At 30.7% G+C, this 129711-nt stretch overlaps 4 protein-coding genes across 4 annotated transcripts; all 4 read right to left on the reverse strand.

Annotated features, from left to right (window-relative positions):
- Positions 1 to 13664: 13664 nt before the first annotated feature.
- Positions 13665 to 62894, reverse strand: LOC113515341 (A disintegrin and metalloproteinase with thrombospondin motifs 3-like). The gene is made up of 17 exons (XM_052893260.1): positions 61958 to 62894; positions 61771 to 61877; positions 61494 to 61662; positions 59746 to 59911; positions 44122 to 44262; positions 43030 to 43149; positions 38545 to 38677; positions 35221 to 35387; positions 34352 to 34500; positions 32458 to 32576; positions 29325 to 29430; positions 27654 to 27997; positions 25892 to 25992; positions 21967 to 22083; positions 17642 to 17746; positions 15898 to 16030; positions 13665 to 15021 (listed from the first exon to the last, which is right to left on the reverse strand). The coding sequence occupies exons 1-17, from the start codon at positions 62478 to 62480 to the stop codon at positions 14746 to 14748; spliced, it is 2976 nt and encodes a 991-aa protein (XP_052749220.1). The 5' UTR covers positions 62481 to 62894; the 3' UTR covers positions 13665 to 14745.
- A 1880-nt stretch (positions 62895 to 64774) lies between these two features.
- LOC113515344 (uncharacterized) lies at positions 64775 to 66672 on the reverse strand. The gene is made up of 2 exons (XM_026899509.3): positions 66522 to 66672; positions 64775 to 65348 (listed from the first exon to the last, which is right to left on the reverse strand). Exons 1-2 carry the CDS (start codon positions 66561 to 66563, stop codon positions 64926 to 64928), a joined length of 465 nt encoding a protein of 154 aa, XP_026755310.1. The 5' UTR covers positions 66564 to 66672; the 3' UTR covers positions 64775 to 64925.
- A 150-nt stretch (positions 66673 to 66822) lies between these two features.
- LOC113515343 (uncharacterized) lies at positions 66823 to 82133 on the reverse strand. Its single transcript, XM_026899508.3, has 9 exons — positions 82016 to 82133; positions 77598 to 77785; positions 72481 to 72644; positions 71522 to 71772; positions 70490 to 70589; positions 69531 to 69630; positions 68786 to 68893; positions 67067 to 67231; positions 66823 to 66961 (listed from the first exon to the last, which is right to left on the reverse strand). The coding sequence occupies exons 1-9, from the start codon at positions 82131 to 82133 to the stop codon at positions 66905 to 66907; spliced, it is 1251 nt and encodes a 416-aa protein (XP_026755309.2). The 3' UTR covers positions 66823 to 66904.
- A 2575-nt stretch (positions 82134 to 84708) lies between these two features.
- Positions 84709 to 110567, reverse strand: LOC113515342 (proton-associated sugar transporter A). Its single transcript, XM_026899507.3, has 9 exons — positions 110040 to 110567; positions 105626 to 105888; positions 104732 to 104971; positions 100678 to 100779; positions 98846 to 99093; positions 97834 to 98034; positions 92917 to 93047; positions 90843 to 91017; positions 84709 to 87315 (listed from the first exon to the last, which is right to left on the reverse strand). The coding sequence occupies exons 1-9, from the start codon at positions 110243 to 110245 to the stop codon at positions 87100 to 87102; spliced, it is 1782 nt and encodes a 593-aa protein (XP_026755308.1). The 5' UTR covers positions 110246 to 110567; the 3' UTR covers positions 84709 to 87099.
- Between the last annotated feature and the right edge of the window lie 19144 nt (positions 110568 to 129711).

The raw sequence follows: 129711 nt of genomic DNA on the forward strand, positions 1-129711 counted from the left end.
TTTGTTGTTACAAAAAAAAAGAAGATGGACCGGTTGCAATTCGAATTTGCCGTAATAGCATCAAGTGATGGCAAATCTAATGTATTAGCCATAACCTCTATAACTACAGAGGAAGGAAAATGTTATGCATTACCAGAAGAGTTAAAACCGATAAATAACCACAAAGAAATTACAAAAATGAGTAATTATACAAAAATAAAAAATAGCTTAAAAAAAAGATATCAAACTAGGAAAATATGGATAAAATTAAATGAAGAACAAAAAATAACCTATATAGATGAAGAGGGAAACATACAATTTCTAGATCAGTATTTAGAGGAAATAACTATAGAACAACCAGCAGAAAAAGATAATAAGCTACAACAGATCCTGGAAAGATTAGTGGAATCCACAGAAAAAAAAGAAAATCAACTTAATTTAAAAAACATTTCGGAGAAATTTATTATAGAAAAATTCACAAGCAGGAACTCAAATGCGATGCAATGGATAGAAAATTTTGAGAAGGAATGTATACGATTTAATATAACAAAAGATGAAACAAAAATAGAGACATTAAGGTTATTTTTAGAAAAACCTTGTTTGGATTGGTATAGCTCGATGGTCACAAAACTCACGGTAAATTCTGAATGGAAAGAATGGAAAGAAAAATTTTTGGAAACATTTAAAAATAGAGGATGGGATATGGTCACATATGCTCTTGCATTCAGATATAAAGAAGGATTATTAATTGATTATGCGATGAAAAAAGAACGACTTATACTGGACATAAACAAATCGATAGACTCCACAACGTTGATGGATCTTATAGCAACAGGTCTACCCAGATTTATCTTGAATAAAATAAACAGGGACGAACTCAAAGACAGCACTGATCTGTTCAATGAAATTAGAAAATATGAAGATATGATGTACAAGACAACCTCAAAAATAATAAAAAACAGTAAATTAAATTTTAAAATGAAAACTAATGAAAAAAAATCATGCAAAACTTGTGAAAACTTGAATAAAGGAATTAGATATCATCCGGAGGAAGCATGTTGGTTTAAAACAAATAGTAATGAACAAGAGAAAATAAATAAAATTAAAAATGTAAATAATAACTCTATTATAGAAGTTGATTTGAACACAGATAAAAAAAACGAGTAAGTACACCATTAATCAAGATTAAAATGTTATTAGAAGACAGGTTAGAGGTAAGTGGCGTTTATGATTCTGGCTCACAGATCTCTTTAATAAATTCAAGACTAGTCAAAGTAAAAGAAGAAAAAGATAATGTAAATGCAGCATATATGAGAACGGTTAATGGTGTAAAGAAAACAGATGGTTTAATAACTATTAAGATAAGGATTTTTGAAATCGAAGAAGAGATGGATGTATACATAGTGGAAAACAAAGAATTTGATATTTCATAATCGGATTAGATATGATAAAGAAATTTAAATTAATCCAAAATGAAAACTTGAAGATAGAACAAAAGAAAAAAACAGATATAAAGGAACCACAAAATAACGTTGAGAAAAACTCTAGAGATAATAGAAATAAAGATAAAAAGATAGAAACATATTCAATAAATTTCAACGAACACATAAAAGTAGAAGATTTTAGGATTAAAATAGATCACTTAGACGACCAAAAGAAGACTGAAATAGAAAAAATTATAAAGGAATATAGAACTGTTTTTGCAAAAGATAAATATGATATTGGTACGGTTAAAGATTATGAAGCTCACATTGATTTATTGGTAGATAAATATTGTAGTAAAAGGCCATACAGATGTACAATAGAAGACAAAATAGAAATAGAAGAGCAGATATCGAGATTATTAAAGAATAATTTAATAGAAGATTCATATAGTCCTTTTGCAGCTCCGGTGACATTGGCATTTAAAAAAGACGAAAATAAAAGATCAAGATTATGCATAGACTTTAGAGAATTAAACAAAATTATTGTACCACAAGCCCAACCTTTTCCATTAATAGATGATTTGATAATAAAGACAAGAAATTGCAAATACTTTACTACACTAGATATAAACTCAGCTTTTTGGTCAATACCACTACGGGTTGAGGATAGAAATAAAACAGGATTTGTAACACAAGATGGACACTTCCAATGGACCTGTCTACCCTTTGGGTTAAAAACATCACCCGCTATTTTCCAAAGAATTCTAAGTAATATTCTAAGAAAACACAATCTCACAGGTTATGCTGTTAATTATATTGATGATATTTTAATATACTCAACATCTTTTCAAGAACACATAATACACATAAGACATGTGTTAGAGGCAATAATAAAAGAAGGTTTTAGATTAAAATTTAAGAAATGTACATTTGCTTCAGACTCGGTTAAATATCTTGGCCACATAATCCAAAATAATTCAGTAACACCGCTTAAAGACAATATAACTTCAATAAGAAATTTTCCAACTCCAAAAACGCAGAAAAATATTAGACAATTTTTAGGAAAAATAAATTTTTATCATGAATACATACCAAAAAGTGCAATTATTTTAGATCCATTACATAAATTGTTAAGGAAAAATGAGAAGTTTGTATGGACAGAAAAATGTGAAAATTCATTTAAACAAATAAAAGAGTATTTATGCTCTCAACCAATATTAGAAATATTTGACAAAGATTTACCAATAAAAATATATACAGATGCATCTTTAGAAGGTATTGGGGCAATATTAAAACAAACGCAACCAGATGGAAAAGATAAGCCAGTGGCATACTTTTCAAAAAAATTAAACGATGTTCAAAAAAGGAAAAAAGCCGTATATTTAGAGTGTTTAGCGATAAAAGAAGCTGTGAAATATTGGCAACACTGGCTTATAGGGAAACCTTTCATTATATACTCAGATCACAAACCGCTAGAAAATATGAATATAAAAGTTAGAACAGATGAAGAATTAGGAGACTTAACATACTATTTGTCTCAATATGATTTTACAATTAAGTACATACCAGGGAAAGAAAATTTAGAAGCAGACTGTTTAAGCAGAAACCCAGTACTAGAACCAGAAGATAACAAGGAAGAGATTTTAAAAATAGTAAATTTAATACAAATAGAAGAAATAATGACAGACCAAGAGAAAAATGAAGCAATAGGAAAAAATAAAGAGATTTTAATACACAAAAATAAAATTTATTATAAAAAAATAAAAAAGCAAGAGAAAATTATACTCTCGGAAGAATTTAGCAAAAAGCTTATAAAACAAGTTCATGAAGATTTGTGCCATATTGGAATCAGACAATTACAGAAAAAAATAGGCCCAATATATACAGCGAAAGGTTTAACAAGAAATATAATAAACATTTGTAAAAACTGTGAAATCTGCATAAAAAATAAATCAAGAGGCCAAGGAAAATTTGGATTAATGTCACAACTGGGACCAGCAACAAAACCATTTGAAATAATGTCTATAGATACTATCGGTGGTTTTGGAGGATCTAGATCAACAAAAAAGTATTTACATCTGTTGGTAGACCACTTTACAAGATATGGATTTATTTTAACTTCAAAAACACAGAGTGCAACTGACTTTATAAAATTAGTAAAGAATGTGCTAGAAACAGATGAAATTGGAATGATTCTTACAGATCAATATCCAGGAATTAATTCAAGAGAATTTAAAGAGTATCTAGAGGAAAATAATATTAAATTAATTTTCACAGCAGTAAATACACCATTTTCGAATGGATTGAACGAAAGACTAAACCAAACGATAGTAAATAAAATAAGATGTAAAATAAATGAAAAACATAATAAAAAAACATGGACAACGGTAGCAAGAGAATGTATAGATAAATATAATGAGACAGAACATTCAGTTACAGGATTTGCTCCAAAATATTTACTGGATGGCACGAATGTTACTTTGTTACCAAATGAACTGAAAATAATAAAAAAACAAGAAGATAGGTGGATTGAAGATAAAAGACTGGCATTAGAAAACACAAAAAAATCACATGACTACAATAAGAAATTATTCAATAAAAACCGAAAGCTATACGAGTTTAACATAGGAGACAGAGTTTATGTGGAAAACGGAAACAAATTAAATAGAAAGAAATTAGACGAATTAAAGATTGGTCCTTTTAAAATAGTAGAAAAAATATCAAACTCCATTTACAGGATTAACACTGGAAACAAGAAAGCAGAATCAACTTTATTTCATATAACAAAATTACAACCAATTAGAGCAGAAAATGAAACAGATGAGGAAGAAAATTAAGGAAATACGAAATAAACGATCAATTAAGAATTTTCATTCCTAGTGGGGGAGATGTAAAGAAATTATATTTCTTAAGTTTATATTTGGGCGCGCTCCGCGCGATTGTGGGTTGTCTGCCAGACACGTTAGATGGAGCCACAAGGAGTCAAACGGAGAATTGACGTGATCGAAAACAAGGTGTGGATTTTTAGGTTATGTTATAAAAATAAAATTAAAACTGATAAATAAAACATTATTATAATTAAAGAAGTGCTGTAGAATAAACTTTAAATGTCGTTTCTTTGTTTACAGGTGAGATATAACTGTAATTCATTGTTTTAATATGATTAGTGTTGTGTTATAATAATAAATAAAAACTTTCTTTGTTTACAGAGAAACAATTTCTAGTTTATTTTGAAAACCCTTAATTAATCGTTAATAATCTATATATATATATATATATATATATATATATATATATATATATATATATACCTCTTCCTTTTCTTGTGGGTGTCGTAAGACGCGACTAAGAAGACCTCTTAACACCACCAAAGTCAAACTACGGTTGCCAACTCACCAACTCACCTGCCAAACGGGGCAGCTACCGGCAAAACCCCCCTTATGGGGAAGGCCTATGTCCAGTAGTGATCAATTATGGTTGATATATATATATATATATATATATATATATATATATATATATATATATATATATATATATATTTATTATTTTTATTTTACTCCAATCCTATTTAGTTCTGTTTTCTAGTCTCAGTTTAAAACTGCTTTTAAAAATTATCAACTTTTATAATAAAGCTGTTGACGTTTCAACATATCGTCGTTGTGCAGCGAAAATTCATCAACTACAAAAAACAGATTCTGAGAATAATCGCGTTTGAATATTTTTTTACGTAGAAATCGATATAGCTTCTAAATGCTAAATGCTATTAAAAACATTTATAAGAAGAAAACATAGCTTACAGTTTAATAAAACTGCGTGTAATTAATGAAATTCAACAGCTGTTTATTTGTTTGAACTAAAATAAAAAATCAACTTTCGCGGAGAAAAGTTCGGTAGAATTGGTACTTAGGTATTTATTGACATTCTGTAATTTTAAAAATATGAAAAAAAAATGCTTATATTGTTTAAAATAGGGTAGATTATTATATTTCAAATCAAATGGGGCCAAACAAAAAATAGGTTTTGCCAAAAATGTTAGTGATTTTTCGCTGCACAACAACGATATTATTTACAATCAAAAAAATCAATATCTTGTCTTTGTTTGTAAAGAACCTTATACAGAATAGCTATTGTATTCTCCTTTGTTCGCCGTATTAAAACTTTGGAATACGCTCGTTTTCCGTTTTTATTTTTAAACTTTTAAACATTTAGAGATCTTTTGCGCAACGCAGCAACTTTCTCAAGTCATGTTGATTTCTACCATTTTCTGACAACAGCTTGCTTTATTTAGTTCTATTGAAGTTGAAATAATGAAATGCTTTAAATGCGATCTTTAGGTTTTTGATTGGGCCTATTCGATTTCTTTAGTGATTATACCACAAATTATTTTTAAGAGCTGAGCTGATTAAATATATTTATAAAGCAAGAAAACAACTGCAAGAATTATTAGCATATAATTAGTAAACCGTTTAACTTATTTAACTTACGGTAGAGAAAGCTCGACTAGTTTCGGGACCAATTCGAAACCCTTAATCATGATGTGGTTGTGAAGTGAGCGCGAGTCTGGCTGTGCGTCTCGGCCTGCTGAGTGCAAGCTGTAAAACCTAGTCGATCTTTCTCGATCGTGTGATTAAACATAAGTTAAACCGGTAGTTATTACATTAAAATATAATGTGTGTTTACGAACATTTTATTAATAAAATTAGTGAACTGTTAAAATTCAATTATATTTTTAAGTACACAATTCATGATACTTCACTGTTTGTGGTCTATATAGCCAATTAAATGTTGTAATATAATGTAATTACTCACATCCAAATTGCTAAACGGAGTTTAATGAAATAATATGATATATATATATATATATGAGATTGTTAGTATTTTTTTCTATTTATTTATGGCAGCAAACAGTCAAATACGAGTATAATATAAGTACATTATAGTAACAGCATTTTAAATATTATATTAATATTATTTTAATGAAGGAAATATAAAATTATAACATCATATCTAAAGCACTAAGATATACGAGTATATATAAGTAATAAAGCTGCAGAAAAGAAATGCTGCTTGTTGTTGATATATATGAAATAAATGTTTACATTGACAGCCAATCCTATTAATATTCTAAGTACGAAAGCTTGTTAGGATGGATGGATGAATGTTTGTTACTTCTTCACACAAAAATTATTGGACGAATTTTGAAGGACATTTTCTATTAATTTAGTACATAGGATACTTTATATATTGATTTACAAAGCTATGGGATACAGCTAGTACTAAAATAGTTATATTATATTTAAAATTTTATTTGATGGTGAAAGTGGCCGAATTTTTATAAGGTTGTATTGAAATATGTTAGATTTTATTTCTCAATACAAAAAAATCTTTCGTTGACCGTATTACATATTTAATTTCTTTGAGTGCCTTCTGTCATAAGAAAGTGTCTGTCGTGGCCTATCCCAACTACTTTTTCGCTTGATATTTTAACTATATATAGTAAGGGCAAACTCGCTTGTGTATGACAAGCACGTTATAGGCAATGCTCTTGAAAGGTATGTTGTTTATTTTCTACTGCTGAATAATGTCGCGTCCCATTTCTCTTCACGGCGCGGCGTCGATTTTCCGATAAATGTTTATATATAAACAATATACAGCTTGCGATACACATTGAGACTGAAATAATTGAATGAAATCTTCTTTTAAGTATGCGTGTAGTATCCAATTCGACTTTTCCTTATTTTAATCTAATATCGACTCGAAGATACCTTGTCCCATTGTGAACATGACAATTACCTCTCTAATGTTGTTATCTTTCGTCTTTCATCAATATATTGCTCTCTCTGTATTATGCAATATATTATGTTTCAAAGTATACGAAGAAGTTAATGAAAAACAACAAAAAAGAACACAGGTTATATCCTTTGACTTAAAAAAAAAATGGGTCAAAAAATATTTTGTTATCGAAAACTTTGATAATAAGATTATTTATATATTTTATATATTTATATAATACATGTTAATATATAATACATGTTGTTTAGTATAACATATATTTTATTTTAGTAACTGAAAACACTTTGAATGTATATTTTTTGTTTTTTTTTTTATGAAAGGTATAATTCAGATAAAATTAGTTTACTTAATTTTTATACTTAATTTAATATATATGTATATATATTACATAATATAATAATAATATGTAATTCTGTATTTAGTGTTAATAATAAAAAACAAATAGTCCTCCTTGGTACACTAATAAAATATATAATGTTATGATATTGCCGCTCTGTCTCCCAAACGGCTCAATGGCTTATTCAGGTCGCTGGCGATGATATTATCTGTTTTACTATAATATAAACTATTTTATCATCAATTGATTAAAAATAGATTTGTATCTTTCCAAGTAACATGTTATAATAGGGCATCTGTTATAATAATACGCGTATAAATAGATACCATTTGCATGATGCATTGATAATTATTTGAATTGAATGTTACACAAAATATTTAATACTTTTATTGAATTTTAATTACATACAACTTAGATTTGTATAGAGTTAAAATAATTTTATAAATAATTTATTTCTTATAATAATAATATCTTAATTCATATAGAACATTTAAAAACGTCATTCATGCCTAACAGAGGACAAGTCTTGTGGAAAGACGGACATTGTTTTTCATGATAAATGATTATTGTAATTGTACTGGAATAAAGTGTTTAACATTAATTTTATTTATTATTAATATATGATATAGTTTAAATTATTGGAGAGTCGTGATTTTTGTTGGGATCAGCTGTGACCCTTTGGTAAGTATAAGGTATGCTAGTAGGTAAACAAGGCAGGCCTATTTTTCCGTTTTGTGCAAAACACAAAAAATCGTAGTGAAGTGTAACAGAGATGTAACTTTAGATCCGTGGGAAGGGATTGTTGATTGTGGGAAATAGTGGTTCCATTACTAGCACCCTGTCAGGTCGACTTCTCCACGGCCTCCACGGATACGCTGTGGTTAATTTACGATAAATTCATTACGATGGACTAACCTCATTCTTTTCTATCATTCCACACTGGTGTCATGGCAACAAATACCGATAGCGGAGAATGGATTACCATTCAATTGTCATTAATTAAAAAAGCCACATACAATATTAAAGACATAATGCGATTGGGTTTTTTTAATGGGAGAAAATGGCATGGTAAGCCTGCCTGCGCTATCGGTAAGCACTGGCGGGGTACTAGTGAGAGATGATTGATGAGAATGAAAAGGCAGGTCAGTTAGCCTATCGTGACGAATACAACGATAAATTAGTCATGATAGTTTCCAGGGGGGACCGCGTGGAGGTCGACCTGACAGAGTATATTGATAGTAATGTAGTTGTTAAGACCACATTATTAACAATCCCTTCCCCCCGATCCGATTGGGTTAATAATGCACCTCTATATATGTTTATAATCCCTCTTAACGTACCTGATTTTCATTGATTGTAGGAGTATACAGAGTTTCGGGTAAGAGCGGAGTTGTCAATTATAATGACGTGCGTTCGGGGAGTGTACGCACAAATAAACTGAATACGTATCTACACAATTACGAAAGATGCTGTCAGATTGGTTCCAGATTACGCATCCGATATATATTACTTCTATTTTAAATTAAATGATTTCCCGGAAAAAAGTATCTATAGCTGTTTGCGGTGTGAGTTATGATTATGTTTGTAATGTTTCTATGGGTCTCAAATCATGCAATTAATAATGATAATTCAAGTAAAATAAATCACCAAATATTATATACACTTTCTAAACGTTAGTACATTTTGTTTTTATGATATTCTATTTCTCTCATATTCTAAATCAATAGCTGCAATAATAGAACTGATAATTAATTAATTTTGTAGTTAATTCATTAACATTTCTTTATGTAATTCTAGTTTGTATATATCTACATAAGCTTTTGTTTAGTGATTCATCTTAGAAATATATCAATAATTCTGACTTCCAAACCGATTGGTCGCGTCTAAAATCACGCAAATGATATAAATCATTCAAAACTGTTTACTGTAACCCTTTTGCAAGTCTCCGCCTCGAAATTCAGCTGTATTTATTCAAGAACTGCGATTTAAATGTGAACTGATTGCTACCAGCCAAATAATCACAAATCCGCTTTCAACTTTGAATTTAGCGTTAATAAATACCGTTACTTTCACAATGATAAGTTTTAATCCCAGAAGCTTTGACTTGCCGATTAGTATTATTATAGAAGTTAATGCAAATATCACCTTTCGTTTTTATCAACATACGTACAACTTTAACCTTTAGTACTCCTTAAGCATAATTTTATTATGTGATAAAAACTAAATAGGCACACTATTTATTTAATTTTAAAATAAATAGTGTGCCTATTTCGTTTTTATCAACATATGTATAAACTTTAACTTTTAGTTGTCCTTATAACTATATCGCTGGGATAAAACATTCACGGTATATTATATATATATATATATATATATATATATATATATATATATATATATATATATATATATATATATATATATATATATATATATATATATATATATATATATATATATATATATATATATATATATATATATATATATATATATATATATATATATATATATATATATATAAAAAGGTTGCTGGCCATAAAACAATAGAAAGAAATTTCGAAATAGAGACCAGTACCAATACTCCCGCGAGGCATTATCCTCCTTTTATGAGGAGATACACGAGCCCGACAGTGAGATGTTAATGGGTTGTTAAGGTATAGTAAACGTTAACGTATTGAGTTACTATGCCTACGGAGCTTATTCTCAGCGGTGCTTTCAAATGCTTGTTAAAATACTAAAACTCTTTCATAATCCTTAATTTGGCGTTCAGGAACAATTAATTCTACAGATTATAAGACAAGTAAAAATTACCCACAAGCGTCTTATTGGAAAATAAACATTTAATATTCTTTTAAATCTTTGTGTCAGTACTTACCTAATCATAAAATTGTTAATAGGTATCCAATTAATTAAATCATAACTCGATCAATTTCGCATCGTTTAGATGTTGACTACTGATGTCGACTGTTGATAAATTTATAATAATACATAATAATTACATACCTAATGCTAAAATATTCATCACATGTACTCTATACAAAGAAAAACATTACACAAAAAGCTTAGAGACTTATATCGACGTTTCTCGGAGTTGTGAACCTCGGAACAATTATGTAGCTTGTACTATGTAGCTACTCAATATAATCATAGGCTTTAACCGTACGTTGTTATTTAGAGTAAATTAGCGTTGATGTTGGACAATTTCAACTTCAAAGAAAAAATATGGTTAGAAATTTTACTTGTTAGGTAATTTTTAATGTCTGGTCAATCTAGAAACGGAATCCGAATAAATTTGGGTAAAGAAAAGTTTATTTTTTCATTGTATACACCAATGTAATAAATATACTTATTCTTCCGAACATAATTATTAAACATTTTCAAATTTTTCATTCTTTTTATACAACGAATATAAAATAATATAAAAAATTGCGAAAAGATTTTTGCAATTATTGATCATTAATAACAAATTTCATCATCATAACAAAACGGCTGAACGTTTTGTATTTTTGTGTTTATCAAAATGTAAATTTTTGCTTTAAACTGTCATGTGTAACAGTCCTAAGCTACCTGTATTCACTGACTGACTTTCTGTAAACAATTTGAGATTGTCATTCTATTTAGTAATTTTTATTCACATAGAATAATATAAAAACCAACCTTTATATACATCTCTAAGAATAAAGAAATTGTATATGCTTTTACGCGACAGTTGTCACTTTTTATCAGGTGGCCCGTCTCTCTCCAATAAACTTAATATAGTTGTCTATTTATAATATTTTATGTTATCAATGTTACAAAATATTCTCTAGACGACGTGACAATAATTTGTAGGAAATATTAATAAATTGTACCTAGATAATGTTTGTACATAGCAAATACTTAAGAAAAATTTATACAAGGGGTAAGGTGATATAAGGTCAAAACTATTTTTAAGATTTTTATTTCTCTCTATGTTTACGAGTATATATCTGTTCCAGTATCCCACAGAAACTGCTGCACCAAATTGGTGATGGTTTTCACAGTTGTATTTTTGAAGATCTGCTTAAAAATGTGGTGTATGTTTTATCTTAATATGATATCTACAAGTAGTTGCCTACTTACGAATTTGTGGGAAAAACTTACATTAGTTTAGATAATCAGATACAGAATTTTACTATTACCTAAACAATTAAGTATCATTTTATTGTAATTCTAAAAACTTTTAGATTGATATAATTATCATCTATAGTTCTTTGAGATATCGATATTCTTAATATAAACAGTCATCTCATCAACATTCCTTTCCATTTGTTTAATAACTTTGATTAGTTTTGGGGAGATCAAAGTTTCTTTGTCTACTACTTGTGAAAACTCATTATTTGCTGTGTAACTTTTTTCTTTTATTTATGATATTGATCTCGTATGTATAGAGCACATTTCTTCGCATAAATGAGTTCTCGGGTTCGATTCTTGTATTTTTAATTCTGTTGGATATTTTACAGAAAAGATTACTCTCTAGTAATTTTCTAATTAGGATGTGGTTTTTTGACATTATTGGTTTACTTATTTTTGTACATTCACTTATAATATACATATTAGATTATAACAAAAATGTACAAAGGCGGATTTATCTCTTAAAGGAATTTCTTCCAGTGAACCTTGAGAACCAGAAGAGAGAATTATCATTATGAATTGAATTTAGAACAGTTGAATTCACATGAATTAAAAAAACTTACAATGTCCTCTGGACTTCTCAGGTCAGACTAACCCCTTTTGCAGGTGAAGACGGCTTTTAACCCTCCAACGTTTCAGCCATTTATTGCCCTTCAGCGTGTCATTTATATAAATAATATGTCTTGACCTCTAATGTTGCTAGGTTAAAAGCAAACGAAGGACGTACCCTGTACTGAGCTATACATGAATGCCTATCGTATACTACATAGACGGTATCGATCGGAGGTCGTTACTAAAAGCTCTATCTCAGTTCATAGTATACTTTATCGGGCTATCAATGTTACTAAATGATATAAGAATATCCTATTTATCGCTTGCTACTCAGAATTCCGAAGTCGAAGCATAAACGTTTCCATTTTCAGGTAAACTCATTTCACTACCTGAAAATAACTATACTAAATACTTACTTCAGATAAACTGGCAGGGAAATGAGACATTAATTTGTGATATTATTTTCTTAATCGTTTTAAATATGTTATTATAGCATAGCAATATTATAGCAGACCTGACAAACGTTGTATGGCTCTATAAAAATATTAAGGATCACTTTTCGGAATAAAAAGTATCCTATCTCTCAAATTGGAATAAACAATAAATATTTACAAAATTTCATTAAAATCGATACAGTGATTTCGAAGATAAGCGTGAAAAAACAATGAGAGATGGGAAATATATTATGATTGATACGTTATTAATTTTGATAGAATTTACATAATTTTATTGTTATTAAATCGCAGATTATACCTGAAAGAAAGAAAGAAAGGCGCGTAAAGCTATAGTCAATTATAACAGTAATAGACGAGTACATGAGATGTTAAATTAGTCTGTGGTAAAAGATGTAAGTGGTAGCCGTGTGGTCGCTGCATAAAATAGGCCATCCCTTTCTTTCCTGTGGATGTCATAAGAGGGGATTTATTGGTCGAGAAATGGGCAGCTGCTGCGCTCTTAAAACATTTCTGAAAGCCTAACAGCGGTTGGTAACCAGATTGCTAAGCGTGGGAACTACTGGCAAAATTCCTCATGGAGAAAGCTATGTTCAGTAATGTACAGTTAATTGCTGAAATAAAAACCTGTAGATATCTATATTATGGAAAAAGAGCACAAAAAATATTTTAATTAAATGTTGAAATTCTATTTCCCACGTCAATAGAATTTTAACATAGGAAAATAAAAACCATTTTGTGATATTCTTATAAGTTCATTTACTTTTCCCCTTTATATATATATATATATATATATATATATATATATATATATATATATATATATATATATATATATATATATATATATATATATATATTATATATATATATATATATATATATATATATATATATATATATATATATATATATATATATATATATATATATATATATATTTACCATAAATGAAATAAAACACAGTAATTGTAAGAATAATATTATATTTATTAACCATAGAAGTGTATGGACGATATATTATGGCACTTCGTTTTTTGTTTACACTACTTATAAATATTTAATTTGTTGCGAGACAATAAAAATTATAGTCAATACTGGTTAAAATAACATAATGTAAATATGCCTTGTTTGTAGTACAATATCGAAAAATATCAATCATTTGGTTACTTCTATTATTGAAAAGTGACTTTGACGCCGCGTCTTCATATTGAAGTTGACCTTTGATCCAAGTAATTGTTTTCATAATGAATAATACCTAAGTGATAATGTAGTTGATTCTGAAGCCTTATTTTTAAAAGTGCTATTCATCAGTAACTATTTTAATTTGGAATTATTAACTATTTTAATTTCAGTGAAATCATTAAGAGTCAGTATGAACTCATTTTCTAACAATTTTAAACCAAAACTACCTGTTTTAATATTATTGTATAAAATATTTATTTTGTTAAACTGAACTATTACAGCTCTTTCTCTAAGCTCTTAGTACCTTTAGAACTTTATTTCACTGTTCGTGTTATGACAGCTTAATGGAACTTTATTACTTTATTTATTATTTAAAATATTTATACTCAATTATACTGTTTCAATGTGAGATATATTGTATAATAGATATAAAAATAATTAGTTATATTTTTAGAGTTTCTTTAAAAATCTTTATTATAAGTAAAGATAAATTAGATAAGTATATAATGATATACAGAGATATAAAGATAACTCATAAACAGAGATGGCCCTCCAATTAACTTTGCAAGTGTAAGAAATTTTGAAGCACTGGATAAAATCGAAATATTTGAATATTTTTAAGGAAGTTTTGTACCCGAATTGTACCGTTTATGACTCGCATTGCTTTTTTTACAAATATCTCTTTGGAAAAAAAATCAGTTTCACTGGTAGAGTATCGCTTAATGTGATAATTATTTAAATTTCACCTAGTAACGGTATGAACATAGAAGCTTGGGTATATTGAAACAAAACTAATATATACTATATTTGTCAATACATAGACATTGCATTTATGTGGATATAACCAAGTGGAACTGACAATCTTTTATCCATCTCCTCTATGGTGTGTGTGGTGATATTCTTTGCAGGCGTTACAACAGTGTCGTCTAAATGGTGCTAGTACACAGAGTCTAGGTAATTCGTAGTGTTGGCAGTACTCCGAGTCAGGTTTGGGGCAAGTGGCAGCTCGTGTGGGGGACGGACAGCGTCGTTGACGGCAGCGACGGTGCCGCTCGTGAGGTTTGGGACCACAGAGCGACTGGTCCGCAGCAGGACATATCAAAGGACGTCGCGATATCCCGCGACCGCATGTTGTTGAACACTAGTAGACAATAAGCAGATATGTCTATAAGCATTTTATTGGATCAAATACAAAAACTAGTTTCATATAAAAGTAACTAATCCAGTAAATGTTGTTTTGCCTTCTAACCGACACCCGCCGGATCTATTTTTTGTTATCGGGATAAAATCTATCTTATCTCTCAAGTCAAAGCAAATAATACATATATACAATGTTTCATTAAAATCGGTTGAGCGGTTTCGGAGATTAAAGTGAACGGATTTTGTGACTTGAGATTTTTGTATAGGTACTGGAAATAATATAAGCCTATATTACTTCCTGATAATGTAATAGTCTATAAGTGAATCGAACAATAAATAAATATAATCGAATTAGTTGAGAAATTTTTGAGTTTATTCGTTACAAATAAACGATCAAATGTTTCCTCTTTATAATATTAGTACAAATATACATTAAGATAATTCCATGAGGGCACAATAGTTGATCTAATCGCTAAGAAATTTCTTCCAGATAACTTAGTAAGAACCTGCGTTGGTGATGGTATGGACGATACACGTAACATTGCTTTGTGCAAATGAGATAGCTGGTTGGGTACGAATTTCGTTCGAGTGAATTTAAGAAATAAACTTTTTAACATGGCTCAGGTGTAAATGGTTTGGGTTATATCGCTAAAGAGTTTATGTATGATTTCTCATACACATCCTATTTTGAGAATCAGATACCTAGCTGGTCTAATTGTTTTGCATTTTTTTGGCTGAAATGATCGTAGTATTTGTGTACCTATTATAACTGTCGATTACAGAAAAATAAAAAAAATATATAAAATTTGTGTTGCACTATTTAGTCTAAAAATAAATCAGTAATAGATATGTTGAATAAATAAATAAATATTCATACCGGTGTCCAAGGCATTTCTTGCCAGTAAACTGGGCAAGGTAGGCGATTGCACGGTTGTTGTTTATTTGGCTTCTGAGCAGGACACAGGGTCGGGGACACATTGTGTCTAATTAGATCCAATCTTGATGATAAACTGAAAAAAAAATTCTTTTGAAATCATTAATTTTTTATGAAAGTATACTAATAGTTGAACACTACGGTGTGAATGGAGCTAGGCACGCCAAAAAGAGGTAGGAGAAAATGTCTGAAATAACCTATGAGTTGGGCTAATGATCTAATAAGAACATTGGGCAAGACCTAAAAGCGTATGACGAAGGGTTGTGTCAATTCAGTCATTCAAGCGGACAATAGGCGATCCTGATAGTATGAAATAGAAATAGTAATGCTCACGAATGATTTAAATACAAATCAATACAACGCATATAATAATGTAGGTAAAGATTGATATTCAATAACTTACAGTGTACAAATCATTTTCGATGTTAAAATTAAATTATTCTGATAGATCATATTGGTACTAATAAATCATGTTTATATCATTGTGCCATTTGTTTTAATTATATGCACATTAAATGATATTAATCAATAAATAGCATTCATGCTATTGATTTATCATTTTAGCTAATGTGATCGCAGATAGAAAATAGTATTCGAATACATATGACTTTATACCTAAACGGATTAATAATATCCTTAGGTCTTATTCGCACAAGCAATGATGCATGGACTGGTCAGTACCTACTAAATAATAAAAGTAAAGTCAACGTAACATATTACTCTGTCTGACTTTCCATTGTCCGTAGGATTTCAGACAACTTTCCTTTATGTCACGTCACAAAGCAGTCGAGCGGTTGGACTCGGTCAAATAACAGACAATGGAAGTAGGTACGTGCCCTTTGGTAAGTACGCTAGTAACAGTTGTCGCAAATTTTGCGAAATTCAACACTGAAATTTTGCAGCACAAATTTAGTCAATTAATAAGTTAGCATTGTGTATATTTATAATGAGGCGTTCATTAAACAATAAGTTTCGCCGTCGGTTTTATCAAGCAGTCATTAATCCATATTTATTTAAAAAAATGTGAAAACATACTATACATATAGGTTCTTAATCTATCTGTAAAAGTTAGTTTATTTTACCTTTTGACATTACAAATTGTAGCGAATGGTTTGGATTTTAATATATCCTTTTTTTATATTTGTAATTATTAATTTTATAAGAATTCCTATTCCCATTAATATAATCCAGGAATAGCGTTTCAAAAATTGCCATCGAAGGTATCATTAGAGGTATTGTCTGTAGTTTTTTTTTTTTGGTGGATGAAAATGGTGGTAACCCCGCCTGCCTAATGGGATACGCTGGCGGGGCACCAGTGAAGGGTGATCGATGAGAATCGCAGTTAGCCCATCATGATTTCATCGAATTAAATGATAGTTTGCAGGGGGAACCACGAGTTGGTCAACCTGGTTGGGTATATAGCAATGGGATTTTTAGTTTCCATTACTAACAATCCCTTTCCCCCCATTGTCAGTAGTTGCCACGCGATAGGTTGGCAATTGCAATTGCAGCATTTTAAAGATAATCGGTCGGCAATGGCTTATTTATGCCGGGACCGATACGGCGAAGGTATGCAGCATTTTAAAGGTAATCGTCAAAAGCTTACTTTTTATTTCGATTGATGCTCAGAAACAAAATATGATATGAGAAAAAAAAACATCTTATAATGGATGCTTAAAATGCTTACCTTAAACTAGACAATACGCAATACAACTGTCTCTCTTGTACCCCCTCTTCACCACATGTAGCGCTGCACTCTTCCCACTCACCAGTTCGCCAAGTGAAGTCGCAGCTATAAGAATAACGACCATATTGTAAAAATGTAAGTAACAGATAATATAAGAAACATAACTGCACCTGAGCCGTATAAGAAACGGTGCAACGTTGTATAGGTAGGTCTTTTGCTTTTTTTTTTTAAATTAATAGTCATAATAAATATCTGAGAGCATTATGATCTAGCTACTCGTAAATTCCGACTTAACCGAGATCGTGAATTTCTTTATCGTAATTTGATTACTTTACCGGTAATTGTAAACTTGATTAACAAATCAGACTAATTCCAAAAGGAATAGGTTACATTCAAAATGTGTTGTTAAGATCGAAAAATTAATTGTCGACAAAACTCAAGTGTTTACAAATACACTACTGGTTTATAAAAATTCTTAAATAAACATGCAAGGAAATCCAAAGATTATACGAGTACCTAAACATTGGACTTAAAGGCATGTATTTGTAAGTGATTATAGTTACTAGTTTACTACGCACCTAATACTAATAGATTTTTCAAACCGCTCAAAAGGTTCCAATTTGGCTGACGACCGTTATCTAGGAAAAACACTCAGGATTGACGGCTTAACGTATCCATAGTTGCGTATACAGGTGGAATACCTTAGTATACCATCTATGTAACTATTGTAAAGAGTTTTCTTTGTAAGAAAGTAAATAAATATGCTTACGACTATAATTCCTGATAGGATAGTCAGAAGCCTTTGACGTCTGTTATTGTTGAAAACATGAATAACAATGAAACATTTTTCAAAAATGAATTGTGTAATTTCAGTTTTTTATAATGTCCTAAAATCCGTATTTAATAATTTATATTGCGGTCGTATTCCTAATGATAAAGTTTAGTATGAAATTCTTTAAATTACAAAGTTCCTAGTGATATTGTATACTAATTACGTAGTTACCGCGGTTGATTTCTTGAATGTAAATTTACAAATAATTTGTGACACGTCGTGAGCATGTGGTAAACAAGCTTACTATTAATTTCAGTTCTGATCGGCAATAACGTTGAAATATTAAAGGTTTCTGTGGATCGATATCCTCGCACCCGGCACATTAGTACTGCGTTGTAGCCCTCAATCATTATTCATCATGACCGCTGTCCATTCTTCTTGTTCAATTATTAAAACCACCTGTCACGCGTGAAAGAAAAATCTAAACTCGTTTGTAATGGCAGATGGATCATTTGATGCAATTTGTAACTGTCTTGTAATGATATGGGGCGCCTGTTTGACATTTCTTAAGACATTATCCTTAGCTACTAATAATATGAGTGATCAATCGTTCAATAGTTTAAGTGAATTAGAAAATAAGTTTTTAGGGATCTTGCTTAAAAAAAATAAGTAACAGTGATTCAGTTGTTACTCAGTATTAGTATATGTAAATGGATATCAAAGAAAATTCTCACAAAAGCCCTTATCTGTATACAATCTGGCATCATCGAGACCTTGACCTAATCCCATTATTTTGGATTTCCGCTGTATGTTTTTCTCTTTCATGTTTCCTTATTTATATTATTGGTTTTCAATTTAAGATTTTCTCAGGGTAACTACCTAATTTATGTATATTTATCATTTCTAGAGCATATTTTAACTTATCTCTGCGACACGAGCTTTTTTATCCGTTTTTATTTATTTATTCCTATTTTTTTTTTTATAATTATTAGGTTCTCCATTCGGTTGTATTTCTTTTTTATGTTTGTTAATTCAAAACTCCGTCAGTTGAAAAACCGATTTGGAAAATTTTTTTCTTATCTGTAAGGATATACTTACAAATTGGTCCTATGGAAATGTTATTAAAATGATGTCGTAGTTTAGTTTTTAAAATAACTGGCTTTGTCACAATTGAAGTCGGTTTGTGAAACACAATCTTATCTTCATCTAATTTATATTTTTCGGTCCAGGATTTTTTTGATCATTACGTACAAGGTGGAGCAACATGTTGTCTCTCCTATTTTTTTTTATACAACTTACAATGGCAAACAAGCTGACGGCTTAACTGATAGAAAGTGGTAACCGTTGCCTATAAACATGAACAGTACCATGGACATAACAGAGTATACTGTTTCGCCCATAATACTAATGGAGGGTACGGAGGCGTTGCCATTTCTTAGGACTCAGGCGTTAGTCCACTGTACCTTGTAAATTCGTTTTTAAATAATATTGTACCCATTTTTTTGATCCAAATAAAGAATTATTATTATTATTATTCATTGCCATATCCCACCCTTTAAACCGAAACACAGCCTGCAAACACAACTGCTTCAAAGTGGAAACACGAATGGGACAGAGGTACCCAAACAAACGACTTTTACAAAGTCTCCATCTGATAAATATGTAAAAATTTTCACAATATGTATATATAAATAAATTAAATTAACATGTATGATGATGATAAGTATAGTTAGACACAGACACTTTGTCGATTACTTGCCTCTATATATCTAAGTAACTAATATTCAAATTAAGGTTTAAATAAGCTATACGAAATGTGAGGGATTTTTTGTATAACTTATTTGAATCTAATCGACAATAATATTTTAAAAGAGATAAGTTGTTGAGAAAAATTAACATTTACATATCAACTGTTATCTCTAAAAACGGGAACGTGTTTATTTCATATTAAAATACCTACTAAAATATTTATGTGCAAAAGATAAACTGCCTGACTTATTTAATAAAAGATTGTCTGAAATTTTCACGGGAACGGGACATAAAAAAATTAATATGAACAAAGTCATTGAATGGCCTTAGTTTTGTGTTAAAATTGAATGTTTTCTACGAAGTAAATCCTAGTGTCGTATATTTACAGTTCTACTATCTGTTTACCATTCAGTTACTTAATCATAAATCATAACAAATTACCTGGGGAAATCGAGCTTTCATTACTATGAATAAAAAATTGCCATTATCTCCTTTATTATTTACACACTGATTGATGGGTGCGTGTGTGGGTTATAATGATTTATGAAAAAAATAAAATAAATGTAAATAACGGGCGAAGAGATAATAAATATTTTTTGATAATATCAGATTATTCCAGTCATTAATATATTCACGAATCTATTTGTTATGCCGGTGGGTTTGTCCGCGTGGATTTAAATTGTAAATTATGCGGTCCCGTCGTTATTAGTAAGAATAAAATATTCATGGATCCACCTATAGATTTAAGAGAAGAATTCAATAACAGACGAAAATATGATCCATCTATATATATTTCTATTATTATTGATCAAAATCCGATTTTATACGATAATCTTTTGGAAATACAGGTTTAGGAGTCAAGATGAATAGCTTGATAACACTTACAAGGATCTCAAAGGCCGATTCTTACACAGGTCTCTCGTCAAAATTTTATAATTATCAAGTATTAATTAGTTCAAGTATGATAAATATAACTAATATTTCAAAATTTGTGGTATTGTCATTGGGTATCACTGTATTTAGAAAGTATCTAAATCCGTATATATTCGTATATCGAAGTAGAGTGTAGCGAGGCAATTTAAAATAAGAAAATAATTTAAAATATAAGTTATTCTTCTAGGAAGATGCTGAGGAAAACGTAAATGGAAGACGAAGACATTTTTACAAATGGATTGTTAAATATAATTGCAATTATGGATGAATTGGTGCTGGGAACCAAATGGAATGGTTAGAGCACTATTAATTTTAAACTTAAATCATTAAACAACAGAGTCGATATTATTCACAGATGTTATATTTAGATAGATTCAGATTGTTTTTAATATGTTTACATTAAACAAAAAATTAACGAACAGAGGACAAAGAAAGATTCGGTTGTTTCTATCTTCACTTTTTGCTTGAAGATGAATGGTACTCTAAATATAATGTTATATCAACCGTCTATTCAGTACGTAGTAATTGATACAAGCGTCAAATGAACATTATAGATAGTCAATTATGCTTGACTCACGCTTTTGATTCATACCATTAGAAGATTTATTAACCTACATAGATCAATAATATCTAGATATAGCCATTATTGATCTATGTAGAAAAAGTCAAGTATTTTTGAGATGGATAATTGATTATATATTATATATATCATTACAAAGAAAAAAATTGAATGTTATAATACTAAAAAATATCAGATTAATGTCAGTGCAACAATGCGGGTTTAATTTTTTAAAGCAATTTTTAATTAAATCAATTAACCTACATGCTTAACTGAAACTGCTTGATTGTCGACGAATTTGTATAAATGTACCTGTGCGTGTTGCAGGGTTCATGCGTGGTGGGCGCACATGGTCGGCCACGTGGACAGCGCGCACGCACCGCGCGCACGCCGCCGCCGCACGACGCCGAGCACGGGCCGCGCTCCAGTCTACACAGAATTATCACGATTTATGATTAATTGTATCCCGTGGCTCCCGCGTGAATCAGTACCTAAAACACTTTTACTTTATATTTTGTGGAACCCCATATCAAATGATTATAAATCAAAGTTGATTATAAATTACAATTATTATGTAATTTAAATAGGAAAAATCTTACCAGTTCTTCACATCATATATATATATATATATATATATGCGCTATTTTAAAATAATATTTGTACTTAACGTTACCATAATATTTGTGGTATTATTTATTAGCGAAAAATAAATAATTTTGCAAAAGTCTGATAACTTCTACGGAAACCGTAGGTTCCGCGGAACCTACTTTAGAAATCCTTTATCTAAAGTATCCCGTATAGAATATATTAAGTAAGGAAATAACATATCCGTGTAACAAACTTAGTTCAGTAGTTTTTGCGTGAAAGAGGGACAAACATCCATCTATCCTCACAAACTTTCGCGTTTATGATAGTAGAATGATAAGATGTATAATAGCATCTCACTTTCGTAGATTCACGCGTGTTATTATTTAAACATTAAAATTACTTGTCACTGCATAAGCATATGCCCCTATTATATTAAGTGATTTCTATATTTTAACATTAATAAGTATTACACAACCACACCAATTGCCTAGTCTTCAGTTACGATATTCTATGTTATAAGGAACTGAACATCTGGAGGCATAATCTAAAACACCCAAACTTGAGCCAATTCGAAAAAGTTCGTTTCCTAAATTGGTCCTATCGTGAATTGAACCCGGGACCTGTCTACTACTAAAATCTTAATGTTGTATTACAACAGTATGGCACTATTATAGCACTACCACAAATATTTTCTCTGTATATACCTTTAAGTATGCAAGCTCCACTTAATTTTGCACTATGCATAGCGTTAAATTTGGAGCCACAAAAAGAAAATAACTCCTATCGTAATAGAACAAAAGTGTTAATTGTAGCAATAATACTAATAACATGACCTTTAAGGTTGAAACTCTTTGATTAAAGTTACCTGAAATTATATTAACAAAGGCAGCGCTGGAAGCTAGCGAAACCATTGAGGGATCCAAGTTTATGAGAAGAAATATTGAACTTGGAAGAGCCGGTGGCTAATAATACGAATTTACAGAGCCTAACTGGCAATTGACTAAAAGGTAATTACTTTAGTTTCTAGTTGTTAGTTTTAAAATTTGTTTTGAACTTGATAATAGATTTACTTAATTAGGTTAGTAAGCAGTTTTATACTTAAGATACTCTGAGTTTATCATTTCATAATTACAATTTTAGTCAATCTTCGTTTATAATGCTATTCCATTAAACTGCATTATGTTCGTATACTTAAAGTTTTAATAATGTCAAATGTGACATTGAAAACAATGGTTTTATTAAGTTATTCTAATAATTCGTTAGGCTCCTTATAATATGGTTGAACACAACGATGGCTGGCTCATCCGTCATACACATGAACGGGTGTTTCTAGTAGGGAATGATCTATTCAAGAATACTTTAATTGATTTTAGCTTTGTAGCTTTTTATTTTTTATTTATCAATACAAAGCCTGTGATAGTCATTTTATTCATTCAAGTTTTTTTTATTGTAAACTTAACTTTTACTTGATATATGAAAAAAGCAACAGTTGTGTTTCTTGTTCGTTTTTCTGATCTAAAATTGCTTTTCGAACAGAGCGGTAGATTCATAAAAAAAAAAATAGTGACAGATTTAAAAATGCTTTTTATTAAGTTTACTTGAATAAAATTATTTGTTATTACGAGTATTATTTAAAATATGTTCAGAATAATAAATATTCGAATTATTTGTAGTTGCCATTCGACCAATCTGTTTTCCGTTATGTATATTTTTAATGTACATATTTCTGTAATAAATTAGCTTCTTGAGATTTCTCTTGATGTTAATTAATTAGGTAATTTCTTAATATGAATATTTTTATATCAAGAAATTTCCTCATTCACTATCTCTGCTTTAAATTTTATCAAAAACAGTTATGTCGTATTATCGTGTAAGACGGCAATTTGTTACAATCACTCTATTTATACTTGATATTTTATGTTCAACAATGTCTTGATTGTTTAAATCAAGTTTACTATGATTTCTTCATGGACCTTTTTATGTATAACTTGTTGTACTTTCCTAAATATTAGTCCCTTATGACATAACTTGATATTGTTGTTACAAGCTTAAATCCAAATTCCGTTTACAATGAAAGGATGGAAGCTGTAAAGGGATAGGGGATGCAAACAATGTTACTATTACTATTCTGCAGGAAGTAATAAAAGGATACATGTTGTCATAATGCCATATGTTACCATAACTTTAACCTATTTGTAGCTTATTGAAATCCTTACGTAACATTTTGACACCTTCTCGGAAACATAATTATGATACGGAACTCTCTGGAAACACACGCCATTCTCTAGTAAGATTATCCAAATTATATTAATGTGTAAAGGTGCAAAACGGATAAAACACCTACATACAAAGTATGAATATTCTATTAATATAATAAATGCGAAAGTTTGTAACGATGGATGGGTGTTTATTACTTTTTCACGCAAAAAGTACTCAATGGATTTTAATGAAATTTGGTATACAGGTAGTTTATATCTTAACTTAGCAAATAGAATATTTTATATACTGATTCAGCCAAGCGAAGAATATAATAAAATTAATAAGTTTTAACACATGTGTAGAGTTAACCATGCCGTGTGGTCCCAACATAGAGTGGGCCACCCCTTTCTTTTCCGTGGGTGTTGTCAAGATGTGGCTAAGGGAACTTAATGGTCAAGGGATGAGCAATAGTGCCCCTCTGAAAACGTCACAAATCCTAACTGCGGTTGTCAATCCGCCTGCCAAGTGTAGCAACAACGACAAAAAATCTTCCTGTGTAAGTATCTAAGTCTAAGTAATGTATCTTCCTTCCTAAATAAACCTGTGTTCAGCAGTGGACAGTTAACGGCTGACATGACATAATGATACAGTAAACAAAATAATATTGTCTGGCGACATTTATTCAGAGGGTAAAGTAAAGCAATCAATATAGTCTAGACTATAAATATTGGTTATATATTTGGATAATTACTTTTTCGTCACTGACCTACTTACTTTGGACAGAAAGTATCTAGAATAAATTCTAGAAAGTTTAGTCATTACGGTCAAGAGATAACATACAAATAAATTAGCAAACTTTCTGGTATAATATTAGCCCGAATGAGATTAGTCCAAAAACAAGTAAATACTTAAATGCTACAAATGCCTATATTTTGCGTGTAAATATTTACTCTAAATTAGGTGAAATAAAGCCTAATTTACATCAGCTACATTATAATTCAGTGTTGCTAAAATATATGTCAAAAAAAGTTTAGAGAATTAATAAGAACAGTATTACAGAGGGCATATTGGAAAAGGTTAGTGTTGAAAAATGATTAATGAATAATTTTCCAAGGCAAATAATTTAGTAATGATAAGTTTAGTTTTCATATAACTTGCGATAATTACAGTCTATTTTATTTTGATCTTTAGGTCGGACTAGTCGTCTTTATAAAATTCTAAGTATTACCTATTCATTTTACGTTATTTATGTTTGGCATAATTTATTATTCTAATTATATTAGTCGCCTTTAAATAGTAACAAGACAAATAAATAAACGAATCTTTATTATTAAATCTAATATTAAATTAAAACAAATAATTACTTATTCTTTACCGAGTCTATATATTGATATCAAATATTGGTGTAATGTACGTCTTCAGTAAATGAGGTTATATTAATTAAACATACCTGTGCCTGTATTCGTACGGGCGCGTTCGTCCCGCGGGCGTGCTGTAATTCTCGGAAATCTCCACTGTAAAAATCTTATATGCGGGATTCTCTGGGGCCGCCTGAAAACATAAATATAATATTAATAGATTGAATATATATGTAGGTAATATCTATCTAATAATTTTTTAGTACTTAAACCTTTGATGGATAAGAAAATATGTAAAAACTAGTAAAATGAAATATATTAGTGTCGTGTAGTTTCGGCATAGAATAGGCCACCTTTTCCTTTCCCGTGGGTATCATAAGAGGCCACTGAGGAAGGGCGAGAGATGGGTCCGTCCCGCTCAAAACATCTCCAAAGCCTAATTGCGGTTGCCAGTCCGCCTGTCAAGTGTGGTAACTATTGCCAAAACCCTCCAAAGGGGGCTTATTTTCAGCAGTGGATAGTTAATGATGATGATATGATAAGAATCAATTATTCAAGTAATAATATAATATTGTTAGCAAAAGTAGAGAACTGAATAATTGTGATTGTGCCCAAATTCACTGAATACATTTTCTTTACTTAAAACTAACGCACTATATAATAATAATAATCACAAATTTTATAAAAATTCCAGATTAAGGTTAAGTTACATCCATAGCATATTATGTTTATATTAAGCAGTGGGACGGTAATTATTTAATGAAGAACAAGTCTATCATATAAGCTTTTTATAAATTCATATCCAACACAAAAATAATTGCAATATATCTGGCTAAAAACATATAATTGTACTAAAAATAACACCTAATAAAAGATGTCTTTTACTGTAATAGTATTTTTTTTGCGTTTTAAAGTGACAACCGAATACTGACTTGAACAAATTCACGAAATAATATTTTCGTCAAATTTAAAATAGCTCCAACCGTAGCGATTTAAAAAAAATCCGAACGTAACAAGAAAAAACCTTCCTGAATAAAATACGATAAAGGGAAATGAGATATAAAGTCAGTAGAGTGAGTTCCCAATTAACTTCAGTAGCAGAGTTGAAAGCGCCTCTGAATAATTAAAGCAGGCTGCGGACGGGCCAACCCTTATCATCTGATGTTTCGCTTCGTTACACTTTTCATAGTTTCGTCCCTTTTGTATCACGCACTTTATGTGTAAGGTTACACGAAACTCGTGCTAGGTGACAAAGTTATTAAACAATTGCTGTATAGGGGGAAGACATTGTTTGTAACAGGGACTAGTGTTTTTATTGCTAGTAACAGCCTTGTCAGATCAACATCTACGTGGTTTTCCTTGAAAACCACGGTGATTAATCACGATGAGCTAACTAGGTCAGTTATTTTCGTGCTTTCTTCATCTGACACTGGTTCTTTCTTATGAGTACGTCTATGAAAACATATGATAGTTTCGTTTGTCACTTGTTTGTATTAGGGGGATTAATCTTCATCATATATCATCAGATCAGCCTATAACTGTCCACTCCTAAACATAAGCCTTCCCTATATGGGGATTTTTGACAGTAGTTGCCACGCTTGGCTGGCGGGTTGGCAACCGCATTTAGTTTTTAGTGATGTTTTGAGAGGTTGCTGCCCATCCTTTGACCAGTAAGGGACTAATATTATAAAACGTACAATATCTGTAAGAGGGAAAATGATATGCGGGTAAAAGACGAGTACGATGTACATTGAAAAGTATGTAAAGATTGAGCATTTTGCACTGTTTCCTCTGCCTACTTGTAAGGGATCGCTGTAAAGATAGATAACAAAGAAAGTATAAAAAATATATTACCATTATGATCAATTCTGTTTGTAGCTTCGATTGAGAGGTTATGTTTATTTTTGAGTCCGTCTGTTGCCATTGTATAATAGCTCCTGCTGCTACAATAGAGCCCACTAGACGTTCTTGTATGTCCACTTGAACAATTTGAAGATTTTGCGGCACATTGGGGTCATATCCCACGTCGTTGTATTGTGGGTGATTCAGTGCGACCCATTTGGAGTGCTTGCTCAATTCTATGAGGTGTTCGTCTCGTCTCCACTTCCATTTAAATATAACACGTAAAGCTACGGGAGTAGTGATTTGAAAAGAGAGCTGCTGAGCGTTGCGAGGAATAGACGCCATTTCTGTCCAACCTGATGAAGAAGCATGTAAAGGAAAGTGAAATGTAGGTAAAATTATATAAACAGTTTAGCTAGTACTAAGTAACGTTATCAATAAAAAAATTATTTAGTGCATATTATTGTTCACGTAATGACAAGCATCTCTCATTTTTTTTTTTTAATGGAATGACAACCCTGCTTGTGCTATCGGCATATGCTAGCGATTGAAGAATGATAAATGAGGATGAGTCATTTATCATTCTTCAATCATGATCAGTCGGCCCATCGTGACGAATTAATCAAGAATAATCACGGTGTTTTCCAGGAGGAACCGCGTGGAGAGCGACCTGATAAAGTATTATTATTATATTTTAGCAGTGGAAAGAGAGACCCCTAACAAACCTTTTTCCCAGCAATTATCATCACCCACAAACTATATTAGGGTTGGTTCGAACTTTTAAAATATGAATACCTTCATTGCCATATCTCGCTCATAACACAGGATAAATTGCAATGAGACAGAGGTAACTATATAGTCTACTTTCTGAAGGTATAATCTGATAAGAATTATAATTTTCGGATGGTTTAAAAGCTTTTTATAAAAAACATATGGAGAAAAATTAAGATAGTTTACCAAAAGTTCTTTCTTTGTAAATTCAGTAGGTACAAGCGAGATTATAAATTGTATAGTACATTATCATTACTGATGGACGGACACGCAGTTGAGTCAAATTAAAAAAGTTTTCCGACTGAGTATCGAGCTTAGAAACTCTTTTATTTAATACGAAAGATAAGGAATGTTACTGATGTCCAAGTTATTAAAGAGATGCTTTACGTAGTGATAAATAAACAGACATATGACATTCATGTGTGAAAATGTCCTTCTGAATTTGATTTAGTGCTTCTGTAAAGCATAATTTTCCCCTGTAAAACGCAGACTTTTTATATAAAAAGTGCAATATAAATGAGCGGGGAAAGGAATTGTTAGGAATAGGGCTACTATATTGACACAGGTTAACTATCATGCGGTTTTCTCTGGAAATCATTTTGATTAATATTTGTCTCCTTAGGTTAATTGACGTTCTTTCATTCTTACCTAACATCGTTCACTGGTGTCCTGCAGCGCACATCGATAGAACAGGCGTGATTACCATTCGGATATCTTCCATTAAAAAAATATAGACACAATGTTTGTGAATGAGCAAATGTATAAATACCAAGATTTGTGTATTTTTTTCAAATGGTTATGTTCGTCTTAAAGAGAAGAGACGATATCAAGAGTAGGAGAGAGTGAAGTATACTATTACACATACTACAGTGTTATTTCTTTATATTGGTACAAATGAATATATGAGTATACCTTTTACAACACTTGTGTGTAAATAAGTGTTGTTGTTGCAGTACCCGTCGGGACACCAGTTGCACGTCGGGTCTGTAGAGTTACACTGCCCTCTCACGCAAGTGCCCTGTAATTATGTCTGTATAAATCAGTATTACATAGATATCTAAAGACAAATATTATTCTTCGTGGGTTACAAGTACATGAACATCTTTTTAAATAACTTCTAAAAAGAGGATGCATTAAATCGTCTGTATTTTTTGTGGCTATAATGAGACATATATGATCGATGATTGCAATCGTGAGCGATTATGTAAAATTATGAACCGATTTTGATATGTTTTTTTTTTACTATAGGTTTGAATAAATTTTCGTATTAGTCCCATATTAATTTTGTTAGGGTTCTGTACTAAAACGATACAAAGGTCTGTCACAGCGTTATATCTTATAGCAACTACTAATGCTATTGACTCTATATATTGCAACGGAAATAATAAAAAACAATATTTTGTTTGCTACGCGATCCAAAATGGATACTCAAAATTTTATAACTGACTTACGTGTCCAAGTGGGGGCTTTATTAGTATATTTATATTTATTTAGTTTTTAACCACAATTATGACACTTAAACACTTTTTTCCGTTAAGTTCACTTATCTAAGTGAGACCGAGGGATGTATACAAAATATCAACATTGTAACTCGACTACCACGCTTTTCTCTGTCAGAATATCTGTAATTCTAAAGGTAGCCTGTTATGAAAAATATAGGTCTACAAAAGAAAGGAAAGTAATAAAGTTATGTTAATGGAACGCGCGGAAAGGTAAGGTACAATCTAAATTCTGAAGTACAATGCTCGTTAGACGTCTTGTATAAACAGTCGTGTTTAAATAAACAAACCTTTCTCTGAATAAACATGATGCTTAAAAATGTTGGTGCCTGTATTTATTTAAACAGGATAAAAACAGTCAGCGATATCAGGTCTTTTATTTTTGTAGATTAGCATATAGGTATTACATATTTGATATTTTTGTGCATTGCAGGTTTTTGTATTTTATGCACGAAAAATTATTAATTCACTCTTGCGCCACCTGTCCATTTTTATCTGTTTTCCTTTAACCAAAGGTTGTCTGTAAGAGATTGCCCTAGCGATAAGACCGCCTTTTGTACCTTTATGTGTATATTTCAATCTGTATTTATGTTACTGTATTTCACTTGAATTATTCACTTGTCATTGTATATTTTTATTTATGGTGCAATAAAGAGTTAAAAAAATAAATAATAAATTTAATTAATATTGAGAGCACTTTGTTAGTAAATATGTATAATAACAAAAAGTTTATATATATAAAAGTTTGTATATAAGTAGAAAACAAGACAGTTGACAGTCATTTGGCTTTTTACTTATTAGAATTTTGATATCTATTATAATGTATTTATCTGCTAATAGTAATTTACCAATTATATGTAACATATGCCGTGTGGTCCCGGCATAGAATAGGCTACCTGTTCCTTTCCCGTGGGTGTCGAAGAGGCGATTAAGGGAACTTGATAGAGGGATGCGCAGCAGCGTTCCTTTTAAAACATTACCAAAGCCTAATTGCGATTGCTAATCTGCTTGTCGTGTGGTAACTACTGGCAAAATCCCTCTTATGGGGGAGATACATTATTGTTTTATTATTATTATATATTTGATATAATAATAATACAACAATAATGTATCTGCTAGTGACCCGCCTGGCTTTGCACGGATAAAAAAACTAAAATGTAGCCATGTTATTTGCAGTTAATATAGCTTTATAACATATAAGTGAAATATTTTTTTAAATTGGTTATGTATTTTTTACATTTATCCATTACAAATAAAAAGACTAAATTTTATTATTATTAAATTCAAATTAGTTCAAATTGTTATTATCTATGTTACATATACTTTATTTAGGGACAAAAACCTAAAATGCCGTATTATCATAACCAGAATAAGGTTTTGTATATTTTGACACTATTTATACAAAAATGCCTGCATACTTTTATTCCAGTTTAAAAAGCACGCTAGATTAATAGAATACTTGTTATCAGGGTACTTTAAAGAGTTTAAATTTCGTATCCGTAAATATATCCGTAAATATTTGGATTTTTGATACGTATATACATTGGTACATTGCAATATAATGTGTTTATTAGGAATTGGTAATATTGGTACTGCTCCTTCCTATATCTATGGATTGGTTTCTTTTGGACATTGATGGCAGAAAAAAGGCCATCATTCATTTCGATATCGATTCTTTATAATCACAAACAAACATCTAAAATAGATATTTGTTGTTGCAGTAACGTAGATATGGCAAAATAGATTTGACATAATCTCGTATACAGATATAAACTAAAACTTGGAATAACAAATAAGATAAAAGAAATATAAGAAGCCTCGTGGGAAATTTGAGGTAACGGAAAACTAGCATAAATAATATTCATTTAGTGGTCTTATAAGAGTAGCTACGTTCATTTTTACATTTACTTCATATAATTTTATATTGAATATTGTCATTATAATATTAATCGCGATATTATACATAGAATATCTTCTAACCTAAATAATAACATGTGTCCACTTATAGTGCTCTTTATATGGACTATAAATGGGCTCGAAATAACTTTATAACAATTGAAAATGTTAAAGACTTAAATTATAAAATATTATAAATAAACATATATTAAAGTTTAATAATTTTTATGTGAAAGAGTAAAAATATCCATCCATCCTCACAAACTTACGTAAGAAAAGGGGTTGTAATTATTATATTATATTAATATTATATATTTACAGTAGTTACGACATTTATTTATAAAACAACATTATTTGGTAAAGTGCCTAATAAATATTAATATATTTCGTAACCACTTCTGTGCCTAAAGAGTTTTATTTTCTTTAATATTTATTAATTTAATAATTATAAGTAAAAACCTATAGATACAAACAATTTGGTCACAAAAATTCTTTCTCACTAGCTATCTTACAGATACTTTAAGACAGAACAGACATTTTCTGGATATACATATACAAAAGACATTGGACTACTGGTCGTTTCTTACACTGTAATTTGGAATAGCTGTTGGCGAATTATAGTAGATGTTGCTTATGCAACTTATACATACTTGAAAACAAACATCATAAGGCCTTTCATAGCCGCATGGTGAACCATCTTCTAGAGAACCATAGGAGGTATGTTCTTTTCCGTTAACATCCACACACCATAATTCACATTGTCTAGATTCTGTAGAAAAAGAAAAAAATAAAATAAATAAGTAATAATAAATAAATGAATAAATAAATACATTGTCCAAAAGACCACAAAATATTTATTCTTTCATATTGCTTTAAAAATTGGTAAAATTTTAAAGTGAAAGGCTGGTTGGTAATCACAGTTAAGCTTTAGTGATGTTTAAAAAGGGACGTTGCTGCTCATCCCTCGACGATTAAATTTCCTTAGTCGCCTCTTATGACAACCACGGGAAAGTAAAATGTGGCTTATTCTATACCGGGACCACGGGGTTACATTACTTATTATAAATATTTTTTGTCGTCTTTAGACTTGTGTATTTTTTAAGAAAAAGGCAGTGCTTGTGTATTTTTTTAATGGGATGATAACACAATAGTAAACCCCGCCCGCGCTATAGGTATGTGTATACCGATATACACTGGCGGGGCACCAATGAACGGTGACAGATGAGGATGGAAGCAGGTCAGTTGGTTAATCGTGAAGAGTTTAAAAATTAGACACGACGATTCTAGCAATGGGGTTGCTAGTTCTCATTATTAATAATCCATTTTCCGGCAGTTGCTGTGGTTTACTTAATATAAATTGGAGACTAATATATATTCAAACAATAAAAATATGGTTTTAAAGAGGCGGAAATTAACGCGAGATTATACCTGTCGCGTTAATTTCCGTCTCTTATAAATCGTAAAACAGAATCTGAAAGTCTAAATGTTAATACAGTAGAATCGATTATTCAAACATCGATTATCCGATTATTCGATTCCGAACTTATTCTACAATTACCGATTTAGAAGTGGTATTATGCATTAGTTGTGTAAATAGGTATTATGCATTCCATTATCTATATGGCTTGTAATTTTTTTATATCATAATGTTTAAATTATATATGTAAAACCCTTTACATAATAAAAAAATATTAAAATTTAATTGTGTATTGTTTAATTCGACTTTGAAATCGATTATCCGGATTTTCCATTATACAGAATACCCCTGGTTTTATTTGATTCGATAATCGAGATTCTACTGTATAAAAATAGACTATACACATGCGCCTACTCATTAAATTTTTACTTAGTCTAACTATTATCAGTTTTTAAATAAATTTTCGGAACTTAACCCATCGCAATTTTAAATAAATAGTTCCTAAAATTTTTTTGATTAGACATGTTCATTTAATGTGTATATATTATGTATTGCAAAATTAAAACATACAGCCCGCTAAATAAATACTCTGAAATATATGTGAAATATGGGAACGTGATCACAATTTATACTCATATAGGATTATCGTGCAGTGGATGGGAGAAACAAAAACAAATTGTAACGTTTGCAGTTCAAAGCGGGCAGTTCATACCAATTGTGAATCTTGCTTTATAAAATTTGTGCATAGTGTGACACCTTCGTGTGACCATAAGAATTTAGATTATTTCATGTTATTTGATTAATGTGTGTGCGAAAAATGGGTAATGTGATGTAAGATCGGTCACCTGACTGATATTTTATCTTCTTACTTGACTATGCATCAGATGATAATATCGATTTTCTTAAAGCTTTTCTGTGATTTTTAAACATATATAAATAATAAAGTTAAATATAAATAAATATAAACCAATATGTACTATTATTGAATTATAAAATATATAAAGTGAGATGTGGCAGTGGAAATATTTTGTACTTAGGTTACTGGTAGCACTGTTCTAATTGTAGTTTGGTCCTTAATATAATGGTAACACAGTATATTCTTGGTTGTAAATAAATGGACAGTTTACCTTCAGCATGCACGTGTGGTATTAACCGTTTGGATTGCTGAAGGCAGAGATCAGCTCGTACATCTTGGGGTACTTTACAGGCGCCGGCGTCCGCCCAGCAAGACATAACCTGCGAGCTTGGCCCCTCACACGCACTCTCCGAACCAGAACTGTGAACAACTTTTTTCATCAACATCATTCATCATTTTAGCTTACAATTATTTACTGCTAAGTATAGGACATGTCTTTATGGTATAAAAATGCACCGTTCTAGATCAATGTCATTAGTTTATTGTCGAACAGTTATGCAATATCTTTCAGTAAGGGAGAAAAGGGATTGTTAGTAATGAGGTCTAATAGTCCCATGCTAATAGGTCAATATATCTTAACAGGTCGACCTTCACGCGGTTCCCCATGGAAACCATCGTGGTTATTTTTTTTTAATATGTTACGATGGGTCAACTGACCTGCTTCTATCCTCACCTATCTTTTCTCACTGGTGCCCCGTCAGAATATACCGATAACGCAAGCGAGGTTACCATTTCATTTTTACCCGTAAAAAATATATTTGAATTAGGTATAATACAGATAAAAAAATATCTTTTTACCTATATGCCATATAATTTGTTGTATTAGAATAATAGTTAAATATACAGTGTACAAGAGCGAGCTTATCTCTAAAGAGATTTCTTTCAGTAAACTCAGAATAAATAGGATCTTATGTCTACTTTACTATGTAAATATACTGCATGTATACCAAATTTCATGATAATTAAATAGGCCTTAAGGTGCCAGCCAAGAGAACAAACAACCAAATTCATTTTCATATTTATAATATTAGTAAGGACTAGGTAGGACCATAATTAACATTAATATTTATTTTTATTTGCGTACCCTTTATCTGACATAAGCGATTGCGCGTACGCAGGCCGTATCCACACGTGGCAGTGCATTGGCTCCATGCACTCCATTCACTCCATTCTGATGTGGGCGCTACCACCTTTTCCTTATCCACCACGTGACCAGGCATTGGCTCGCAGACACGACCTACACACCACTGAAATAATAACATTGCTAATAAAAAAAAAACAGTGCTTTAAATACGCATATGTATTTTGAGTTTTGAGGGAAATCAGTCTCCGCGTTGAGTTGGTCGGAATCAGATGACATCACGATATATAAATTATGCCACTATTTGAGAGCATAAGTGAGGAATAGTGAAAATATTTAAATATAAATTGATTAGGCATATAGCTAAAAAAATACCACAAAAGTACGAACTATATACATGAGTAGGTATACACATAAATAATAGTCACTATGACGAGGAACTGAAGCAAGGAATAGTAAGATCGAGTTTCAGAGAGTGTGTTTTTCATGCTGTGATGGTTATTTTCTATTAAGTCGACCGTCACCTTGTTTGCTATTTCAACTTGATAAAATAAAAAGAAAGATCATTTAGGTACACAATAACAATTAGTATGACTGTATAATCTTAATTTTAGTTTGTCTCCACATTACCTACAATACAGTGAATGGAACAATCGATGGATACTGTTGAAAAAATTTTATGGTATAAATAACAATAAAGACTGAATAAGTAGATAAAAATAATCCACATCATCTACAAAATGTATACAACTAATTACAAATGCATCAAGTTTCATAAATTTAAATTATTTTTGTGTAAATTTTGTCCCTGTAGAATTAACAACAACAAAGAGTAATAAAATTACTATTTCAAAATTATTACAAGCCTACAGAGGGCCTTTATTGTAAGGAGATTAAAAAGTCCGGAGGCTGTGCTGTATAATTTTGACATTACCTTTTCCATTTGGCATTTGTCGTGTACTTATGAAATTTTTTTAAGCTTTTTAATTGAAAGGCTCTGGTTTATAAGTTATGTAATAGTCTTAGAGAATATTATTATAACTAATTCTAGATAGATAGTTGATTAAAAATCATTGCCGGGAAAACAGCCACTTAACCACTGGATGACGCGTTGTTTTTTTGACTGTGCTGAAGTTTGAAAGTATACTACACACTTAACGAAAAGCGCGCTATTTTAAAGAAAAGCCGGTAATTAATGCAATTCAGACACTATCTAAATGTTATTTAAAAATGACTTCTCGTACATGCAATAAAATAAGTAATTTTTTTTTATCCTTAAATTACCAGTATAGTCATATTAAAAGTAAATAATCTTATATAACCTTACAATTATATTGGGAATATCATCAAATGAAAGTTATTACGTGTTTTCCCTTTACGATAGTTAATTGAACTTTTATTTAAGTCTTTGTTCCACAACGGCGCCATCAAGTGATGCTTATTAATGAAGTGCAGTTTTATTCAATGAATTGAAACTCGCATGAATGCCATCTCTGATTACTGTTGTTTTGTTCTTTTGTGCACCATCACGCTTTATATTTATCTGCGAAACTCAGCTGGCGCCATTTGCATAGTGTGAAAACAAAATATTCGCGTCAGATTTTTGCTGATTTATGCATCCGCACGCGGCAACATATAGCCGTGAACACTGATGGATTCCGCAGTGACGCGTCACGTAAATGCCAATGCAATGTTCAATCGCGTTTCCTATTTGTATCGAGTTTTAGCATGTGAAATACATAGCAAATTGAAATCGGTTGTCCAATATCCGTATATTTATTGATTTAATCAAAAATAATCGATGTAGGTAAATTTCATGAAAACGAATCTTATTTATTTATAAACTCTATTCATACGTTTTATGGAATAAGATCACTTAACACTTTGAATGCATAATTATCACTTTGTTAATAGATCGAAGGTTATTTTACATCGTTTCTTATAAACCATAAACGGTAAATTAAATTGATAGTTTTAGTTATTCATTTGATTACTCTATTTGTGTACCCTACACCTTCCTTTCCCGTGGGTGTCGTAAGAGGCGACTAAGGGAAGTCGAGGAATGGGCAATAGCGTCTCTTTTAAAACATCTCCAGCCAAAGCCTAACTGCGGTTGCCAATTCGCCTGCCAAGCGTGGTAACTACTGGCAAAAACCCCAAGCTTATGTTCAGCACTGGACAGTGAAAAGCTGATATGAAAATGATGATAATTGTTATAAAAGAAGTCACTTCTAATCATATAGGTAATAAATAATTAAACGACATACAGTTTTGAAATACTCAATATAAGTAATGATACGCTCATGACTATAAAACTAAATGAGGTAGTCAGAAGCATTTGCCGTCTGTTGCGTTGCCGTATTCAACAAAGTAACATGTTACAGCGTCTGTTTACATGTTTAACTACTTATTAATATTTCCGATATACTTTGAAATATATTCGCCTAAAATTAATCCATATAAAGGAACAATTTTCCTTTTTAAATGCAACGGGTAACTTTATACAGAAAAACGGTGGCTAATTTTTGACGTCGATTGACAAACTATCATTAAACTTTAGAGAATAATCTGAAATTTTTAATTTTTCAAGTTCGTATAAGGTCGTATCGTGATCTTGCATCATCATCATCATAACAGCCGTTAACTATTCACTGCTGAAATCAGTCTCCCCCATAAAGGAGGTTTTGCCATTACTTGCCACGTTTGGCAAGTGGGCTGGTAACCGTAGTTAGGTTTTTGGTGATGTTTTAAGAGGGACGCTGCCGCCCGTCCCTGAACCATTAAGTTTTTTTTTTTATACAACTTAGAATGGCGAACAAGCTGACGGCCCACCTGATGGAAAGTGGTAACCGTCGCCTATGATATACAGTATATTGTTTCGCCCATGATACCTCCCATGCGTTGCCGTGCCTGAGGACTCAAATTTTATTCCTCTGTACCCTGTAAATTCACACCATATCCCACCCTTCAAACCGAAACACAGCTATGCGAACACAACTGCTTCACGGTAGAAACACGAATGGGACAGAGGTACGCAAGCAATCGACTTTTGTACAAAGTCTCTCTCTGGTCTTCCTTTAGTCGACTCATACGACACCCATGGGAAAGTAAGGGGTGGCCCATTCTATACCGGATCCACAGGCTCTTGAATTTTGAATACCGACTAGTAATTCTAGAGATAAGCGCGTTATAATTCTTCCGCTTTATTATTTTTGTACAGAATTTGTAATAATTTTAAATATCATAATTTTTTACAGAAATACATCTTCAATATTAAGGAATTAGATTCGAATACGAAAGTAAAGGGCATATCATGTACATACCCGATTATTTCCACAAGGCGTGCCTTCCAAAGGTGGAGCGCGTTTGGTCCGGCAGACATGTGGCACAGCGCGGTGGGCGCACCACAGTCGCGAGCAAGCTGATCGTACTTTTACTGTTCTACATACTGAATACCTGCAACAAAGTTCATTGATGATAATTTTTAAGATTTGCACTGACGAGTAACAATCCTCCACGTATAATTTTGACTGTCATAATAAAAGCGGTTGAGAAAGGTCTTTCGTTATTCGATTTACTCCTATGATATAAATTTAATATTACCTAAATAACGAAAGATTGAAATCGGTCAAAAACATAAAATGTAAAAAATGTGCAAGGTGACAGTAAACTAAGTTCTTCCATTTCAAAAAGTTGTAATATCTCATGTAAAATTAAGTCAGTTTTGTTAGTGTTTATAGAAGCACTTATTCAACAAATTTGTAATAAATTGTTATCTTATCAGTTACCTGTCCACATTTACAGTGATTGTAACGATACTAGACATATTTTTTTTCTGTAACAATTATAATGACTTGGTAATTGCATATATTTACCACTTATCTATCGTAAGTTTAACTTATTTGTTATATTTAATAATGCTATCACGAAGTGATCCTTCGTGTCGGATTTTTGAAATGAAAAGGGAGATTTTAAGTATAATTTTAATCTGTTTTTAAATTAAGTTTTTTTTTTTGTTTCAGATATACAGTAGCAGATGTTAGAATCTAAAATTAATATTAATGTCTAAACATATGGCTATACGGCCCTACTGAGACGCAATTCCCGCTTTTAGGCAATAATTTGTGGAACAAATGAAAGTGACTTAATAATACATTGGTGGATAATATACGAGTATATTCAGCAGTAGATATCATATTACCTATGGTTTAAGGGAAACATACTGACATAGATTATATGCTTGCTTTGATAACACTGTTTGTCATATAATTAACCTTAATTTTTCGGAAGAACGTTTGTTAAGAATATATAGTTCGGTTGAAATTTTATCTCAATATTATTGCCTATAAATATTCAAGATACGTCTTTAGGCGAGTAAATTTTCACGACAGGACCAGTCTCCTGTATTAGGTCATACGTTGAATATAATTAAGCGACCTAAATGGACTCATCATTTGGACCTAATCGAATCAAGCTCTCAGTATATTCTCGTAGTACTCCTTCTATATTAGGTAGTTTCGATATTTACTCATACATATTCTTATCATATCCTTCTAAAGCAGTGTTAATACAATAATAAAATTGTATTCTATAGTTGAAAATCATGATCATTTTGGATAATGCTGAATTTTTTGTTTTCAATAAGTTATCATGACTTCAAGATTCTTCCTTAGGGCTTTTATTGGTGAATAGTATTTTGTCAATGGTAGAATAATCGTTAAGTTAGGTACCAATGGCAGTTGCCAAATGAGTTGACAAGTTAGCGGTTGTTCTCAATAAATTAATTAAATTAATTATTAATGTTGTCAAATACTATTATCAGATGCCGGGTGGCAAGGCATTAGGTATTGTCACTAGTAGAACCTTAATGAGTTTTTAAAAAGAAACTACGATATCTAATTGCAAAAGAAAAATCATGACATAACATTTTCTCTTGACAAGAGATGACCCAGAACTTGCCGCCTTTTTTATCTGTCTATGATGTTAGATTAATTATTCATTATACATATAACCTATAAACACTGTTTTTGATTGTTTGTACTTATAGATATGAAAGTAGTAAAGATATTTAGATTTTTTTTTATAAAATTTGGCATTTAGACAAATTATAGAATAACTCGTAGAATAACTGATAGAGTACTATTATCCTAGACTACGTCAGCAAAGCCGTGTAATATTATAATATTATTATAATTTAATAATATTATAATAATATAATATTATTAATCTTGTAATATTATAAATATATGAATGATGCAATTATTTAAATATTTGTTACCGAATCGCAAACAGAAACGAATGAAGCCATGAGTTACCACTAGTTACCTACAGAGTTCAAAAAACTTTGTAATTCATGAAGCCATACACGTGTTCTCAAAATACGAATTAAATCTATCCCACATCTTAATTTAACATGAACAAATACAGTATAAATTTTGTACTACAATATCAGATTTGTCCTTGCCGGAGGCAACAAGGGCGAGATTTCTGCGAACAAAGGTCGAGGATTGTTTACGCGGTGTTGCTTGCCTACTGAATTACTAGCGTCTGAACATTTTCCCCAAAAGGAATAACTAATAAAAAAAATATTATTAATAGTTTATTGCTTGTTTTAGTACGTTCATATTTTTGTAATAATTTCTTTGAGATAGTTTAGAAAATCGTTGTTATATTTGTCTTAGTTGTAGTAACAACATAATGATAGTAAAAAAAAGATCATATCATATACGGTGAATCATAAACTGTGAAACTTGCAAAATTTAACAGTCGGGGTTTTCACACATTTTTATCTATGTTTAGAGTTTTATTTATTTTAATGTAATTGTATAATGCTAGATGATGAATCCACTTGTGAAGTAAAATATCATGTAAATGAAATTACCGGTGTTTAAATAAAACACATCACAAAAGTTGTACATTTCACGAATTCCTAAGTACAGATTCATGCGTCTAAAAATTATAAAGTCATGGAGGACCGCATTTCTCTATTTATATTTCCTTTTTTGAACCTTGGAATAGCAAATAAGCTTAATAAATAATATAACAATAAAGACCTACCAGAATGTAAGTGGTAACTATCTCCTATGGACATAAACATAAATGAAATGTATTGCATTTAGCTCTATTGTCAAATAAATTAATATACGAGTATGTTTTATTTATGTATACATACATATGTTCAAATCATGATGGTACTCGTCTAGAGTGGCCTGAGGAGGCTTGCTAATATGTTAGACCTAATCGAATTGCACGGCACACTGCTTGTTATTGCTAGGTGGTTCGAGAAGGCAGATTGTTGGTATATGACTTATGATTTTCCACACGCCTAACCTATGTAATCGTATATGTACTTATGGAAACAGTAGTTGTTTCTCACGGTTTTCCCATATGAGTCAGTATAGGAAGTATCAAATTTGTAAAATTATAATAAATAATACTCCTGTGCCAAATTATATTTAAATCCATTTGGCTGTTTAAGCGTAATTAAGTAAGAAATGTCAAAAAAAAAAAAATGGAAAAACAGAATAGGTAATCTATTGATTTTTTTAATAAATGTCGAAGTAGCAAAAATATATACATATATCAATAGATAAGCTCAGTTAAATCATAAGAGACTCGTCATCATTCATAAGTAGAAAACGGCTTCTTCTAATAAAACATTATAACAGACTATTGGACTTATCAGATAGTACTCACGTGTTCATATTTCACCTCTACTATAATATCAACTTAGTATTATTACAGTTATCTATTTATACTATTTACTACATACAGAACTATTTTAAGTGGTAGTCTGTATTATTAAAAATCATCAAAACTCGTTCAGTAGATTTCATTCAATGCAATGCGAAATGCAAAAAATGCGATAAAAATATCGTAATAAACATATACTATTTTAGAGGATGAAACATATATTTAAAATAACATTTTTAATTAGAAAATATTTACACAGAAATCCAATATTTCCGAATCAGTTTTACGATGTTTGGTTTGTTCTAATAATACTTTATTGGCGTTTTTATTCAATGTGGATATTAACGTCATATTACGAATGATACCAGATCTACACATATTAACGCGATGTACAAAGATTCCTTTATGATGTAGACATAAATTGAAAGTTTTTCAAAATTCTGGATAAAACGTTGTTAATTTTGACTGAAATTGCATTTCAAACAAAATAAATCTGACGTGTCTCAAAATTCCAAATCAATATAGATGTCTCTAATCAAAGATATTGAACTATCTGAGTCTCCAGTGGTCTTTTATAAATTAATGCTATTTATATTATTAATATATTTTTAAACAATTTTTGTAATCGATAGGGTTTACAAAGATTCGCCAAGGGTCTCGCCGTTTCCATACGGAACGTGAATCTGTTTGAGAAGTAAATGAATGATTTTTTAAGTACACGCGGTCATATTGATTGTCAAATGAATATGACCGCGTGGTATGAATGTAAAAAATTAAATAATGAGGTTCAGTGCGAAAACTTAACGACACACGAGCGCAATGTACGTATACCATATTTCGATATGTACCAAATTTCATTCTAATCAGTTTAGCCGTTTAACAGTAATTGAGTAACATACAAAATTCTTTAGAAACTTTTACATTCGTAATATTAGTAGGATTTAATGTGTATACTTAATATCTAGTCATTCAACGGTGTGTATATGTTGACTATTAAAATGCTTTTTTGCGAACAGAAATACTTGTTGAAAGCTCAATATTAATACAGAGATGTACGAAATGGTGATAGACGTGCATATGTAATTTATAGCTTTCTATTAAGGCAAGGTACTAACCCTTCTCCAAATTCGGTCCTACACTGCTCGTCCATAGTGAATACGTAATTGGATAATTCCTTAGCACCTCCCAGCTCCACTCCTTTGTCTTGGCTACGTTCATGGAGGCACCACCATTTTCTGTAATATAATATTCTTGTTTACCTTAGTATTTTTTGCTCATCTTCAAACCATGCCCTTTAAAGATTAAAAAGAAAAATTTCAGTGGCCAACGGTTTGCCTTAATTTATAATATTATAGATCTTTAGAGAGCTGCTGTAATCTATGGTATAAGAGGCATATTATTTTGGTTCTCAAGTGCAGCAAAGTGCTCTGAACAAAATAGTATTTATAATGTTTGATGTCTGCGTAGAACTGTACAATTTGTGATAAAAGTGGTATTCAGTTTAGAAGTATGTTAAAGATCTGCTACTGTGACTCACTTACAAATATGCAACGAGTATTTTGGAATCAGCAAAAAGCAGATGACAACTTAAGTGGTTCAATGTCATAGGACTAATTCATAAAATCTACAAGATATTAAATGAAGGTAAGAGAAAACAAAAAACAAAAGATTCTAATTCCAAATACCAAGTTACTTGGAATTCAGACTATGGTTAATTCTCTTCTAAAGGAAGGCTGTAGGCTTTCTTTTTTTTATCTAACTCTACCTAGTAATTCCAAATGCAGGATTAAGTATTATTGGATTATTTTGAGATAACATCTTAGTGCTTACAAATGGTAACGCATAAATTACTATGGGCGCCACAGTACATGCTATGAAGCCCATGACGTCGTTCTTGTATATAAATGAGGGTTACTACTTCTCAAGTGGGTCGCCTTGTTTATCATTCCAAACTGCAAGATTCTTTCCCTGCTATGCATTACATCGAAGAATAAATAAAACTATTTAAAATAATCTGCTATCCACTGGCGAAGGTGATGCCTGTACACTTTAGTTATATACAGTTTATGTTACACTCGACCTTGATGACCTTGATCAAACAGACGGAAATATATACAATGTAGGGCATACCAATCATGCAAGTCACTAAAACAAAGACCTTGCACATCAAGTCCAATTGTGGATGCTTTGTTTAGTATATTACGTACTTGGATTTCTCATGAAATTGCTCTCTTGAGCAGCTGGACCACGCGAAGTTTTGGAGAGTGGCCAAAACTGTAGGTGCCATCACTGTGCCATTATGCGCTTCTTTCGCACATTGTTCATCTCCGTCGTGGGTTAATCCCAATCTGGACAAAAAGGAACACTATTATGTAAATACATAAACGAGTAATTTATTATGTAAATATATAATTTACATCATTTATTTATATTACATTTGATAAAATGATGAATACTAATGTAAACTTGAATAGGTACTTATTTTAATGTGAATTATAGTATTTAATAATATAATTATTATCTTGTCCTTATCCTAATTATTTTTTGGTCGGCGTAATATGTTTTTATTCATATTAAACAAGGTTTTGGCTTTGAATTTTATTTTTAGTAGAGCAGTCGTGTAAATCAGTCTAAATCAGTACTTGAAGAGTACAAGAAGTTAATTTAGAATTTAATATTGGTTCAAATGATTTCTAAGAATTCTCGCACAGATGCTATTTGGAACTTTCAACATAGCAAGATAAAGGGGCTGTAATTCCTTTGAAGATTAAAAGATTTAGATGCCAGTTCTATATGCATTATATAATGTTATATACATATTCACTGGTTGAACTCCTTCATTGATTGTAGTGTTTATTAATGCTTTACATTCAATATACTCGTATTTATAAATAGAGGTTCTATTAACTGTTTATGATATAATATTTTCAATTTATTTATAATGTGTATTATATTTATATATGTATATTATATAACTCCGTTGTAACAGATTATATTTTAAAGAACTCTTCGACATGATGTCTAATGTCACCATTTACCATGCGCTGCTCGCTAGAGGCAGCGAATCCATCTTCACACCCTAGAACCAGAACAGTCACGTACAGTGAAATTTCAAAGGAGTCTCCTCCCGCGAGCATTTAAATTATGAAATGTTCTTTCTGCTGAGGTTATCCCTAAAGACATATGTATGGGGTATCACAAAAAGGACGTATAAAGGTTTCTTAAGGGTTGGTTGTTGTTCGTATGGTCTTGGCATAGAATAGGCCACCCCTATCTTTCCTGTGGGTGTTATAAGAGACGACTAAAGGAATTTAATGGTAGAGGGATGGGCAACAGCATCTCTCTTAAAACATCTCTAAAAGTCTAACTGCGGTTGCTAATCCGCTTGTTGCACGTGGCAACTACTGGTAACATTCCCCTTATGGCGAAGGCTTATAATCATCAGTGCACAATTAACGGCTGAAATGAAGAGTTAGCAACTTTCCTGACGTTATAGGCGTCTATAGACTACGGTAACCTTGTTTACCACCATAGTAGTATAAAAGGTATTACCTACAAGTCTTTATTATGTATAACATAAACAAATTGATAAATAGATTGTCTATTAAATTACTAAATCAACCAACTCACGAACTAACATGTAGGTATAATAAACTCTACATTACGGAAGTTTAATAAAATGAAATGACTCTTGCGCAACGCAACCCTAATAAAGTCAATGAATCTGAGGTCAATACTCTCGGTGATTGACGTTGAGAGTATAATCTCATTTAATACAGGCCTATGTTGCCCTGATTCAATCTAAAACTACTAAAATGTAATCTCGTGAACGTGAAAGTTTGTATAGAAGTGTCGATCATGTTTAAACAACTGAACGTATTTAATCTTGTCCAATGTTCTATGCTTAACATATCATCACACCGGATTGTTTTTATTATAATTTATGCCAAAAATATCGCAGGTTATAATTATCGGGTCTAAGTTTCAATTCTAGACAAGTCTAAGGTAATTTTTTTAAGTACAAGCTCGAATAAGTTAAAAAATTTATAAAATATTTATTTTTTTATTACTTAGTAGCATAAAAAAATATTTAGAAAATACTTCCATACATTTTCTTCTGTAATTTAATTTTTATAGATAACTAGCTTTTTGCCCGCTACTTCATATGCGTGGATATCAGAAATAGGAATACTAATAAAATATACTACTTTTATATGACATATAAAACACATACCAATTGTTAAATTAGACCTTTATAAATACAGCTGAAGAAACTGCATTTAATTTGGATCAGTAGTTTTCGTGTGACTAAATACGTGTGAGTAAATTTCGAAAAATTATCATATTAATCTATAGGTCCTATTAAGACTCTTCATATTCATATTTCTTAAATATATATCTCCCATTTATGTACAGACGTCATCTAGTTATAATGCCATTATATTAGTAGAATAAACAACTAAATCGCGTATATTATATGTTGTATTTTAAAAAAACCATGCCATTACATTTCCATGTCTTCGGCGATCAGGCGATTCGTATTTACAATATAAATAGGTGTGGTTTACTTTAGACCACTTTGATATGAAGCGGCTCCTTTAATGTCGCCTTTAATCAATAGTTGACATGATGGCAATTAGTCTGCTCTGACTGCGTCATGGATCAGGAATATCCAGCCACGAACATTATCCAGTTGTGAGGTCAATGTCTCATCAATTTGCTAATCTAAATCTTACCATTTCGAATAAGAAACGTTTAGGGAGATTGGACTACTACAGAATTGAATTTGAATTCTACAAGTTACAGATAGTATTAAGAAGATTTGGACCGTAACATTCTGTTTTGAGCTATTCTGTTTATTCCTATTTTTTTTAACAATAATGAAACTATTATTGAAGTGAAATAAATGTGAATGCAACATTATAAATCAGAACGCAAGCTGAGTGTAAGTAATGTTAGGATCCCTTTTCTTTGAATTTGGCTGGATATGTTGCCACGTGTCTAAATAGAAATTTTTAAGAATCCGTAGAAGAATTGGTGAAAATATATCTTGTTACCCTTAATAACTATTGTTAAGCAAAGTTAGCTCATCCATTATATTCGATTCCGCGTTCCAAGGGTGATTGTAAGTGTTCGAGAGTGCCGCATTACTCGTAAAGTGAACTAAATGGGCTCGCTTGCTATGTTAATTAATATTGACGGTATAATAATATGATTCTGTTTCATTGTGAAGGCAGAGTACTCATATTTCTTATTTTGTTTGTTTGATAATAATATGCTCGCGATTGTTATCTGAGATAGAATAATTAAAGACACTTTATCGATTATTGCTCTTCTTACTTTTTTGTGTATGTCTTCATCGTAGGTATCGCCTATTTACTGTACCAGCGTTGCTCAATTGGGAATTTTTCACAACGCTTAGTAATTAGAGAAAATAAAATACTCATAGAGATTTTTTTGTAATTTAGTGTTAAGTAAATAATAAGGGCATACGGGTATGCGACCCCGGCCTCCCGAGCCGCTGCAGTGTCCCAGTTCTTTCCGCAACTGCAGTGTCCTCTCCTTTTCCTTTCCCACATAAGACCCTTATTCCTCTCATTCACCAATTTTTTTTACGCATTTCCAACGTTCCCGTACTTTTTTCCTCAATCCTTTCCTCCATACCATAGGTGGCGGAAACCACCAACAAATGCATTACTAAAGAGGGTTGACATCAGGCAGGTGGCCGGTCGTAAAACTAAAAACCAAATCTTTTTGTAATATGGATAAAACCATATTACGCCGATCCCAAGTGATTGGGATAAGGGTAGGAAGATGATGATACTTTTTTTTATTTTTATCTTCTTTTTACTATTGCCCAATTTTTCATTTAATTTGCTTATGATATAACCACACAGTGTAAATTAACAAGGGAAAAGAGTCCTTTAGATTGTGTTGTAACATAACATGGTCATCTTAATAAGACTAATCAAATGTATGAGTATCTTACATCACGTCTATGAATCAAACTAATTCAGTGTATGAAATAAACAAATTCTAATTGTTACTAGGCCTACATTCGCGTTTAATCTTGAATAACAATTGTTACATAGTAGGATTATGTTATTACGTACCATATTGATTCACGTATTATAAATTGATGACTAACTCAACACAATCACGTTCAAAAGCGATTGCAACAGTAAATAATGATTAATTCCCTTGCATGTTTATCCAAGACCTCCCTAAGGGCGAATTAATTAATCCGAGTAAACGAAGTTAATTGCGCGTGAGAACACGACGCGAATGTTGGGACGCTGACTGGCATGACGGATTACACCACTCGTGACCATCTCGATTCAATAATTTTACACATTTCCATTTTAAAAACATTGAAATAAATTTTTATAACTAAACGTACAAGGAGGATATTTGAGAAAAATTCATATGAGTGATCTTAATAAGAGCAATAGAAGTTAAAACAAGAATTTTAAAAGATTTTGTCTGTCTCTGTGATTGTCTCGATAGTATACAAAGACTACTGCCCCAAAAGAGGATTTCCCTAGAAACTACAGTATGGAGTTCTTCAAAAAGTGCATATTAAGGTTTCTTAAGGGTCGGTAACGCGCGGGAGATATCCCTGGTGTTACAGGCCTCAGTAGGCTACGGTAACCTTGTTTACCATCAGACGGATCGTATGCTTGTTTGATACCATAGTAGTATAAAATAAATTGCATACGGTTTTCATAACTATGTTTCTGAATGTCTAATTTAAAATCTGGTGTATATTTTATCTCATTACGCCATTTAGAAGTCCATTTCAGTGGGTTTACTAATTCTGAAATTTACGCGTACGAAATAGCGGACAAAAAGCTAGTCTAAAATAAATATATATGTAGATATTTAGACAATACATTCATTTCAATCTAGGCTCATAGATCGATAAAATATATCGCAACTCACTGGAAACAGCATTCGTGTTTCAAATATACTTTAACGACATTAGCTACTTCCCAGTTACTCATTCAACTTATATTTCTCCCTACCAAAAAAATAAAGTCTATATTAATTCCTTACATATATTATATAAACTATGTACTTTGGTGTCTAATAAATAATACTTACAAAGATTTTAATATTATTGAATGTGGCTAAACATTAAATCATCATCATCATATCAGCTTTTAACTGTTGAACATAAGCCTCCCCCAAAAGGGGTTTTGTCAGTAGTTTCCACGCTTGGCAGACGGATTGGCAGCCACAGTTAGGCTTTGGAGATGTTTTAAGAGGGACGTTGCTTCCCATCCCTCGTCCTCCCTTAGTCCCCTCTTACGACACCCACGGAAAAGGAAGGGGTGACCTTTTTTTTATGCCGGGACCTCACGAGAATATTAAATGAACATTAAAAAAGAAATTGTAACATCCTATTATGTAACTATCTTTTTAACAAATAAATAATTATTATTACATAATTTTGGAAATCACTGGTTGGATCGAAAGAAAAAGTCATTGCACTGACGTAGCTGATAACCTAAGGTGATGCACTGACAGAACAGAGTCCACAATCTTTGCCTATAATGTAAATAACATATGTAAATAAAAAGTATGACATATGAAATCATATTTCAATATAGTGAGCTTATTATGCAATCAGGAAGAGAAAGAAGAAAGTCAAGAACCTTGACCTTGGCTGCGATAACAGAAGAAGAATGAGACATGCAGCTAATGTGTACTTATATGCTCTACGTTCATATTGCGTAGTAACTACGATAAATATGTAATGACTAATCATCAAAGTTAATTGTTCGCTATTTTGTACGTCGATTTGAAATAGACCATTTCTAGATGGCGTATACATTAGATTTAAACATTCTGAAACACAACTGTGGAAACCGCATCCAATTTTTTTTTTATTGGATGAAAATGGAATGATAATCCTGCCTGCGCTAACAGAATACGCTGGTGGAGCACTGAAGGGTGATAGATGAGAATTAAAACAGGCTAGTTAGCCCATTATGATGAATTCATCAGGAATTAATCATGATAGTTTCCAGGGGGAACCGCGAGGAGGTCGACCTGGTTAGGTATATTGCTAGCTATGAGATTCTTAGCCTTCATTACTATCAATCTCTTTCTCCCCAACCGCATCCAATTTGGTGACATAGTTTTTGCGTGATGCCGGTACAAACATACAGACAGACAGATAAAATTTCTAAAAATTATTTTTTTGGTATCTATTGATCTTATTAAGATCTCTCATATTAATTTTTCCTAAATATCTCTAATGTTCCATGTTGTCGTCAGACAAGCAGCCGTTTGTAAAACCAAAAGCCAAAAATTTTAGTAATGTGAATAAAAACATATCATGCAAACCTCGAATTATTTGGATAAGAGCAAGAAGATGATGATGATCTCCTCATGTATAGAGATCAGTTATAATTTTATTATATTAGTAAAATTTCTTTATTTTGTGGGGTTGTTTTTTAACGAAATTTGGTGGTAATATATCTAAATAAATATCAATATGTGTAATATTATAAATATGAAAATAATTTAAACAGGTATTTACGCATAAATTAGGTCAACAGGTAATTAAATTCCCTTATTCTCGTACTGGTAAAGATGACGTAAACATAGTCATATAAAGTCGACCCTATTACATTTCATAAATGGTGCTAACACGGTGACAACACCATAAACGTCGTTAGTTTTGTTATATGGCTATCTAAGGAAACATGCCAAATACAAACTATGAAACAATAGCTATCCATAACCTTTACATACCTATTACTATTTATATGTAATCATTTAAATAAATATAAAAAATTGAAAGCTGTATTATTTTAATTACGTTTTTTTTTCTCTTTTAATTTTTTTTTTTAACTTTATGATACTCTGTCACAATGTCATTTCATTTTTATTTATTTCTGTGCAAACGGTTTAATTAAAATTTTATAAAATTGTATATGTCTAAAACACATTGACAATATTTTATATTTCTACCTAAAATATATTTATTTTCTAACGAGTGATTTTCTTTGTTGTGAAAACCATTCATGAACCCTATATATTTTCATGTTTAACCTTGGCACTCAATTATGATTATTAGCAAAACCTGCAAACGAACAAAACATCAGTCTTATACGTGTAAATACACAATTCTTTAGGGATATTAAAAAGAAGTTACACAAAAGAAGCTGTAAATACCTATAGTCACTACGAGTATATCATTGGCTCTCGGGTACTTTCGTTTATTCCAGTGACGGATGATCGCAACGGAAATATATTTGTGAAATACGCTTCAAAGGTCACGGTTCCTCTAACAGTTGAAATGTTTATTTTTAATTTACTCCAAGACTTAACTGGAAACGAGTACAAGAACATTGTTGCGCAAACTGATTATTACAAATTGGCTCTGTTCCATATGTTGCTTATGGCTTGCAATTTAATTTTAACTCATATTTTCAATTTACATTGTATTGATTACATTATATTTGATTACATTATTTCATTCGGTCAAAAATATTTTTGGCTGGTTAAGAGTTCTGATTGTGATATATAGACAGATATTCTTAGTCATCTTTTATGTAAGGATACTTGCATTCTTCTAGAAGTTTAATTCTTATTATTACGATAATAATACATATTTGTCTGTACATTTCATTACATTTCATTAATTTTATTTTTTAAATAATGATATTTTATTACATAAAAAAGCAACTGCAATTATAACAAAATTAGAACCAACACATTCGTAAACTTTATCGATTATAAAAGTATTTATCAAACACAATAACGAAATAACGGAGATATCGCGAATTTAACACATAATTGTATATTGCTTTTATTTGTAGGCGCCGAGACATTATCATTTTAACAGATGTTGAGAGCGGCATCAATACGTATGTTACCTTTCGTTCTAAAGAATAAGAGAATACAAGAGTCACATTGCACTTAGATCTCAGGAGTAACAGCGCATGTAGAGTGCGACACACACAAAGTACAGTGACAAGTATTTATATGAGTATTGATAGTGCATCCTACTATATCGCAAAATGCTATATAGCTTATATAAATGTGTGATGTTACGTCACTTAGTAGGGTATATTCAACAAAGCTGTACCTACTCGTAATGTAAACACACATTTCAATACGTTTTGCGTTTCTTTATTATTGTGCGTATAAATTTTAATCGATAATTGAAATATAATTAAGAGTATGTATTTCTACGGCTTCAACAACAACTTTCTCAGAACATAGAGCTTTCGTAATAAGGCCAGAAAATCTTACCATTATATACAGTTCATTTTAATCAAGCTACAACTCGGAATGGCTTCATCGAGGTTGGTTCCAATTTCTGTTTTGATGGCGTCGTTTAGATGTTGTTTTTCAAAATAAAGGTGAGCAATGAGCACTTGTTTTACTTGAATGTTTTTTTGACGTAACTTATCTACACGAAGATCACAAAGTTGCAAAGTATTCAAGTGCTGACTTGGAGATAAATTATGGATCTTTTGATTGGAAGACACTCGTTGGTTTAGTTTGCAAATATTTTACTGAACTAGGTATTATCTTGCGGAAGTACATATCACTGACTGTTAGATTAGAATTATTTTATTTTATTCCGCTACTACGTGTGTGAATGCTAATATTGGAAGATTGACTATCACTATTATTATCATAAGTTTAAGGAAGGTTGTAGACTTTTGATACTAAGAGTGGTGGTCAGTGTTCAAGTGTCGTATATATTAATGGTAAATGCGACACGCATAGTCACGCGGTCGCAAGTCACGCATATACTAATGGTAGTGGAACCAGGAATTGTTTTGCATCATGAAATTTCACTTAACTTCTAACTCCGCGCGGTACTCTATGGCAACAGTGGTACATTTCCCAAAAGCTTGTCATCATGGGCCTATAGATCAAATTTTATTCTCACCTATTAACGACAAGCACAGACGGGATAACTATTCCATTTTTATTCATAATTAATAACGCTACATATTGTAACTAACGTGATGGAGTACTTACTAGGTGTATCTTGTGATAATACTAATACATTGAATATACTTTATTATAACATAGTACAAAACGTCTTCTAATAAAAATCATACAGAAAAATAAGTAAACAATATCAAAATGAAGCCATTGCGTCTCTAATACCTATTCTCAGAACAAAACAAATATGCTTAAGGGAATAATCGAGGATTTATTTGAGTTGCTGATGACATTTCTATTATGTTTATATTATATAAACAGAACAGTCCTGTACCAATGTGGACAAAATATTACCTGTAAGATTAATATTTATATAATACCTAAATCAATATATCAGTACAGCGTATTATTTAAAAATTCAAATACCATTTAATAAATATGAAAAGATGCATACGTAGACACCGTTGTCATTGTGATTCACCTATCTACTGCGAGTGCGAACATGAAGTATATATATATATACATAAAAAATGGAAGCCATAATTGTCTAAAATGATAGCTATTTCTTATTAATCTATGTTAATTCGTACAGATAAATAATGAGTAAAAAATTAATTTTGAATAAATTATATATTGTGTATGATATTCAGTCATGCTTAAGTGACTGAAAGAATTGGAATGATGTTTATACTACACACATAAATCATGTCTTAGATCAACACATAGGGTAATTTATATGTATGCTAAATCATTTGGATAAAGTCGCTGAATATCGTTAGTAAACTAAACGATTTAAAAATTTACTCCTAAGAAAGAAACAATCAAAACTGTGTCCATTTAAATATCAGTAGCAGACTTAATACTAATAATTTGGTTTGCAGAATGTATTTGCAAATACTAAGATGAAGTTTGAACTCTTAAACTCACGACAAAAATGATGAAATAATTATATCATTAATGTTTTTAAAGTATGAAAAATGGAATAATGAAAGTAACTTTTTTATGTTAAATCTACATGTTATGAGGAAACGCCTAGTTTCCTAATATATACATAAAATTATAGTTATATAAAGACAGTACGCGTATATAAGTGATATTAATATTATGCTGGATGAAGGAAGATACTATACAGTGCTTTGATGCAGACCGGACGTAGTGGCTGAAAGCGTCGAGTGACTAAACGGATGCACAAAGTTAAGACTAAGAATATCAGTCTGTTTATTAACTACTGTACTAAATATTGCTCGGGACTTCTATATTTACTTATATTTAAATTATATTAGAAGATAACTGATTTAAAGAATAATAAATTACAACTGACCAGCCATTTGTAAAGATTGATACGGAAGACGGAAGGTATAAAAAAAATCGCAATTGGTCCATAATTTACAAAAATATCGTCTACTCTTTATAAAAAATAAATAATGGAATTAACATTTTCATTTTTATAGTTGACTTATCGAGAAATTTCTGTACTTCAAAACACGTTTTTAAGAGTTGAATTAGCATGACATAAAACAGAAACGATGTAATGTATATCTTCTTTATTTGCCAACAACATTCTCTTACAACAAAACATAAATGATCTAGTAAATTATTTTGATATTTTTCTTACAAAGCGACGACAGGAATAGTCAAATATCGCTTAATTATATCGCGTGCATAAATATCAATATATCAAACTCACATATGGAGGTATTCACACTGACATTTATAAACATTGTAATTTGCATAAATCGTATCTAAACTCAACATAACCTCGAATATGTATAAGGGATCTTTCATGATCTACTGGATCAGAAATAGATGAAAGCTTCAGATACGATATGTTGATGTACCGGGATCGTTCAATGAGGTATATAATGAAAGAATCGTTAACTGTTATTAATTTATTACGGATAGGAATTATCAATTAAAGATAATATATACACTTTCCACCGTATGCTATTGCAGGATACTAGAGTACTTAGATTTTTTCAACGATCATATATATATATGGGATCAGGTAAGGTATGTTACAATTGACACAATCGGGCTCTTAGTCTCTATTACTAAAAACCCCTTCCCCCTAGAGAGTTCTTTGTACTTTTATTTTAAAAGCATGCAAGCATGTAGCGGAATTAAAATAATTCTAATCATATAATGATAACTGGTGATATGGATTTCTGCAAAGTAACATCTAGGTTAGTAAAGTAGTTCTTTGTTTACAAGATACAAGTTAGAACAATTCAAAGTGGCTAGCTGGGTGGACAGTAAACGATTGAGAAGGGGATCAAATTCATTTCTCACTATGATGCCAAAACCTGATACATATAGAGAAATATAATTAGAGAGGGGATGGTTCTGCGGTGGAATTACAATCCTAAAAAATGAGGTACATTCTTCATTATTGGAGAAGAATGTGAGGAGGAAGAGTAAGTACAGTAATATTAGATGTGTACAAAGAATACTTTATTTACAGACGTCCTTTTCTACTAAACAACTAGGAAGTTTTTTATAGAAACTTTCCTAATTGGATTATTTACAAGAAAGTAGCATACTTGTTATACTGTTATGTTAAAAATTGAAAAGATATATATATTTAATGTATATCACAAACACATATATTTCCTTTTTTGCAGATGTATATTAAATAAAACAAATTGCTATTTAAATGAAATAATCAGAAATTTTATTCTTAAACTTTCAGAGGTATACAAGGTAAAGGAAATAACAACAAAAACAAAACATTGCTATAAAGAAATATGTTTAGTGTTTATTTTTTTTTTTTTTTTTTTGTTTAAGGAATCTGAAACAGTTTTAATAATTATACTATTTTTTTACAATGCAATAATAAATAGTATTACACGTGACTGCGTATATTCATAATTTTATAAAATGTCTTTTTTATATCTCTATTTAAAATTAATATGAGTGTATAATTTATGACTGTTTCAGAGTTATCTTTTGGTGAACAAATCGGCTGTTAATTGAAAGGTTACATACAAAGGGGTTCTTTGTTGCGTTCAGTATGCTTTGAACCCGCCTACATCGCGGAGATCTGATTTAAAACGTAAGTACCTACTTATATCATATTGCTGAAGGAGAAAATACTCTTTTTTATTTTATTGTTTAGCTTGGAATTAGATGGCGTTGTGTAATATCTCCAGTAGTATTTAATTATTTAATATTATTTATCGGTAGATTTATTTGCATTAAATTATTAAATAGTATTTGAACTTCTTTTTATAAATATTTGTTATAACTAATTCTTTATCCTTAACTAATATTTTAAAATAGTTGACCCGGTGAAATTTGTATCACCTACATCGCTCAAGGTATTTTTGAGTTCCAGCGAGACTAACGAACAGCCATTGGTTTTTATATAGATACGTATGTTCGTTAAAACGGCTCAACAAATCGTCATGAAATTTGTTGCACACGTTGTATTTGACATGAAGAGGGATATATGAGGAGAATTTATAGATGACTTTTTATCCAAGTAAATCAATATGTCCCGGTCACGAGGAGGAAGTTGCGGGTATACCAATTCAGTAATAAATGAAAAGCTCTTATCGTCAAAAATAAAAGAATCGTTATGACGACTAAATCAAATTCTCGGAACATTAATTACTTAGAATATTAAAAATACAGTAATTAAGGATTGTAATGGAATGAAAACAGTTACGCTAACAAAATTAAAATATTTTCGAGAAAATAAACAGAATGTATAGTCGGCGCCAAGACTAAACTACAGTGCGACGCAGTAATTTAACAAAGGGTTTTGAAATGCCCGCTCATATGCAACACACTGCCGTATACCTACTTCATCCGTAAACATTTTGTTACTCCAAGGATGCTTGTTTATTGTTTGAGTTTACTACACTGCATTAAATTGCGAAATCTTACTCGCATGTGCTTACAAAAGTTAAAACTACGACACTTCCAAGGAACAAACATTTAGACAGGTAAATCTGTAATGTTGCTTTACTGCTTTGACTAAATGAGTAAAGTATATCTTACTATTGCTGAAGTCTACTTCAAGTTTAAATCTGGGAGAGACGTTGTTATTAATTGATAAACAGGTACTAAAGCTTCATCAAATCTTATAATAAATTGATTTGGTTACTCGTATTATAACTTTGGTAATAAAAGTCTGTGTAACTTGATTTTGAAAGGAAATTAGCTGTATATGTTGACTAAACAGATAAGATAAGAAACGAAAGGATACAGGTGTTAGGGGTTACTGATAAATCTAATCTGTTACATAAGAATTGTGACTGGAGAAACAATAAAATAGTACAGAACTAATAAAGAATAAAGTGCCAAGAAATACATATAAAAATATGAAAAAGAATAATATAAAAATACAAATATGTATATAAAAAAAGGCCAGCTGGTCAGGCTTCCAGCAAAAAGATATTAACTAAGGGAGAACAAGAAGCTCCAATTCACCCACAAACTAAATATAAAATTGGACAAAGTAAGAGATACGAAAATATAGTACGTCACTAATTTCTGCGTACCTCTTAAGAAATTAGTAATAAATGTATGGAACAAATATTAAATATTGTATTCCAAAATTATTAGTTTCCTATTACTAGATCTGATTTCATACACTCGGAAATAGCGATGCGCGATTTTAGGAATCCGATTACTTATATTTTAATGCACAATAAAACTTTGTACAAGTGGCCAGTTTAACGCCATATGGCATTCTTTACCAGCTGATTTTACACACACACACACATATATATATATATATATATATATATATATATATATATATATATATATATAATCAAAACGACAATAAGCATAATGAGATATAGTAATTATTGAGTAACTTGTAACTAGAGCTGGTTTTATTGACTCACAAAAATAATTAGTCTTCTTTTTAAAAATATGCTTACTGGGTGCTCTGCGTAGATCTACAGGGATTTTATTCCAGAGGCTGATAGCAGTGCCGATAAAAGAATTGGGCATAAATTATTGGAATGATTTTCATATCCTTCAACTACTAATTTCATTCATTAATAGTCGTTGATTTACGACTCGGCACGAACATAGCCAAGTCGACCCTATCGTTGGAATGCCGTTTTTTGTGAATGGGCAAGAGTGTTGCCAATTTATATGTAGAAAAATGTACAAATTTTCGATAGTTGTAATGAAAGTAGTTTTATAATGTTTTATTGCTGTTTTTAGTACGTACATAATTGGTTACAGAATTTTTTGGTCGTTACTCATGTCATTACCATCTATTCCTTTTACATTCTTAGTACATAAAATAAAATTACTTGTTACTAATTACTAAAGTCATTCGAATACGAAAATTATTATATTTCTTATTTAGTAGTTGAATTATAAAATTAGTTATTACTGTTTATTCGAATAACAAAACCATTCAGATTCACGTATCGCAGTTAGAAATATACAAGAGAATATATACTCAATTACGAATTTCTCAAATCCATTGTAAACATAATGCACAAATTGTAATATTTTTTGCAGAGATGATTCATTCTTGTATTGTCTTGCATCTAAATTTAATAACTGTATTATGCTACAAGGTATAATTATAATAATTTTGACTATTTATTGTCTGGTATACGTTTCCCTCATAAAACTCTGCAAAGAAAGAATCTATCGAACCGCCTGCATGCATGATACATTTGCGGTCATTGCTCCATCTAGTGCCAGTCGTCTTATTATATTTGCATCGCTTGCAAATATTTTTATTGCAGAAATTATTATGTTTCAAAACTAGAGACTATTAGGCTAATATAAATATATATAAATATATAAACTAGAGGCTTAAAATTTACTTATCGCCTTGAGAGAGCTTCAGGCTTAATTATACAGTTGGCCATGCGAGTAATTTAATTCTAATCACTATGAATACATTTAAATGTAAAACATTAATTACTCAGACAAAGAATTCAGGTACTCGACATGACCATTATCCTACATTCCTCAACTTAATTACTTAAACCTTCCATGTAATACAGTGTAATCGGATCTCACTATCCGTACAATATTACGAGAGATTGTTAAATTTAATTATTCCTTATGTCAAAATTGTACTTTATTAAGCTAGTCAGTAGCTACAAACAAACGAATAATTGATCCAATCATAAACAGTCTACTGATTATAATTTTAAAATCAATTGATTTAAACATCTAATTAATATTCATAAACATCTTCCGTTAATCCTTATCAAAGACTATTAACGGGCACAATTAGGCAGTTTTTGATATTCTTGACATCAGATGGTGCAAACCCTATACAAATATTAATAATCAGAGCATTATTTGTTATAATAATAGAATCTTATTTGCTGAACTAAAATTAGACTATGTCTGTACATAGACATGGGAGATCTATCTATTATTAACCTATGATGTCCCACTGCTGAGCAAAGGTCCCACAATCTCCTTCCAAAACTTCCTGTCCTGGGAGATACATGGGAGGTAGATAAGAAAAAATAACATAATCTCTAGATCTAAATAAGACCGATAAATGCCAAACCGATATTTCTTAGAAATTTGGTCTGCCTGCTTGTTTGTTTTTTTTTTATATAACTTTAGTGGCAAACATATAATCCCTTTGATAATAAGGATCTGTAATACTAGGGTTGTCACGCGCGCATCGCCGAATCTTAAGAAACTATAATTCGCCCTTTTTAAAAAAAAAATGTATGTTTATATATATATAAATGTATTTGTATGTTTGTTTCGTCATCACGCAAAAACTACACCAAATTGGGTGAGGTTTTCACAGTTGCGTTCTTAATGCTTTAAGTTAAAAACTATTGCACGTCTTTTTTGATCCGTCATCCAGAAATGGTCTATAAGTTTTTCTACTTCTAAAATCCACGCGTACGAAGTAACGAAAAAAGCCATAATAAGAGATATAAAATTAATAAAGTACTTACAAGTGGGCAAGTTCATGCGCAATGACGAAGGCACTAGTGAGGCCCTCATCTCGGTTGATAGATGCAGAACGCATGCTGGAGCAGACTCCTCCAACGGGGGCGAAACCCGAGGGTCCACCGAGTGGTACTCTAGTCAGCCAGACTGCTACGTCCCAGCCTGTCGTACCTGAGAAATTTAATTAACAATATGAACCACCTATAAATAAAATATATATATATATATATATATATATATATATATATATATATATATATATATATATATATATATATATATATAACTGTAGTAATAACATAGATTTATTTTTTAGTTACAATATAAAAATCAGATGAAATTAAACCAATAACCTCCTTATTCATAAAAACTAAAACCTTCTTTAACTATTCTCTTCTAAATCTATTTTAACTATTACACTGTTTTGTTATTATACTTTCTTTCAAATTTGGAATTTAACTCAAAAGAAAGTGACAAAACAGTTCAATAGCTAAAATTATGAGAAATTATTAAAAGATCAGATAAAATTATGAGAGGTTTGACGTTTTTATGAATAATGGGGTAAATATTTATATTAATTACAAGTATCATTATGAGAAAAAAATATTTTCACTGTTTATTAAAGATATATAAATAGATTATGTATATGAAGTACGTGTGTTGTGCTAATAACACAATAATTTAATATAAATGACGTAACGATTTACAATTTCCTACTAAGTGCAGAAATATTTAATCATACTTGTTTTAGTAATCTACTTTTGGATGTCTGTGTAGTAATTTTATATTTAATATAATCAATTGTTTTAACAATAAATTACATGAAAATTGACGTCTATTTATATCTATATCTGTGCATAGAACTGTAAAAAATGTAATTTAATGTTATAATTATAATAAAACTTATGATATTTTTATGTACATTTCACGTTTTCGTATAATTTTGTTCTTGTGTAACTTTAATCTTTATAAAAACGATGCCCGATATTACAAAATGTTACGCTTTTACACTTTACTCGATTTACATTTCAATTTGGAACTTTGTATCGAAATTTAGTTAAGAGACCTAATTAGCTCTTTTGGTCTTTCTATAACTAAGTACATGAAAATTGACGTCTATTTATATCTATATCCTCATACAATTATAATAAAACTAGAGTACCTATAATTGTTCTTGCGTACAACGCGGCCACTTTCTACTATTTTTTCGGGGTCGGCAATGCGCGCGTAATACCTCTTGTATTGCAGGTGTTTATAGGCTACGGTAACTGCTTATCATTAGGTGGGCCGTATGCTTGTTTACCACCTCAGTGGTATAAAAAGAAACCTAAATCAAATTGAAATATTGACGAAATTCAACAATTTAATTGAATTAAGTATAAAAATTACATTAAAACTTGTCTATTATTGAATTAAGCTCAATGTAACTGACCAGGTGGCTATTAAATTGTAATCCTTTTTTTTTATTGGTATTTTTGCTTCAGTTTTTCGTATATGGCTAATTTGTTTATTTTTTTCCCGTTAACTATCGTTATAATAATTATTAAATATGCCTACAATAATGTTATAAAAACTGTATTATGCATTAAAATAAATGTTTTTTTTTTTATTTACAGTAACTGATAAATTGTTAGCAAAGTGCTACTTTTTAAAATAGAATGTATTTACCAATAAAACCGGTAAATTAAGGAGTGTTTTGTTTACTATGTGAATACAAGAGTACTATCGGTGCTGATACCGGTTCTGAACATACCTCTGGGTAATTTATTTAGATGTCTGTAATTCCACTTGTTGACTGCTTCCAGGGATTTTTTGACATTGCCATATTTTATTATGGAGTCTTTTTCTTCATTCAGAAATAGTTTGTTAATAACAAGTGTCATGTTTGAATCCATTGATGGGTCGTTGAAGATGGCACTGACCTACAAATTGTTACATAAAAATATAGAGTCCAAAAGCAGATGCGCTACCGGCGTTGTACCAAAATAAAATAAGAGGTTACATACAGATATCTCGTTCGTCATACTTACGATATTCATTAAAGCTAAAATGTAGTGCTCCACTCGTTCCCTACCGTGAAACTTCAACATAGTATGATCAGCCACTATCGCCATCTCGAGCCACAGTCCCTTCACACCTGCAATATTGATTCACAAAATGCATTTTACCTTCGATACGCCAACTACAACATCAACATTCACTAGTTTTTTCACACACCTGAAATTGGTCTTGTGATGGGCTGTTGTATATCGTGAAAATACTCAGTGTCCGAGTCATCACTGTGTCCTATGCTCACATATGGCATCGATTCATAATTTTCCTCGAACTCAAGTTCAAGTTCAGTGACCGTGTCTCCTGTGAGATTGTACGCAGTCGGCCGCTCGGACAGCAGCACATCGCGACGCCGCAACACATGGTCGCCTCCAGGCCTCGTAGGCTGCAGCACAAACTCCTCTTTACCTATTTGCAGCAGCCCGTATAGTTGACCTTCGCATTCTGTTACCGTCACGGACGACTCTTCTTCGAATAACACACGCCCTCTGTAGAACCGACACTCTTTGTAATAAGGGGAACGTATAGCCCGGTTTTCCTGCAGCTCCAAGTGCCAACCTAAGAGGTGGAGATGACGGGTGGTGCTGTTAGACCTCAGTTGCGAGCGGGTTGACAGACGCGCGTGTGGTGGTCGCCAGGCGTGAGTGGCTACGACAAGGAATATAGCCGCCGGCAACCAGTGCGGCATCGTCCGCGCGCCGCCGCGGGCTCGTTGTGTCTGGTTGGCGCGACGCCGTGCGCTCACGCATCTACGCACATGGCGGCCGTCTCGCCGCTCGGAAGGTAAACGACTTCGCGTCTTGGGTACGCCGTATGCGTCATTAGTAAACAAAGGGCAATCGAGTTTTAAGGTGGAGTTAGACTAAGCACGCGAATTTTCGTTAATCTCTTACTCCTTCGATTGCTAGTGTAAGCGCGCAAAGAATATTTTTGTGTCAATATATTCGCGAACAATTTGTATGCGATTCATTTAATATAAACCTACATATGTATGTGTTTCTATATTCTAACCTTTGTTCTGTTCTCTTTGTGCTTTTAGTCTAACTCCACGTTTAGATTAATTATATTGTTACATCTATGAATGCAACTGACTACTTTATTGCGCGGAACGTAAATGATAATAATTATGCAGTAATAGGATATGTCGTGTTATCAGTATCTCATTGAAGTACAGTCAAAAACAACCAATTTTCGGATATGTTCAATTAAAATGCCGAACACAAAAATTTAAACACACATTTTATTATAAACATTATGTATTTATTGACGATATAGGGGGTGTAACAATTTAACACACTGCTTTACTTTCCAGTATAATGGTCAGTGGTTCAAGTCTCGCACTATATAAATATTTGTATACATGAGTAGGTAGCTGTGTATGTTTGTATTATCGACCTGGATGTTTTTTATGTATTTACAAAAAAAATTATCAGTTGTCTAAAGTGTCTTTATTTGTTTCTTTAAAATATATCTAAATAGATAATAGTCAGCAATTATCAAACATCAATGTATAAATTGATTGAGATCATAATTAAATTATTTCATGAGAATTAGTGTCAAATTTATAGTACGGGAATCGTACCGGTACAAACGTATTAAAGACATAGTGTTGTTTTTCGTAAATGAAGTTTATATTATCTGTTGTATTTATCTGGGTTTTAATTATCAGATTGTGTATATTGAGAAAAGCAACTTACCTAAATGTGTTCTCTAATATTCGTCGCTCAGTCTAATTGGACCTTAAAGCGACTTCAAGTAAGTAGCACCTGCTTATCTGATTTTTAAGCAACTTAAAAATCAGATAAGCAGGTGCCTTTGAAATATTTTAATGTATGTACGGAATCATCATATTAATTTTGCCAGTCATTAAAATTTCTGTAATTTTTTTTTTAACTAAAAATTAAATCATATTTTGGACTGTTCAATGTCCAATATAAAATCGTGCCGTATTAAATCCTGAAAATAAATTAGACTACCAAATATTGTTTTAACTGTACATTCTTATCTTTACAATAACTGCATCTATAATATGATGTGTACCAACATAGCCATCAGTGTTAGGTATTTAGTGGTAGAGACTTTGTATTTTGTGTTTGTAATATTCTTTATCGCTTTCATCTCATTTATTGGGACAATATGTTATAATATTTATACTCTCTATATTTAAGTAGATACGATATAAAAATATAAAGAAAAAATGTATTATTTAAAAAGTGAAATATGAAAAATTTACCAAAGATGATTTTTTTACAGGAGAGATATTGTGTGTATTGTATTTTCAATGATTTAAAACATTTAAAAAATAAGACTTTAATATACACAAGTAAAGATCTATCGTACATATTAATGACCTATTTTTAGTCCGAATTTATAATCCCAAATATTCAGATGTAAACGATTCTAGATCGTACTTTATATTGTTTTCTATAACTTAAATTACCAATTAAATATGTTTGCGATGACTTACAAAAAAAGAATTCTATGGAATCGAATGTAAAGTTTTCTCTATTCGACCTAATCTAATAAAGTTTGTAGTGAAAAACGCACGGTTTTCGGCCAAAACTTCAGAAATATCACTTTGTACCATCTTCTGAATCGTTGAAACTAAAAATATAACTACAATTCTTACATAATGACTTCGTATGCTTATCGAATATGAAAGCTAGGTAATTTTTTACTAGTAAATATTCATACCCTAAGACATTTATAGATTGATATTGATGTAATATAAAATAATTTATATTAATTAGTATATATTATATATTTATGCTATATAATTACTTACCTATTTTTAAATTCTTGTAATTCTCCAGTGTTTATTTTATTACACATCGCTATATGCAATAAAAATACAATACGATATAAATAGCAGTAGTAGCAGTTTCTATATATGGTTAAGTACTCCTTTTGCATGCATCAAATATGGATATCTTGTATTCTACAAGTCACAAGATGTCTCATGAACAAAATAAAAAAAATAAATTAAACAGTTTCTAATTTTATTAATCCAAAATATTTAAATACATTATTTGGTGTGTTACTACGTTTTTCGTCTCTACTATATTGTCCAACTATTTAGAAATATGATGTTATGATGTAGGTATGTTAAACTACACATTTATGTTGTTTTACTTTATTGGGCAATCACAGCACGTTTGCTTCTTCCATTGTTGTTCAAATTATTCACGTATTCGTCAATACCTTGCTTCACAGCTTCATCAACATGTCCTCTATGTAGGAAATACGATAAAGAAGAATCCGGTGTATCGATATTACGATAGGGCGCATTGATGAGTTTAGAATCTCCAGTAAATCCGTCTTTAAACACCAATTTCAATAAAACAGCTTCATCTGTTGGTTTTCCTATTCCATAGTAAATGTAGTCACGTAAATTTCTCGATAAATATATACCAACATTTCCCACTTTACTGTAACCAGTTTTCCTAAAGCTTTCTATAGGAAATTCGGGATGAGTTTTCAAATCGTTGGTCAATAGTTGTGTTTCTGCTACTTTTACTGACAATTTTTTGAGAGGACCCGCAGAGTTTTCCAAATTCTGAAATCAAATTTCGTTTATAGATATATTCATATAAGTTTACACATGTTATTTGGACTGTATGTAATGATATAGAAATAATGTAATGTATACAGAAATATTTTAATCTTGTAAAAATTCACATGAGGTAGCTAAAATCTTAATAGTGTCAAATTACTCATGCTTAAAAAAAATATAAGATTGGTATAGAGTACATGTTGGATACTTTGTACGATTCGCAGACAATTAAAATATTTAATAAAAATTGCAATTACATTTAAAATAAGAACGACATCTTGTTGGGAAAAATGTATTTTACCATGGATCAACTTACTATGATATAATAAAAAAAAAAACTACTTTGTATAACTAGGTACATGAGCTATTAGAAATTCAAGTATAACACAGTTACTTGAAATAGTAGATGTAAGAAGTTTTTATTAAGAGCGTATTTTTATTAATTAGGTATACTATGTAGCGTAGGTACTGGCAATTTAAATATTACCGACCAAATAAAATTAAAAAAGGAACTAAATTATCTTAAATATTTATAAATTATTTATCTAGCAAATGTAATTTTTAATCTATGAAATATATATCTAAAAGTATTTTTGGTTATATTATAAAGGAAAAATTCTTGTTTAAGACTATTTCTAAAACATTTTCGATATCAATGTTAGGTATATTTATAGCAAAAATGTTTTTGAAATAGTATACTAATACATAGAATTGCTATAATCATAATTTACTTCAAAAATATCTAATTACATTTATGTTTTTATCATTAAATTCAAATAAAATAAATACATAAATTATACATAATTTTTATTTTAATATTTCATTTTATACTTTAATATAATTATTGATAAAGAATATTTTTTCGTCACTTGTAAGTTATTAATTAATAAAGAAATGTGTAAAAAGTTGAAATATAAACATCACATGTAGATAAAACATTTTTACAACATTTAATTCTCAGAAATATAAAAAAAAATATATTGTTTCTTCACGGAGCTTTCATATGTCACTGCTTATGAGGTAGTCCTTGTGTAAATAGCTCTTAGAGAGATTGCACTGAGTGGCGTATCTTCAAATCGAAATACAATGTACGCGTGCTTCACACAGAAATGTGTAATGTATTCAGGAGAACAACATAAAAGTCTACTTCCAGTACATTAAATTTAATATGCTTACCTGAAGATTGGCAAGGGTAATCAAATACCCCATTATATTCATCTTGAAGTGTTCTGATGTTTAGCAGCTGTGTGTTCACTTCCTGCGTCTCGACAAATTTGAGCTTCAAATAAATCTCTCAGTATTTATAAATTAGTATTCTGACATGACAACGCTGACTAATTCAAGTTGGTGGATATCTTTGAAATTGTTTTGTGCAAATGTTAATATGTTCGGACAATCGACAAGTATTTACATAATAATATGACTAAATGTTGTTACATGTGTTTACCATGATCGTGTGTTGTTTCTTTTGACGATGACAGCTCTACATATAGACAGAACGTGTGACTTGATGTTTACAACGTATTAATGTAACTAATTTAATTATTTAGCTACAATTGTTAGTTTTGGCGAACTCTAAGCAGAACTGTCAATGCGCTATACGACGTCTTTACCAACTGAAATGAGAGTTTGTGTAATCATTCGATTTAAATACAAATAATTAATTGTCGAGACCTAATTTTTTTTAAATACGTATTAAAGTTAGTATGGTAATAACTTACCGAAGTATAAGACTGGAGGGAAAGATTGTACATTCCACCAGCAGAAAATATAAGAGGTTTATTCGCGCGGCCGATGATTAAGAGCAAACTTGAACGGACTTTGGGTATTATAGAAGTGCCTTGCTCCCAACCAGAACAATATACTGCCTCACCAACATTCTGACTCTGAAACATTCACAGAGTACTGTCCAGAATATAATTTACTATTATGAATAGGTGCAATATTTTAAAGAATACAAATCTATATTGTTGATATTGCTTTTTTACATACAGTTTTATATTTTTAATTTAAGTTTTATTTATTTAAATAAGCTGATGAAAAATAATAATCCTTGCCTATTGACGTGAATTACACAATGGACATTAAGGATTAAATATAATTATGTCCAGTGCGTGATAGAGTAATTTCTACTTATATATTAAAAAGATAAAAGCAATATTAATTTTAATAAAATAAGCAATAATTAGTGCAATAGAAGTTATTCTTTAAAATTAGCATCTTGAATCAAAAATATTTTAAGTAACAAAGAATAGTACAATCATTTATACCTTCTGTAACAGTATACATATTTACACTGTGTTTTATATATATAATTTGTTCATTATAATAGAAAGCCTCGTCACAATATTAAACAGATATACCTTTGCAATACGCCGAACATTTCACTAGCGCATCGATAGAATTAAACTTTGATTGTCTCGGTTATTAGCAAAGCATTACTAGATTTCCGTTTAACTAAGCTTCACGCTTACAAACTAAACAATTTCTGTATTTCAACATCGCAAACATCAACTCTAGTTATCCAATTAATCTTCTAACTTGAATTCTATAACTTGATAGATGTCTAACGCTTGTTTGTGCTTTCATGTATGAAGCGAATATGATGGGTTTATATTCGACCTATTAACATAGATGAGCGTGCTGGCTTTGTGTGTAATAATAATAATCTAGCGGGAAGAGAAAAGTGAAATAAAAGATACGAGAGATTCTAAATATATATAATACTGTAATGACAATTACTAATATTTATATTATTATTAATTAAATAATATTAATTAATACAAGAATAATGCATACTTATGGATCTGATTCCATTTGATAGGAAATAATTCACTGCCGATTATGAAAAGTGGAGTTATGTGTGCATTAAAACTTTATCTAATAATATAATAAAATCAAATAGTTCGAGAAGTCCGTGGGTGCTTTCTTTGACACAAATTAGGGGACTAGAAATATGCATGAAATCCAAACTTTAATGAAGCACGCCATTTAGACGTGATGAAAATAGCTAAGAGATTTTTCGAAGTTTTATAATCGAAAAGAATTTAATGTACTTATTAAAAACTAAGTGTACACTTCATTTGAATCAATCAGATAGTTACAAGTTATAGCCAGATAGTCACATTTAACAAATCAACGTATTAAAATCTCTTTATGGCCTAAGACCTTGCCGCTGAATTTTGTATACATAAAACTTTTTAACAAATCTTTGTTATGACAGAAGAAGAAGAGAAAGAGAAAATTTAAAAAAAGAAAAGAACGCCGACTCCAAATACGAGTAATAATTGGGTTAAAGATAGGAAGATGATGATAAGCAAAATTATAATAAAATTCAACTAAGTTTCCTCAGTTCTCTCAGTTAGCCATAATCAGGTTGCTAGATTATTACTTTATGATTTTGACTACCATAGATTTATATAATTATTTGTAATACAAACCTGTGTAGTTATTTCTTGACACCAACGGCAAATTATGTAGAATGCGAAGAGATTATATCCCAAGTACAAGATACTAGTGAGACCTTGAGTTAAACTGGCTGCGGCTGTCTGTGAAAACAGGGAAACGATTAAGTTAAAAAAAAATTAGATGATTGTTAGGCATTCTAATGTAATAAAAATGTAGCAGGTATGTGAGTTTTTATTAGAGGATAATGGCCAGCATCACAGGCAACATAACATTTAAATTTAGAATCCTATTTGGTTGTCATTTTATAAAAATAGAATTTATCTAGTTTCACGTAATGTTGTATGGATTAAATTGGAAATAATATGTTATTATATTTAACTCTGCAGCTGCTGTTTTAAATTTACAATAAGTTTAATATTCGTCATAAGATTAAGGAGCGAGACATATTGTTTTGCTCAAAAAACAAGTAGAACAATTTTTTAAATAAAAATGAACTCATGAATGGCACCCCATGTTGCGTGATTCCTACTATGTCTAGTAATAAAAAAATACAATTACTTTTTACTAGGTGAATTATCAATTACTTTGGCAAAATTGAACTAATTTCATAGTCAATTTAATGTTTGCTATTATTTTTTATTTTATTCATATTTTTTTTTATTTCATATATACTAATTAATTAAACTAAATTTACTTTTGCATAATACATTATAAAAAAAGTATATAACATTTATTAAATATGTAACGATATATAATATAAAGACTTTCATTGCTCACCGTAGTAGCTTGGTAACCGACAAAACAAATAAGTATACCACTTGCGACCAGCTGTCCTAACAAAGGTGCGCTCAGTATATATCGCAGCTTCATAGCTAGACTGCAATAAAATTTAAAAATATCTTTATCATTTATTTACATTTAATTACATAAATAAAACAAAAAATAATGCTTAAGATAAATATAAAAAAATATGGGCGGTTTGTTTTTGGGAAAATTCTAAATAAAATTTAATATTTTCAATTTATACATTTATTTAAATACACCATAGATGATGTATATGTATTTATGTACTTTAAATGTATGTATATTAGTAAATCTCAGGGTTTACCAACATTAGTTGGTAAACGTAAGGAAAGGATTTTATAAAATATATGAAAAAGTTTTTTTGGAGCTTTCACGAAACCAAGTCTAATCTTCCTTTCTGACTACAAATACGAATAACACGCACTAAACATGTCTAAATGTGTATAAACGAGAATATACTTTATTTTTGGACACGTTTTATGTTAAGACACTTGGCTATTTACTAATTGCAAATTGTTTTAGAAATATTATTGCACCCTGAAAATTGTATTCCATATTTTATTGTTTTATTGAAAAATTTCGCAGTGGGCGGGATTTGAACCCGTATTTCTACGGCATACCGCGGCCAGTGTCAGACCGAGGTCAATTCTCCGAGCGTTAGGTTTATTTATTATCATCATATCATCTTTTTACTGTCCACTGCTGAACATTAGCTTCTCCCTAGAAGGGGTTTGCTAGTAGTTGCCATGCTTGGCATGCGGATTGGCAACCGCAGTTAGGCTTTGGAATGTTTTAAGACGGACGCTGCTGTCCATACCTCGCTTTCCCTTCGTGGCCTCTTACAATACATACGGGAAAGGAAGGGGTAGCCTATTCTATGCCAAAACCATACGGGAACCATATTTATTAATTAGGTTTAAGATATTTAGTACCTTAATATACTCCTATGCTGCTCTATCAAATCACCCAATCTCTTCACATACCTTTCCTTGAATTTATTGTTAATTACAAGCATATTGTTATTTTCAAGATCTGGAATATAAATCAATAAATAGGTTACCAATGTTACTCTATCAAGAATTGGTATAAGTAAGTTTGATAACATAATGATATAAGCTAAAAGATTGTACATATGTTACTAGCAAGCATAATGGGTACTGTTTTTAAATTCATTCACTATTAACAATTAGGTAAACCTACAGTATAAACTTAAAGACTTTTGGTGGTAACTTCAAAAATAATAATATTTTATTAATAAAATATTATATAACAATCACCTTACTTATATAATTTTAAATAATTTTTTGTTGTAAATAAGAGAAACAATAAAATTTACAATTATTGTCATGCACTTCCCGCCAAAAAAATAATATAAGTAATATTTTCTTATAAAACGCTGCATTCGAAATTCAAATACTTACAAGCAGCCAGGATTGCAAATTCCATAAAAAAGTTCTTATTATTATTATATATTATATATATATTACGAATGTAATAAATCGGTTAAAAAAAATGTTTAAATCGGTCATCATCTATATATATATATATATATATATATATATATATATATATATATATATATATATATATATATATATATATATATATGATGACCGATTTAAAAAACATCGTTTTATTCGTTGTAATATAGGGGTACTTTATAAGAAAAAAATCAAAATGTACCCTAAAGTTCAGCTAAACAATAAAAAAATTCATTACTTTCGTACACGGAATATGAATATTACTACACATGACAACAATATCTTGCTTATATGCAGTAAATCGACCCGCCAAATAGCTTTTTCAATTAATTAGAAAATCCATTATTCTAGCAGCAGTCATACGATTCAATCCAACTCGAGTTCATCAAATAAAAAGGCAATTAATAACAATTTGTAGGCATAGTCTATGGTTTTATACAGCACTACCATTCAATAAGCAAGTAGATAAATACACGTACATACCGTCGGGTCCTTGACAATCATTTATAATGTTTTTAAAACAGTCTACAAGCACATTGAACTGGCAGACCAAGTGGATAAGGTGAGCTTGCATGGTGAGATCGCTCAGCATGACGCTATATGATATGTAGGCGAATGATACTATCACCATAAGGTAAGAAACGGCGTATCGACAGGGAGTATCATATGAAAAGGGAAGGTAAATACCTCCAATTATATTACGATCTACCCCGTCTATTAAGGGATTTATGAACCTGAAAAATAATAATAATAATGATATTAGCTCCTAGACAGTGTTCATTTAGATTATGAGAGGAAAGAAATATTTATGTATTATCAGATATTTAGTAGGTACCCAAATATTTTGTTTATAGACAGCTGATAGGTATACTTAAATAATTTTAAATCTAAATTAATACTCAACGGGTAGTAGTTAATAGCTGTAATAAGTAACTATATGTACATATAACGAAAGTAACCCTTTGAAAAATGTAAAAAATCTGAAAAAAATTACATTCATAGATATAATTAAAAAAAATATTATATCAACTTTTTTAGTAGTACCATAAACTTAACATAATAGCACAGATACAAGTACTGGGTTTAACATTAAAAATTAATATTGATTAATTTAACTAATGTAGTAATGATGATAACTTATATTACTACTACGCTTCTTTCTTTCTTCTAACTTCTTTCCTTTTTTAACAAACTATTAAAGACCCATTGCTGTGCACTTAAATTTTTCTTCAAAAGGGAAGGTCTATTATACACTGAACATGTGGTTTGGTTTTTATTTCGAGTTTTCCTTCTCTTACGCTGCTGTGTAGTCCTTTCTTCATTTACTTACTACTTAGACATCTTGGGAATAAAAAACGGGTAATACTTATTCTGTCACACCAAGGATTTTTTGTCTGTCATAACAAGAAATTAGTAAAAAGCCTAATAATATAAACACTCACCAAGCTGCAAGTGTACTGTTTCCAATAAGCAAGAGTGTCTTTAGATATTTTTCGTTCTGCTGCGCCCAATACTCTGTTATCTTTTTCCTTTTAGATGTGGAAATATCAAAGTACGGTGACTCCATGGCCTGTGCAAGTTTCTTATAGACGTCTTTATGGATTATCTACAATTTACCATGACACATATCTATGACTAACAATTACACTAAGCTAAGAATTTTAACTCTATATTTGGCTTATGTGTGACACATTGGCATGGAGTCTACTTTTATATAAAGAGTGAAATTGAACTCGTTGGTTATACGTTACAATAATTTATATATAGCCATAGAATATATTAAGACTAAAATTTAATTAATGAAAAATTATAAACCTACATCGTTCTCTCATACTATCTTAACATATGGACGGTTTTATATGGGAAGCCCGAAATTTTTTGTCGTTTATTGTTACATATGCTTTTGGTGAAAATGTTCAATTTCGCATGTAGAATATTCCATTAAAATGATTGTATAAATTTCGATTTCACCCTATATATTTATTATTATCAAAAATATTTGTTGTCCAATGAATAAACGTATCAGGGAGCCAAGGTTTCTTTGCTATATTAATTTGGATTTTTTTTTTATAAATTTCAAGACTGTAATCCAAGACAATTCTGACTACCCGTTACAGGCAGTTTCTCAATTGTTATGAACTTGACATCCGTGATCATATTACATTGCTGGAATGTAACGTGGTAGGAGCCCGTGATTATCTCTAGTGTGCTCTTACATGATGAAGTATCTATAGCATTACCAGACAATTAGTGGAAAATGTAAAGTGATGCTGAACTGAAGTTTTGACATTGTTTGTTATTAAGACTTGCAAATTATTATATTTATGTAAATAATTTTGCTCAAATGGCGATATTCAAAATTTCATTTCATTGTTTTATTGAGTTTTTGAGTTAAAGTAGTAATCACTAGGCCATAACGTTCTTTTTTTTAAATATTTAGCATTACTCTAATTAAACTGATATCGTTCAAAGGTAAAAGTGAAATAAAATGGTGCAATCTTGAAACTTCCCATAGTTATTTATTAAGTTAAAATAATTTTATAAAAAAGATAATTTCTGAACGAAGGTCCAAAGAGCCGGATATAGGGGTTTTAAAATAAAAAAAAATCCTTTTTAACAAATTGTTTTTAAAGTATGAAAGGAATTAAAAAACATTGAAAGGAGTAATTTTCTAGCTGATTTTGATATTTTTTTCAACATTTTAGTAAAACTAACCAAGTTATTAAAGTATAAACATAAAATGCATGAATTGCTTTCAATGCAGCCCTGTGTCTTCTTGTTACGTTTTAGCCTAGTCTTTGTTTTATGTTATAACTAAATGTTTTTTTAACTACATGTTTTTAACTAAATGTTCTTTAATGTTTATAACGTCATACATTAAAATTATACAAATTGTTTAAAACATTTAGTCGAAAGACCGCTAAGTAAAGATTCTCACACAAAACTTTATTTCAAATTATACATACTGCGTGCTGAAATAGGCCAACCACTTAAAAAAAATCCAATTAAGACAAATTGATATGGCAATAAATTTTAAAGTATAATACTGATTTTAATGAATTATGGCTCATTTGAAGCAAATAATATTTTCTTTTAGATATACTTCATACTGAAACCAAAAATCATTACAAAAAATTTTTTTGAGATATTTTTGTGCAACATATTTCTGTAATATTCATCGTGTCGCTAAATAATACGTATCAAAACAAAAATATATTTTAAACATATTAAGAATTTATGCATTAGATAGAAAAATTCGATATGACTATAACGCTTATTGAGCTTGTTTATTTAGTTTAGGTTAATTATTATTAATTGTGAATTTAGAAACTGAGACCAAAATATAATGGTGCAAAATATTTTACTTAATACGCTCCATTTCAAGCCATGTCTGTAATAGACATTTTTAAATTTAGAATGCATAATTACGCTCATATCATGAATATTTTTAAAAATGACGGGCACTCGGTGAAAATTAATGATAAGCGTTATATATTTTAATTTGTAATTTTTATTTGGTTTATATCAATTTTTTTTCTTTATTAAAATTAGGAATTAAAGTCTCTACTTTATTTTTCTGTACTTTCTTTCTACTTTCTAATTGATCATATATAAACATTTTTGCGAAAAATTTTGTATTTCCTATATTTCTAAAAAGTAAGTATAAGTTCCCTACTTCTGAGATATTTTAATATATAATGTTTTTTTAATATACAGTTTTTATTATAGAATTTTAGAATAATATCTTTACAAAGTTTATTCAAACATTACTAAAAAATAGTGTATGATATTTTTAATTAAGAAATTACAAAGTTGAGTGGAGAAAATTCATATGGGTACCCCCATATGAATTTTTGGTCCACACTTTGAAGAGCGTAAAAATACTTAAAACTATGATGAATCTTAAAACTATAATGAAGTTGAGAAGTCACCTATCTAGTTGCAAGAAGAAAGAGTAGAATTAATTCAGTTACAAAAACTTCTTCAAACATATTTAAATATGTTTAATAGTTTTTAAATAATTTGCGAGTACCTGACTTTTTATTTTTAAACTCTTAAAGATAGCCTTTTGATCCCAATTTCCGAGGTGGACTTTTTTTTACAAAGTCATTTTAATCTAATAAGTATGTAATATTACTATGCAAAGTTTCAAGTTTGTAGCAATTATTTAACTTTTTTTTATCTTTACTGTGTTTATTATAATACTAGATATAAAATATGATTATTTATCTTATACGTATTAAAGAAATTATATATATAAGATATATATATAAGAAAATTTACAATCATAAATGCTTCCGGCTACAATATAATAATATAATTAGTTTTAGTTGCAATCTCATTTAAATCCAGTATTATTTTAAGAAATAAATATCTTAAACGCTAAGTTACAGGCATATCTCATACAACGAGATTTTATTGGTCATATTCATATTTCAATAATAATATGGACCTAAATATTTGTGCAAGCATATAAAATAGTCGTTTCAAATGCTGTTTCAAAATTTAATTCAGTAAAATAATATTTATTCACTCGTAAAGCAAACAAACTCATAAACTAACAAATTCGGCATCGTACATTTTACGTATTACTAACTAATAATAAACACGAAACTCGTCATGATATTCATTGCCATGTGCATAATCCATAAAAAAGGTAATGAGCTATGTAATCACCAACGCTGCATTGATCCAAAATAATTTAAGGTTCCCAAAAGTATTTAAAAGTTTACAAAGTAATTTGTAAACTTGTGGGTATCGTAAGAGGTGACTAAGGGAATTTTATGGTTAAAAATGGGTAGCATCGTCCCTTTTAAAACATCATTAAAAGTCTAACGTCATTAGCCAACCCGCCAGCTATGCGTGGCAACTACAGGCAAAACCCCCCTCAAATAGGGAGGCCTATTGTTCAGCAGTGGATAAGTAACGATTGATATGATGATGATGATAAAAATAATTTGGGAAAATAGATGCTCTTCGTATTAAACTATAAAGGACTATCTATAATACAATGGGTGGAGATTAGGCGGAATGAGTGCTAGTATAAATATACCAAGCGAACGACGGTGGGCCGTCAAAGTATTCTGTTCTTTACGTACTCCACCCGTATAATAGCAAGGGTAACCTTTTATTTACTGCAGTAACAATTAGCGATAATGCTAACTAAATGAGAAAGTTTGTTTGTTTGTTTTTTATTTTTTAGTGCCTTAACGGCTCAATCAATCGCTCAATTCATATATCGTAATCATGAGAACGAAATCACAAATAAAAATTAGCATTCGTATAATTTTTGCGGTTTCTTAATTGATTGAATACTTAATAAAAGTTAAAAATTCTTTTGTAATTCCGTTAACGCTTCCTGGGAAAAGTTGTTCAGTTTCATAAATAAGATACTGCGTTTTCGCTTGGTATACTTATTAGAACTATTTCTTCGATTTGTTGCGAAATCACCAGTTTTTTTATTTTATTTTTTTCTATATCTCTTATTCATTAATAATATATAGGATAGATCTTAAAACACTTAATGCAATCTTATTTTTAAAACTTATGTTTATTTTTTATTCGATGTATATACTCGTATGTAATGGGAAATTAATATAAATAGGTAACAATGCAAGGTTGGACACTGTGACGCAAAGCGCCAAACGCTTCTTGAAGACTTCCGCTTGAAGTCAAAACAATTGTCGACAACTGTTTGACGAAACGACAAAAATAAAGTGAGTTCTTTAATTTTCCATTACATATGTATACTTAATGCAATCTCAGCAAGTCGAGTAGTACATTTAATGCGAGAGCAACAGTCTGCAAATATGTTTGACGTACAGTCATCATTTTCGCCATCATCATTTGTAAGTAGAGATATTCACAAAGATATATAGATTAGATAGATATACATAGAAGATATAGAGACATATGTAGACAGATTATTTACTATTTTACTTATTTATACTTTATTTATATTTAACTTTGATATTTTGTTTTTTATGCGCCAACTACCACTACAATTTTTTTTTAAGTTTTTCTCTGAATATTATTTATAAAGGTTTGTAAATCATAAATATTTATCTAAAATTCCAAAAAATATTTTCTTATTTCAACTTGAGAAAAGTTGTTTAGATACATGAATAATTCTAGATAAAGATATTGGGTTTAAAATCATTATTTACCTAAGTCCTGCTACTACAAACTACTTTTATGAAAGTGACACCCTCTCTAGTCAAGGTTGGCTTCGTTTACATTTTCCATTATAAATAATATTTTTTTTATGTTGGCCACTCTGTGTAGAGTGGCCAGTATGAGTTATACAAAATTATTACGTTAAAACCTTTACATAAATAAGTTTGTATGATAATCTGAGTTTATAAAACCATCCGCTAGAGGTGAAGCTTTTTTTTTATAGGATGAAAGTGGAAAATGATATTTCCACTGGCGCCATATACTGGTGGGGAATTAGTCATGGATAAATAAGAAGACGTAAATACTAACATATTTATAATGCTGTAACGTAAATATTTATACAACTTATACTATTTTGTCAAAACAAATCGAAAATATTTACCATATTTGCGTATCTGAAGCAGGTAATACAATGTATAACTACTATGTTGATGGATCCTGCTAGTTCATCCAAAGTATTTGCCAGTGTACACATGTACCAAAATTCCGATAACAGCACCAAACATAACGATATTTTAACTACAGTACTGTATATCAGGTACAACAAGCCATTATCTGATGTTGAAAAACCTGTGAATTAATAATGAATAGTTTATAAAATCGATTTCAAAACATGGAGCTAATACAGGATTAAATAATTTTGAGAAAAAGTTATATGTAAATTAAATATTTGTTTAGAAAAAGCCTAATATCAATAAAAAAAAAATCATTAAAAATCAAATCAATCAATGTAGTCATCCAAATTGAGAACTTTTTCTTTTTGAAATTGGTTGAGTTTTTCTAGATATCTAAATCTCTGTTCTAACAAATATTCACATAATAAAACTAGTACTTACATGGAAAAAGCTGATTATAGATTAACAATTTTTTTGTAGTATAATTTTATTAAACTTACATCAGAAAAACTATTGTGTTGCCGCATTTAAATTAATATTATATAGCAAAAAAACTAATTAAAAAAAAATAACTAGTTATATAGCAAAAACATTACTTCGAAAAAAAAATACTGCTAAATAAGATTATAATAATATTCTTCGACTTGCAACTAGTTGCGTAGTGGGACCTTTTTCTTTGTTAACTGGTTGCAAAACTTATTTACCAAAGCAGTAGAGTAGTTTGAAAGAGCCCTTAAGTTGTAATACAAGCAAAGGTTTTTGTTAACATACGAGTACACAATTTAATCTTGTGGCATCAAGAAACTCCTTCACTGCCGCTTCTACTCATAATCTAAACCATTTCAAAGACATAATGTAAGATACGTAGGTACATGACCTTTTTATTCTTTATCTTTTCTTCTTTATATACGTACGTATATTACATTACGTCTATGAAATGTTGTTACCGTGAAGTAGTTGCGTTTGCATGGCTGTGTTTCGGTTTGAAGGGTGGGATATGGCGTGAATTTACAGGGTACAAAGGAGTAACATCTGAGTCCTCAGGGATGGCAACGCATGGGGGGTATCATGGGCGAAACATTATACTCTGTTATGTCCATGGTACTGCTCATGTCTATAGGCGACGGTTACTATTTTCCATCAGATGGGCCGTCAGCTTGTTTGCCATTTTAAGTTGTATAAAAAAAAAAGGTTTTGAATTATTTTTAAGGTTGATCATATTAAAATCATTGTTAACATGTAATGATGGAATCGACGATATATTATATCTTAAATTATTTAAAAAATGGGATAATACTCATTACAGGTATAGTTTTCTGACACTACTGAGGGCTATCATATGATCAAGGAAGTGAAAATGAAGGCGGGATAAAGATTACTTACTTTTAAATATTTTATATCTACTTATAAATATTATCAATAAATAATGATTCTGGACAATATATTTTCAAGACTGCAAACTGAGACTTTGAAGGACATATTTAATATTAATATCCTCTAGATCTTCCCGTACCATAAATAATACGGGACAAAACAATGCCAACCAATTTGCCGCGCCCGTCTCGAAATAAATAGACGCTCTTGTAGTTCCTTTGTTGTGATATGGCCAGCCAATGTTACAATCACATCCGTCATACTTCGCAACGTAAATCTGGTTATTCGTCGATGACTTCATTTATACCTACTTACTATAAATTATTCTATAGAGTCAAATCAAAATTATTACACTAGTAATTATTACATTACATTAGTAAAGATGAATATTAACTAAATATTTTTTCGAAAGAAACATGAGTAAGAAAATTACAAAAAATGTTGATCACAAACATTCCACTTTAAGTTAGTTAATTTTTTTAAGGTCTTTTATTTATTTTTTGTTACTTCGAGAATCGTTGGAAATCCCATTTTAACATGGTGCGTGCATCTGTAAGGTAAAAGGTTTACCCCTCGTTCCTTTAATGTTCACTAGTTGAACAGTCTCTTAATTTTGATATCAACCTGTATAATGCACTAAATTTATATGCAGAAAAATGTACGACTCAATTGGACGGTACTAACTAATGCATGAGCCAAGGTTTTCAGAAACATCTGCATTGACCACGTCCGTTCGTTATACCACTATGTGCACACTATGTGGTTTTTCTTATATTGCTTATGGTAATAAAATGTACTTAAAATTATACATAGACGATCGATACTCGATAGTTCCCTAATTTCATATAGGTAAATGAGCGGACATGGTGAATGAACTGTAGTGCGCTCACCTCTCGTGGAAGATTACCATAATGTAATGTGAGCTCCTGTCGCTAATTTATAAATCACCGATAACCAGAAATATTACATGTTAGTCATCAAACAAGATAAATGGGCCATAGCAAGAACGTACGTAATGCGTACGTAATCTGCTTTGCCTACTATGATTTATATGTACAAACTATTAGGTCCGACATATGACATATATTAGAAGACGATATTGTCCTCTTCAAGTTTCTTAAATTTGTGGTCATTTTGTGAATTCATAAAAAGCTTAGGAAGTAAAGTATACAAAGTAAAACTAAGAATTAATATATTCCTGAGTTACAATTCTATCTATGAACTATTGTGATCATAGATCTTGAATTTGAAGGGTTATAATATTTAACAGGATGCCATAAGGAAGTTTTACATACGAGGTGAATTCAATCATCAGTTTGAAATGGTTGCATTTAGCTTACAATAGAAATAAAAATTAAAAGGAAATAAATAACTGGATCTATTTTCCGTCACTGTGTAACAACAATAACGATTGTACAGCAATAAAATTAATAATATTAAAAAGAAGAACAATTGTTCCTGCCGTTCCATAGTAATTCGCTTATAATTAATGACTATTTGTACCCGTCAATGAACATCGTTTATTTTTTATTTATATAGATTTTCTTTTCTGTAATATTATTGCTTTACATAACTAAAGGGAATAAGTTAATATAGGCCTTTAATATTTTTATACAATACAATGCAGTGGCGGATTTGCCCTAAGGCCCAGAAGGCCCGGGCCTAGGGCGGCCACATATTAGGGGCGGCCAATCGTGACAAAAAATTCACTGATGATAACAAGAAATAACTCAAAACACGTATAACTAAAAAAAACTTAGAAAATATTACAAACTAGCAGATATTATAGTTAACTAAATTTATTAATCGATTTTAATAAAAGTTGGCAAAAAAGTAAATTAATTATGTACTCAATATGACGGGTGTTGAGAAAGAGGCGGTTGGTAGGAGTACTTACTACATGGCCTAGATCCTAGGGTGACCAAGACTGCAAATCCGCCACTGACACTATGTAATCTAAAGAACCTAAACTTACTGTTGCGGTATCTTACCATGTTTGAAGCACTTTTTGTAGAAGGGTATACGAAGTTACTATATTTATTTTTTGATTATGCGACCTCCTTTTCATACTTTAACGAAATAATTTATAAATTTGAAAAACATAACAAAAATAAATGTAATCAATAATATCATTCCCATCGTCATGTAAAAAATAGTAAACACCTTTCGTAAAATCAAGAGAAGTAGCAGTGACAAACTTAGTATTAATATAAACTAAAACTATAATAAGTGTTTTTATACTATTAAGTTAGCAAACAAGGATACGGCCTGCCTACTGGTAAGCTGTCACCGTAGCCTATAGATGCTTGCTTAGGTTTAAGATATTTAACCTTAATTTATTCACTCATAGTATTGTTTTTATTTAAACAATGTAAGTGACTATATTTATCGAGAGCGGTCTTTTACGCCAGTATTAAATTCATCTTCTAATAAGCAAAATCATTAATTAAAAGGCCTTTTCTATAGATAACACTTTTCATTATCATTTTCCGCTTGAAGTGCAACTTCCTTGGATAGAAATGCTAAATTAATTTGCTTAAAGCCTTTTTGTTATATATTACCTTTAATTGTTTCGAAAATGTTTTTAGAAGGTGTTACGTTCGAAATCTATTATAAAATACTAGTAATATTAGGTTGGTATAGTTGGGAACATAATCGGTCTGGTAAATAAGAGATGTGAAAAATGAAGTCCTATTTGTTCGAAGTATAAGATGGTTATAGTGATAGTAGTCTTGAGATTTCAGAATTGAGACGTCGTTATTCGATAAATAAGCAATAAAATACATATACCTATATATTATATTAATTGAACAAATTTTTATGACACACTAATATGTACAAGTTCATATGGCATATTTAAAACCAATGAATAGCTGTTAGAAAAACCAGCTATTCAATGGATAGAAACAAAAACATAATGGACGTTTACCTTTCAAATAATGTGATGCAAAAATGTGAAATATATCTATATACCTTAATATATACCAATTTCATTTAATAAAATAAGGTTCAATTTACATTATTTACATACCTACAAGATAAGTCACTCTGTAGACCGACTCAAAGAAAGCAGTTTCTAATTCTCCGCTAGATTTTTCTATAGCTTTTGTGTTTGTTAACCATCTCCAAAGCATGTTTATAACCCTCATTGTTATGGTTGACTGTAAAATGAACGTGCGCGCCAACTGGTACTTTAATATAATTAATTCTGTGTAATTATTTTATATTTAATCAAGTAAAGGTGCGTTTCCATAATTTGAAAGTAGAGATTTTTATTACATGTCGTAAGATTAAAATTAACACATTATATGTTGAAATAGTTTCGAATAGTTATTAAACAAATAATTATTTTTAATAGAGAAAACATAATTTAATCTATTATCTTATTAGGCATGGAATAGGCCACCACTTTCTTCCCAGTGGGTGTTGTAAGAGGCGACTAAAGGAACTTAATGGTCGAGGAATGGACAGCAGCGTCCCTCTTAAAACATCAAAGCCTAACTACAGTTGCCAACCCGCTAGCCAAACTTGACGACTACTGGCAAAATCCTTCTTATGTGTAGCATTGTACAATTATGGCTGATATCATCATCAATCAATTATCTAAAAGTTACAATACATTTATTATGATCAGAGTGTTGTGTTCCAGTTTTACTAAATCTTCAGTGTTGTGAAAGATTCCAAGCGGCTCTTCGACAACACATCTTAACACCTTCGTTATAAATACGTGTTGGGTATATAGTCAGGTTCTTAGCTCAGCAGTATCTATGCCAGTATCCATCATTCCGCCATATGGTGTGTAGTTCTCTATAATGAAATTTCCTGAAAAGTAGATACATAACACTTTAGCCCTCATGAATGGCATCGCATGAATAAATGATTGGCGATACAGTATACTCTGTTATGTCTATGTTACTGTTCATGTCTATAGGCGACGGTTACCATTTTACATCAGGTGGGCCGTCAACTTGTTTGTCACAAATACCAATAAGAAGTCAAATCAATTCGAGATAAGGAAGGAGTATGCTGAATAATTTAAATCGAACTTGCTCTTGTGTTAAACAAAATGTGGATATTTCGAGTGTTATGCTCACCACTATTGCCACCACTCAGTATTACGGTTTTTTTTTTTATAATAAGACAACCGAGATCAAGGCCGCATTAGTACCTGTTCAACTTTTTTATTTTACGGAAATAATATTAATATTTTCTATAAGTTTTATTTGCACATAACATACTTCATACGAAGGGAGTTTCTTAATTCGACTTTATATTTTGTAGGTTACTCGATATATTATGTTCAAATTCATTAAACGTCGTTTCTTTATTAAAATAACAATTTTTGTCATTGATCTATTGCAAACATATCTTATGAATACCAAATAAATAACCTTTAACTATTCGTTAAATTTACATTATCGGTGTCGTTTAAAATCAATTAATATAAATTAATAATGGTTAGGTATAAAATAAAATCATTGAGTTAATTATACGTTCTAATTCTGTATTCTTCATTACATATATTTATTTCGACAAGTAGATATATTATTGAATATATAACATCAACATTAACATCTAGATATGTTTCAATATTTTATTCAATTTTGGATGTATTCATCCAGCACAATTTGCATAATAAATATTGCAACTTGAAGTATTTTATATTATACATTTAACATACAATACTTACTGAAAATATCCACTCTTATAACTAATAACAAATATTTAAACGCAGGTCAACAAATTTATTATAATAATTTAGCATCAAATTATTGCTTTTACAAACAAAAAAAAAAAGATATTATATTCCTAAAAATATACAAGATAATCCAAAACTAAATATAATTATTAAAATGTAACATTTGAATACAGAGATGTTATCTTTTCTCTAATATCTACATTGCTAATACTTAAGTGGAGGTCACTTTGATCATAAAATATTCGTATATGGTATACATGAAACAACTTATTAGGTCTTTGTTTTTTCTATTTCAAGCTATCGTCGCAAATAATATTACTATATATTTTATAACGACTTCAAAAAGAAGGGAGTTCTCAATTGCGGATGTATCTTTTTATGTTTGTTACCTCATAATTCTGTCAGTTCTAAACCGCTTTAGAAAATTCTGTTTTTATCTAAAAGTATATACTATTGTAAATAGGATATACTTAAAATTGTATCAAATTTAGTTCAATAGCTTAGTTTTAAAATCAAAGTAACAGTTTTTGTCAGAATCGAAGTCGGTTTTCTTTTGTGGACACAATCTTTAATTATTTTATTCCAAGCGATCGTAGCAAATAACATTATTATATATTAGATTATCTACTCACGTATTTGCGGTGAATAGATCTTGACATATTATTAGTAACAGTTAAGTGAGTGAATAAATTAACATCTTGTTAATCGCATGTTTACATAAATCTATTTGTAACATGGTGAATTTAACAATCCTTTTAAGCATTAGTTTTTTATTATCGCCAAATGAAACTTGCGAATTTAAAAACTTAATTAACAAAATGTGCACATTAAAAAAATATAATTATTATAAGAATTTAATAATAAATGCATTATTATTGCATTAAAGTCGAGACTAGAATATAAACGTCCATACAGAGTGACTAATGTGAATCGTATAAAGATATAACGTTATGACGTTTATGTATAATAAGTTTGTATGGAAATACGATTTTCTTTAATTAAAAAATTTAAGTTTTAAATAAAAAAAATATCAATTTTAACATGAACGTAGTTTTACTAAAATCTTACATAAACCATTTTGTATACAAAAATTATTTTTATTTTTATTTCTCGTTTAAACCACTATTAAAAAATACTTATATGTTTATCTACAACAATTTTAATTAGTTCACCGCATAATCACGCCAAAGATTAACTGGGAGAGAATGCTGTATAGCATTAAGTCCTCTTTTTATAACAAACAAATAAATAAGATATACTTATGAAAAATACATTCATTTTCCATATGATTTTCGCTATTATGTTCACACAAATGCCAATTATTATCAGTTTTATTGTCAATTAAATATTTCCTTAGTAAGTAATTATTATAACAAATATAACACCCACAGACATACGAGTACATTAGAGATAGACGACGTAAGACTCAATTTATATGAAAATCAAGCGTCTCTGACTACTAAACTTCCTTCGCTCTGATGTTATAAAAGTTATTCATTAATAGTAAATTAATGAAACAAGGAAGTGCTTTCAAAAGGATTTTGTGTGAGGCACTCCCATGATAAATAGTATCTTATTATTATTATCTTATTATCCTACTAATATAGATATCATAAATAAAATATCATTGGCAATATCTTTTATGTGAATCTTTTGAAGACACTTCGACATGAATTTTATGAAATCAGTATCGGAATTACGCTAGAATCAATTAGACTCTATTGTACTTAATTATTAATTATTAATATAAATTAATATATAAATATTCAATAAACATATTATGTATATATGTCACTCCTGTCTTCCATTATTCAATATAGTAATGTAATTTATAATTGTATATGTTTTTGTATTCGATCAAATCTGTTAAAGATTTAATCTACATGCTACTTAATATGTAAATAACGAAGAATTAGAAACAAAAATTAAATTTTGGTTACTTTGGTTATTATTGAGCATTATATGTAATCTCAATATATGTTTATGTAAATTAATTTAAATTAAATATATAAATATAAAACTAGTAAATTCCATAGGCTAATAAATAACCATGCATGCTTGTCTGTAGATTTGTTTTTATTTAGATATAGTATTAAAACATTGATCTGTCAATTTTAATTACAGGTAAAACAATAATTTAATGTACTAAAAAAGTGTTACAGTAAAAATATAAAAGGAAATTACTTTTAGTAACAAAATAAAAAGACAAAGAATAATTTTCTCAGTTCAGAATATTGGCCTCTAATTTTAATTTTATGTCTAGATGCCACGCTTTATAAACTATACAGTATTGTTGCAGCTAAAGCAATGTGTATGGTGAAATAGTGATATGTATGACATAAAGTAGTGGAACAGAAGTTGATAATACAAATCACAATAGATAAAACCTTATAAATTAATAAAAACCAAGTTAGAGATCATTTACAATATGTTCGTTATTTTAATATTTGAAAAGAATTTTCCTAGTACATATACGTATAACATTAGTGTTATATAATCTCAAGTAATTTCTTTTTTCTTCGACACTACTGTTGGATATCATATTTTTTCCTAAGTGCGTAATTAATGTGATGTATAAATTCTTCACGATAGAGAGCGCCACTTTCACTTTAATAATCATTTCTAGTATAACCTTTTATATTATAAAATTATATTAAAAATTATTAATAATTAAAAATTTTTATAATTTACGTGTTATTTACAAATAACACCTAAATTATTGGACAAATTCCAGATTTTTGTTTACTTTTTCTATTTATTTTATATTCTATCCATTGTTTTCTAAAATGAACTTATCATTATTGTCATTACATACATACATGCATGCATATCTACCACGTCTGTCTCTTATTAGGGTAGGCAGAAACAATGGAATGCCAAATACTTCGATTGAAACAAGCCTCTTTCGCTTCCTACACATTCATCAATCTCTTCACACACGCTCGCCGGTTACGTGTACTTTTAATTTGGAGCTTCTTTAGCCTGTCGTCTCTTTGGCCAACATATGTTCGTCTAAGGTAGCCCCTAACGACATCTTCATTCTTTTTTGCTCATCATCATTTCAGTTGTTAGATACATTTTCAACATAAACCTCCCTCACAGACTACTACAATTGTAGGATCCTCAACCACCTACCTCAAGTGATTCCCTGCAACACATTTGAGATAATTTACGGATATTCATCTTATACTTGAATTATAGATTTAAATAAATAATTTTGATAGCAATAAGTACTACAATGGCGGTGAGTCCAGCGGTGGTACCAGCAACCCGGACTGCAGATCCCGTCGCTACTAACACCACTAGCTAGGTCATTATTGCTACTACGGTAGATAGGCCTCCCTCATGAACTGACATAAGGTACGCATCAATTGATGTTATCGCTCCATCTAATAGGTAATCTTCTTACACTTGACTTATAGATCTAAATAAGTGATTTTTGTAGCAGTGAGCGCTGCAGCGGCGGCGAGTCCAGCGGCTACAGCGACGACAGCGGTGGTGGTACCAGCAGCTCGGACTGCAGCCCCCGCTGCTACTGACACCAGTGGCTGTGCCACGAACACACAGCTGCTCACCACGGCTACGTCGGTGCCGATACCTCGCACCGCAACGCTGCCGCCTGAACTATCCCACTGTAAAAAAAATGTCTTAAATTTTATAAACAGTTACCTAATAAAGGCAGAAAAGCCATTGATACTGATACCAGTAACGGGGAGCAGCGGCCCATTATTAAAGGGATGGTAATGGAATGGTAACGCCGCCTGCGCTATCGGTATATACTGATGGGGTACCAGTGAGTGGTGGTTATATACATAGGTTGTGAAAAACCAGCTCAGTTAGCCCACTGTGACGTATTCAAACAGAATTAATCACGAAGGTTTCCAGGGGGAACCGCGTGGAGGAAGCAATGGGTGTTAACGCCCCCATTACTAACAATTCTTCTCCCTTTGGCTCCTTTACTAACTATATATCCTATCAGGGCGTCCACCAAACGGTCCCCTCAGGAAGCCATTTTGTAAATTCATCAATAAGTCATGATGGGCCAACTAACTTATTTTTATCCTCTCCTATAACCCCTCACTGGTGCCCCGGTAACGTATACCGATAGCGTAGGTATGATTACCATTCCGTTATCATAAAAAAGCCAATTAACGTTATGACTAAATTCAGAGTAGTTTTTATATTAAGGCAACCAACAAGCAACAAGCCTATCTGACGATAAACGATTACCATAGCCTATAGACGTTTGTAACACACGTGCTCATTGCCTTTTAATATGTATCTATAAATATTAAATAAATGTCTAACAAACTTTATTAGACGAAGGATCATAACATGCGTACTTGCCACGTGATAAGATCCATACAAGGAAATCTATGTACTTACACGATGCGCAATTTTATTTATAAATTCTTTCATTACAACTAAATACTTTGATGTTAGGGAGATAGACTGTTAATTATAAGTAATTCACTTCTAATAACGACAGGTTGATTTTACGTAGCCCTCTTTAAACCTCCACGCGGTTCCCCCTGGAAACCATGGTGGTCAATTTTTGATAAATTCTTTACGATGGGCGAACTCATCTGTTCATTCTCACCTATCATTCCTCACTAGTACCCCGCTAAGGTATCCCGATAGCGCGGGCGGGGTAACCTTTTCCCGTTTATTAAAAAAAGACCCCTCTAGAAACATCAATTCACTATGATGAGTCAACTAATCTAAATCCATCTCTTACTAGTACATCGCAAATGTAAATCGAGAACATAGACAGGTTTACCATTTCAATATAAGCTATAAAAATACCTTGATATTTGGTTTTAATTTAGATAATATCTTGATGGGAACTATATTCATGATGAATAATGATAGTTGTAGGTATTTGAACTGTTACTATGTTAGTGAAGGTAACATTATTATGAAATTTTATTATTATTATAATTATACTCGTATTAGATGTTAACTGTCCACTGATAAATATAGACCTCCCTTAAACGGGAGGTTTTGCTAGTAGTCGCTACGCTTGGCAGGCGGATTGGCAACCACAATTAGACTTTGGTGATGTTTTAAAAGAGACGCTGCTGTCCATCTCTCGAACACTAAATTCCCTTAGTCACGTCTTACAACACCCATAGGAAATGAAGAGGGTAACAACCCTCATAATAATGAAATAGAACTATTTTATATTGTGGTAACACTCAATACTCTCATATTTTGAGAAGAATATCCGAATCTAGCGTAAAAGGGGAAAGTCTACTGCAGTCACAGGACCTAATTAGATTTGTAATAGGTGTTTTTTTCACCGAAGAGTCAACCATATCTTTTATTTTGGCACAAAATTTTTACTGTCTGTCAGATCTTTGGGGTTTAAATTTTTTTTATACAACTTAAAATGGCAAACAAGGTGATGGTCTGATCAGATCTTTACCGTGGACATAACAGAGTATATATTACGTGTCGTTGGGACAGTACAACGCCATTAAACCGAAACAAATCCATTCTTCATGATGGTAGGATTTATAAAAGATGTCGTTGGGACGATTATCATAATTTACGATTCGTTCGATTATCTAAGAGCTCAGAACAGAAAAAAAAAACAGATCTGTAGTGCTATTCTGTTAAGTCAAAGTCGAATTTCGTTAGCGGATCTTCGAGTGATTTACATTTAGTATTTTGTAAATAAGTAAGATTGATGATAGCATCATTTCATTAAGTTAACGGCGTAGTGACCTGGATTAAATGTGTTACCATTCATAGAAACTTATTTTAGTGTTAAAAATTTATTTCATTTAACTTATCATAACCAAAACTTACAGATGAAGTAAAAATGTAGGTGTAGCGATAGTCAAATTAATTGTGAATTGTAGTGTAAATCTTCAAAATATAGCACAGCTGTTTTGTGGCTAACCATCGTAACTTTTGCCGGAAAATTCTGAGATATTATATTTCGGGATAAGAATAAATTTTTATTCTCCTTATTTTTATGGTTTCCATCTGCAAAGATAATTAATTAGCAATGCAATCTCTTCGCAAGAGATATCCCTCTTATGTAGGCCATAAAAGTAATGATTTGAATCCTGTTGTATTTACTATATAAGCAAATACTACATATGAGGGGGAAGGAATTGTTAGCAATGGAGTTTGACAGCCCCATTGCAAGCAATATGCCTATCAGGTCAACCTCCACGTGCTTCCCCCTGTTCCATCGTGAACAATTCTCGTTCAATTCATCACGATGGGCTAACTGACCTGCTTCATCCTCATCTATCATCCTTCACTGGTATCCCGCCGGTGTATACCGATAGCGCGGGTGGGGTTACTATTTCATTATCACCTATAAAAAAAATACTACATACGTTCAATATATTGATTCATATACGTTCATATTGTATAATTTTAATTAAGGGCGAGGGATGGGCAGCGGCGTCTCTCTTAAAACATCTCTAAAACCCAAACTGCGGTTGCTAAGCCGCCTGCCAAGCGTGGCAACTACTGGCAAAACTCCCCTTACGGGGAAGGTTTATGTTAAGAAGCGGACAGTTAACGGCTGAAATAATAATAAATAAAATACTTATATACTTTCATCATATTTATCTTTATATTGTTTTCTGTATAATTGTAATATTTGGTAATAGAGTAATACCGTTGTCTTCAACATCATGGTTTTTTTTATACAACTTAGAATGGCAAACAAGCTATCGACCCACCTGATGGAAAGTGGTAACCGTCGCCTATAGACATGAGCAGTACCGTGGACATAACAGAGTATACTGTTTCGCCCATGATACCCTCCTTGCGTTGCCATTCCTAAGGACTCAGATGTTATTCCTCTGTATCCAGTAAATTCACGCCATATCTCACCCTTCAAACCGAAACACAGCTATGCAAACACAACTGCTTCACGGTTGAAACACGAATGGGACAGTGGTACCCAAACAATCGACTTTTGTACAAAGTCTCCCTCTGGTGGTATGCAAAGACTAACTTTGGTCATGGAATCATCAATTTGCACACATGTTAAAAAATTTCTGATTTGGGTTCAGCTAATATAGATTGAATATGATCAGTAATTAATTAAAATATTAAATAATTTATTTAGGTGAAAATGGACCTTAAAACTTTCTCTTTCCATAGAGTGGTATGTGGACACTAAACTTACCATTCCAGTGGCATGATAGTGCGCAACAAGGAGGTAGGGCATAGTGAAGAGTGTGGAATACATGACGCCGGCTGTCCAGCTGCATAGCAGGACGGCGGCGCGGGCACGCACCATACTCAGTATAAACATGCCGCAGCTGTACGTGCACAGCCCACCCACGTACACGCGTTTGGCTCTGAAAAGTAATAATTATCCTTAGTTATATTAGGTATAAACGTGTGTGTGGAAGTTCTCTTTCAGACAAAAAGTACTGAACAGATTTGAATGGAATATGGTGCACGAATACTTGGAATACTTTATATACTATTTCACAAAAGCTATGTCGTCGGAAACAACTAGTATTATAAATGTAAAAATGTGTTAGTTTATTACATTTTGACGTCTTAACGGCTCAACCAATCATCATAAAATTTGGCATACGCGTAATATTTCAGATAAAGAAGGTCCTTTATTACTACTAATACTTTTTAGTTATTTATTTTTTGGAAAATATATAGCTTGATTAAATCAACACATATGAAGATACATTAATGTGGCTTAATAGATTATATAATTAAAGCTTAATTGCCGTTGCCAACCCGCCTGCTAAGCGTGGCAACTATCGGCAAAACTCTCCCGATAGGGGAAAGCCTTTTTTCAGCAATGGACAGTTAACGGCTTCTATGATTGTGACAACACATGACAATACTCGTATCTGTGGTATATGTAATGTAAATGTTTTATAAAAAAATATAACATCAACCTATATATAGATATTATATTCAGGTAGCAAACAATATAGTAACCAGTGATAACAAAGTCATCTATATTGTTCCTTATTTTGTTAAAAGATATAATAAATTGGATAAAGGGTCCTAAGTCTTTATAAAAATTACGTGGCATATTCAACAAAATCTGTCATGTCCATTCATTATAATGTATATATTGTAAGAAATATTGATTTTTAAATCTGTTAGAAGCCAGTCAAGTGTCAGCCGGGAAGCGATTGAATGTCAAGGGCCGTCTGATCTTATTAATATGGACAGGTAAATAGTATTGTTTATGCACGTGAAACATTCAAGTTGAAGGATGGTATCGTAAGTTGTAGAGATAAAACCACAGATAGAACTATCCACTTCATGACTCATAACCAATTGTATCCGAATCTAAATAATTTACCAACAGTACACATATAAGTAGATATAGATGACGTAAGTACATAATTTTTTTTACCATTTATGTGAAAACTAAACGTGTCATTACAAAATTATTTCCTTTGATGTTACAAAACCTATTTGTTAATACCGAACTCTCCTGCATTAAACTTTTTCGAAAATTATTGCTATTTTTAAGAAATTTCGAAACTTTTAAACATAATGTAGGAATCATAATATAGGTCTAAATCAAAGTTTAGTATCATCATAATATCAGCCGTCAACTATCCATCACTGAACATAGATCTCCCCCATAAAGAGGGGGGTTGCCAGTAGTTGCCATACTTGGCAGGCAGGTGCGCAACTGTTAAGTTCACTTTTTACGGGAAAGGAACGGGTGGCCAATTCTATGTCTCGACATAGAATTAGAAATTTAAAATATCTTGGATAATTTAAATAAATCGAAGTTTATTAATTATACACTATTTGGCCTACTTTAGGACCATAAATAGACGGTAAAGCAAAGTTATGTAATTGCAGTTTTTTTTATAAATCTATATATGCGTATTACAACAGAGTACCACCTGTTTTATTCGGTAATAGCTATTTCTTATGCTCCGATCCATTATTTCCCCTGCCCACAGGATTTTTTATACAAGTTGTCTGTCGTTGATGAGTTTTATTAAATTTATATTGATAAACGTACCCAGCAGTTTTAATTGCGTCTTGTTCCATAAAATTGACAAAGGTTATGATAGAATTGAGACAGGAGCGGCTACTTTTTTATATATATACTAATATTATAAAGAGGAAAGATTTGATTTTCTGTATGTTTGTTTGTAATGGATAAAGTAAAAAAATACACAACCGATTTTAAAAATTCTTTCACCTATACAAAACTACATAATCAGCGAATAACATATCATTTAATATACACTTACCCAAGCCTCTTGATGAGTTTTTCGATGACAGTGGAGTAGCATGCGCAGGATAGAGAATACATAGCCATACCCCAGCATCCAAAGCGTACTCCAGCTTCGTACTCACTACGACTTTCGCTGCCAACGGACGCCTGCAAAATTTGTATTAGCCAAAATTCACATCGTTGTAATATGTTGCTATAATTTTACATACATACTTTATTTTTATAGTACCTATATTTTTTTTTGGCGATAGATGAGAATGAAAACAGGTCAGTTAGCCCATCATGATGAATTCATCAGGAATTAACGATGATAGTTTCCAGGTAGAACCGCGAGGAGGTCGACCTGGTTGGGTATATTGCTAGCAATTGAATTCTCAATCTCCATTACTAACAATCCCTTTTCCCCCAGTACCTATATTCGTGACCTGCTCCGGCTTCATCATCATGGGTGCAATGTTTGTAAATGTACCTTTTAAACTATTCAACATATTTAAATAGGGCTAGTATTTGGCGTTTCTGAATTATTATTAATTAAAGTATTGCACTAATATTCTCTAAGATTAATGTGGCTGTTATCGTACACTACCCTACAATTGTAATTTTATATAAAAAAAATATGGTCCCAATAAACACATTATTAAATAATAAACTGAGTTGTAACCTTTATGGCACGCATGAAAGAAAAAAAATTGTTGCTTTTATTATATTGCTTTTTTTGTGTATACATTATTTTATCTTTTTACTGTGTATGTCTGTTGTTATTAGTAATCCAAATAAATTATTATTTTATTATTCTCTAAGATTTTATAATGAACGGCTTGTAAAATTTATTTTATTTTTAACATAAAAACTTCTTTTTAGTTGAAATATTAAACTTAGATATATGGTATCGCGGACTTTTTTGTAAAGCTAAAAGTAATGAATATTTTTGCTACAGATTGTATTCCTTTATTTCAAACTATTCAGACAGTGCATGTAATATTACAGAATTTTTTTCCGAATTCAATTACATTTACTGTGATTAATTATTGAAAAATATATATTTTTAATATAAAAAGTAGTCTATTACAGTACTCGGGAATTTACCTTTATAATAACGAAAGAACTTTCGAAATCGCATCAGTAGTACCGGAGATAACCACAAACATCTAAACTCACAAACCTTATCTCTTTATAATATTAGTATAGATATACTACACAAATATATACGTACCTTTTTAAGAATAATTAATAAATATTTAATACAAGCAGCTTAATGACCTTACGACCTTCCCTGGAATGATGTGTGTGTGTGGGTGCGTTATATTTGATTTCTTAGGATCTGTCAGTTTATAAGCGACTTTTTGGAATTTTCCCGTATGGTGAATATGAAACTTTAATTAGTTAAGCAGGCATAGTTTTGTCTTGTTATTACGTCTTTTTATATTCTTTTTATTCATAACTGTAGGCGACAGGTTACAACTTTCCATCAGGTGGGCCGTTAGCTTGTTTACCATTACAAGTTGCAAAATAAAATATTATTTTTTATAAACATTAGATAGACACCAATAGGTATCAACATTATTTATTACCTTCTGTCTGCCGGCTCCATTGTAATAATAAAACCAAATTGCTATCTTGTCAAGACAAGTGAATGTACTCAATCTTAATTCAATATCTATATTGTTGATTTGGTAGATAATGTCATGTCATGTTTATCTAAATATCTCTATAGGTATAAAAATATCTCTATTCATAAATATTGTTACAAGTAGGTCTATCTACTTATATATGTATAAACATTATTGCATATATCTTTGATAAATAGTTATTTATATACCCAACAAAACACGATAATTCATATATCTATGCTGTGTAATTATGATTCTAAAAATTTTATATTATTTAGCCATTCGCCCAAAGGCAGAGATTATATTTTCAAACCTCAAAATATTTGTTTCAATATGGTTATTATCTCTAAACAAATATATTGTTAACAAAGACATTTTGCTCTGCAAAAATGTGACTTCAGTCGTAAACAAACGATGAGATGTTGCGTGCATCAATTGCCAAAAAAATTATAAAAATCACTTAAGATATGGCGATTTATAAACAAGCCACATATTAAAAAAAAAAAAAAAACTTTAAAAGAATTAATGGCCTCCTTCTTTTCGTCGGAAGCCATTTAAAAATAATAAAGTATCGCGCACTGTGCGCACATTATTGATCGTTATTAAAACTTAATTTTCAATGTATCAATATTACTACATTTCCAGAAATTCCATAAATGATCCGCATCCGCATGAAGCGACTCGCCTCTTCGTTTCTAATGGCAACTGCTAAGGTATTTAATGCCCTTCCTGCTTCTGTGTTTATATATATATATATATATATATATATATATATATATATATATATATATATATATATATATATATATATATAAATCGACAACTACTTCCAACAAGAAGAACTAGTTCAACAGTGGATAGTTAACGGCTGATACGATACGGCTGAAAAAATGAGAATAATAAAAGGAAATTAAATTTTTTCATCATTATTTCCTTTACACTAAGAATTAAGACATGCTGACAACTATATATATATATAAATCGTTTACAGAGAGACGTCTATAGATATGTATCGTATCCACAATATTTGTATAATCATAACTGTTGTTTTCTTATTAATAAATATCAAAAATGCTGAGAAAAACAATCTAAATTAGACGTAGATAATTTCCAATTAATTAAATGACAGAATTATATTTCAATTCAATTCAAGGTTATTAATTTTTAAAGCATAATTTACGTCATGAAAAATATTCATTCAGTGATTTATAAAAACATAAAAAAAAATAAACATCCACTTTGAATCGACTTTAAAAAAGAAGGAGATTCTCAAATAATTTATATTTTTTCTTATGTTAGTTACCTCATAACTTCGTCGTTTATAATCCAAATGATTTATTTTATCTAAAACTTTCAGATTGTTCCCATACAAATATTATTAAATTCAATAGTTTAATTTTTAAATTAAAAAAAACTGATTTTGCCATGATGAAAGTTGGTATTTTGTTGTAGAACAATATCTTAAATCCTAAATTTATCAGATGCAAAAAAAACTGTTTAGAATTACTAATCGCGTAACATACGACTCTCACTATTATTATAAACACGAATGTTTGTGAGTATGCATGAATGTTTGTTACTCTCATGCAAAAACTACAGAACAAATTTGGTACACAGATAAATTAAGTCCACACTGTTAAGTTTGGATATACCAGATATTTTTTAATACTGATGAACGCGAACAAAGCTGCAGGAAACAGGTAGTAAAAATACAGTAGTATACAAATAAAAACCTCTTTTTTAAATGAAATAACCCGAAACGATATTTCTATGTGATTGGAAATTGATAAAATGGGAAAATAAATTTAATATAATAACCGTTTCAATACATCTAATAAATGTAAAATGTATGATTCTTTTACCCATTGTCTTATAAATGACCGTGGCATGGAACGGAACGGTAAATAAGTATATGTGATCTTTCAATATACAATAGGCGTAATAAATCGTTTCAACACAATATAAAATTCCTTTTTCGTTACATTTTTATTAAAATTGACAGTTCAGAATATAATAAAGGAAGCCTTTATTTACATGAAGAGAACGCGTTTTTTACGCGGTCACTTGACGGAAATGAGTTAAAAATTGTTTATTAGGTACAAATAATGTACGTAAAAAATACTATCAATTTAGAATTAATTTTAATATAAAGATTCATTTTGTCATAAATTTGAAATGACTGTTGCATGTTAGTAATGATAAAATGTGTGAAATCAACTTTTGTAATATTACCATATCACCTTGTTGTATCACATTTTTAGCAATAAATTTCATTTATACGTACATTCATTTATTCATAGTTATATAGATTATTTTATTTAGTTTTTTTTAGAAGGAGGAGATTGTTAGGAACGAGGACTAAGAGTCAAAAGTTAAAGAGTGCGTACTACCAACTATAAATTATGAATTTCGCAAGATATAAAATAAAATGTGTTAATATACATTTTTGTACCAAATTTAAAATCCATTCAGTTTTTTAAACGTTATTATGTTACAAACATTTCGATGTCAACCTTGATGGTGCAGCGGCGATAACATACTGCGTTATCTTACTATGGCCACGAGTTCGAACCCCACATAAACATTTCCATTCATAACTATGACTGTTTGTATTAACCCGGGCGTTTTCCATGTGTTATATGTATAAATTTACAAACAAAAATAGTTTAACCATGTTTATTAATTATCTACTACAAGCTCTGCTTAGTTCGTGGGCTAGACAGAACTACGTAATTTGACGAGAGTTATTACTATGTAAGCAGGCAGTAACTGAAAATGAGTTTTTTTATACAACTTAGAATGACAAACAGGCTGACGGCCCACCTGATGGAAAGTGGTAATCGTCGCCTATAGACATGAGCAGCACCATGGACATAACAGTGTATACTGTTTCGCCCATGTTCCCCCCCTGCCCTGACATTTCATGAGGGCTCAGGTGTTATTCCTCTGTACCCAGTAAATTTACGCCATATCCCACCCTTCAAACCGAAACACAGCCATGCAAACACAACTGCTTCACGGTTGAAACACGAATGGGACAGAGGTACCCAAGCAATCGACTTTTGTACAAAGTCTCCCTCTGGTTAGCTTATTATGCAAACAAGTCGCTGAGATATTGCCTTTGCATCGATGTGGTACACATGCTATATTTTCATTTCACACATTATACTATATACAATTTTTTATGTATATCATACTCTTTTGTGTATCTCTTGACGCAAATAGAGTTTATCTCTCTATCTATAAGCGTAACGTGTCTATATAAACTTTTACACTTAAAATTAAAGGGATTACTAAAAAAGTGAATAAACGACAGTACTCACCGCAGGATTTCCACCGAATACAGCTTCTCCGACGAAGTCGGTGAAATAGAGAGAGTAGCAGACGTGGGCCATCCAGCAAAATAAGTTCGTGAGGCACACGATGCGCAAAGAATTTGGCATTAGAACGATCGACTTGAGATAGTGTTGGAGTGAGAGTGGCTTCCCTCCATGGGCTCCCTCTGTGACGTTCATGCCGATTGTCTGGTATTTGTAATTTTTGTTAGTGTTATGAAAATAAAATCACAATTAATAGTTTACATAAATATTATAGTACAACTTAGTATAACTGTTAAATCTTAAAATCATTAAACTAAATTTCTAATGTAGGTAGTTTATTCATTTATTTTAACATTTATTAGCAGGTAGGTATTATATTTATTTGTAGTATATGTATTTATGTAATATTTTAATATATATTAATATTTTATTTAACTGTCTATTTGTAGCTAATGTTTATACAACTTAGAGTGGCAAACAACCTGACGGCCCACCTGATGGAAAGTAGTAACCGTCGTCTATAGACATGAGCAGTACCATGGACATAACAGAGTATACTGTTTCACCCATGATACCTCCATGCGTTGCCATTCCTGAGAACTCAGGTGTTATTCCTCTGTACCCTGTAAATTCACGTCATATCCCATCCTTCAAATCGAAACACAGTCATGCAAACAGAACTGATTCACTGTAGAAACACGAATGGGACAGAGATACTCAAGTAATCAACTTTTGTACAAAGTCTCCCTCTGGTAAACGTATTATCTAGTATTAATAGTTATTCGGAATATTCATAGTTGTTCATACAAAACTCGTGCACTTTAGCTGCCAATGTGACATGTTTTCCAACAGTATTGATTTGACCGGAAGAGATCTCTTTTAGAGCTAAGTCTACCCTCGCCTAAAATATTTATGTACGTACAGGGCTATAGAATTTGTTATTTAAGGCGACGATACTACTTTTCATCAGGGGCCAAAAGTTTACTTGACATTCTCAATTGCATAAAAAACCTACCTCTTGCCGATTGAAAGATCCATATGTTGTATTGTCCTTCTTCAGGTTATTTTTCTCGAGACCCGGATCTTCCGTGTCGAAGCTCTCCTGGTCGCGTTCATCCTGGGCAAGTTTCCTGAACTCATCCTGTTCGTTCAATTGATTCAATGGGATCTCCTTGAAACTCGTCACGGTTGCAGTCACGCATACTATGAATATGATCGTTATAAGCGAAAATACTGCCCTTACGTGTCCACCGAATAATTCTCCTGCAAAACAGATGTGTAAAATTATTAAGATCCATCGTTAAGTAAATATAAGGTCTATCAACTATCTAATAATCTCTAGTACGAACAATCTCTTCCCACCCACGTAGAGGAAAGAGATTGTATCGTATTGTTACAACACAATATTTATTGTACATACTTTAAACTGGACAAACAAGCATACGGCCTACCTGATGGTAAACGGTTACCGTAGCCTATGAATGCTTGCAATATAAGGGGTATTACGTGCGCGTTGCCGACCCCGAAGAAAACTATTTATTTATTTATTTATTTGAAAATTACTCACCACACTTACAGTTTCCCAAAACGTGTAGTGAGCCATAGTTACTTCTTTTTGAAAAACTCCATGTTATAGTCTTTTAAAAAAACCTAATAGAGGCTAAATACCCATTGCTAGCAATATACCATACCAAGTCAACTACCATGTGGTCCTCTTGGTAATCGTGGTGGTTAACCCTTTAACGAATTCATTACGATGGGCCAACTGACCTACTTTCAGTGCACCTATTATCCCCCACTGGTGCCACCAAAGCACAGACGGGACGATTCTCATTATATTATTACCTATTAAAAAGCATCCTCCCACGTTGCATTGTAATGTGCTCGCCAAAATGTGGATATGTCCAGTGCTACATTCACCATGACGACAATGAACAAAATTCTTTTAACTATTCCGTTAGGGATTATATTTGTCAGGATATTTTATTATTTGAATCATATGTGTTTTTTTTAATAGATAAATATGAAACAATAGGTACTTAAAGCCGCCTTTGCAAATATAGAATGAACACAAGTAAACTACTTCGATTAAGAAACCATCAAAATTGGTTTAAAATTAATGATATTTATTTTTACACATCGCGTTGCAATAAATATACGTTCGAATTTCAAACGTTCTATTTTTTAATCACTAATACGAAATTATAGAACTTATATCAACTTGAAATTTAAATGTAATATTTTTTTAACTAAACTGGCAATATTTATGAGCGTATGTAACCTTTTAGTTATTTTTTTTTTTTGTTTTAATATAGTACAGTAGTACTTGTAGTCTTATATAACATTAGTACAGAATATTAAAACAAAAACAAAGTATGTAATTAGTGTTCTCCTACTTTCCTATTGACAATTATTTAATAAAAAAAACTAGAGAAAAGCCTAAAGCACACTGGCTAAATATTATAAAACAGTTAATTTTATTTTCCGCAATATGTAAACCCGGCAAGACATATTACAAATTATTGGATACTGTAAATTCTAATTTCTCTTTTTGCAACAAATCTGCAATTTTTCTAATATTGCCTATGGGAGGCAATAATCATTTACCATCAGGCGAGCCGCATGCTTGTGTGCCCATTTTTCTAACATAGGAGCTATGTTAGAAAAAAGCAACTTATAATACGAGATTGTTACCAAATCAATTGTATCTTATGTTTTAAATAAAAAAAGTTGAAAAAATGTATATTCAAGATTTAAGGTAATTGTTACGAAATAAAATATTGATCTATTTTATTTATGAATTTCATTTCACAACGCCACATAAATAAAAAAAAATTAACAGTTTACCTAATCTGGTTTCATCCCAATTGATCCCGCCAAGTGCATAACCCATAAACCCTCCAAGGCCAGCCATTACTGTGAATGTACTCAATCCTTTTGCATGATCCTCTGAAAATAAAAAATACACAACAACAACATATTTAATGAGTTTATTAAACATGTCCTACTATGTCAAGCAGCAATCATGATAAGGCGAGCTACTGATGATATAAGGATTAAATGGAATTTGAATCGTGGGCGAGCAAATATGTAAATATTAAAAAGATGTAGGTACACATCATTTCTACTATTTCATGACATTATATACACGAATGTCAGGCGAAAGTTGTTCATTCATGTATTCAGACACTTTTCGTAAGGTATGTCGTCAAATTATCTGCGGTTAGAAAAGTCGTAAAAAACAATCAAATTATTTTATAAACTACTAACGACTTCGCATGAATAAATAGAACCTTTGAATATAAATATACAGAAATAAATAAAATAGAGAATAGCCTTTTTTATAATCTATGTTACTCACTCATAATGTAGTTTTTATTTAGGTGAAAATTTTTTTAATCGCTTGAGTAATTTTTAGTTTATCCATTGCAAACAAACAATCAAATCTTTCTTCTTTTGTAATATTAATATATGTGTATCAAATCAACACTATTATTTATTACAGTATGTCACTATTTGAAGAGAAGGATATTACATTACTGTCACTACGTTGATTTTTGAGGCTCGGCAGTTATAAAATTTCTACTCATGCAAAAACCAATTGTGTTATGACTATAATTTACAAAATTATTTACATAAAAAGAGAGGTTGTATTCTTACTCCATCACAATCAATATGTTTATTATTATAGGTTGTATGGAAACTCAATCAAGTACTTAATGAAAAAAAATAAGTCGTAAAAGTAATTTTCCGAATATGAATTTTTTATACAAACCACGTGTTCATGTGATCGACTTAGTACGCGTATAAATATATTAAAAAATAATTTCATATTATAATTTGATTTCGATCTGATTCAGAATTTCATTTCTGAAATTGAATTATTTTCCTCAATTACTGGGCCTTGGGACGATCTTCAAACCTGCATACCTACGTAATAAAGTATTATTATACGCGTATAATAAATATAATATAATAAATATATAATAAGGAAATAAATATAATAGATAGATAATTACATATCTACAATACTTTTTCCTTTTATTTTTATTAATTATTATGCGACCTGTTAATAATATTTTACGAAAAATAAATAATAATCGCATAACTAGATATTCTGTTTGGCGCCTTTAGTGGTATGAAACTCTAACTAGAGATCACACCTCGTGTTTGTGAAAAACTGAAAATAAATGTTGATATCGAGATAAGTCAATCACGGTCAGACATGGTAGATAAAGTTTGTTGTTCGTTCGTCACTATGAACACAACGTATGTACTTCAAGTCACATGCTAAATTACGTTTACACCCAAGCACAAATATTTATTTAAAATAATTAATAAACTAGGTTAAGGATAGTAAAGAAACAGTAGCTTATGAACGTGATTGTGTAAATAAATATAATATAGTACCAGAACAATAAAGTTCACAAGTAGCACGAGTTTTATTTATTAAATACAAATGACTCGTCTCGGTTTCGCATTTTTTTTAATATAATTGAATTTGTAATATATTTTAAACAGATTTAACAAAATTTAACAACTTTATAAAGTTACTTTATTATCGAGTATTTTAATTTATTAAAATTATTTTTTGAGATTAATCATTAGAAAAAAAAAAACCTTTTCTTTTAATAATATTACTTTAGATGAAGTAAGATCCTAAATTATAATAACGATCTATGAAATCCTAAATTCTCATAATTGTGTTTTAACTATAACCATATTACTGTCGTTGGGTATCATATGTACTAGGATCGCAGGTACCATCCTTAATCTAGTATAGATTATATATATAAGGTATTTAATTTAACTGCTTTTGTATACCACAAGAAACACTACATTATCAGGATGATGACAGGTGTACAATAATCTACAAAATACCTCGTATCGCTGTTTTACTATAAATATAGAGGGAAAATGATGTTCCTCTTTTCTATCTCCACATATCGTTTGCGAAGAGGGTGACATACGATCTAATAATACGGAGTTCTGCTTCTATCTTTAATTTACTAACATATGACTGCTGAGATGGAGGGATTGTTAACAAGGCGAACTACATAGTCCCATTGCTAGCAATATATTCTGTCAGGTCGACCTTCACTTGGTCCCCCTGGAAACTATCGTGCTGAATTTCAGGTGTATTCATCACGATAGGCTAACTGACCTGTCTTTTCATTATCCCTTACTGCTACTTAAGCATATCGCTTTGCGTTAATGAGGTGAGGGGGGGGGATCGATTTCCGGACGAGCCAATTAAGGTCTTTTTTGGCTCAGGTCTGGGTAGTTAAGGTGTGGCTCCAGATGTTCGAATGTAAGATGTAAGAATAAATACCAATGAATAAATGTTATTAGTGACATAAATTATTGGTTATTTTATTTTTAATATCCTAATTACTTACTTGTACATATATAATTAAATTAGAAGGCCTGCAGATGCAAGAAATAAACAACTTATCAAGGATGCGATTCACTCGAGAGAGAACTTTCATAATGAATTTCATCTGTTATCTGTCCCTTCAATTTTAAATTATTAATGTACTGAATTAATTACATTAATTTATCCCATTTTATGCCTTTGACGATCACTGACGTTTAATCGTTTTAATGATTATATTATATAAACGATTTAATACTTCGTCGGAATAAAATTACTCACGATTTTAAATATATTTCTATAAGATAATCTAATAATAAATGATTGAAGTGACAAGGTGGAGAAGTGTTTACCTGCATACTACATGTTTACATATTTACATGTTACTCATTGGTATTGTCACCAATGAGTTGTGAATATAATCTATTTTTGCTCCTTTCATTTAATCATAAATACGTGTTCTATTTTAAGAAACAGTTTCATTCAAGTACTCAAACTTCTAACAATAATAATGCAATAAAGATAACGCCGACTATCCGTGTTCGAACATTTCACGTTGTCTACGTTTTATTCAGTTTTCAGATAGCAATAAGATATATATATTGAAATATTAGCTGCCTATCCTGCCATTGTACGAGAACCTATTTTTTTATTTCTGTACGATTTTCAAATATTTTCTTTCATACAACACCTTGTCCTCGTTATAATTATAAGTACAACAAAAAAGAATTAAACAAATAGATGCATTTTCAAGTGATGCGTTAACATACATTCGGCAATTTATTATTATTTATTTAGATTGTGCAATGACAGTTCAATCGTAAGAACAATGTTTGATAGCAGTCCTGGAATTCCAAGAACTAATCCCAACTCAAACATCGAAAAAACCTCCGATAAAACTATTCTTTATAAGTATAAGAATACAATCTATCCTTTTTACCTCCGAAAGTCGTATCAAGTAGAATAAACCCCGATTACACCAGGATAGAGAACTTGATGTAAACTTATTCTAGTCATTATCATTATTTTTATTTCAGCCGTTAATTGTTCACTGCTAAACCTACAATATATTCTAAGGCATTCTATAAGGAAAACATAGACTTTCCCTATGAGCTGCCATAAAGAACGGTCTTGAACCATTTGCATCCATCTGGGGATCGTCCAACACTGTGTTTGCCAGTATTAGATCGCCGTTCAAGAAACTTTCTTCTCCACCGGTTATTAATTCTACGAGCTACGTAGCTAGACTATTGTCTCTATACTTCAGCTTGCGTCTTTAAAACTAGTCCTTTAAACTTTAAAGGTCTTGCTAGTGTAGTAGTGGTTGGATTATCTTTCTCTTATGGAGAGATTACACTTCCCAGAAGTGAAATATAAATGGGTTATTACGACGAAACTATATAATAAAGCCTTTGTATATAGCCTCGTACAAATAATAAAAACTGTATTGAAAACATCAGATTGAGTGTTTGCAAACGGGAACACTTTAGAATAAATAAATAATAACTATAAATATATATATCTAACCTGGTACTGTCACATCAAGGAGATAAGCGCGGGCAGGGCTCTGGCATGCGTCAGCGTCGAAATCTAAAAAGACAGTGCCGAGTACAGTAAATAATACACCCCATGGGTGGTAATTGGACCCCTGATTCTCTAGGACTGAGCTTCTTGGTCCCAACGCTGAAGGTATTTCAGTTCGGTTGATTGGACGTTCATCGCCGAGTGCATAGCCTATTGCTTCACCGTTTGGTACTAAAATAAGACCTGAAATATAGAAATAAGTTAAACATTTTGTGAAGTATTTATATCTAAATTGAAAGCTAAAAAAGCTTTATATGTACCAAAATAAATAAGTAAGATTACATTGAATGAATGAAGTAAAACTCTATATTAGATTGATCATAAGTTGTTCTTTATTTTCAGTACTAAGTAATAAACACGAACCCAACTTTAAAAAAATAAAATATTAATAAAAACTGGCTATTAGAGTTTAAAGAAAGCATAGAATCCTCAGATGAATAAAATTAGCATATCATTGAAGTCTAATACTAATTGACAGAAACGTATATAAATTAAAATTCTTTTTAGTTATTATTTATAATTAAATAGATATATTTAATTATAATATAATTTTTTATGCAACTTACAATGGCAAACAATAATATATATTGACCCTTCATATTACATGATTAAAAAATTATGTCACAATTTGTATATTATATCATATTATATATTATAATATGTATCATATTTTTAATTTTTTCGTAGGAGAATAAATATTTTATTATAACAGTAAAGTTAAATATAGAATTCAAGTTTCATAAGTGTAACTAGATACAGTATGATATTGTGAATATTATAGATATTTTTCCCTAATCCTTCCAAATTCTAAGAAGTAGATTATATCAAAAATATCACCTAATAACACTCCAAAAGACATCAGTACAATGAATGGTCTCCGTCTCCCGAATCTAGACTTGCATCTGTCGCTCAAAGAGCCCAAGAGCGGAGTCATGAAGAAACCGATGAGTGGTGACAGTGCCCACACCATAGTCATCTGATGATGCGGCACACCGATCTGCAGCAGTGTTGGAGACACGAACGCAGTCTCGCCGGCATATGAAAATTCAATTCCCATCACTGCTGCTGATATTCTCATCAGTTCGATGCGGCTTTTTCTCCTGTATTCAATTGTATAATTCATAAATAAGCGTAATTAAAATACCAGTTAATCTAAAATACTAATATAAGTCGAGTGAAAGATCAGTTGGATTTTGTAAAAATCCTACGTTTATATTTATTAAGTATACGTATAACCAAGTAGTTGCTTTTTTATTCCTTATCTTTATTTTTAATTCTATATGGCCAATGTTTTTTATTCTTCAGTTTTAATATGAATATTTTTACGTAAACTTTAAAACCCCATTCGACATAACCAGCGCAGGCCGTATTTCCAAGTGAGGTCGAAAACTTTGCCGTTATAGCATACGGTCTTGTAATTATTTTATCGAGTTCTTTAGCCTGCTACAGATGCCTGATCTAAGAGTAACTCGAGTATTAAAAGTGACACATTTTTTTTATCGTCTAGTCACTCTTACACTTATCACATGAGTCATGAAGAAACTCTAATCCACAACAAAATTTCAATAAACATAAACGAACAAGATTCGTACTTCTAAACAGATAAATCAACAACTATTACGGATAACCTAAAATACTGTTATTCTTTAAGGTTTACTTATGTAAACCTTAAAAATTTTTTAAAGGGTCACTTGTTTTTTTTGTTTCGTGGTAATTAAGTGGCAATAACAGATAATTAGTGTTTCACAAAACAAAACCGACTTCAATTGTCGTAAAAGTAGTTAATTTGATGAAAAAACTAAACTACTGAACCCACCCAAAGTTCTATAGCAATAATATGTTATAATATGTTTACCAGAGGGACACTTTGTACAAAAGTCGAATATTTATATATATAATTATATATAATAACATCTGAGTCCTCAGGAATTAATATATATATATATATATATATATATATATATATATATATATATATATATATATATATAAAAAAATACAATCGACTTGAAAACCTTCTTATTTGAAGTCACTTGAAAATTTACATGGAAATCTCAATTTTTCCCACTAAACATATTTGTATAATATATGAAAGTAAAATTACTGAGTACTACCGTATAAAACATTACAAAAGAATCTATTGATAGAATCGTTATCTATAGCGAGTCTATAATATAGAATGAGTTGGCGATGTGCATTTGTTCTTTCTTATGTGGGATCATTCTATAATAGATTCGGTTGTAGATACCTTGCCAAAGAAGATGGCATCAGTAGCATCTATTCTCATTTATATTTATCTGCATCTATAAATATTTTTTTATAATCTAAATATTAATTTGTTCATAATCAAGAACAGCTCCCATCATGATAATAAATCTTATAATTATCTATGTTTTTCATATAATTTTTATAATATAACTATGTGGAAAAATTTTTTAATTACAAATGTACCTTTACATATTAATAACGTTCTTTCTTTGTTCTTTGATCTTTCTTAATGACGAGCCCTTTGAGTTGTATCCTGATCGGACTAAAGGACATATAGCTCCTTAGTTATAATCTATTGTAAATATATCTTCTTAATCATGAGCTGATTATCAACTTATCTCCAAATTGTAATAAACGCGTAAGTTTACTAAGAATATTTTGTGTCGTCACTCAATCAACATATAATAAATTTAATTACTACGTCTGTTTAGTCATTGTTCGCGATAAATTATAGTTAATCGTCTGTTTGACTAATTTTGGCGTCAGAAAACATTTACAGTGCTAAAAATATTACCTAGGTAAATTTACACTAGATAGGTTTCTACAAACCCCTAATGTCCTATTAATATTATAAATGTGAAAATAAGTTTGTTTGTTACCTTTTGTGTGTATATACATTACATATATATGTATATAGACTTTATATATTTTCTAAAATGAAAACTTTTGATTCCTATAAAATTTCAATATTATATTAACTAAAACGATTTTGATAAAATTTCCATTACATATATAATGGAAATTTAAAATATTACTTAAAGATAAAAAAAATCTTTATATTATATTATACACCACTGCACCATCATCCTAAATACATAGGTATTTTCTAACCATACGTATTCACGCGGGCAAAGTAGCGAGGCAGTACGCAATAATCTTCTATCATTGAATCACAAGGCGAATCAAGGCGAAGGGATTGTTAGTAATGCGAATCAGTTCTATTGCTGGCAATAATACCCTATCAAGCTAACCTCCACGTTGTTCCCCTGGAGATTGTCGTGCTAAATTTTTGGTGCACTCATGACAATGGGCTAACTAAACTGCCCTTTTATTCTCACCTATCATCTTTTACTGGTGCCTCGCCAGCGTATGCTGTTAGCCCAGGCGGGGTTACTATTTCATTATCATTAATTAAAAAAGATCATAAGGTACCGGGGACGATATTACCCTTATATGATTGACGTTCTATCTATTCATACTAAGCGCTTCGCTTTATCGTTTCTTATACGAATAGCCAAGGATTGGAATTGTCCTCTGGCGTCTGTGTTTCCAGTTTTACTTGAGCGAATAGGTATTGTTTGAGTTTTCGTGTAACATCTTAGATCTCATTATTACTTAATGTCACGTAAGATAGTCAAAGGCGCTCCATTTTAATATATATTTTTTTTTTTAATAAATTTGATATACTCATTGTTTTGTCGTGCCTAGTACGTACTTGAGATGAAAATTCGTCGCTTTGTTTGATCCTCAGTGAGCTCAATGACTGATTTGTTATCTGATTATCTGGCTATCAGTTTGTATTACGAAATACACTGAAAAATTGCAAAACTGTAGTGTTTTAGATTTTGTGCGATTTTCTAGTAGTTTCTACTATCTGTGTGGAAGCTGTACATTATATAATTATAAACAAAATGCGTATTTGTAACAAATCCTTACTAATATTATAAATGTGAGAGTGAGTTTTTTTTTTATACAACTTAGAATGGCAAACCAATGACGGCCCACCTGATAGAAAGTGGCAACCGTCGACATAACAGAGTATACTGTTTCGCCCATGATACCCCCCATGCGTTGCCATCGCTGAGGATTCAAGTGTTATTCCTCTGTACCCTGTAAATTCACTGTTTATTTATTTGTTACCTTATAACGGTTTACTGCTTAAATAATCACTATAAAATTTGGTATATATGTACTACATGGGATGTAAAAAGACACTTTTTATCCTAGTCAGTAAATATATATCCTGATCACGCAGACGAAATCTCGCATAAAAGCTTGTTTATTGTAATCAAAGAGACCGTGTAATCAAAAGAAAGAGCAGTCAAGAGTCTTTACGATAGAGGCTTGCTTGTTGTGGACATTTAAATAAAAATAAATAAAAATGTAGCTGAATGAAGTCTGTATACAGATAATATAATATTTAAAAAAAAATTATACATGAAGAGGCTTTTTATAGGAGCAACAGTCAAAATTTCTAAAATAACAATTTTTAGAAATTTTGACTGTCTGTCAATATGTTTGTCTATCTATTTGTATGTTTGTTTTGGAATCACGCAAAAATTACTGCACCAAATTGAATGCAGTTGTCACTGTTGTGTCCTTAAAGATCTAACTTAAAAATCGATTTTTTTATACTCCATCTAGAATAGGTCTATTTCATTGGTTTTCCGACTTCTGTAATCCGCGCGTACGAAGTAGCGGGCAAAAGATAATATTTGAATATTTTGATACTTAGATGTTTATTATTCAACTACTCACAAAAGGCTGAGCGAATATAATATTGGTGCACTTTCTAACGATCACTGTCACGAAAGGGTCGGGAAATTAAGTAAAATATATATATATATCAATTTTGAATATTTGTCTTAATTTCCGATAATATTGAATATAAGATACATATAGGTTTAATATCGAATTGATGATAGACTTTAATACAAAGTGCCAGTCAAGTGTTCATTGCAACAAGTAATAATAAAAAATAAAAAAACTTTTAATGACCCTATCTGGTTTCAAGTAATAATTCTAAAAATAGTGGTAGTTTTCTTATTCGTTATTAATTATAAAACGCGGCTCTGCCCTCATAAATCAGCACATAAATATCTTATGTGTTAAATTAGGTTATAATTTAACTGTGTGCCAAATGTAATTCAAATACATTCAGTAGTTTTTGCATGAAAGAATAAAAATTATCCATCCATCCATTTTTACAAACTTTCGCATTTAATGTTTATATATTAATAGGATTTCAGTCAGTAAAATTTACCTGAACAGATCGCTGTATTCACTGTCCTGCCATACCCTTTCCGGAGGTTCTTCTGAATTGGGTATCCCGAATAATGTCTCCTTGAGTACGTCCCTTACACCCCGAGGATGCTGTTCCTTCCATTGGCTCCATCTCTCCCGGTATCTATCTCTGACATTATGTAACCGCCCCGTAAAACCTTGATACTCGTTTAATTTCTCAGCCATTCTAAACTTATAGCAAATCCATTACTATCCTATTGAATTAAAAAAATAATATTGTTCGAAAAAAAAACTTTGCTCTCAGAACCGTTTTCACAATAAATAAGTTTACACAAACTATTTCACATATTGAACTGGCGTTTAAAAATAATGAGGTAACTTCAGTTTGGTTCCGGACGTATTTTAAACAGTGTTTGCAGAGTTGTTCGTTCGAATCGTTTTCTGTAAAGTCCACTGTGGACAGTTGTTGCAGACGGAGCGCGGTACGGACTGGAGCGCGCGCGCCGCCCTCTCGCCCTCACGCGCCCACCGCAACGCGACTCCCGCCCTACGAAGTGACCGACGTCGACGTAGATTGCTGGAAGTGATCCCACTAATACAAATGTAATAGTTTGTAAAATAGCTGAACAGGTTTCAATATAATCTATACATATCGTTTGTCCTGACTGACTTTGTTTAATGGGTGAAAATGCAATGGTAACCCAGCGTGTGCTAGCGGTATACGTTAGCAGGGCACAGTCAATACATACTAGCCAAAATTACTAAATTTAGGAGACTGAAATTTAAAACATAGATTTAGACATCCATGAGCATCTGGCTAGAAAAGAATTTTAGAAAACAACATATTGGGTTTGTTGGAAGAAATCTCTATTAGAGATAAGCTCGCCATTGTGCACTATTATGTTTGTTTTTACATTTTAATAACCATTTGTGTACAATAAAGAAAACATAACAATATGCGTGCAAAGCCACTGGCAACAGCTTAGTTTCGTATAGATGGATCATATCAGAATGGCAATCTAGGACTCAATACTATAAGCTTCTCTTGTATTAATTCACGGGGTTCGCCCTTGTGAATTAATTAAGTATTACATATAAATAGTATAAAAAGTTATTATCGATAATTTTATATTATTAACAATTTTTTTTTTCTTTAAATATGACTATATTTATTTTCAACTAACTTCAAAAAGAAGGTAGTTCTCAATTCGGTTGGGATTTTTTTTTTATGTTTGCAATGTCTCAACTCAGTCAGTTATAAACCGATTTGGAAAATTATTTTTTATTTAAAAGGATATACTTACAGATTGGTTCAATAGAAATTTTACCAAAATCGGTTCAATAGTTTAATTTATAATCAAAATAATTGGTTTTGACACAATTTAATTAATTTTTTTATGGAACGCAATCTTAATTATTTTATAATTAGAAATGACACTATAAACTTTGTGCTTGTTATTTTTTAACAGACTTCAGAAAATTATACAGTATATTTATTTATACGATTTTGAGTCGATCATAAAATGATGTATTGACAAGTGTGCATCGTCATTGGTGTGTGAACGAAATGTTCATACATCGATGAACGAAGCAATGTTTCATAAAAAAATTATCTACATAGAAAATATTTGAATTGAGAAAGCGAAATTGTTAGACAGATATATCATTTCGCAACAAGCAGTTTTTTGTTTATTAAACAATAACGTCACAAAATATAATATGGAAATTATTGTCATCAACATCTCAGTCATTATCCGTCCACTGTTGAACATAGGCCTCCCCATAGACTGCCATAAAGAACGGTCTTGAGCCACCTGCATCCACTGAAATCCAGCAATGCATTTGAGGTTAACACTTCATTTAATGGGGGGTCGTCCTACACTACGTTTGCCAGTACGGGGTCACCACTTAAGAAAGATTCTTTCTTCGAAGATGGGAATAAATCCTATCAATTTTAAAAAGATTAAAAAAAGTCAGTTCAGAATTCACGATAATCGAAGTTGCATAATATGATCTCGAAAAAAACGATAAAAAAAATTAAAATATCTTAAAAACGATGAATTTTTATTTGGAAGTCCTTTCTAATAGCGACTATGTTTCTTCGCCGCCGTCTCAGGGATTACGCTTATTGCGTCCCGGGAGTCGACAACTGATTGTTTCCCCCGGTATATAAACAGAACTGATTGTCTGTTCATCTTATTGCTTTCACGACTTTCCTCCAACGATCAAATGGGAAGTAACAATCATTCTATTTATTGAATGAATCAATTTGTATCGCAATATATCTCAATATCCTCGTAGGATTTGATCTTATTTGAATATATTTCCGGAATGTGTGTCAAATTTCTTATGATGTTTATATGGGATTTATTAATGTTTTATTCAAGAAGCCATGATTGCATATAAATAAAAATCAATTGCTAGATTTATATACGCACATCACTTTAGAATGACTGCACTTATTTGGCTAATTGTTTTTTGATGTAGTTGTAATTGACAAAGTTTGTATGCAAGAAGATGTTTGAAAAATCATACGATAAAGTGGAAAAAAATTGTGATAAATTTTTTTTCATTCTCTTCATGAGTTTAACTGTGTGAGTCCAAGACGGACAGTACATAGACGCAGATTGTTGGTATTAACTAGTTTCATTTGATGAGAAAATGCGAATGTAATTTGTATATACGAGTACCACTGTGATGGCAAATAAGCAGTCCGTCTGATGCTAAACGGAGTTATCGTAGCCTATGGGCGCCTGTAATACCAGGGATGTCATGCGCGTGTTGTCGATATATATACTTGCTTACTAATATATAGTAAGTACTTAGTAAGCCGAATGTAGCTAGTCTGTTAATTTGGTTTTTATGGTGAAAATAAATAAATACATAAAGCTAGTATTTTACATTACATAGACACATATTACTCTAATGAAATAATTAACATTAACATTTTACGATACCCTCACTAATTCTATACTAGTTTTAATTATGCTTTCTACAATCGATATTTTACATTCGTATTAATTCCGATCTAGATTTTTCAGCTTTTTCATAACAGTTATTACTTGTACTCGTAAGTTCGTTTCCTTGAACTTCAATCGCAATTACCCATAAGAAATACAGTTTGTCGTTTATTAAAAGATATCTCATCAAATTATGATATCACTGAAAATATTATTTCATGAATTTTAATGAAATTTAGTTTTATTATTTCAGCCGTTAAGTGTCCACTGCTGGACATAAACCTTCCTCATAAGGGGAGTTTTGCCAATAGTTGCCACGCTTGGCATGCGGGTTGGAAACCGCAGTTAGACTTTTAAAGACGTTTTAAGAGGGACGCTACTGCCAATTCCTCGCCCTTCCATAGTCGTCTCTTACGACACCCACGGGAAAAGTAGGGCTGGCCCATTCTATGTCGGAACCACACGGCGTAGATCAATTGATTAAGTAGATTAAGTGTTCACATCTTTAACACTTAAGTTCCTTTCAATATTCACGTAGACAAAATTACCGAAACAGCTAGTATTGAATAAAAAATGTATCTACTATGTGTATGTACGTTGTGTATGTATGTTTGTTCTCATTTTTCATATCTTATTAAAATATAGCTATTTACAGTCTGATATAAATAGAACTGAAATGAAGGAATGGTAACAAAGGAGATTGTTAGATTATATATTTTGTTTTTGTATTTTTTTTTATTTGTGCTTTTTTTATTTTTATTCTTTTGTCTCTTTTGCTGTGTATTACGTGTATGTTTTTTTTTATATTTGTGAACTGTAAGTAATGATCTATCTACTATCAATTATTATTAAAAATAATAATTTTATTGTTATAAAAGACGCACACTTCAATAGTAAATATTTCCAGAATATCGCTTTATTTCTTATATACTTTATTCACTCATAATATCACTAGAAGAACTTTGAAGACAGACATATTACATAAAGGTTCTATTTTTTACGTCATAGATGAATATAGATATACAAGATAAAAAAATTGCAACAGCTGACAATATAAATGTATTTATTATATAAGTACTATTTTCAAGAAGTTTATAGTTTAATGAAAAATAAAATGAAATAGTACCTATAATGATATCGTATTTATTCTTTTTCTTTTATCTGGGTATTACTTATTTTTAACCAACTTCAATAAAATAGGAGCACTAACTTCAAACAGATCAGTATATATAATCATATTTTATTTAAATTTATTGGTTTATTAATAGTAGTTAGTTTATTTAGCGTTTTTTTTTTAAGTTAATTTAATGTTTTTTAAAAAAGTTTGTATTTTCATATACACATATAATCTATGGTAATTTTGAAACATGTATTTGAGTAGATTAAGTGCACAAGAGTAACAAAGTCATTGTCAATTCAATATAAGTTTTTAAGATTTTTCACATACACACACAAATATAATTTTTAGTTACATCTATATTATTATTATCATAAGCTTTCTTTGGTACATTTTTTGCAGTAAACAATGACCACCTTTTTTCTTTACTCCTTTACCCTAAAAATTGCATGGAAGTTTGTTTTAACGAAAAGACCGTTTTTGTATTTTAGTTTTTTTATTTAAGTGTAATATGTTTTTTTTTCTGTATTATTCTTTAACTGATGCAATGAAGAGTTAATAAATAAATATTATATATATATATATATATATATATATATCATTCTTTATACGTAATAAATATTGTTACCGAGTACAATAAAGATTTTTACAATATAATACAATCTATATCGTTCAGTGTTATGTAAATACGAAACTAGGTAAGTAAGTATATTTTATATACAACAAATTTCAAGTTCAGAAACAGATCTTATCTCATTACATACGACAATTGACGATAGCAACATATCAATATTGATGATAAAATTAGGAAATCATGATATCATCTATAGGTACTTTGCACTTAGGTATATAGGTATAACTATGTATAGAGATGGACTGCAACTGCATATACTTTTCACTCATAATAGACTTAAAAGTATTCACTTAAAGACCAATTTCCAGTATTTTGTCTTATAAATATGCTGATGATAAAAACTGACTAACAGTAGTTATAGGTACAGTAGGTAGTTAGTTATTGTAACTTAGCCTTTGAGTTTAACCTCGTTTTAACATGTTAAAAGTTCTTTAAATCTACAAGTTCCCTAATAATACATCAAATATTACATTAAAATTATCTATCAATTTTCATATATATTTAAACCTTCATCATCATCATCATCTCAGGTATATATGAATATAATATTGATTGACAATCAGGATTGAAAATATATTTTTAAATTATCAGTTAATAAAATTGAAAATATTTTTTTTTAATAATATTAATTGAATAATATTCCGACTATTTTTAGTATGAATAGTATAAAAATATGCAAAGGATAGTGCGCCTGCCAGAACGCTCTTGATAAATACTTGATTCTTATCTATTGTTTTGTTTAAACAAAATTACAATAATAGAAAAGGTTATATGAAATCATATTAGGTACTCTAGCTTCCTGTTGTAAATATCTACGTTGCGTTCAAGCCTTCTATAAAGTATACAAATATGACTATATTATTATGTATATTAGTTAAATACATAACAGGTATTGTATTATAAATTTGTTTGTTTGAACTCGAACAAAAGACTACATTCTCTACGTACAGGCTTAGTTATTTAAAGAAGATTAATAATGCTGTATGTATTGTTGTGCAAATACAATACGAGGAAGGCTGTCAAGAGCACGATTTACTTCAAATATTGGATCAACCCCTTGTGATGCACGACTTGAGAGACTTGAGAGAGAGAAACTGCGTCCAACGCATGTGGAAAATGAAAACAAAGCCTACGTTAGATATACAGTCCGTAGTTTGAATCCAACAAACATTGCGTTGGTGTAAATAAATGTGTCTAGAAATCTAAGCTGACAATAAACAGGATATTGCTACTAAAAAAATACAGTGAGGGGTCACTGTATTTTTTTAGTAGCAATCTAAATTTGAATGCGATTGGGGAATCGCAATCAAATTTAGATACTATTGAAGTAACACGAGAGCTATTCCTATTATCTATCGCAAAAAAATTACTAACTTAGTTCAGAATTAGCGAATATATCGCACACTTATAAGAAAATTACATGCGTATTGAACAGATTTTAGTACTCTACATTTATATTATTTACGCGTGAATTCGAGAATCATTTTCCTCTATATCCTAACTTATAATGCGACAATTGCTTTGACTTCCTCCGTAACCCTTATTCAGGATAAAACATTACCGTGTGGCTCATTGTCTATATAAATGTTTAAAAATAAAATTTTATTTTTAAACTTATATTTTAAATATATTATTATTCTTCTTCTTCCAACCCTTATCACTATCTAGCGTCGAATCTTCTTGCAGAGTCACGCCAGTACACTCTGTTCTGGGTTGTCATAGGAACTAGGTTCGGTATTTACATCTCCTTCACCATGTTAGACCACCATGTAACAGGTGTTTCTTTTCCCAGGCGTTTTGTAGGCATATTCATGACAATTTTTATCGTGAAGCTATCACTTCTTGTGATTATATGACCGTACTATCGAAATTTGTTTAATTTGTGTGTTTTTGGTATAATTCCGAAAGATGCTCATTGCATATTTTATTATATATTTATATACATGTCACACTACCCACCCAGCGAAATATATTTATTTATTTAGGAATCTAAAATATGAATATACTATCTCTGTCCACTACTTTATTATTTTATTTACACAAACGAGCAAACATATAGAGAAGTAGCTATTATCGCTAATGAAAACTTATAATGTGTAACTTTTTGATCTTTAAATTAAGATACTAAAAGTTGACAATCAAACAGATTCCCGTTCATATTATTTAATATAACATTACTTTATACTGTTGAAATTATTTCCGACATTCGAAGTAAAAAAACAAATATTATCAAAAATATTTTACTCTTCTGTATAAATCCCTTAGACATTGATAAGCCATTTATTTGGTTATCATGATCAAAATTACCGCCAAGATTATATAAATAGTACTCGTATATATTGATAGAAATTATTTATATTTATTCTTAACAGCAGAAAATTTTTCAATATCTCAAATTACAATTAATATAAAGTGGACTCTTCATTATTTCTTACCTATTACTACATGTATATTTGTATTCAATCTTTTACACAGTATAATGTTTATTTTTCTAAATGTTGAGGGTTTTATACCCAATAATTAATAAAATGTAGTTAATAAAATTAAATAAATAAATTATGACATGATAACCTGTAGATGATTAATCCTTGGATACTTATAATTAATTGTTATGTACCCATCTACTCATCGTGTTTCGTTGTACTAAAAGTGGCATCTACCTATAATTAACACATTCATTTGGGGGAAGGGGATTGTTAGTAATGAGATTTAACAACCCCATTACTAGCACCACACCCTATCAGGTCGACCTCCACGCGGTTTCCCCTGGAAACCATAGTGGTTAATTCTTGTTCAAATGGTCACTATGGGCTAGCTGACCTGCCTTCATCCTCATCTGTCAACTTTTACTAGTACCCCGCCAACGTATACCGATAGCGCAGGCGGGGTAATTATAACATCTTCACCCATTAAAAAAATCATTTACACATACTTTTGTTTACTTTGCTAATTTTTGTGTAGAAAATTAATTAACAAAGTAACAGTTGTCTAAGTTGTTGGTGACTTAATAAACAAATTAATGAAAATAATAAATTTATTTACGCGGGCAATATACATAAGTATAATTGATGGAACAACTTGTAAGAAAAATAATATAATTGTATCTACTGGCATAGTAACATTCAGACAAAGTTTGCAGTCTTTTGCTGGGAAATTATATATTTAAATTATTTCGAGGCCACGGGCCTTGATAATAACGAAGATGGTTATTTCCACAAATCGGCCTCGTCTATCAATCATGTGGCGACGGGAGTTGTCTTATATCTGAAAACAAGTGATAAGGTGCGAGCGGGCCATCTTATCCATTTCATAAGGAATGTTGGTCAAAGTTTTTATTAGTGAGAACAATCGATTTGTCCTTGTATCACTTAAATGTTTAATCTGAACACATTGAGCTTTATTACCGTCGCCACAGCATAAAGGATCGGATTAATCCGTGCAGTATCGTAGTCATTCTATTAATGGTAATATTATTTTACAACAAGTACAACCGATTAAACATTATTCATATTATAAATCAACTATATTCCATGAATTTAATTAAATTTAATTAAATTTCTTTTAATTAAACTGCATCTCATACATGTTGTGTTAATGATATCGATCTTGTCTAATGTAATTGTATGTCTATAATTAACTATATGCATTTTTATTATTACCTGTTGTGTTTTCCAAATAAAGTAAATTAATATAAAAATAAAAAATTGCTGTAATAAATTAGAATAAAAATGTCTTATGTCAATCCAGAATATGGTTCTTCTAGGTATGTACCAAATTTCATTAAAATTCGAGTAGCGATTTTATTGGTAGGTAATTGAAACTAAAAACTCAACAAAAATTTGACATCTTTCATATATTATAAATATGAAGGTGTGTAGGTCTCTACTCTCATCTCTTTTTTTATCTAAATATATTTATTACTTATTAATTAATATGAATCTTGGCACACATATGGATTATATCTTAGATCTTATATATTTCACATATATATCACATAGATATTTGTATTTTTCGTTAAAGTCTCTTCAGAATTATTAAAGTAGTTTGTATACGATGACCAAACGAAAAAACGAAAATGCTGAAAAAAATACCCTTATGATCAATGGATTCAAATCATTACGTTTTTTAAAAAATGTGCAGATAGATCTATACTCTTTATTTTACCGCCAATGATAATCTCTTTCTGCGTATGAACTCGACCTTTCTATGATTTTATCATATATATATATGTATATATATCTAAGATAAATGAAATTGAATGATATTTCTTAATAATACTGACTGAGAAACTGTAGAGCATTCATCTTGGTGACAAAGCAATTTTATAGTTTTGTAATGTTAGATTATATAAGTCTTCATATCATTCCCACTTCAAATCTATATTTAAAGTAAAAATAAAAAGTGTCAAATCATTTTCCATCACATCTCGACTATTACAGAAAAATTTATTCTAGTGTTTCATTTATAAGCGACTCCCAAAAGGAGCAGATTCTCAGTTTGTCGGTATATTTTATTAGTTACTAATGAATAATAATATGTTATTTTTTTTACTTCACAAATATAGTCGTGGACAAAGCCAATCTATTTATTAAAAAAAATCGTATTACTTTAAAATGACTACATTTATTTGACCAATTCTTCTTTTGCTGATTGAGAGACAGTAAACAGTAACTGTAAAGGGAAGACTAGGTTTTATTTTCTTGTCTATGTCCTTATTGCTAAAAAAACACAAAAATTAACAACAACTGAAAAAGATAGGTATCCAAAAATAGGTCAAAGGAGACAAGGAAGACCATTGGCACTATGGGTTACAGATATATAAGCAGTAGCAGGTGCACTTTGGACAAAGATAGTCAATACACACAGAATAGAATGGTAGACTCTGGAGAAGGCCTTTGTTTTCCGACAAGAAAAAGGTGACAAAACAGTTACTGGTTAAATATTAATTTTAGTGAATTGTTATTTGTGTTACTTCTTTATAAAAAAGATCCTGGCTTTCCGTGCGAAGCCAGGGCGCACATTTAGTTAAAAATATAATTAATTTTAGTAGAGAGGTATCGAGTTTCATTTCTTGTATAGTAAGGGATGTGTTAATAGGATTAATAGCCGTTGGGGCTTCATCAGACGTGGCTAAACTCGGCTTTGGACGTTACGACACACGATATGATCGACTTATGAGTATATAGATATTTTATATTTTACTAAAATAGAGTAGTAAGACAAAATGTATTTATATTATCTGTTTTCATAACTTCGTTTACATTGTTAGAATAAAATGTAAAATATCTTTTCTTCGCCAAATTTCATACGAATTAATTGTATAAAGTTTCAAGTTTTAGTAAAGAAATGAACAAACAATACAGGAAATCATTAACTTCTTTTTAATAGAATATTGGTACTAGTAATACCACACAAATAATTTTTTCTAAAAAAAAAAATTGAGAGTATAATAAAATCATAATTTTCGTCACTATTTTACATATATATGTATCTTTTTTTTTTTTTAATATATATCAGTTTTATTGATAGAACGCTGTTTCGATGTTTTCTCTTCGTTCTATTACAATAAACATAGATAAAGTATAATATAAATGTACTGTAAATAATATAAGTCTTAGTATTTGTTTTTTGATGCCTATCACAAATAAAATACTTATACCTTTTTTGTAGTTCTGGTTCGCCTAAATGACAAAGCGATCCCTTTTCGCTATTGGATACAGGCGATGGGTCAGCTTGAAATATGGGAGATAAACTCAAAAATTTATGTACACATAGGATATGCTTAATATGGATAGGTTATTAAGGTAAGCATATACTTATTACTAATTAATTTGGTTTTTTTACAGGTAACTTTGATTGTGACGATTTAAAAGATGGAAAGGTGTCGTTAAAGTGTGAGTTTAATACTCATATATATTACTGTATGATATTTACAGCTAATGATGGCAGTGAAAATATTTAAAATGCCTGCAAAATCATATTGATGAATTGCAGTGAAACTATAATTCCAGAAGTCCGCATGATAAGGTTTATCCGTTTAAGCTGTGTTTTGCTATAACTAACAAAATAACCCAACTGTAAATATATTAAAATAACATGTCATACTGAGCAGTCACTCTGAATAGATATATCTTAAAGTGTTAAATCCAATGACAATATATGCTTACAGTGACAAGCCGACATGTTTATTTTGGACACATGTTAAAAATTTGCATTTACCTAATTATTTCAATAGAGACCTTCAATGTAAATTTCACCTGCTTATAGTCTAAATTAAAAAAAAAAACATAAAAGTAAATGAAAAAATTAATGTATATTTTTCTCAATTTAGTTTTAATTTTTAGCTGAAATCGAGAGATAACATTTTCATATGTGAAGAAAAGAATTAATTTTTTTTTTATAAATTCCTTTATTCTGTTTACATATATCTAACATATAATTCAAAGGTTGTAAAAAAAAATATTGTTAGTTTGATTGTATAAATATAGTTTTAAATAAAACTTATAACTATTTTTTTACAACACAGGGGGCAAACGAGCATGCGGCTAACCTGGTGGTTAGTGACTACCGCCGCCCATGATCTATAATTTACCCAATAACTAACAAAGTAGATATTATATAATGCTGGACAACTTATAAAATTCATAATCTTTAATTATTTTATTCAGATTTGGTAGTTTTATTTGTTACCTGGATTAAGAATCGATAAATATGTTAAAAAATTTTAGGTCTAAGTCGACATACAGTAAAAGTCTTTAAAAAAAATGTTCTCCTATAACTTTAATCGCAGCACACTGTTTATTTGTCATAAAGAAATTATTATAGTAATATTTTATTATACCAAAATATGTAGAGATCCAATTAATGAACGAATTTCACATTTAATTTACAAGAATTGCATAAAATTATATTTTTAGCCGACTTAAAAACAAAGAGGTTCTCAATTTGATTGCATTTTTTTGTAATGTTTGATACCTTCTCCATTTAGTTATAAACCGATTTGAAAATATCTCATAAAAATTTTAGCAAAATCGGTAGTTTTTTTTTATACTACTTAGAATGGCGAACAAGCTGACGGCCCATCTGATAGAAAGTGGTAATAGACCTCTATAGACATGAGTAGTACCATGAAGATAACAGAGTATGCTATTTCGTCCATGATACCCCCATGCGTTGTCATTCCTCTCACTCAAGACTTATTCCTCTGTACCCTGTAAATTCACGCCATATCCCACCCTTCATACCGAAACAGCCATGCAAACACAACTGCTTCACGGTAGAAACATGAATGAGACAGAGGTACCCATACCAAAGCAATCGACTTTTGTACAGTCTCCCTCTGGCAAGTAGTTTAATTTTTAAATTAAAATAACGGATTTTGCCACAATTGATTTTTTTATAGAATTCAATCTTAAATTATAGTACTTCCTTATTAAATGAATAATTTCTATCGATTCCGTGATTCACTCAGTTTATGTTGATACCTATTCGTTATAAAAATAAAAATAGGAAGCAAACACTATGTCTATCTATAATTAGAAACTAGAAATAGGAAATATGTGTTAAGTTGCACTTATAAGGTATCAATGCTGTTCAAGTACAATGATAAAGTCTAAATAAATTTTAAATCTACCTATACGTTTATGCTATTTCTTGTTTGCTAAAGTACTTAGACGAAGAGTAAAAATCTTACTAATTAAAAAAAACATGTGGCTAGACGATATCTGTACATGGAAGATATTTAGGAAAAATTTATATGAATGGTCTTTTAATAAAAGCAACTGAAGTTAAAACAATAATTTATAGAAATTTTGTCACGAAAATACTACTGCACCATATTCAATACAAATATTTCACAGTTGCGTTCCTGATGGTCGAACTTAAAATATATGTTTTATTTGATACGCTATCTACAAATTTATATTTAATTAGTTATTCTACTTCTAAATTCTCGCATACGAAACAGCGGCCAAAATATTACTCTTAAATAAATCTCCTTTTTCGTCCTTTTGCGCTGTTTCCTAAATATCTTGATTTTCTGCCTCATCTGCTCATAATAGGTCAATTAATCAGATCTCCCTAGGTTTTTATATTCATCCATAACTATTTAGTTTACCTATATTTACGTGATGACGGAATAAGCTTACAGATAAACAGACAAAATTTCTAAAAAATATTGTTTATCATATATTGATCTTATTCAGACCCCTCATATTATTTTTTCTTAAATATCTCCCAAACATTATCTAGTTATAATATTATTCTATTAATTAAGATTTATAGGTACGACTATAACATTTGTTTACCGTGTTAATATAGTGGTTTAACACACCAATTTAATTTTCAATACGCGACCATTGGTTCGATTTCCACTCCATACAAAAACTTTTATTCACGAGTATGACTGTTTGTTATAGGTTATATGTTTTCTATATATAATATGTTTATATATATAATACGCTTATACCATTCGACATTATATTTGTCCCAAGCAAATTAGCATTCAAGTATAAACTACGTTCTTTTTATTTAGAATCTATAGAATCGTAATGTTTCACTTTGATGTTTCCCTTGTATCTGAGTAGTTTTTCAACCAATTTTATTTAATATTATAATATACATATGTATATATGATGTAAAATATATTATGTACAATGTAGGTAATATAAGTATTATATGATATGTTATTTTTGAATTATTGTTTTAATTTAATATAGTTTTTACGTTACACCGTCATTTATATTTCCTGTTATTCCTGTCTACGGTCGACTGGTAGATAACGCCTTGTGGTATTAAGTCATTTACACTTTCTTGGTGTGAAATTTAGTAAACACGTATTCCTAAATAGTTCACTATATCAGTTGTCCCATTGTACTTGAACAAGCTCTGCTTAGTTTAGGGCAATGTTATATGCAATGTAATACGTCCAATGATATTTATTATTTTTTAGAATTAAATGTATTTAGAAAATAGAATAATTCCTTTCATAAGTAAATGTCTTCAATAATATTATTTAATTTATTCATAGATTGATTAAAATTTACTTAAACTTAGAATTATCATTTACCAACAAATCCATTCTATTTTTAGGCATTTAACGCACTGAAAAGTACATACAGCTCCAAAAATGATGGATCGCCTGACATACTAATAAAAACGCTATCTTATACATGACAATGACAATCTAAGATGTCTGCATTCGGACTTCCTGTTTATTGCAACTGATAAACATCTACTGAAAATTCAATTATTTGCTATTATTTAATTATTTAGTTAATTTTATCGTTGTATGTATATTGTAATCTTGGATTATATAGATTAAGCTAGATTATCGAGCCTCAAAAATGGGCCAACTTCTTGTCAGCTAATTGTCAAATTAGCTGACTTGTTTTTTTTTATTAGTATTTTATTCTAATACTTACGAATAAAATGTAACATTAAAAAGATGCAAAAATTATAAAACAAAATAAATATAGAAGTTACTCGCAACTATTTATCACGCAAAATTGTGTAAAAAAGTTGACCCGTTTTTCTCGATGCATTTCTATGGAGACACTATATAATCTAAGATTGCAATATACGTGTGTACATAAAAAAATAGTCTAGGAGCTTATTAACGCGAAACAACGCACCTAGGGAATGAATAAAGAAAATATTTAAGCAAATTGTTAAATGTTTGTATAATTACCAGAGGGAGAATTTGTACAAAAGTCGTTTACTTGGGCACCTCTGTCCCATTCGTGTTTTTACCGTGAAGTATAGCTGGTTTCGATTTTAAGAGTCAGATATGGTAGTGAATTTACAAGGTACAGAAGTATAACACCTGGGTCCACAGGAATGGCAACGCATGGGTGGTATCATGGACGAAACAGTATACTCTGTTATGTCCTTGGTACTGCTCATGTCTATAGGCGATGGTTACCACTTTCCATCAGGTGGCAGCTTGGTTGCCATTCGAAGCTGCATAAAAATATAAAAACAAAAAAATTAAAGGAATGACAACATCAAATTTATTAGAACGCGCAGCCTCGCATGTGTTTTGTTAATCTAAGGACAAATAATGTTTGCACTTAACCACTATTTACTTTTTTATTATTTTTAAAAGCTTTAACATTTGTTACAAGTATACACCACATACCCACCACCGCGCTATAAGGTTGTCTAGTTAAAAGTAACGCCACAGTATAAACTGTACATGCTGACACAGCTAACGTTGTTTTGCTCCTAATTACCGCTAATTTATCGGATCCATTTTTTTTTATCAGTGTAAAAACTATCCTATCTTCCAAGTTGGAACAAATAATACACATTTACAAAATGACATTAAAATTTAAAGGTGTAGTGCATGAGGGATTTAAGATCAATAAGTAACTTTTATAACATTATAGTTTTGTAGTGGTGTATTATATCATTATAAATTAAACACGATAGATATAAATCTACGACTAAAAACTATGCACCTACTTTATATTTTATTTTCGAATTTTTCGAAAAAAAAACTTTTATGCCATCAAAATCCATTTTTTCAACGGCATTATTAATAAGTATATTATTGTACTGTTAATGTTTTAGTTCGCTGTCGGAGCACTTTTTAAATAATTAATTAAAAACATTGAAAATTATAAAATCATTCTTTAAAATTGACGGATAATTGGAATGTTGCCATATTTTGTTAAGCTAAAATTATGAATGCTCTTAACGCAACATGAGCTTTATTAATTAAAAAAAAAATATATATATATATATATTTAAAGATAAAAAAATTCTTTGAGATCACTGCCAGCTGGTAGGGTGCCTAGGATACTTGCTGCATTTCCACGCTGAATAGCAATAGAAATGCGTTGATCAAAGTATAGGCCAGCCTTCTGGTCACCAGAGGTTTCCAGCAGCCGGCGTGAAATCTCTTTGAAAAGATTCATGGCCTCCGGGCCCCACGAACCCAGAGCTTTATTATATTTTTTTATGATTATTTTATAATTTGTTTCCATTTTCCTACAACATTCGCGATAATACTAGGAATACCTCATACATCAATCAAAATCCGTCAAGTAATTTTGTTGCTACGAGCGATTAAATTTACATTCACGTTTCACGAGCATTTTGAATAATACAGTCTTCCTTAGATTGTAATGTTAAAGTAGTTACAATGTCGAGATATATATTACATATATGTATATACCAATGAAGTGATTCTTATAGCATTTAAAAGATTAAAGAATCAACGCAAATTCATACAAAAAGATTAAAAGAAGATTTAATTATTAATTTTTTTTAAAAACTTATGTAAATATTCTAATACGGACAGTGAATTGGGTTTCCATAGACATGAACTTAAAAATGTAAGTATAACGAACTAGTAAGTTCCTTAAAATCTACTATTATTTTTGGGTGCTGCAGTAAAGTTTTCGTCAGATTGTTCCCTATATAATGTATAGGACAGGTGAGAAAGTACTTATGGTAAACTGTTAGTGTGTTGTAACTGGTCCCATCAAAGAGGTCGAGGTCCATTATACACCTATATTGTTTCCTTATCTCGTTTTGTATATTCGACTCGCGATCTCACGTGGCCCTCTTATTATTACGTGTTTTGATTATTACCTCATATCTACATGGGGTAGACAACTTAAAATTCTTTCTTTTAAATTAAATTAAAAATAATAAAAAACATATTAAATTAAAGTGGCAAAAGCCTTTTATTATGCAACTTAGAATAGCAAACAAGCCGATGGCCCATATGATGGAAAGTGATAATCGTCGCCCATAGACATGAACAGTACCATGGACATAACAGAGTATACTTTCGATTTTGCAAATATATTGATTTATGAAATAATAAATAAACTAAATTATCCTAAAGCACTAATATAATATATAATATAATACTACGATAGTATCTACCTAAAATAAGCATTGACGTATTTCTAAAATGCTGACTATGCTTACTCGCTTAAACAAACATTTAGCTCACCTGATGCATGTAATGCTTCTCAAATATTGCCCTAACTCAAATAGAGGACTCTGTGTTTAGACTTTTTTGTACAGAAATTGTATGTAGTAAGATGCCTTGGATCATTCTTGATGTCTTTATCTTACTGAGGCATTTACTTTACAAAAACTAACTTTTTGCAGACAAAACTTCCACGGAGACGTAATCACGGGCATAACTGGAAGTAAACAAATCTCACATCTAATCAAATTTAAAACACGTATTAACCTTTTAAATCAAAGTTTAGTCTGTGGTACGATTGAAGGACTACTCTTGGTGAATTCAACTTAGGTATCGACAATCGACACCGACCTTAACTATGAACGTTATTTGCATACAAAAAGTGTTTTCGGTACACAGATAGCGAGGAAAAGTAAAGGTGCTACACATGCCCAAACGAGTGTACTTACATGACAGTGTTACAAAAACCAAAGTCAATTGACCTTCTTGCATATTCTTGTCGTCCAATTACAGAATATTTTTATGTAGCTTAATAACTATATCTGACGGTTTACTGTTATGAAGATAAATATATAGAAGTTTTTGATATCGGCACGTTGATTGAAATACATATCTTTTTTTAAGAGTAATTTATTTGCGCATAATTAGAAGCAATGAATTGAAATTTCATAGTTACACTAACTGATTTACAAATAATATTATTATAATTATTCTTAAATCTCATAAATACAAACAATAAATAGGTCCTCCTTTTGTTGGCGGATGAAAAATAAATCGCTTTAAGAAATGGCTCATTAAACGTGGTCTCAGAAGTGAACCACGGAATAGTCCCTCGGGTAAGAACGGTTACGCTTACCACTTAAAAACAATCTTCTTATGTATCCAACAAAGAAAATTTGCAAAATAATATTCTTTTATCGATACAAAGTAACAAGATACTGAAGATTTGATCAATATGATTAAGTTTAAAAAGAATTTGATCCCAATCCATCTCGAACCTGTAATTACCAAGACGTTGTTAAAGAAACAAACATTTCTCTCCATTATTTTTCAAGACTTTTTTACTAGTATGAAAGTGAATTTATTTGTTACCTATTGGCACCTTTACGAATTATACTATTATAATGAAATGGCATTGGCATACCATCATGCAAACAATGTTACGAACACACCTACCTTAGTTAGTTTATATTTGTATGAAAAAAAGAAGTTTGAATTGTTTCTGCTTTTTATTGTAAAATTGTTTATGTTCGCAACTTCGTTAACATAACCTGGATACATTAGTAATATAAGATTAAAAGTGGCCTATGTTCTTCTCCATTCTAGATATTACACTTAAACGAAATTTAATGAGTCTTAATTAATTTTAAGGAATCCATAAAAGTGCTAAACTAACAATGTGGTCAATAAAGAATAAATAAGTAAATAATTAAACTCACTTTCATATTTTAACTGAATTATCATTTCACTGAAACATCACACATAAAAAGAGCTGAAATGTTTACTCTATACTAAGAAATCTTAATATGAGAATGACTGAATTAATCATAACGCTTACGTCATTCACAATGAGGTTCAAAAAAGCTACTCGTATTTGAAAATTTTCCAACCGGTAGTAGGTAGTTACTCGTATTGTATCACAATTAGAAGTACACTAATCTAGTCCTTTTGGAATGTTAAATTCAGTATTTCAATTCAACATCTATTCTACTTTGAATGTAAATTCTATACAGGTAATTGAAATTTTTGCAACGTGTTTTTGGCATAGAATGGGCCACCCCTTCCTAGAGTCGGACTAGCCCCGGTGGCTGACCACAAGCCCGGGGCCCGAGACTACGTGATGGTAGTTGCACCAGTTGGTAGCGGCACCGCAAGCCTCGCAAGCGAGGCCCGTATAGGGCCCACGCAAGCTGGGGCCCGGTTGGCAAATGCCACCTCGACTATATAGTCGACTATACATACGGACTGGCCATATGGCCAGTCGGTCGCTGCCCCTTCCTTTTCCCTGGATGTTGTAAGAGGTGACTAAGGGAAATTAACGGTTGAGGGATGGTTAGCAGCATCTCTTCTAAAACCTCACTAAAAACTTTATTGCGATTAGCTACCCGCCCACCTGATTTAAAGTGGTAACCGTCGCCTACAGACTGAGCAGTACCATAGACATAATAGAGTATACTGTTTCGCCCATGATACCCCCCATGTGTTGCCATTCCTGAGGACTTAGGTGTTATTCCTCTGTATCCTGTAAATTCACGCCATATCCCACCCTTCAAACTGAAACATAGCCATGCAAACACAATTGTTTCACGGTTGAAACACGAATGAGACAGTTTTCTGGGTTTTCCAGTAGTTACCATGTTTATTAGATGGGTTGGCAACCGCAGTTAGACTTCAGTGATATTTTAAGAGGTATGCTGCTACTTATTTCTCGAATATTAAGTTCCCTTAGTCGCTTCTTACGACACCCATTGGAAAGGAAGGGGTGGCCTACTTTATACCGGAGCCATAAGGCAAATATAATAACTGACAGAAAGTAAAAACGTGTACTACTTGTACTGAAATAATGAAAAAATTAAATGCGTATTTGGTTTCCAAGATTTGTCTAACAAACAATAAGTAAACGCGAAACCCGATATCTTCGTCAATTCTTAAATTTTATTGCAATCGATACGGCTTACTTCCGTATTGGTCCCATACTAATTTTTATCTCGGCTGAATTTTTATTCTGGAAACAAAATCTTAAATGATGGCTTTACATTTTCATTTAAATACTCATTCTACCACGTCTATATGACTAAATAACAATTTTTATCACTTCTAACGTCCGTCGTTTTAATGTGGGCCATGATACCCCTATGTTGCGCACCTTTTTTTATACATATAATTGTTATGTTCACATTGACCTACTGAATAACAATGCGTTAAATATGTAATAAATAGGAAAATAATACTCTCACCCTAAACCGTGAATTTTATAAGCACAATAGAATAGTCATTCTAGTGGAAACTTCGGTGCGTCTGTAAAATCTGACG

This window comes from Galleria mellonella, unplaced genomic scaffold (assembly GCF_026898425.1).
Source record: "Galleria mellonella isolate WM207_F2 unplaced genomic scaffold, CSIRO_AGI_GalMel_v1 utg173, whole genome shotgun sequence".
Classification (NCBI taxonomy): Eukaryota; Metazoa; Arthropoda; class Insecta; order Lepidoptera; family Pyralidae; genus Galleria; species Galleria mellonella.

Bases quoted from the DNA above. Each gene is read 5' to 3' on its own strand.
- LOC113515342 (XM_026899507.3), bottom strand. From the start codon at position 110,245: ATGGCTGAGAAATTAAACGAGTATCAAGGTTTTACGGGGCGGTTACAT. The intron at 105,889-110,039 runs GTAAATTTTACT...AATTGAATACAG, and splicing joins GAATACAGCGATCTGTTCAG to GAGAAAAAGCCGCATCGAAC. The intron at 91,018-92,916 runs GTAAGTGTATAT...ATTACTTTTCAG, and splicing joins AAACTCATCAAGAGGCTTGG to AGCCAAACGCGTGTACGTGG.
- LOC113515341 (XM_052893260.1), bottom strand. From the start codon at position 62,480: ATGCCGCACTGGTTGCCGGCGGCTATATTCCTTGTCGTAGCCACTCAC. The intron at 29,431-32,457 runs GTATGTATAAGT...ACATAATTACAG, and splicing joins CTTATGATGTTTGTTTTCAA to GGCACTTGCGTGAGAGGGCA. The intron at 17,747-21,966 runs GTACATTTATAC...TTATTCTTATAG, and splicing joins GAACCCTGCAACACGCACAG to CTGCGACTTCACTTGGCGAA.
- LOC113515344 (XM_026899509.3), bottom strand. From the start codon at position 66,563: ATGAATATAATGGGGTATTTGATTACCCTTGCCAATCTTCAG. The intron at 65,349-66,521 runs GTAAGCATATTA...ATTTGATTTCAG, and splicing joins TTACCCTTGCCAATCTTCAG to AATTTGGAAAACTCTGCGGG.
- LOC113515343 (XM_026899508.3), bottom strand. From the start codon at position 82,133: ATGAGGGTTATAAACATGCTTTGGAGATGGTTAACAAACACAAAAGCT. The intron at 77,786-82,015 runs GTATGTAAATAA...ATTAATTCACAG, and splicing joins CAGAGTGACTTATCTTGTAG to GTTTTTCAACATCAGATAAT. The intron at 69,631-70,489 runs GTACTAAATATC...ATTTTATTGCAG, and splicing joins CAGCATAGGAGTATATTAAG to TCTAGCTATGAAGCTGCGAT.